Source organism: Mustela nivalis, assembly GCF_964662115.1.
Source record: "Mustela nivalis genome assembly, chromosome: 4".
NCBI classification, from domain to species: Eukaryota; Metazoa; Chordata; class Mammalia; order Carnivora; family Mustelidae; genus Mustela; species Mustela nivalis.
The window spans coordinates 133,031,896-133,176,074 of NC_139023.1; the positions used below are offsets into that span (position 1 = coordinate 133,031,896).

Genomic DNA, 144,179 nt, shown 5'->3' on the forward strand with positions numbered 1-144,179 from the left:
ATAATTACACAAATGAAAGCTATTCTTTTTTTTTTTTTTAAGATTTTATTTATTTGACAGAGAGAGAGAAAGATCACAAGCAGGCAGGGAGATAGGCAGAGAGAGAGGGGGAAGCAGTCTCTCCACTGAGCAAAGAGCCTGATGCAGGGCTTAATCTCAGGACCCTGAGATTATGACCTGGGCAGACTTTTAACAACTGAGCCACCCAGCCACTCCAAGAGCTATTCTTGAGGAACAAACCAGAGGACCGAATATACTGTGGGAAACACTATTCTTTAAGAATGGAGAGTTTACCGGCGCCTGGGTGGTTCAGTGGGTTAAGTCTCTGTCTTCGGCTAAGGTCATGATCTCAGGGTCCTGGGATTGAGGCGGGGAGCCTGCTTTCTCTCTCTCTCTCTGCCTGACTCTCTGCCTACTTGTGATCTGTCTGTCAAATAAATGAATAAAAAAAAAAAAAAAAACTTAAAAAAAAAAAAAAAGGAATGGAGAGCTCACAGGTTCTTCAAAAAATACCCACCTTAGTTTTAGTATTTCCCATTCAGACTTCCTTAAATTTGAGAACATTTTTTTAAATTTTTTAAGATTTTTATAATTTATTCAACAGAGAGAAAGAGCACAAGAAGGGGAAGGGGGTAAGCGGGCTCCCCTCTGAGCAAGGAGCCCAATGCAGGGCTCGATCCCAGGACTCCGGGATAATGACCTGAACTGAAGGCAGACACTTAAACAACTGAGCCACCCAAGTGGCTCCCCTTGGCAACATGTTTTAAAGTAGCATCAGTATATATGGTGATATAGGACAAAAATAAATGACAAGTAGTCAATTGTAAACTAGAACACATAGGTTACTCTTGTTTGGAGGTAAACAAAGGGTGGAAAAATGTGGTGTGGATGAGATTACCAAGGATATTACAGAAATGCCAGAGTCACCGAGGAGACTTATTGAAACTCAATGCCCAAGCCTTTCAAAGCAAAATCCTGATACAGTCCACCCAGGGAAGCCTGCTCCTACAGCTGCTTTGGCACCACCCGGGCATCAGCCCCTCCCCCACCTTCCCAACACCCCCTCCAAAGCCCCCAGCTCCAGAAGGAGCAGGGGAAGGAGAGATGCTGCTCCTGGAAGCTAATCTCCTAGGTGGGAGGATAGAATGAGCTTGTGAATCCAGAAGACAGGCAAGGACTCATTCTGGAACACCTTCCTTAAAGGGCAGAAGCAATTAAAAGCTACCTGAGAAAGAAATTAAAACTGCCTGAGAAAGAACAAGCTGAAGTTAGTCACCCAGCCCGGCATCTGCGCGCTTGAGAAAGACAAGATGCATTCTCTATTCCAGGGATCCAGCAATCAGACCTCTGATTAAATTAGAGGAGTTTCACTGGAGAAGTAGTAGGAAGTGGCAACAGGGGACAGTGAGTCAAATCTTCCCCACCCCTCCTGCCCCGCCCCCACCCCAGTGCGGAAGATGCAGAGAGGAAGATGGGAAACATTATCAGGGGCCTGTCATTCCCTGATGCTGATTGCATCTGGAGTCTGTCCAATAGGACAAAGGAAAGGAAACTCCCTATAGGATTATGAGTATAAAGGGAGCCAGATTCAGAGCTCGTGGTAAACAGAGAGATTGTGCTGTGTGGCGCTCCAAGCATGGACAAGATGCGACTGATTGGCAGGAAGAGGAGCTCTCAGGGCTGTGCTGTGAGCCTGATGTGGGGTTCATCCCCAGGACCCTAAGATCATGACCCGAGGGGAAGGCAGATGCTTAACTGACTAGATTTAACTGTCCTGTGTCAGATGTTCTCATAATTATTGGCATTTAGGGATAGAAGAAAAGGTTGAGCTCTTCTTTAACGTGGTTGTGGGTCATGTGTCTCAGTCTAGACCTAACTGCAGGTCTTAGAATGAGTTGTGTGTCTAGATTCTGGCATGAGCTGTGACCTGTGTAGTTTCAGGGGAAAGTCTCTAACCCATGACTAATTGGTTGAATGTCTCACTAGACATTGGCTCCTGCTCTGTAGAACACTCAGGGTAAAGACTCTCTGTGATATCCTGGATGCTGAGTAGTCCCATGTGTGGGGCAAGGGCAGTCACTGTGTAAGTAACCATCATTATATGAAGATTTTAATTACTGAGCTCCATGCTCCTCAAGCAGATAGCTCACTAAGACTCTATAAAACATTTACACTGCTTCTGCTACTGCTGCCTATGTCTTTGTCAAAACAAAGATTCAAATCAAGGTTACAAGGCAAAATACCCAAGGCACTCCTATGATACACTGGCAGCACACTAGACTTAGCACAAGCTGGGCTGGGGAGCAGAGGGAGAGGAAGCAGCAGACTTCCCTCTGAGAGAACCGAACTTGGGGCTCTATCTCATCCCAGGACCCTGAGATCAGGATGGGAGCTAAAGGCAAATGCTTAACCAACTGAGTCACCTAGGCACCTCAGTAAATAAAATTTCTTAAAAAAATAAACAAAAGATCCTTCATAATGCTTTCTTCCAAACTCAGGTGTAACTAATTCATGTAGAACACATATTAAAATAGTATTTGATTCAAGGGCACCTGAGTGGCTCCATTGTTAAGTGTCTGCCTTCGGCTCAGGTCATGATCTCAGGGTCCTGGGATCGAGCCCCTCTTGGGGCTCCCTGCTCAGCAGGGAGCCTGCTTCTCCCTCTGTGCCTCCCCCTGCTCGTGTTCCCTCTCTGTGCCTCACTCTGTCAAATAAAATCTTTAAAATATTTTTTTAAAAATTGTATTTGATTCAATATTTTAATATTTAAAAAATTAAATATTACAGATAATTTTAGACTACCCCAAAACCATTCATCTATCTCATTCCTTTATGCACTGGAATGTGGTACCTTTCAATCTACTATTAAAAATAATTACTATGAAGGCCCCCTGGTGGCTCAGTCATGAAGCGTCTACCTTCAACTCAGGTCATGATCCTAGGATCCTGGAATGGAGCCCTGTCAGGAGGATCCTTGCTCAGTGGAAGCCTGCTTCTCCCTCTCTCACTCCCCCTGCTTGTATTCCCTCTCTGTCAAATAAATAAAAATCTTTTTTAAAAAATTAATATGAAACCGTTTAAAAGATATACAGAAGCAGGAAGAACAAAATTCTTAAAACAGCACGTTTCCATTAACCCTCATTCAACATTTACTGAGTTTGTTAATTTCTGTTCAATTTTCCCCTTTTGGTTGTGTTAGGTCTGTTATTAAACAAAACTAGACTGAGACAAAGTGAAACTTATTTAAAGTTTTATTTTACGAAAAGTATTAAAAGTTAGACTGATCCGGTCAGGGGAACGAGACTGAAACCAAGTGAAAGTTATGCAAAGCTCTATTCTGTGCTAAATTTGAAGTCGGACTGACCGGCCAGGGCTGCCTCCAAAGAGGGACCACCCCCAGCTTACAGGCTCAAGAATTGACTGACTGACCGGTCAGGGGCACCTCTGAAGAGAGCGACCCCGCCCAGCCTCGCAGACTAACTTTTATAGAGCAAAAGCCTGGTCACACATAGGTGGCCAATGAGATTGTAACATACACAGAAAGTTGCATAGTCATGTTAGGCCACATGCAGGTGGCCAATTGAATTATAATTGGTCCTATAGTAGCTGTTTGAACTAGCCTATCACTGGTCAGAACTGGCGCCCAAAAGGCGGAGTTTACATTCGTTGGTGGTTAAGGAGACAGTATGTGTGTTTTACTGATTGGATGTCTCCACCTGGCCTGATTCATCCTTGTATTCTGCGCTCTGTTATCACCAACTGGCCCACCTGGCCTTGTATTCTGGGCTCTGTTATTAGGAACTGGCTGACCACATTCTGCTGGTTTCCCAGACTTGCTTTTAAGTAAGTTTCTTGGCGGGGCGTGGGGAGAAGGGGGCAGGGTCAGTTTAAGTTTTACTGCACAAACAACAAAATGGCTTTTAACCAAGATGGAGTCGCTCTGGCTAAATAGGCCCTTACAGTGGCTGTCGTTTCATACACACACACATAAGCACCTACTACTAAAAGTATGGACACTGGGGTGCTTGGGTGACTCAGTCAGGTAAGTGTCTAATTTCAGCTTGGACATGACCTCAGGGTACTGGGATTGAGCCCTGTGACAGGATTCCCACTCATCGGGAAGTCTGCTTCACCCTCTCCCTCTGCATCCCCCCCCCCCCCACATATGCTCTCAAATAAAATCTCTAAAATAAATAAATAAAAATATGGACATTAGCCTACCTTTATAATACCTAAGAAAATAACCAATGCTTTAAATATTTAATCCATATTCAAATTTCCCCTAGTGGCTCATAAATGCCTTCTTAAATTTGGTTTGTTCGAATCACAATCCGAAGTTCCAGGTTTCACATTTAGAAATTTTCGGTTCCATTGCTTCTTGGCCTTTTGTAAGAACAAGTATAGAAATTTTCAGTTCCAACTGGCCTTTTTTTGGGGGGGGGGGGTTGGTTTCTGGATACTTTTTATTGAAGTGACTAGGTCATTCTCCTGGATAGTTTCCACATAACTGTATTGTTTCCTCATAGTGTCATTTAGCTTATTCCTGTGTTTGCGATCAACTACAAGGTAGCTGCAAAGGTTTGCTGAATTCAGATCCAAATTTTTCAGCAAGAACAATTTGTAAGTGATGCAATGTTTTTCAAAAAACATCAAATAGGGGCCCTGGGTGGCTCAGTGGGTTTAGCCTCTGCGTTCGGCTCAGGTCATGATCTCAGGGTCCCTGGATGGAGACCCGCATTGGGCTCTCTGCTCAGCAGGGAGCCTGCTTTCCCCCACCTCTCTGCCAAATAGATAAAATACATATATTTTAAAAAATCAAGTGTATACATAATGTGTAGCTGTCTGCTCTAGTGATGCCATGACTGGTCAGTGGGTTAGGGTGATGACAGTCCAGCAGCCTAATTATACAGGCTGGAACCAGCTCCATAAGGTGACCCTGAAAATGTCTTAAGCATGGAAAGGAAACAAAGGTATTACCTGCAAGAACGTAACTGTCTTTTAGAAGACTCACAAGAATCCAGATAAAATCTTGAGGGCTATTTTTTAATTTTTTAAAAGATTATGTAAATTAGGGAGATTGAGAACTAAGGTATTATCTGCAAAAACATACTATCTTGCGGCGCCTGGGTGCTTCAGTCAGTTAAGCATCTGCCTTGGCCTCAGGTCATGGTCCCAGTGTCCTGGGATCAAGTCCCTCATAGGTGGGGTGGGGCGGTCCCTGCAGAGCAGGGAGCCTGCTCCCCCCTCTCCTGCTTGTATTCCCTCTATCAAAAAAATTAAATCTTCAAAAAAAAAAAAACCCCTAAAGAACGTAATTGTCTTTTGGAAAATTCACAGGTACCCAGGTAAAATATTGGTATTTTTGTTTTACAGATTATTTGAGAGCGATTAAGAGAGCTAGTGGGAGGTGTTGTAAAGTGGGAGCAGGGAGCCTGATAAATCCCAGGACCCTGAGATCATGACCTGAGCCTAAGGCAGACACTTAACCTACTGGGCCACCCAGCCTCCTGAGGGTTATTTATAGCAGCATTATTATGAAATGTGTATGTAATGTGTATCAGTATGTGGGCAACAACAAAAAAATTAACAATGTTTATGAAATGAAAATTTTACCTACGTTTATTGCAGCATTATTTACAGTAGCCAAGATAGGGAAGCAACCTAGTTGTCCATCAATAAAGGTGGGGCATATATACTACGTAGACACAGTGGAATTATTCTGCTATTAAAGAATATGGGATCTTGCCTATTTGCAACAACACAGATGGACCTAAAAAACATTATTCCACTTTTATGTGGAATCTAAAAAACACACACATGAATGACAGCGGGGGGGAAAAGGGCAGAAATAGACTCAATGCAGAGAATTGAGCAGCAGGGGCAGGGAGATGGGCAAAATGGGTGAAGGGAGAGGGAGATACAGGTTTCCAGTTATGGAATGAGTAAGTCACAGGAATAAAAGGTACAGCACAGAGAATTTGTCAATGATATTGGAATAGTGCTGTATGGTGACAGATGACAGCTACACCTGTGATAACACAGCGTAACAGAGACTTATCGAATCACTATGCTGTGTCCCTTAAACTAATGTTAACATTGTTCATCAACACTGTATATTCATCCATGTATATTCAATAGCAACACTGTTTATTTAGTAAAGTTTTATAACTGCATCGAATATTAGCAAAAATTATTAAATAGCTAGAAATTAAAGTAAGTACATATTGTGAAGAAAATCAAATATTCAGGGGACGGTATTAAGGAATACCTTTATAAATGTAGTACACCATAGGTATGCATGACAACACACAATATAGCAAAAATGCCAATTAAAATTATGGCTTCAGGGTGATCCCAATAAAATCCTCAGATGTTATTTTAATGGCATTAAGATAAGCTGAAGAACAAAACACCAAGAAGAATCAGGACATTCCAGAGAGAAGGAACAAACAAACATTTTACCTGACATCAACATAGTAATTATTAAATAATGTCTTAGTAATTATGAAACTGTTGTACTGGTGCAGGGATAGGCTAACAGACTCACAAAACAGAAGAGAGAATCCAGACACAGAGTCAAACACATGGAAACTGGCTGTGGGATAAAGCTCCCATGCAGATCAGTGAGAATTTTTCAATAAATGGTTTGGGTACAACCGGTTATCCAGATGGACACTGGACTCCATTTAGTGCTATACATAAAATTCAGTTCATTTAAATATAGAAACCGAAACTATAAAAACATTTCAAAGCCAACACAGGAGAGACTCTAGTATCCACTTGTGAAAATGACTCAAAGGCTCCAAGTCTCATAAAACAAAGGAAAAGACAGAGATTTTAAAACTGCAATACTATACACACAATACACAAGTTTTTTTTAAAGAAATCATTTGTATTTAACATGAAAAAATTATTTAAAAAAAATGAAAAAATTATTCACAAACTGTCAACCATGGCTCAACAAAAAAACAAAAGAGCGATGTTTTTGTTGTTAAATATACAATATTTTAGTAGAAAGGTTATTGAAATGTTAGACATCAGAGAAGTTTGATAAAATGTTGGGAATATTTTAAACAGACTGGAGATTAACGTTGATCAAAAGCAACTAAAAATGGTTGGCAAGTCAATATAAATGAGACTTCTTTATAGCAAAAACAAACCATTGGCAAAAGGTTAAAAGCAATTTCAACAATGGAAAATACTAGCAACAAAGTTCACTCCCATATATATGTATGATGTATACAAACATTATGGAAGTGCATTTGTGTTTATGTATTTATGTGTTGTGTGTGTACATACAGGTTAGGTGAGCATACAGATTACATACGTATAATAGTAGATAAACAGATCTAACATAAATATGAAAGTTTCACTAAAGGGAGTAATTGAAACAAAAATAAACTTGAAGCTACTCGTATGTGTATTTACTTGATGGCATCAAGTTTATTCGGCTCCTGGAACACACTTTTGAGACATGGCAGTAGAAGTAGCCATTGAGACCAGAGATAGGTAACAAGTCACACACACCCTCCCCACTCCCCCACCACCCCCCAAGGGCCAGAGAGGAACCTTTACCAGAGAATCCAGAGTCCTGGTGTGGCACAGAAGCTGACAGTAATCCAATTAATGGTCTGAGTTTCACCCCCCCCCCCTCCCAGCCATCCTTCAAGTCTGGCATTCACGGCTGGAGGCAGAGCCCATCCACTTCTCTCCCAGCCGGTACTGGCAACTGCACCTGGGATACTGGCAACTGCACCTGGTCGGAGCCAAATAGCACATGGATTTGGCCACCCAGATGCCCCCCCCCCCCCCCAATCTGCAGGCTGCCTTGGAGGTCTCCTTTAACTTGTTCTTTCACCTTTGGTATTGAGGTCTTTTCAGGAAGTCCTTGGACTTGTTCCGCAACTAGGACGTTCTGGGGCTTGGAGATCTTTTCACCCTGAGCCCAGATGCTCATCCATAGTTCCCCAGACACCTTCTCCAGCATTTCTCCGTGCTCCAAAGTGACACTGGTGAGGAATCGCAGGGCCAATGAATGTTCCTCTCAAGGACCACAGAGAAGTCATCCTTGGGGAACCAGATGGGAACTTGGGATATGTTGTCTCCGGAGCCTAATGTCATTTCCCAGGTATTGGGTGTTGCAGGGAGGTAGAGTTGGCTGCCTGTATCTGTCTTTCATAACCGATGCAATGACACTTATGTTTCAGATGCTATCAGCTCTAGTATCAGGACCTCGAAGCCCAGGCAGGAGTACAGGGACCACACATCACAGAAAAGCTCCAGGGTGCCATTACATGTAACTTTTAAAAATGCCGTATACTACAATGAACTATACCATATCAAATGGGCAAAGATAACCCTCACATACCATTACTGGAATAACATTGTTAAATTTTTTTTAAAAGATTTTATCAATCAGAGAGAGAAGTCACACGCAGTGGGGAGAAGCAGACTCCCCATAGAGTAGGGAGCCAGATTCCGGGCTCAATCCCAAAACTCCGGGATCACAACCTGACCTAAAGGCAGAGTCTCAACCAAGTGAGCCACCCAGGTGCACCAGAGTACCATGGTAATTCTGCTGAGGGTCAGGGGTTGGCAACTAGAAATATGTTATCAGAAAGGTTCAAGGGGCGCCTGGGTGGCTCAATGGGTTAAGCCTCTGCCTTCAGCTCGGGTCATGATCTCAGGGTCCTGGGGTCGAGTCCCGCGTCGGGCTCTCTGCTCAGTGGGGAGCCTGCTTCCTCCTCTCTCTCTCTGCCTGCCTCTCTGCCTACTTGTGATCTCTGTCAAATAAATAAATCTTTATTAAAAAAAAAAGAAAAAAGAAAGGTTCAATGTATACAGCAGTAAACCAATTCTTCTTTTAAGAAATGTATGCTATTCAAATTCATAAAAATCCAAGTAGGTGCAGTTTCCAGTAAGGTTTCTAGTTATTTCACCCATAGTTATGAAGAAACATTTATCAGTTTAACATGGAATGTCTGACATGAAGGACAGACTAAATAACCAGGAGGAATCTGGAGGAGTAAACATAGGAAGCAAAGAACGTCAAAAATACTAGCTATAAAATTCTTTTTTTTTTTTTTAAGATTTTATTTATTTATTTGACAGAGATCACAAGTAGGCAGAGGGGCAGGCAGAGAGAGAGGGAGAAAGAGGGGGAGAGAGAGATAGAAAGAGAGGAGGAAGCAGCATCCTGCTGAGCAGAGAGCCCAATGCAGGGCTCGATCCCAGGACCCTGAGATCATGACCTGAGCCAAAGGCAGAGGTTTAACCCACTGAGCCACACAGGCTCCCCTAGCTATAAAATTCTTAAACAAGAATACTAAGAAAGGTTACTACACCGACTATGTTCCAATAAGGGCAAGTAGGCCAGTGTATATAGAAGGGAGAGATTCTCTAACAAGAAAATCTGATGAAGTTACTCTCTCCCTCCACTCCCAGGCTTCTGTGCTGTCCCTGGTGTGCCAATCCCTTCCCTGTAACATTTGCTGAGCCCTTCTCCCTGCTACCACTGCTTTTCCCTCATCTGAAGTTCTGCTGTGTTCTCTAAAATGCCTACCCTGACCGCCCAAGTTCAGGCAGCTAACCCCCACATGCACATGCCCGCGCGCACACACACACACACACACACACTCACAGTACTTTTATCCCCTGGTCACTGATTTACTCTTCCCTGGACCCATAGCGCTTTCTTAGCTTCTAAGTTGCTCAATCAATTTCTTATACTTATTATTTGATTGTTCCCGAGGGAGATTTTGGGAAAATACTGACACTTAAACTGGTGGACTTTAAGGAGATTGTCCTCTTATGTGGGAGAGCCTCATTCAATCTACTGAAAGCACGAACAAAACAGAAGTCTGAACTATCACAAGCCAAGAGGGAGTTCTACTGGGAGATGACCTTCACACTTGAACTGCAGCAGTCAGTCTTCCCTGGATCCCTAGGTTGCTGGTTTTAAAACCTGCCATGCCTGTCTTCACAGATTTCTTGGTCTCCACTACCATTTGAGCCAACCACTTAAGATAAACCCTTCTTTAAAAATGTACATCTTACTGGTTGTTTGTCTTAATAATCCTGACAGAGTATCTCACCACTCAGCAAAATAAATGGATAAAAACTCAGAACACTAAGAGTAAAAAAGGTCTTTAAAACATGCTAAGTGGGGTGCCTGGGTGGCTCAGTTAAGTGTCTGCCTTCCGCTTAGGTCATGATCCCAGGGTCCTGTGATTGAGCCCCACATCAGGGCTCCCTGCTCAGCAGGAAGTATGCTTCTCCCTCTCCCACTGCTTGTGCTCCCTGTTTCTGTCAAATAAAAAAGAAAATCTTAAAAATTAAAATTAAAAAATTAGTAAAACATCCTAAAAAAATGGTACCCAAATATCAACAGTAGACTAGTATCAGACTTAGAAAGAATAGTATCTTTTGAAGATTAGGTAGGATGATTTCCAATGTAGCCATGCGTATTTGGCTTAACTGTCACCTCAGTAGATGTCGAGTAAAATAATTTCGAAACATGCAAAATCCCCCCAATTTTAAAGTATCTGGGGTAGGATGACACTCCAAATGAAAAGATAAAACAAGCAGGAAGACGTGGGATTAAACCAATAAGGAACTTAAGAACAGAGGACAATTCCCAAGACAGTGGATAGTAAACAGACAGCTATATATATAGGTAGCTCATTCAGATTGGAATGTGAAACCCAGAACCACGTTCACCAGGAAAAAAACTGTTCAGATTATACACATACATTTGTATGTATAAATGTGTGTAGGGAGGGGCGTCTGGGTAGCTCAATTAATTAAGCCTCTGCTTTTCGGCTCAGGTCATTATCTCAGGGTCCCCACATTGGGCTCTCTGCTCAGCAGGCAGCCTGCTTCCCCCTCTTGCTGCCTGTCCCTCTGCCTATTTGTAATCTCTGTGAAATATTTTTTTTTTTAAAAGTGTGTAGAGAAAGGGCCTTTAAAAGGCCAAAATCATTAAGTACCTATTCAGCCAACTGTGTCAACTAATAGACATATACAGTGAAGAGGAAATATGGTGTCAAGAATTATGGAAAGAAACCAAAGAATCCACTGAAGGTAGGTATGTATTAAGGGTATCTGTTAAGACAACTTACTCAACTGTAAAGGAATGACTATCATTAAAAGGCAACATACATACAATTTCAACAGAAAATATTTTCCTGGATTTGGTAGTAATTTAATTCTCAAATACTCTAAGAACTTCAAAGCACTTGGCCATTGATACCAAAACATCTATAAAACTGGCATTACTACCATGTTTTTATAGTTGTTGAAAATGGGAGAAAAATCTATTCTGGTTTTCAGCAGTAAACTGTGAAGAGTCCAGAATTACTGAGACTAAATGTACTGGCTAAGTTACCCCGAGACATTGAAATGACACGGTTTCCCAGGTACTTCATCGTTCATCATCTGTTACTGAAGAGATTTTAAGAGGTTCAGAATCTACTCCAATATAGAAATAGGGACACACAGCTTCTATAAGAGAATCATTAAAATTATGGAGGAGAGATCTATCATTCATATTGTAAAAGGAAACTTCACCCAACTCGCAGTCCAGAAAAATGCCAATCTTACTGGGTCTTACTATAGGCATAAGTTGGGTTCTCTTACCACCCAGTATAACATAAATGTTTTCAATGTATCGCCCAATTGCCCAGAATCCACCCTCAACTACAGGCCAAGTCCTCCAATTCCTGGGAAAACGGTCTCGACACACCCCCAAGGTCCATTTAGGTTTGTTTCCCACTTCTACCTCCCAGTAATGCCGGCCAGAATTAAAGCTCCTCGAACCCAGGACAGCAGGGCAGAGATAAAATCTCCTCGGGTTGTAACAAAGGTGTTTTTTTTGGTTTCCATATCGCACACTTTTTCTATCCTCAGACACAATAAGCTGAGGGTGTGCTGTTTCAAGATCAAGCATCACATCTGCTCTAAATGGCTTGATAATTCTGTCCAAGCCAGAATACTGTGGAGGAAGACTAAATCCGTATTTCTTTAACTGGAATACGAAGAGCTCAGGATATGTTAGGTTTTGATACCTGTTGTAGATACCCTTAATATGGGTCAGTAATTCCAGTTCTGACTGCACACACCTGCACTCTACCTCCTTGAGCAGATGTTTTAATGTGGAAACGTGACCCGAAAATGTTCTCTGGTTCTCGTTTAGTTTTGTTAGAATGTCCCTCTCTTCATCGTCCATCTGCCTAAGAAGAGCCTCTTGCTGATTCTGTAGAAACTGTCTGATTTGCTCAAATTCGAAAATGATTTCTTCTCTCCTGTCCTCTACCTTCTTTTTCAGGTCCACTATTTTGCTGGTTTGAAGACTTAACACTTTTTCAACTCGTTCCACATTGTCCCTCAAGGGCTCAATGCTATATTCTAGAATTTTCCTGTGAAAGGTGGCAGCTTTCTTAATGGGGTAAATATAGTGTTTCTGGTGTTGCACAGAGAAACTGCACTGTGTACATAAAACCTCTAGGTCCTTCCCACAAAAGAGGGTCAGAAACTGATTGTGCTTCTCACACATAGAATACTCCTGCCTTTTCCTCTTGCTCCTTCGGACCTGCAGTCTTTTAGCAATTTCAGTCAGATTACTAAGCTGGCGATTGCTCCTGAAGCTTTTGTTATGAAAGCAAAAACGACAGACAGGACAGGGGAAGGTATCATCTAGATCCTTCCACATCATGTTGATGCAGGAGCGACAGAAGTTGTGCCCGCAGTTTATAGTCACTGGGTCTTTCAAGTAATCCAAACAGATGGGGCAGCTAGACTCCTCTTGGAGGTGTACCAGGCCTGTCACAAATTCCATGGAGCTGACAACAAAAGTGGGGGATAAGAATGCTCCCCTTGGCAAGGCCTGCCTTAAGCTCAAGACCCAGTGAGCAGATAGCCTCCTCCAGGCCTCACAGACCTAGGTTTCACTGGTCCAGCACGCCCAGAGGGCGGCCAATGAAGTCTTGCCCCTTAGCTTGAGGGCAAAGATTCCTGCCTGCAGCTCTCTCACAGAGGAAACCCCCTAAATTTAAGATCAATGACTTCCTTCTTCAGGCAAGTAGCAACAGGTCCAAGGAAGCAATCATCCCTGTGGATGAGAAAAGTTTTTAATTTTCAAAAATCTCCTAGACTTGTTAATCATAGTAATTAATTGAGGCAAGTATCATCAGTAACTGTAAAAACTGTTCAGTGAGGTTTCCTGCATAGTAGCATGTTCACAAAATCTCCAAGTATCAGTCTAACAATTGTATTTTATTTACATAGAGGAAAAATATGTGCCTCTATAATGCAGAGATCTGAAGAATTCCTCATGACCAAGAAAGGACAAACTGATGGCCTGCAATGAGGAAACATCAGAGTATCCCCCCCCCAAAAGAAAGAAATTTACCTGTATTTAATCACAAGGAAACAATCACTAAAATCTAAACCACGGGCAAATCGATGGTCTTTAACTCTATGCGATGGCACTGAAAAAAAAAAAAAAAATGGGAGAATTTCTACATTAAGAGACTAAAGAAACTACTAAGAGAAATTTGTAATTTTAGGTATCTAGAGTATAGACAGCAAAAAAATTGCTCTAAAGTGGACAGCATGGTAGTGCCTTGGTGGGTCAGTCATTAAAGCCTTTGCTCAGGTCATGATCTCAGTGTCCTGGGATCCAGTCCCACATGGGCTCCTTGCTCAGCAGGGAGTCTGCTTCTGCCTCTCGTTCTGCCCATCCCCTGCATGTGAACTCACTCTGTCCAATGAAATAAATAACCTCTTTTTAAATTAAAAAATAGATAGCATAGAATGGCAAAAATGAATATGCACTATTAAATAGTAACACCAAAATTACACTTCCCAGATTTGATAACTGCATCACAGCTACAGAAAATATCTTACATTTAGGAAATATGTGCTAAGTATTTACAGAGGAAGGGGTCATGATCTTTGAATATTACTCTGAAATATTAACTTTAAAAAAACAAACTGTAGGGGCGCCTGGGTGGCTCAGCTGGTTAAGCGGCTGCCTTCGGCTCAGGTCATGATCCTGGAGTCCCGGGATTGAGTCCTGCATCGGGCTCCCTGCTTGGCAGGGAGTCAGCTTCTCCCTCTGACCCTCCCCCTTCTCATACTCTCTCTCTCTCTCTCAAATAAATAAAATCTTTAAAAAAAAAAAAAGTACATACTTGTCTGGTTTTGATGCAGTATCATTAACAAACATGGGAATCTGGGGCGCCTGGGTGGTTCAGTGGGTTAAGCCTCTGCCTTCGGCTCAGGTCATGATCTCAGTGTCCTGGGATCAAGCCCCGCGTCGGGCTCTCTGCTCAGTGAGGAGCCTGCTTCCCCCTCTCTCTCTGCCTGCCTCTCTGCCTACCTGTGCTCTCTCTGTGTGTCAAATAAATTAAAAAATAAATAAAAAATAAAAGAAACATGGGAATCTGGATGACAAAAAAAATATGGAGGAGACCTCTCCGTAGTCTTTCTAAAGTCCTGTGAATCTATTATTCCAAAGTATTTAAGTTTTTAAAAAATCACTTTCAGGCTCATCTAAATGTTTACATCAAAGGGTGTAGTTCATTTTGTAGAGCACTGGGACACACAATTTATTACTTATGTTCCCTGCTCTTTCTACTCATTGTCTTTATCATTTGGGCAGGCTGCCACCCTTTAAGACATACGGACCTAATATGGCAGCTTAACCTCGTCCAAGCTGCAATCAGGTCTCAAGAGAATTACGGTGCCACCCCTCTACCCAGTCAGCCTACTTCCGTCATTCTTCCCTTGCATCCATTTGCCATCCCAAGTTATAAAAACTTTCTTCAAATATACAACTCCTAACATCTCTTTCTAGAGCTTAAAATCCTGTAATTTCTTTCTTTTTTGAGATTTGAGAGAGCAAGGAAACCTGAGTGGGGGGAGCGGCAGAGGGATAGGGAGAGGCCGGCCCCCAGAGCAGGGAATCTAACCTAGGACTCAATCCCAGGACCCTGGGATTGTGACCTGAGCCAAAGGCAAATGCTTAACGGACTACGCCATCCAGGCACCCCAAAATGCTCCAGTTTCTAAAGGTACTTTAAATCCTCAACATCGTGTACAAAACCCTGTACCACTTCCATTTGAGTTAAACATTTGGATGAGCCTTAAGGTAATTTCTCTAAAACTTTTAATACTTTGAAATAACAGAATTCACAGGAATTTCGATAGTATAGAGGTGTCCCTTGTATGTTATCCAGATTCCTGTTTCTTAACACATTCAAAACTGACCATACTTGTCACTCTGAGCTTGGCTTCTATCATTCTTCTTGATTCACTGCAGTTGACAGCTGTTTTGGTTGAACATGCTGAGGTAACTGCGTAAGCATTCTACCCAGGTATCTTTGTGTACCTCTGCCTTTTCCTTCTGATCTTCTCAAATGTTACCTCCTCAGGGAAATGGTTTCTACTCACCTCATCTAACACATACCTTGAATCCAAGTAAGTTGCCAGATCTTCGGGCCACTGTCATCCACACCTGGGTGGGGACAGCAGGGTTCATGTCCTGTGAGTGTGGATGGCAGGAATGGGCTGGTAAAAGGTGGGTTTTCCAACACAGCCTGACCCACATAGCTCCTTTCTCCACTTCCTCTCATTTAGCACGGCTGTCTTTTTTAGACCCTTTTTGTCTCCCCATCTGTATCAATAGTATTCCCTCTGCCTAGTGACCCTTTCCTCACATCTTCACTAGGTTGAATTCTAAAGCTTTATGGAGAGAGCCCAGAAGTATCTGGTGTGTCAAACACTGTGCTAAGTGCCTTCCACAGTCACTGACTTTCCTCAATTAAACCCTCCAAAGTTTGTCAATTAATGCTGGGAGAGGCGCTCTCACACAGGCCCTGAGTGTCACTGCATGGTCTCCTGGGTATGCCAAGAATGCAGGGCCCTCATGGCTCTTCACTGAGGCCACTTCTCTTTCCCTGAAAGAGGAGGTAAAGTCTTCTTGGTGGACCAGGAACAGGCTTGCTATAAAAGTGGGTCCGCCAATGGAGCGCCTGGGTGGCTCAGTTAGTTAAGCAGCTGTCTTTGGCTTGGGAGCCCTATACTGGGTTCCCCTGCTCAGTGAGTAGTCTGCTTCTCCCTCTCCCTGCCACTCTCCTTGCCTGTGTACTCTCAATCTGTTAAATAAATAAAATCTTTAAAAACTAACTCAAAAGAGTTCTTTGGTGTGACAAGTCCATGGTGTACACAGCATTCAGTATGAGAGACTTGGGAAATACGTGGAACTGATGCCAACCTGATGCTTATGTTATGGACGGTGCCAGTGAGTCACTGAGTCCTGTCTGAGCCAGGAGTTTTTGTCATCTGGCAGCAACCATGAAATATCAACAGGCTAAGCTTCAAGTAGGGTGAAATCTTTAGCCTTGACTGTGGGGGACTTAAAATTTTTAATTACAGCTGTGAAACGAACTTATTCATGAGAACTGAGAATACGCTTATCCAAAGTCATAAAACTGCCTGCTATTAACTACTAGCATACTAAACCATTAAGCACACTATGCTTTTCTTGGTACTCAGGAGACATTAAGAAATCCTATTTGGGGGGCGCCTGGGTGGCTCAGTGGGTTAAAGCCTCTGCCTTCAGCTCAGGTCATGCATGATCCCAGGGTCCTAGAATCGAGCCCCACGGCTGGCTCTCTGCTCAGGAGGGAGCCTGCTTCCTCCTCTCTCTGACTGCCTGCCTACTTGTAATCTCTGTCAAATAAATAAATAAACTCTTCAAAAAGAAAAAGAAATCCTATTTGGTCTTTGGCCTAGGTTCCTGACTAGGGCTCTTAACACCGTTAAACTCACCCTCTAGTGGCAAGAGTGCATTTTACACGCTAATGAGGTTAAGTGCCCGCTGAGCACTCCTAGATAGCTTTAGAATGGAGGTGGGTCACCAGAAGGACCCAGGCAAGATTGGAGGGTTGCAGACTATCAGCCCTACTCTGTATCCTCCTAGGGAGAGGCCCTGGAGATGGAGGCTATCACCAACGGCCAGTTGATTTAATCAACCCTGCAAATGCAGTGAGAGTTGGGTAAAAACCCCTAATGTTGAGGTTTAGAGAACTCGGCAAACATATCCAAGTGCACTGGGGATGGCATGCAGTACCTGCCCAGAACAGAAGCTCAGTAAGTGGTATTGTGCAGAGAAGAGGGACTGTAAGAGGCCTAAGACTGCCATCCTTAGAAAGCCGGGCTTGCAAGGTTGGCCCTTGACTCCAGTCTCAGAGCTTGGATTGTATGAGGGGTCCCACAATTCCCTGGTAACAATGGCTCACCAAGCCTAAAACACTGGTACAACTAATGTGGTTTATGCTAGCTGCCAGCATTCTTTCTGGTAATCTAGAAATTTGATATAGCCTAAGCAGAGAGTGACCTCATGATCTGTTCCCAAAGAAAAAGCACCTTGGGCGCCTGGGTGGATCAGTGGGTTAAAGCCTCTGCCTTGGGCTCAGGTCATGATCCCAGGGTCCTGGGAGTCTGAGCCCCACATTGCAGGTTTCCTGCTGAGCAGAGAGCCCTTCATCTCTCTCTGCCTCTCTGCCTACTTGTGATCTGTCAAATAAATGAATAAAAATCTTAAAAAAAAAAAAAAACACCTTGGACAATAAAAGCTTCTAATAGAGCTACCCTGGTGGACATTTCACATGTATTATCATAATGTGTTGCTGAAAGAATTAAATGGGTCCTATGTGACTTAACTGGGAGAGAACTGTTGAATGTTGCCACTGTTTCCTCCAGACTTGAACCTCATGCACTTTTCCTTCTGATTTTGTTTTGAGTCCATTCACTATAATCAATCACAGCTGTGAGTACAATTTACGCTGAACTCCGAGTCCTTATAGCACTATCTGAATTTAAGGTAGCCTTGGGAACCCACAGACACAAGTATTATTAGAAAATCTTGTAAAGCTTCTGGAAATCCAGCCCAACTATCTCAATATTGTATCATGTAATATATTACATTATAGCACTATTTTAGTCTATAAGCCACTATCTATGTCTTACCCCTCTCATGAGTAAAAAAAAAAAAATATTACTCATGGTAGTTTGGCAGAGAAAGTGCACAGATTCTAATTTTGTTTTTTAAGATTTTATTTATCGAAGAGACAGACAACGAAAGAGCATGAGAAGCGAGGTCAGAGGGAGAAGCAGACTCCCCATGGAGCTCGAAGCCCAATGTGGGGCCTGATCCCGGCACTCCAGGACTCTGACCCGAGCCACCCGAGCCAAAGACAGTTGCCCAACCAATTGAGCCACCCAGGCGCCCGCATAGATTCTAATTTTGAAGAAGGAATATGGTATTATTACATTAAACTTTTTTTTTTTTTTTTAAGGGACACCTGGGTGGCTCAATAGATTAAATGGTCTGCATTTGACTCAGGTCATGATCCCAGGGTCCTTGGATTGGATGGTCAGGCTCCCTGCTCAGTAGGAGGCTGCTTCTCTGCCCCTCCCCTGGTTAGTGTACAGTCTTTCAAAATAAATTTCTTAAAAGAATTTTGAAGTTTTTTTTAAATTTATTTATTTGACAGAGAGAGAGAACACAAGTAAAAGGATTGAGAGAGAGAAACAGGCTTCTTGCTGAAGAGGGATCCCAATATGGGGCTCGATCCCATGACCCCATGATGATGACCTGAGCTGAAGGCAGACATAACCAAGCCACCCAGGCGCCCCTACATTAAACACTTTTATTACACTGCAATTGGAGATTAGCATGATACACTATCCCAAAATATGTCTCTCTGGCATAAAGATGATTTTCAGCTTATTTATTTTGAGAAACAGCAAACACAGAAGCTCTGAAAACTGAATAGAAGCTATGCTTTTGTAAGTGCAATTTACAATGCAAGGGGCCCGTGCCTGGAAGAGAACTAGTATAGACAACTTTTTCATCTGGGAGACTAAATCCTTGTCAGGGCAAACTTTCTTCACCGTGTTTTCTCTTTTCACTGTCCTGTGAACTACCTTCCTCCCCTATTTCCGTATCTCTTTCCTTAGTTCAGGATGAACTACCTCACTGCTTTTTTGAGTTTCATCTTTGTGAGTCTCCCTTACATGCAGATTTGAGTACATAATTTTTTTTTCTCCTGTTCCTCTTTTATTACAGATGAGGGTTTCAGCCAAGAACCTAGAGGGATAGAGGGGTAATTATTTTTCCTCTCCCACACAATAAAAAAGAAATACAAATAATGATAATGTGTCTTCTAATTCTTCTGATTTTCCAATCTAACTTTTTATGAGTAACACTGTCACAAGGGTCCCTAACCTTTGTTTCCAATTCCGTATTTTGGGGAAGCTGGCTGGCTCAGTTTGAAGAGTGAGGGATGCCTGATATCTCAGGGTTGTCGAACTCAAGGTCCATGTTGGATATAAAGATTACATACATAAGCTTAAAATAAAATGGTATTCTGTATTTTATGGATATTTTTGGATTGGGTAAATATGAGAAGAAGTTTTAAGAGTATTGCCTAAGGTTTATAGCTAAACAAATAGGAATGGAATTTTTTGAAATCAGAAAAAAAAAAAAAAAAACAGCTATATGGCTTTAGAGTATTTCATTTATGTTTTAAAAGATTCATTCAGGGGCACCTGGGTGGCTCAGTGGGTTAAGCCTCTGCCTTAGCCTCAGGTCACGATCTCAGGGTCCTGGGACTGAGCCCTACATTGGGCTCTGTGCTTAGCAGGGAGCCTGCTTCCCCACCCTGCGTCTCTGTCTGCCTCTCTGCCTACTTGTGATCTGTCAAATAAATAAATAAAATCTTTTAAAAAAATAAATAAATAAAAGATTTATTCATTTGAGAGAGTGTGCATGAGAGGGGGCAGAGACAGACTCCTTAAGTAGATTTCCCCACTAAGCTCAGTGCCCAACTGGGGACTGAGTCTTAGGACCCCAGTATCACAACCTGAGCTGAAACCAAGAGTCTGCCACTCAACTGACTGAGCTACCCACATGCCCTTAAAGAGAGTATTTAATTTAAAATAAAAAGGAGGTGGGTGGTGTTCCTACCCATATCCAGGTTCCTAGTGGGTCCTTCGTTTCCCACATACTTAAGTCCTGTAACTCACTATCCAGACTCAAGCCATGAAATTAAATAAGCAACTTTTGGGGCCTTTTTCCCAGTCCAATTTACAAACAGCCTACTATTTTGACTATCTCTTCTCTGTTCAATTAGTTTCACAACTCCAAAGCAAAACTTTTTCGTTACTGTAGATAAGACTTTGAGGCCACCAACATCTGGTCCCTACTCTTATTTCCTGACTCCACGTATTTTTCCATCGTAGCACAGATCATACTTGTGGTTTTACCTTTATTTTTTATTAACTTTTGGTTAATAACATGGGAATGTATGACTCATGGTCTGAATTCTTTATTTTTCCTCAAAGTTGTTACCTATTTTATTCTTGTGGCTGCTGAAAAATATTGGCTAGTATGAACTCGTAAGTATCAGGCTAATAAACAAACTTGTAGATTTCCAGGTCTCAAGACTGGACTCCAGGGACCTGACTTCATGGTATTAACATACTAAAGCCTCACCTCATCATGGGGGGGGGGGCGGGGTAAGAGAACTGCCTACCTACAAGGCCTACAAATCAGAAATACAGGATGACTGACTTCACCAGGCAGGTGCCAGTACTGGAAATTGGAAGATCCTACCTTAACACACCAACAATCCTTCTTTGGAGGTCACGTGGCCACTTTGCAATCTAGCATTCCAGTAAAAATCTCTCCACTTCAGGCAGTCACACCACCTTCATTATGACTACATCCATCAGTGCTCAGGCCAGGGACCCTATTCTTTAAAAAAAAAAAAAAAAAAAAAAGATTTATGAGTTTGAGAAAGGATACACAGGGAAGTACGCCCCAGAGACAGTGCGAACAAGCATAAGTAGGGGAGGTGGGGTAGAGGGAGAACCCGACTGCCCACTGAGCAGGGAGCCTGGTGCGGCACTCGATCCCAAGACCCTGGGATCTTGACCTGAGCCAAAGGCAGACGCTTAACTGACTGAGCCACCCAGGCATCCCTTTCCTTCTTTTTAAAAAAAAAATTTAGGGGCCCCTGGGTGGCTCAGTGGGTTGAGGCCTCTGCCTTCAGCTCAGGTCATGATCCCAGGGTCCAGGGATGGAGTCCAGCATCAGGCTCTCTGCTCAGCGGGGAGCCTGCTTTCCCCCCCACCCTTCTCTCTACCTGCCTCTCTGCCTACTTGTGATCTCTGTCCAATAAATTATAAAGTATTTTAAAAATAAAAAATAAAAGAATTTTTAGCTGGACTCCTGCGTGACTCAGTCAGTTAAGCGTCTGCCTTTGGCTCAGGTCATGATCCCAGCGTCCTGGGGTCGAGTTCCACATGAGGTTCCCTGCTCAACTGGGAGCCTGCTTCTGCCTCTGCCTGCCGGTCCCCTTCCTTGTGCTAGGAAATAAATAAACAAAATCTTTAAAGATAAATAAAAGGCTTTTTGGCGGAGGGCAGTCGGAGAGGGAATCTTGTGTTTCTCTCCGAGACAGAGTCTGAGGAGACCCAGTCGCACACAAACCTGGACCATGAAATCAGGAGGCCAGAAGATGCTCAAGAAACCTCTGCTCAGCTGCCTAGCCCTTTCTCGGGCCCTCCCAGCTTACCTGGAGTACGCTGCTCAGTTGCTCAAGCGTGCTCTGAGTTGACAGGCAGCAGCCTGCTACTGACCCCAACCCGCTACTGAGCGTGTGAGTTCCTCCGTCAGAGGCGCACATTTGTTCCGTGCGGCGATTGGCCGTGCCCCTCCCCCACAAGTGGGCCGGTGTGGGACCTGCGCCTGCTCAATGACCCCGTAGCGGGGAGCGGGAGAAGAGATCCTGAGGCTAGCTGGGGGTTGTAAGGCTCCGTGATTAAGGTCATTTAGTCCCGATGTAATTTGGGTTATTAATATTTTTATTCCTATGAGAAACTGGAGAGCCAAAGTAAGGCGAAACCATACTGCAGGCTAGTTTTTTAAATCTTCAACACCCTGTCCTCCTTGCAGACAGCACCACTACCATTTCACCTTGTGTAGGATTACAGGTTGTTGAAGGTGAGGGGGTGGTTAGCCTTGAAAGAACAATCCTGTTTGGATCAATTTGCATCTCAGTGAATGTTTGGGTGGGTCTGTCCCACTCTATAGATTACGCCCCACCAACTGAGGCACACCCAGGTCTCTCCTTGAAGTGTCTTTTAAGGTGAGTCAGTTGGCCAACTTGAAGATAAAATCTTCAAGGGTGAAGAATCAGTAATTAAGATGCCTCTTAACTCTTATAACTAAGAGGCTAATATTTGCAGAAGAAATCATAAAATTAATATATCACTTTTTAATTGAAATCATAGGGCTAGATTCTCAGGAGAATAATCTACTGTTATGTGGTCATCATTCAGACAACCCAAATATATTTCTCATACATATTTGGTCTTTGCCCATGGTTTCTGGCTCACAGCCCCCCAAAACCTTTGTAATTTCATGGCTGCTAAGAGTAATGGGAGCATCTTTTTATAATAATTTCCCGTCCTCCGTTCCTTCACTGTATGAAGGTGAAATAGGTGTTTTGTTATTCATAACAAGCCCCTTTCAACCACCACAGCCCCCTTTAGGGGATTTGGGGGACATGGCTGCCAAGAGAAATAACCAAGAATGGGAAGGTTGGAACTTCTGGTCCCACCCTGATTTCCAGAGAGGGGAGAGAGACTAGTAGAGGGTGAAATGAGTCTCCGATGACCAATGATTTAATCAGCCATGTTTAAGTAATGAAACCTCCATAAAAAAAAACAAAAAGGGGCTCCTGGCTGGCTCAGTTAAGCATCTGCCTTTGTCTCAGGTCATGATCCCAGGGTCCTGGGATCAAGCCCTGTGTCAGGCTCCCTGCGCAGCGAGGAGCCTGCTTCTCTCTCTCTCTCCCCATTCCCTCATTTGTGCTTTCTTGTTTGTGTTGTCTCTCATGTGTGTGCTCAGTCTTTCTCTTTCAAATAAATTAAAAAAAAAAAAAAAAAACTTTTTAAAAAGAAGGAGGAGATGGGGGAGTGGGAGGAGCAAAAAAGGAGGGGGTTGGAGAGCTTCCAGATTGGTGAAGCAGAGTTCCTTTGTGCCACCATGCTGGGCCCCAGACTCCATAAGGACAGGAACTCGTTGAAGTCTTGTCCTGTGTTTTGCTTCATTTGGCTGTTGATTCATATCTTTCAGTATCCTTTAAATATAATCCATTGAGTAAATGGAAGGTATTTTTAGCTAACAAATTGAAGGAAACATAATGGGAAAATAATAATGGAGAGGAAAGGACAGCCTACAGGCTTTCCAAAATACATGCATTACATTTATATTTCCCATGTAGACATTTCCCCAAGTTTGCAACACATTTTAAAATAGAATGAACTATATGTGAGGACATGGACAATCTCTCAGATAAAATATTCAAAGAAAAATTTACAGAACATACGGAATACTCCCATTTCTTAAATACATACACACATTCGTTCAATACATACTCTCCTATGCATAGGTTATTTGGAAGGTGTGCACAAGAAGCTGCTCCCAGTACTGTCCAGATTCTAGGGAAGTGATGAGTGCACACAAAGTCACTATGGAAAACTTTTCACTCATGAATTGTTTTCATGACATTCAGAAGACCTTTTTTTTAAATTTCAAGATTTAATTTATTTGACAGAGAGAGACACAGCAGGCAGGGGAGTGGGAGAGGGAGAAGCAGGCTTCCTGCAGAGCAGGGAACCCGAGGCAGGGCTCAACCTGAACCCAAGGCAGACGCTTAATGACTGAGCCACCCAGGCACCCCTCAGATGACTATTTTAATTTTTTTTTAAGATGTATTTATAGGAAAGAAAGAGCAAGCATGAGAGGCTTTAGAGGGAGAGAAAGAATCTGAAGCAGATTCCCTGCTGAGCACAGAGCTGCCCTGGGGCTCAATGTCACAACCCTGAGATCCCAACATGAGCCAAAGCCAACAGTGGGATGATAAACCAACTGTACCCCCCAGGTGCCTCCACCCCACCATTTTATTTTTAAAGAAGTTTCAAAGTGGTATTTTTGGGTGCAGGCATTTTTGTTCCTAATTAAAGGAAAATCTTTCACTCTATTGCCTGCTCTCTTCAGGAGGTCTAATATGCTTGTTTGTTTGTTTCCCTCACTCTTTGTGATGCTAATAGTATGCTGGTCATTGCCCAGACCCACTAATAAATTTGGGGTTGCAAAACGGTAATCGTCTTCTACCTTTATTTTATTTGTATTTTAAGATGTATTTATTGGGGCGCCTGGGTGGCTTAGTCATTTAAGTGTCTGAGTCTTGATTTTGGCTCAAGTCATGATCTCTGGGTCATGGGATGGAGTCCCACATTAAGATCTCTCCTCAGCAAGGGAGTCTCCTTCCCCCTCTCTATCTCTCCCCCTGCTCATGCTCTCAGTCTCATGCTTTCTCTATCTCCTACAAATAAATTATTTTTTTAAAGATTTTATTTTATTTATTATTTATTTATTTAATTGTATTTATTTATTTGATGGAGATAGAGATCACAAGTAGGCAGAGAGTCAGGCAGAGAGAGAGAGAGAAGCAGGCTCCCCGCTGAGCAAAGAGCCTGATGCAGGGCTCGATACAAGGACACTGAGATCATGACCTGAGCCGAAGGCAGCAGCTTAATCCACTGAGCCACCCAGGCGCCCCTAAATAAAATATTTTTAAAATGTGTATTTATTTTAGAGAGAGCATGGGCAGGGGAGGAGCAAAGCAGGAGAGGGAGAAAGAGAATCTTAAGCAGACTCTGCACTGAGTTGAACCCGACTCAGGGTTGGATGACCCCGAGATCATACAACCCAAGCCAAAACCAAGAGTCGGATGCCCAACCATCTGGGCAACCCGGGTGTCCTCCTTCTATCTTAATTTAAATATTAGTGGAATATATCTTTGGTAGCAACTTGTCTTATTATTTGACCAACATGAAGTGCTGTTCATGTCAAAAAGGAAGAATAAATTCTTCACTGGGCATCTTTTTATTTTATTTTTAAGATTTTATGTATTTATTTGATAGAGAGATGGAGAACACAAGTAGGCAGAACAGCAGGCAGAGGGAGAGGGAGAAGCAGACTCCCCACCAAGCAGGGAGCCCAATGTGGGTCTCGATCCCAGACCCCGAGATCATGACCTGAGCTGAAGGCAGAGGCTTAACCCACTGAGCCACCCAGGTGCCCCACTGGGCATCTTTTTAAAAGGGGAATATTGGGGCACTTGGGTGGCTCAGTCGGTAAGCCTCTGCCTTCGGCTTGGGTCATGATCCCTGGGTCCTGGGATCGAACCCTGCATGGGGTTCCCTGCTCAGCAGGGAGCCTGCTTCTCCCTCTCCCTCTGCCACTCCTCCTGCCTGTGCTTTTGCTCTCTCTCGCTCTCCCTCTCTGTGTGTCAATTAAATAAATAAAATCTTTAAAAAATAAAATTAAAATAAAAGGAGAATATCTTGGGCTGGCACACTTGGGTGGCACAGTCAGCTAAGTGATTGACTCTTCATTTCAGCACAGGTCTCCGTCTCAGGGTTGTAAGATCAAGCCCTGAGTAGGGCTCTGCACTCAACCCAGAGTCTGTTGAAATTTCTCTCTTCCTCGTCTCTGACCCAACCCCCCCCAACCTCATCGTTCTCTTTCTCTCTCTCTCTCTTTCAAATAAGTAAATCTTTTTTTAAAAGTGGGGGGTGGGGCACCTGGGTGGCTCAGCGGGTTAAAGCCTCTGCCTTCGGCCCGGGTCATGATCCCGGGGTCCCGGGATCGAGCCCCGCATGGGGCTCTCTGCTCAGTGCAGAGCCTGTTTCTCTCTCTCTCTCTCTCTCTCTCTCTCTGCCTACTTGTGTTCTCTGTCAAATAAATAAAATCTTTAAAAAATAAATAAATTAAATAAATAAATAAAAGTGGGAGGGGGATATCTTGTCCCTAGGAACAACATAGCGCTGGTAATTTGGGTTCTTTTCTGACTGAGAAGACTCTATAGTGACCTTCAATTCATCTGGGCCAGTGAATATAGGAAGTTCAGTAATTACATGGAGATCTGTGGCTCTTCTTGGAAGATTCCTCTGGAAATAAAGGAAAAGAGACTGAGCCAAACTTCAGGGACTGTAGCCTCCTAGGTACTGATTTCTAAAAGGAGAAAACTGAGGATTCACCAGCTTCTCATTTTTCCTTAGCCCCCAGAGAATCAGCACTCCCTCCCCCCACCTTTTGGAAAGGTTTTCCAGTGTTATTGAGAAATAATTGACACACATCACTGTGTACGTTTAAGGCATACAGCATGATGAATGCTTTGATTCATATAGATTGTGAAATCAGTCCCTTCTTAATACAGAAACCTCAGAAAGAAATCCTTCCTGTATAATGGCTCCAAGCTGAGGCCAGCTGCCCCATCTTCCTGAATTACCAGAGAGACCCAGTGACCCTCCATTGCAGGTACAATTTCTGTGGCTCCTGCTTTCTCCAGTGCTGGGAAAATCTAGATGACATTTTCCCCTGTTCCAGCTGCCTCCACCAACTGCCCTGACAGGGACTTAAAGAAGAACACCATTTTTGTCTCCTGAATGGTACTGTAAGCCTCTTCCCACCATGAGGAACAGAAGGAAGACAGGAACAGAAGGAAGACAGGAAGAGAAACTTGTAAGCAGAAAGTCAGGGGTCCCTGAACAAAGAAATAAAGAGGAGACATAGTTCTCCTGACTTAAGAAGACATTTTAGGCCTCCAGCTATTTTATGATCTAGGCCTGACTGGCTCTAGCACCCTTTTTGCAGAACTTCTTAGGAGGCACTGGGATTACAAAAAAATGCAAAAACCTCAGTAGTTAAGGAAAGATTTACTTAATACACTTCCGTGAGTCATTTCTGCAGGATTTAAACCCCTTTGAACACTCAAATTCCAGACTAAGTGGAGTGGAGAATTGATGACGATGACCCTTGCTGGCCCTTGTGTACAAGGACCTGGCCTCTGTCAGTTTAAGATGACTTTTGCCCCAATTTTACACTGAACTCTCCTTTGCCAACCCTTTTCATGAATAGCATACACCCTGTAAAGTTTTTTCCGGCGAGATAAACACAACACCAGGCAAAGTGGGTGCAAGGCAAGATTTATTAAAAACGCTCTCCAGCGAAGTTTCAGGGCTCAGGAGAAGGGGAGCCAGGAAAGTTGCGCCGGGAGGAGGTGGGCACCCTCGGGCGAGGTTCGGCGACTCTGGAAAGCAGAGTGGCAGAAGTCGCGCCCAAGGCAGGGAGGAGGGGGCTTTTAAGGGGTCTTGGGGAAAGCTCAGGGGTCTTCTGGCAAGTTTCCCTTATTTGGATATTTCGCCTGCTCATCGGGATCCCATTGGTCCACAGGAGCCCGGGGCGGGGGTCTCAGATTCCTGCTTGGGCCTTTGTTCTCCCGCCCGAGCTCAGGTCTTGTGGCGGGAACTTTCGCCATCTTTAGTAGCCCTTCCTGCCAGCCCAACATTCCGACCTTTTGCTTAATATAATGGCGTCAGGGGCGTCGACTCGGTTCTGGCTACTTCCTGCTGACAGTGGGTGTCGTCATAGGGGTAGTCGGAAGTGGGCAGGCGGGAGTAGGGCTGGAGGAGGAGTTGATTGACAGATACTCAGGCAAGTTCTTGTAGGCTACCCTGCAAATACCGGAAAAGACAGGGAGCAACTGAGATTAGAAGGAGGATTATGCATACAGGTCCCGCCAGAGGGAGCAGCCAGGTTACCCAGTTGTAGGGGTCCAGGCCCCAGGAGGACGTGTCTCGCCACCGTGCTTGGATCCAATCCCTGAGTTCTTTGATCCTGGAGGTAACTATATAATTGGTTAACAAAGTAACAACATTCTTCATTTAATAATAGGCAGGTCCCCCCTTTTTCGGCGGTCAGAAGGTCTAAGGCCCGTCGGTTCTGTAGAGCTAAGGCTGCCAGGCTGGTGACTTGCGTCTGTAGGGCTGTGAGGGAGTCAGCAACCCGTTCCGTGTCATCATTCAGGGCTTGGGAGAGTTTGTAAGAAAAGTCTATGGAGGTTCCTATCCCCGCTGTTCCAGTTGCCACCTCTGTGGCTATTCCTGCCCCTGTTATGAATGGGAGGAAGGCAGCCCTTCCTCCATGGTGTTGGGGAAATAGGATGGACAGCAGCTGGGATTCAGAGTAGATGGTGGTAGAAGGAGATAGTAGGATGAATATACAGCCCAGGGAGTCGTTAGTGGTCAGGCAGCGATAGATTCCCTGAGGGCACAAGAGAAATATTCCCGAGGGAGTACAGTACAGGAGGGAGGAGTTAGTGATATGGCAGCTGCGGTGGTAAGGGAGGACACATTAATAATAGGTATGTTTCCCCCGATGGGGCCCATATGGACCGTATTATTTGTGGCCCTGAAGTTGGGGAGTGGCCAGTCAATAGGGAGGGGTATCCCTACGACAGTAGAGTGAGATAAGGTAGATAGGATAAAAGAGGCGGGGAAATGGCTGGAGGGCTATGATTTCTAAGAAAGGGCGGCCATATAGTAAGTCAAATGGGCTTAAGCCTGAAGACCTGCGGGACATAGCCAGGAGTCTGGTGAGAGCTATAGGCAGAAGTGTAGGCTAGGAAAGATGGGTTTCTAGGGTAGGTTTGGTGAGTTGGGCTTTGAGCAGCCCGTTGGCCTTTTCTACCTTACCGATGACTGTGGGTAGTATGGGATGTGAAGTTTCCAGGTTATGTTGAGGCTCTCAGCTACCTGTTGGGTTACACTGGAGATGAAGGCAGGTCTGTTGTCTGACTGGAGGGTCCGGGGCAATCCCAACCTCGGGATGATGCACTCGATGAGTATTGTAGCCACTACGTCCGCTGTTTCCCGGGCCATGAGGTATGCCTCGATCCAGCCTGTGAATGTATTTTATGGCGAGGCATGGGAGTCAAGTCCAGTTGTCAGTCTTCCCCTGGCTGATGACCTCGGAGCTGTTGGTTAGGCCCTGGTCTGCGGATTCCTCCTTGTGAATTCACAGCAGAACAGGTTTTGCAAGCCCTGTGGACAACTTCGATTACCTTAGATAACAAAGGATGATAGAACAATGGCTGAAGAAATTAGTGGAGAGCCTATGGGCCACTATGGAGGGATTGGTGGATGTCAGTAATCAAGGTGTGCACCAGATTGCCTGGCAGGGCAATCCTGTCCTGGATGTAGATACACCCCTTATCTGGCAAGGGTATAGGCAGTAAAGTTGTAGGGTTTAAGCGGGGGGGGGGGGGGGTAGAGAGAGAGAGATGCGGGTTCTCTAGGAATAGCAGATGGAATAGCTGGAGACAAGGAGTCAGATGGGCCAGTTATCGGTGGCTAAGGAGCTCTGTGAGTCGGCAGGAGAGTAGACCGTGATGGGCTGCCCTAAGGTCATGTTGAGGGCCTTAGAGGGGGGTACTTGATATCCCTTGGCCCCCAGAAAGTTAAGTAGGGTGGAGGTGTTGTCTTGGGAGACCGAGAGGGAGGGGCTACAGAGGAGGAGGTCATCCACATATGTAGTAGAGTACTGGCCTTAAGGATGCACTGCTGTTAAGTCTGTAGGCCTGGCCGAAAATGTGAGGGCTGTCCCTGAACCCCTGGGGTAGAACAGTCCAAGTTAGTTGTCCAGAAGCATGTATGTGTGTCAGGATCCTCCCAGGTGAAGGCAAAAAGAAAATAGGAATCAGGGTGCAAAGGGACGGTGAAAAAGGCGTCTTTTAGCTCCAGTACAGTAAAGTGAGAGGTGTTTGGGGGAATGCGAGACAGTAGGGTTAGGAACGACTGGGTGGAGGGGGACCACGACCTCGTTGATAAGCCTAAGGTCTTGTACCAGTCAATAAGCCCCTGAGGGCTTGCGTACTGGGAGGATGGGGTGTTACAGGGGGAAATGATGGGGATCAGGAGTCCCTGACCTTAAAGCCGTTCTATGATAATTTCAGGCCCCGGCGGTGGGCAAAGGAAATAGGGAACTGAGCTTGAGGGAAACTTAGAGTTATCCTTAAGCTGTACTTTAACCGGGGTAAGGTGGGAAGCGATGATGGGTTCCGAAGTGTCCCACACCTGGGGGTCTACAGTAGGTAGGTCATCTGGAGTGAGGGTCGAGGGAGTGGAGAGGTGTAGGATGAGACGGGTTGAGGTGGATAGAAGGGAGGAAGGGGAGAGGCAGATAGTTGCCCTTAGTTTCTGGAGAATGTCCCTACCCAGTAGAGGGACCAGGCAGGAAGGAATCATAGGAACGAGTGGGGGAAGGAAAACCCATCCAGGCTACAGGTAAGGGGAAGGGTCACCCTAAGATTGGAGGAGGTCCCATCGATCCCCATAACAGTAATTGGTGAGGTTCGAGTAAGTCCCGAGTAGGAAGGAGAACAGAGTAGGTAGCCCCCGTGTCCAGCAAAAAAGAGATGGACTTACCCACTACCTGGAGCGTAACCCTGGGCTCGGCCTGGGTGAGAGGGGTGGCTGAGTCTGGGCTTCGTCAGTCGTCCTCCAATCCAAGCAGTTGAAAGGCCAGACTTGGGATGCCTGGGTGGCGCAGTTGGTTAAGCAGCTGCCTTCAGCTCAGGTCATGATCTCGGCATCCTGGGATCGAGTCCCACATCAGGCTCCTTGCTCCGCAGGGAGCCTGCTTTTCCCTCTGACTCTGCCTTTCACTCTGTCTGCCTGTGCTCGCTCTCGCTCACTCTCTCTCTGACAAATAATTAAAATCTTTGGAAAAAAAAAAAAAGAAAGGCCAGACTTACTGTCTCGGGGGTCCCCCACGTTGAGGCGCCGAAGATACCCCGAGGTTAGGGCAGTCGGATTTCCAGTGGCCCATCAAATGGCATTGAGGGCAAGGCCGAGTTGACGGCTTTGGATTGGGGCACTGGCAAGCCCAATGTCCCTCGGCCCCGCATTTGAAACAGGCCCCCCCCCCCCGGCGGGGTGCGATTGGTTGCCCCTCTCTGCTGGCTCCCGGAGCCGGCCGGCCGCAGGGCTGCTACCAAGGCTTGGGTCTGCAACTGAACCTTTTGCTGGAATATGGCTTGTCGTTTAAGCTCAGCCGCCTCCTCACGGGAATTAAAGACCTTAAATGCCATTTTCACCAAGTCAGAAATGGGGATCTGAGGGTCCTCCTCAGCCTTCTTTAACTTTCTCTGTATATCGGTGCTGATTGAGAGATAAAATGAGTAGCCAGTACCGTGGCCCCCACAGGAGAGGCAGGGTCCAAGCGAGTGTACTGGGTTAAAGGTTCGGTCAACTGGTTAAGAAACATGGTGGGGTTGTCGTAGGGGCCTGGACAATCTCCCTAATCTTGTCGTAATTAATGGCCTTATTAGAGGCTGCCCGCATGCCGGCTATGAGACACTGGACCATGCGGTCGCGGCGCCAGTGGCCATCTTGGCCATCCTGATAATCCCAACCTGGTTCTACAGCTGGGACCACCTGGGCTCCAACTGGCATGGCAGCATCAGTGAGCTGGACCTGATCCGCGTGCTCCCGGGCAGCAGCCTGGATGCGTTCCCTCTCCTCTGTGGTGAGGGTGGTGGTCTGGACCACATGTAAATCATGCCAGGTGAGGTCATAGGCTTGGGCCAGATATTGGAATTCTTTAATATAGTTATCAGAACTGGCCGAAAAGGAGCCCAAACGTTTCTCAATTTGGGAAAGGTCCTGTAGAGAGAAGGGCGCATGGACTCCAACAACTTATCTCATTCGGTTAATGGTTACCAAAGACTTTGAAAGCTACCTTAAGAATTACCCATTAAAACTCTGAAAGACACAAGTAACCATCAGTTCTAGTCATCTCTTTGCTAGCAGATTTTAACAAATAACAAGAGCCTATTTGACCTTCAGTAAACTTTGATTGGAGTTTCCCGTTTACTGCGGATAAATTTGTCAGGAGTTCGGATAGGAGTGGGGAGGGGGAGAAGGAGGGGTAGACGAGAGCGCTGGTTCAGAAATCCTGAATTTAAGGGACCTTGGGGTGAAGGATCGCGGGAAGGAGGAGGAGGAGGAACCAGAGGCCCTCTTGTCAGTGGGTGGGTGAAGCTCTCTGGGGGTTCAGAGAGAGGAGACGGGGAGGAGAGGTCCAAGTCTTTGGGAGCAGTGGGTGGCAGGGTAGGGGGAGGGGAGCGGGCCAAGAGGACCTGAGAGGTGGAGCAGTGAGAGCAGAGGAAGGGGTGAGAGTGCAGAGTCCAGAAAGCTAGACATAAGGGACCTTGGCCCATCTGCCTTGGTGTCTGCTGAGGTTATTTAAGTCCATGAAAATATGATAGTTAAACATGCCTTCCGGAGGCCATTGGGACTGATTGTCTAATCAGTATTGTGGCCAAGCGACAGTACAGTAATGTCGTTTTCACAGGTCCTGGTCCAGTTCCAGGGTTTTAAGCTTGGCCAGCAGGCCTAAAACACCCCCGTGATGTTTTAGGGTCGAATTTGGATTGGGAGGTCCCCACGATTTGTTGCCGGGCAACCCAAGGGCTGGAGGAAGGCGTCCCCTCGTCCACCACTGGGTTGCGGAAAAACTGTGTCGACTGCCATAGAGGTTAGGACGTCTCCCAGCCTCTCGGAGTCACGGAGGTCACCTGGTGACCGGCGGGGTCCACCCTGACACGGCCGCGATTAGGGCAGGGCTTTCCGGAAGGAGGCGTGGAATCGGGGAAACTCACCACAGCTTCGGAAGTGGGAAGTGGCGTTGAGAAAGGCAGGTCCGGTCTGGCCAGGGAAAGGAGAGAGCCTCCCCACTGTGTGGGGGCTCAATCTCCTTCCCGGGTTTCGGCACCAAATGTAAAGCTTTTTCCGGCGAGATAAACACAACACCAGGCAAAGTGGGTGCAAGGCAAGATTTATTAAAAACGCTCTCCGGCAAAGTTTCAGGGCTCAGGAGAAGGGGAGCCAGGAAAGTTGCGCCGGGAGGAGGTGGGCACCCTCGGGCGAGGTTCCGCCACTCTGCTTTGGCGCCCAAGGCAGGGAGGAGGGGGCTTTTAAGGGGTCTTGGGGAAAGCTCGGGGGTCTTCTGGCAAGTTTCCCTTATTTGGATATCCCGCCTGCTCGTCGGGATCCCATTGGTCCACAGGAGCCCGGGGGGGGGGGGGGGGGGTCTCAGGTTCCTGCTTGGGCCTTTGTTCTCCCGTCGGAGCTCAGGTCTTGTGGCGGGAACTTTCGCCATCTTTAGTAGCCCTTCCTGCCAGCCCAACACACCCCTAGTTTAAAACTTCCTTAATCTTGTTGTTGAGGGAGACACTGCTTCTGGAAATGTCCCTGGTGCTCTCTTTCACTTGGTGCAAGGAAAACCTTTTCTTTTCCTATTCTTTGACTTGTCAAAGACTTGGTCTTTGGGCCCAACACCCACCAAAAGGCAAGTTTCCACTAACAAAACAAAACCCCTGTGTGAGAAGCACAGATTCTGGCCCATTCTGTAAGAAGGACCTGGAACTATTGTTTCCCCAGGGTGGGGTCTCCTCTAACCTCTAGGATCACCCCCTAAGGCCCATTGAGCAAATTACAGCTGGTCCCAAAAGGCAGTTCAGAGCATACAGCAAGTCTCTCAAGAAGCAGGTGGGAAATGCTGAGGGGTGTTAGATCGAAGCCTCAAAATTACTTGAATTAAGGTGGAAGGGGAAAAAGCAGAGGGGGGAATTGCAGTCTGAATATGGAGAACTTCAGCGTTTACTGGAAGAGAAACAGGATCCTCTTTTATAAAATTTATTTTTGATGGAAAAGAAGGATGTTGAACAAAAACAAATTGAAGGGGTGCCTGGGTGGCTCAGTGGGTTAAAGCTTCTGCCTTGCGGCTCAGGTCATGATCCCGGGGTCCTGGGATCGAACCCCACATCCAGCTCTCTGCTCGGCTGGAGGCCTGCTTCCTCCTTTCTCTCTGCCTGCCCCTCTGCCTACTTGTGTTCTCTCTGTCAAATAAACAAATAAAATCTTTAAAACAAACAAACAAATTGAAAACCAAGGGCATATTTCAGATCATATTTCTATCCTAAAAAAAAAACTGCTATGTGAGATAGCAAAGAAGTGTATACAGGCAGACTTAGATTTACTGATAAGTATTGAATATAAAAACCTATAAATATAAAAACCTATTGATATAAAACCTAAAAAGCCCCTAAAGCTCCTAAAAAAGGAGTCTTTTTTATTAATTAAAGAAAGATTTTTGTCCTGCAAAATTATTATCAGCATATTAATGTGGATTTTACTCTAGATCCGAAAACTGCCCACCCCAAACTTATTTCATCCGAAAACAAACAAGTATAGGATATGGAAAGATGCAAACTTCCCATATAATCCCAGGACATTTACTTTTTTACTCCCTTTACTGAATTTTGGAAGGATTGATGCCAGTAGTCAGAAAGAGGCATTTTCCATAGGTTTGTGCAGACTCTTCCCCCCGAAATGCTTTTCCTCCTACCAAACACCAAACGGTTACTACTAGCAAACTCAGCATTCAAGTGGGTCATGGAGTGCAGTCCAAAGCATATGAATTGGCATTTTCTGAATTATGAGTTGGGAGAGATTTAATTAATTAATTAATTATTTATTTAAAAAGATTTTATTTATTTAACGAACAGAGATCACAAGTAGGCAGGGAGGCAGGCAGAAAGAGGAAGAAGCAGGCTCCCCGCCGAGCAGAGACCCCGATGCGGGGGCTCCATCCCAGGACCCTAGGGTCATGACCTGAGCTGAAGGCAGAGGCTTTAACCCACTGAGCCACCCAGGTGCCCCGAGACTTAATTTTATAATATGAGTAATAGATCTTATAATTAAATCTTCACTGGTACTTTCATAGAAACACTTAGGCCTTACTTCTCTGTTGGACTCACTTCAAGTTCTCTTATTACCTGTAAAAATCACAGAAGAGGAATGAACTCCTTGGAACCCTGTGTATTATTACATTTTTTTTTTCTATAATATGAAATGTCCTTACGATAGTGTATAATCTCTGTTAAGTTTTGGATAACACAATTTTAAGAGCTACAGTGTATTTTCAATGCAAGAGAGTTACCTTTTGTCCTTCTATATCAGTAACTAATGATAATACAGAATTTGTGTTGTTTCATGGAAATGAATGGGAGTCAATTAGAAATTGCAATTTTGGGGTTCCTTTTTTTTTTTTAAGATTTAATTTATTTATATGCCAGAGAGAGTGAGCACAAGCAGGGGGAGCTGCAGACTCCCTAACTGAGCAGGAAGCCCGATGCAGGACTCGATCCCAGCACCCTAGGATCATGACCTGAGCCAAAGGCAGATACTAACCAGCTGAGTCACACAGACATCCCACAATTTTGCAGTTCTAAAAGTAAAGACTTCAAATTGAGCATGTATTATTTACCATTCCTGTTTTATCAACACCAAAAAATATGTTTTATGACTTTACCTAATACTATATATCTACATGTGTCCTATAAATACACCAGTTTCATAAGAGTCTTGAAAGTCCATGTTTGACAATAGAAGAGCTTTATTTAGACAGAAGTTTTCAACCTTCAACCTTCTGTGTTGTTGCAGAAATGGGAATCAGGAGGAACTGAATTCGTGGAAGTGTTTGGACCATTATTTCAAAACTCACCTCATTGGGGCACCTGGGTGGCTCAGTCATTAAGTATCTGCCTTCGGCTCAGGTCATGATCCCAAAGTCCTGGAATCGAGCCCCACATCGGACTCCCTGACCAGCAGGAAGCCTGCTTCTCCCTCTCCCACTTCCCCTGCTGTGTTCCCTCTCTCGCTGTGTCTCTCTGTCAAATAAATACATAAAATCTTAAAACAAAACAAAAAAAACAACAAAAAAACTCACTTCACCCAGAAGGAATGAGGAGGGTAGGAGGGTGTTTGTGGAGTGGACGTTCAGTCAGTACTATGGTAGTGCTGGCTGGGATCCTCCAAAAAAGGCTGACAAAATTCTCTTTTCACACAACTAACCAAGCTGGAACTGGGCAGCTAAACTTCATAACTAGGACATTTACAGAGTTTCGGTGACGAATCTTTCCAACCAACTCACAGGTGTGAGGCTTACGCCCCAGCAAAATTTATAAAATTGGAGTAAAATAAAAATTATAATACTGTTTTTCTCCTAAAATGTACTCTTTTTTTTTTTTTTTTTTTTTTTAATGGCATACATTTTGAGGCGCCTGGGTGGTTCAGTCAGTCAAGCAACTTCCAGTGCAGGTCATGATCCCAGAGTCCTGGGATCCAGGTGGGCTCCTTGCTCAGAGGGGAGTCTGCTTCTGCCTCTCCCCCTGCTCCTGCTTTCTCTCTCCCTCTCAAATAAATAAATATTTTAAAAATAAATTCTTTTTTAAAAATGAAAATGGCATACATTTTAGTATTTGGTTTACTTGTATCATATTTCATACATAATATCCAGTGATTAACTCACAAAATGGCCAACCTATATTGTATACATTGTATTAACCTATCATTTTAATTATGTCTTAAACTACAGAATAGTATGTGTATTGTTTTGCTATTCATAACTGTTATTTTAGGTAAGCATAGGGTAAAACAGTTTTGAGAATTCATCTTATTTTGTTGAGAGCTCATTTTATTAAAATGTAGTTAATTTCTCTAGTAATTTTATTAATCATGTTTTTCCCCAGTTTTTGACATTTAATTGACTCACAGTCTGCGTAAGTTTTAGGCATACAGCATAATGACTTGATTTACATATACTGTGAACTGATTTCCACAGTCAGTTTAGTTAATATCTACCATCTCCTATAAATTGATGTGGTTTTGGAAAATTGGTGGGGTCCGGTGCGGTGACGTCCGGAGCTGACACCAAAAAGAATTCTTCCGATGTCTTTGGTGAAAAATGGTGGTTTATTAAAACAGAGGGAGGGACCGTGGCCAGAAAGAGGGGCTGGGGGGGGGGGGTCGGTGGAAGATTAGGAAAAGGGAGGTTTCAGAAGGATTTTCATATGTTAAAGAGGACCTTCAAGATATCAGAGGCCTGGCCATTATCAAGTTAAGGTTGTTTTTCCCCTCTAGCAAGACTTTAACATTAAGATATTTGGAAGCTTCCTGGAGGAACTTTACATTCTGCCTGCTTCCAGTATCTGTCAATAGGCTACAGGTTATAAGGACATTTAATTGTAACTACATTTCTTTCTGGAAGCTAGGTTATTGATAGAAATGCTTTGTTCTTATAGATTGCTAAAACATTTGTAAACTGAGGGAGACTCAGGTCTTGCAGGATTGTGATCTCTGGACGTTAACTTTGTTTTTCCTCTCCTTAGCTCTAGGATAGCCAGAAGCACCTGAGGAATGTCATATATATCCATGGTGGGGGTGGTTTATGGGGTGTCAGCTTCTGCTTTGTCCTCAGCTTGCCTTCTGTTCCCTCATCATAAATGAGAAAGGAAAGGATTAAGGTATAGGCAGGAGAGGTAGGGGGCCACTTAGGAGGCTCTGAAACTTTTCCTGGCAGGTGAAAGCACTAAGCCAGAGTGAACAAGAGATAAGGGAATAGACCAGACCACCCGGCAGGCCCCGGTTAGGGAGTGTTTGTCTCTGGCAGCTACAGTTCAATCACAGAAAATGACCAAACCTCACAGAAGTCAGTCATTAAGGGCGTCATCAATAGTTCTTCCTCAAACCAAGAAGGTACAAGAATCTCAAGCTCACAAATTGCCTGGTCAAGTTTTCAATAAAAGACCAGCCTAAAAACCTTCAGTGGCAACCCATTCGGGACCCCTTTCACTCTAGAGAGCCTTTTCTTTCCTCTCTGTTCCCACTTTCCCTTTATAAACTTTCACTTCACTTCACCCTTTAGTGCCCATGAGACTCAGTCTTCGACTGTGGGAGACAAGAACCCTGCAATCCTGCAACATAAACACAACAAAAAAGAATTTAAAGAATGTTTTTCTTGTGATGAGAACTCTCAGAATCAACTCTCTGAACTACAAATATTTCATACAGCAGTGTTGACTACACAGTCCTTATGATGTACATTTCATCTCCAGTACTCAGGTATCTTACATTTGAAAGTTTGTACCGTTTGATCGACTTCCCTCCTCACTGCCCCCCACTAGAAATCTGATCTCTTTTTCTATGAGTTTGGGTTTTTTTTTAAGATTTCACATACAAATGACCTCATACAGTATTTGTCTTTTTCTCTCTGATTTATTTCAGACATGCCCTCAAGTTTCATCCATGTTGTCATAAATGATAAGTTTTTATTTTTTTTTTTTAGTGACTTAATAATATTTCATTGTGTGTGTGTATGTAAATCCAGGAAGAGACTGCCTCCACTTTGGTTAGCTAATCCCTAGAATGAGCAAACAAATCGCCTGTGGCTATAGCTTTGATATGTAAACCAACTACAGCCAACAGCCCCCTACTATTCCCAGCTTTTGAAGTTCAGAACACTCTCCCCTAAGTCACCCCCCCCCCCAGTCACCAGACAAATAATCATCCCCATCAGAATGTACCAAGCCTAAATTTGTTCAGGTGCCTCAACCATTCATTCCTTTGAAAACCCCAATAAACGTTTATGCATGCTTTTCTATTGCCTGTTGACTGACTGGTATTTCCCACATGACCCTGCATGATGTGGCATGACCTCCATTCTTGAGCACTGTAAATAATAAACTATCTTTTCAATGGTAATTGTTTCCTGATGTGTTTGGTCTCACCAAACATACATAAAGCCAAAATGTTCCAGTTTTCTCAATGTAACAGCACTGGGCCCAAGTCAGATGTATCCCACATAGACTGAGGTTGGGGTGAGGGCAGAGTCATCTCACTGAGGAAGAATATCTCTTTAAATCTGACTGGGAAAAATAGAATCAATAAAAGAAAGAAACGTAATCTCTAAGGGAAGGAATTGACACATTCTATCAAGTTAAATTTTTTTTTCATAGATACATATAAAGTAAAAAGGGAAGCTATAAAAATCAGATGATATCAGCATTGTATATAATTAAAGATTCATTTCTAGGACATACAAAAACTTATTATTTGTCTATAAGAAAAAGAAAGCCTGTTGTAGATCGAATATTTGTTTCTCCCCAAAATTCATATGTTGAGCCCTTACTTGGAATATGATGGCATTTAGAGGTGGGGCCTTTGGAAGTTAATTAGGTTGAGTTAATTAGGATGAGGTCATGATGGTGAAAACCTTAAAATGGGATTAGGGCTCCTATAAGAAAAGAGAAATCTGTTTCCCCAGCATCTGGCACCTGGAAAGGCCATCCAAGCTGAGAGTGAGAAAGCAGCCATCCTCAAGCCAGGAAGAGAGCCCTCATTAAAACCAGAACATGCATGATCTCAGGGTCCTGGGATCAAGCCCCGCATCGGGCTGTGGGCTGTCTCCTCGGCGAGGAGCCTGCTTCCTCCTTCTTTCTGCCTGCCTCTCTGCCTACTTGTGATCTCTCTCTCAAATAAATAAATAAAATCTTTAAAAAAAAAAAAAAAAGCAGAACATGTTGGCCCCCAATCTCAGATTGGTAGCCTCCAGAACTGTAAGAAATAAATGTTCAAGCCACTGGTACATGGTATTTTGTTATAGCAGCCATAGCTAAGCAAAGCCCAACATAAAAATGGGTGTATTACTGAAGGTGCATCACAGCAGAGAAATTATAAACAGCCCATAAATACATAAAAAGATGAGGAAGTTTATCAGTAATCAGGAGATTGTCATTTTAAATTGCACACACTACAACTGTGATACCATATCACACCAGCTAAACAGTATTCAAGAGTGACAATACTTGTATTGATCAAGGGTAGCCAAACAAAATACCATAACTGAGCTATTTAAACAGCAGACATTTATTTTTGCAGTTCTAGAGGCTAGAAATCCAAATCGAGGTATTACAGGTTTGGTTCTTTCTGAGGCTTCTCTCTTTGGCTTGCAAATGGTCTGCTTTTCCGTTTGTCCCTGCATGGCTTTATCTCTGTATGTCTGCATCCAGTGTCTCTTCCTGTTCTTATAAGATCTCAATCATATTTGACTTTGCATAAGTTACCCATTGTAAGCTCATTTCCCAATTCTATATATTGAAGATAATGGCAACGGTTCCATGGTGTAATGGTGAGCGCTCTGGACTCTGAAGATAATGGCAATCACTGTTTCATGAATTGGCTACAGAGATTCAATTAGATATTTAAATAAAACATTCGTAGGGGCACCTGGGTGGCTCAGTGGGTTAGGCCTCTGCCTTCAGCTCAGGTCATCATCGCATTGAGCCCGGCGTCTCTGCTCAGTACCTGTTCCCCCCTCTCTCTCTGCCTGCCTTTCTGCCTTTTGAAAAATAAAACACTTGTAAAGGGCATATAACATGGTTACTAATTCAGTAAAATGTAATCATGTCACCGAGTCCAAGCTCCCTGTGCTCACATCACATGACAGGCCAGTAAGTCGAGAAGCATGATGCTAGGGCAAGGAAAGACTTTATTTGAAAAGCCAGCAATTCTAGGAGATGGCAGACTATTGTCCCAAAGAACCATCTCTCCCAGCATGAAATGTGAGCTTCTTTCATGTTAAGAAGAGTGGGAAGGGGAGGGAATTGGAGTCTACATTTACCAGAATTTTAACTTTTAAAATCCTAGTCTCCAGTGAAAGCTAAGTAGTAACCTACTGTGAACTACTACGCCAGAATTCTTTAGAATGCTGGTAAATTTAGAATTGGCAAATTTGGGGTGCCTGGGTGACTCATTGGGTTAAAGCCTCTGCCTTCGGCTCAGGTCATAATCCCAGGGTCCTGGGATCGAGCCCCACATCCAGCTCTCTGCTCGGCTGGGAGCCTGCTTCCTCCTTTCTCTCTCTCTGCCTGCCTCTCTGCCTACTTGTGATCTCTGTCTGTCAAATAAATAAATAAAATCTTTAAAATTAAAATAAAAACAATTGGCAAATTTATGGCTATATTTCATAATTTCTAGAAATGTGTTTTCATAGTATAACTTTCAATAAAGCATAAAACATGTTTACTAGCAGACCCAGACTTATCTTTTGTTTCTCTGTAATAAGAAGCCAAAAGCAGATAAACCTACATTCCGTGGTGCATGTTTCAGTATTTTATCTTGTTAAAAAAAGACTTAAATATCCAGTGAATTCAGTTCAATTTACCATTTAACCTGGCAAAATGTCAAAGTTTCAGGTTACCAAAACTATTTAAAGTTTTAAATTTAAATTTGAAGCTATTTAAAGTTTTACCTGTAAACCTTTTTAATTTATTTAACATTTTTGCTCTTAACAATTATGCATGAAAACTTTGTAGACAGAAAAAAATTAACCACCATTTTTAAGTCATTTTTTTCTGACAAATTGCAACAAAGACAACATGAGCCTGTTGACATTTAGTAAACCTTGGTAGAATAAAAGTTTTATATTTAATGTTGATAACCTAAAGACACATCTATTTTAATTAAACCAACACCTTTGAATTTTAGTTTACCAAACATTATCCCAAATTATATGAATTTGAAAAACATTTGGTTATAAATAAAAAAAGGAAAACATTTGGTCAGTTTCTGTCTTTCTGAGTTTTAAAATGCCCAGTTTGTTATTGTTTTTTTTTTTAAGATTTTATTTATGTATTTGACACAGAAAGAGATCACAAGCAGGCAGAGAGAGAGAGGAGGAAGCAGGGTCCACACTGAGCAGAGAGCCCGATGTGGGGCTCGATCCCAGGACCCTGAGATCGTGACATGAGCCGAAGGCAGAGTCTTTAACCCCCTGAGCCACCTAGGCGCCCCTAAAATGCCCAGTTTTTATAAGTGCTTGACTTTAAACCCATTAAATAGAGCTCTTTTCTAAATGAATGTTGAGTGATACCATCTGGCGGTAGAGGAAATATCTCACATTTATAGCACATATGAACACATACACACAAACAGGATATAAACAAAACTAGCCTTTGTTTCACTAATATTTGTGGATAGGACATTAAAGACCCAATTTCCAAATATCTGTTTTTCAAAAGCAAATCTTTTTTTTTTTAAGATTTTATTTATTTATTTGACAGAGAGAAATCACAAGTAGATGGAGAGGCAGGCAGAGAGAGAGAGGGAAGCAGGCTCCCTGCTGAGCAGACAGCCCGATGCGGGGCTCGATCCCAGGACCCTGAGATCATGACCTGAGCCGAAGGCAGCGGCTTAACCCACTGAGCCACCCAGGCGCCCCTCAAAAACAAATCTAATTGCAAGATAGCATTATAATTTATGGATCCATCAATTAGTCATTTCCCATTTTCCAATTAGCACATGGCTGGTTTTGTCCAAAGATATCAAAAGCTGCAGCAACAAACAAAATGAAGGCCAGAGTACCTCTGTGAATATTCATTCCTCATCAACAGATCTCAACGCTTTCTAGACAAGCTGAGAGAGCCAAATCTAAACCCTCTATTTGGAGGCAACCAAATAAGAAGAAGAAAGCTAAGAGTCACTCATGTTTGTACAGATAACCAAAAGCCCAAGTTCCAAATATCTCCCTTTTACAAAACACATCTAATAGTGCAAGTCTTGTCCAATATACCAAAATATACCAATATACCAATATACCAAAAGCTGCAACAACAAACAAACCAAATGCAAATGAACTGGTTCATAAAGAAATCAGGTAAAATTCTAACAAGAATTCCCCTCTCCAACAGGGTATGGGGTACAAAAGGAAGCAAAGTGGCTTCTCCCAAAGGAAAAGCCCTAATACAGGGAAAGGGAGTTCCTGGTTGTGCATGTAGGAATGACTTACCCTACTTTTGGGTCTGTGGACTCAGAGATGTTTGTTGAATTCTTGCCTCAAAAGCCTGGTGCAGGGGTAGCCAGTGAAAGAAATCAAATAAAAGAAGAAGCCCCTGGATCAAATTGTCCTGATAGTTGCTAGGGACTTCCCTGAAGAATCCCTGAGGCAGGTCTGCTGGCCATAAGCTGGCTTGCTAAATTTGTAATGGAGTCCAAGCTTGTAGAGAAGCAGGAAAAGCAAAGCAAACCAAGCCAATGGCAGACTACTGTTCCAAAGAACCATCTCCCTCAGCCCCTCAGCACGAAATTCAAGCTTCTTTTATGTTAGGAAGAGGGGTAGGGAGAGGATTCTTCAGAAAATATTCATCATGTTTATATTTCCCACTGAGGCTTTTTCTTAAAGATGCCAACACATTTTAAAATGAAGTACATGTGTGGGGCATCTGGGCAGTTCAGTCGGAAGAGCATGCAACTCTTGATCTCGGGGTCATAAGTTTGAGCCCCAAGTTGGGTGTACAGATTTCTTAAGTAAATATTTTTAAAAATAAAAATGAAGTATATGTGGGGGCACCTGGGTGGCTCAGTCGTTAAGAGTCTGCCTTCAGCTCAGGTCATGATCCCAGAGTCCTGGCATAGAGCCCCACATCAGGCTCCCTGCTCGGCAGGAAGCCTGCTTCTCCCTCTCCCACAACCCGCTGCTTGTGTGCCCTCTCTCCCTGTGTCTCTGTCAAATAAAATATTAAAAAAAAAAAGTATATGTGCTAATACAGGGTAAAAACAAAAGAAAAACAGCTATTGAATATACAGGTTGCTCCCACTTGGAGATACACAAAGAGAAATGTTCTGTACAAAAACACATATAAAGCATATAAACATTTGCTTTTATTATGTATAGACTATTTGGGAAGATTCATCAAATCCCCTAAAAGACCCCCACCTCCTGAATGAGCAAAAAGAAAGAAGACGCCACTGAGAGCTTGTCTGCCTGTGAAACTTGTGAGCCTGTGGAAGTTGAGAATTACAGAATGAGCTTATGAATTAGAAAGCAGACACAGGGACAGTTTCTGGAAACATCTCCTTTAAAGGACTGAAGATGGGGAACCTGGGTGGCTCATTCCGTTAAGTCAGCCTTTGGCTCAGGTCATGATCTGGAGGATCTGGGATCAAGTCCCGCATCTGGCTCCCTGCTCAGCGGGGAGCCTGCTTCTCCCTCTCCCTCTGCCGTTCCCCTTCCCTGTGCTCACTCTCTGTGTCAAGTAAATAAATAAATAAATCTCTAAAAATGAATAAACAAGGGGTGGGAGATACTAAAATAGGCTGAGAAAGAATAGGCCAAGACTGCTCAACAAGTTATGCCTCTCACTAATTGAGAAAAACAAGACAGGGCTTTCCAAAGAATTTGCTGGAGCGGGAAAACCAGTTCACTGATGGAATTAGAGAGGAGGTTAAGTGCAGAGTGGAAGGAGGTGGGAACAAAGGATGATCAAATCTAGCCTGGGCCCAGAAGATGCAATCAGAGAGGACGACGGGAAGTATCAGGAGCCTGCATCCTGAGGATGATTGCATCCAGAGTCTGTCCAATGGGACAAGGGAAAGGAAACTCCTTACAAGAGTATAAAACCAGACGGGTCGGATTTTGAATGTAATAGTAAACAGAGAACGTGGGCCGGGTTGTGTATTCCCACCTGGAACAGAGAAGACCAGGGTGTCTGCGAAGAAGGGCGGGGCCTGTGGTTCCGGGTGGGTGGAGTCAAGCGCCCTTGAGGCCTTAAGAAGTCAGAGCAGCTCCCCATCCAGCGCAGAGCCCAGACCTGAGCCGAACGTGAGCTGCTGAGCGCGTCTTAGGCCACAGGTGAGTGGGGATTCAGGAAAGGGACCAGAATGAAGGGCACAGCAGAGCGGGAGCAAAGGCGAGGGTCGAGCAAGCGTCGGATGGGGGGCTGGGGTGACCCGTGCAGGCACCTCTCCTCCGTGGTTGAGGGCGGTAAATCGGGAGCTGACCTGACCCACTTGGTCTGGTCTGGGAGGTTTCAGAGAGGTCGGCAGTCCCCGTTGCATTCATTCGCAAAAGATTCTTCTAGGCAGCAGGGTGGATGATGTAGTGAGCTCAGAGAAGGAGGCGGTAGGGGTAGGGAAGGGCTGCAGCTGTGGGTTTGTGTGGGACCCAACATCTGCTGCTCACTTGGACCACACCTGAGGGAGGTGTGGGAACGTCGAGGGGGTTTCTGTATGAGGACCTGCTTGGTGCCAGACCCCATGCTCATTGTTGTTCCACCTTCTGTCTCAGAGAACTTTGGTCACAGTTTTATAGATGTGTGATGACTTAACTGAAGACCAGTTAGATATTTGTTGATATTTTCATATAGACACACATACAATTTCTTTTTAGGTTGTGATCAGCCATGGAATTTGTTTTGGTGATAAAGCAAGACTTTAGGTGTTGCAGGGACTTTAACGTGATTTTATCCATTACTGATCTAATTTTGAGAACAGTGTTGAGAATAATCAGGAAATCTATCACGAAGCAATCCAAGTAAGGAAGAGACTTAGAGACACTGGAATTCAGTGTCACACCAAATTCTTATTATTTAAAACCAGTAGAGGAGTGGGGATAGGGAAGGTGGGGGATTTGGTATGGAAAGAGACTGTGGGCAAGTGTGGATCACAGAGAATGGGTCTGGAGGGACCAGAGGACTTTGAGATGGAAGGAAAGCTCAAGGGAGGTAGGTAGTAGAAGTTAACCTTTTTTTAAAAGATTTTATTTATTTATTTGACAGAGATCACAAGTAGAGAGGCAGAGAGAGAGAGGAGGACCCAATCCCAGGACCCAAGGATCACGACCTGAGCTGAAGACAGCTGCTTCACCAACTGAGCCACCCAGGTGCCCTAAATATTTACTTATTTTTATTTAAATTCAATGAACATATCATGTATTGTTGGTTTCAGATGTAAAGGTCAGTGATTCATCGGTCTTATATAACACCCAGTGCTCATTACATCATGTGCTCTCTTTAATGTCCATGACCCAGTTACCCCATCCCTCCACCCTGCTCCCCTCCAGTTTGTTTCCTATGCTTAACAGTCTCTTACGGTTTGTCCCTCTCTGATTTTGTATTATTACATTTTTCCCTCTCTTCCTTTATGATCTTCTGTTTTGTTTCTTCAATTTCCACATATGAATGAGATCATATGATAGTTGTCTTTCTCTGACTTATTTCACTTAGCATAACATCCTCTAGTTCCATCCATGGTGCTGCAAATGGCTAGATTTCATTTTTTTTCTTTGATGGCTGAGTAGTAGTCTGTTGTGTATGCGTGCGCGCACACACACATACACACACACACACACACACATCTCTCTGTATATATTCTGTTGTTGTATTCTGAGTAGTATTCTGTTGTATATTCTGTTGTATGTACACATCTTCTTTATCCAGTCATCTGTTGATGGACATCTGGGCTCTTTCCATAGTTTGGCTATTGTGGACATTGTTGCTATAAACACTGGCATGGAGGTACCCCTTTGGATCACTACATTTGTATCTTTGGTGTAAATACCCAGTTGTGAAACTACTAGGTCATAGGAGAGCTCTATTTTCAACTTTTTGAGGAACTTCCATACTATCTTCCAGAGTGGCTGTACCAGCTCGCATTCCCACCAACAGTGTAGGAGGGTTCCCCTTTCTCTGCATCCTCGCCAACATCTCTCATTTCCTGACTTGTTCAATTTTTGCCATTCTGTGGCAAAGTGAGTGAGGTGGTACCTCATTGTGGTTTTAATTTGTACTTTCCTGATGCTGAGTGATATAGAACATTTTTTCATGTGTTTGTTGACTATTTGTATGTCTACCTAGAAGATACATATAATCTTTTAAAATTTAATACTGTTTTTTAAATAGGCTCCATGCTCAACGTGAGACTTGAACTCATGACCCTGAGTCTTATACTCTACTGACTGAGCCAAACAGTCATCCCTAAAAGGTTTGTTGTTTTTTTTTTAAAGATTTTACTTATTTGACAGACAGAGATCACAAGTAGGCAGAGAGGCAGGCTGAGAGAGAGGAAGGGAAGTAGGCTTCCTGTTGAGCAGAAAGCCCAACGCAGAACTCGATCCCAGGACCCTGAGATCATGACCTGAGCCGAAGGCAGAGATTTAACCTACTGAGCCACCCAGGTGCCCCAGGTTTTGGTTTTGTTTTTTGTTTTTTTTTTAAGATTTTATTTATTTAACAGAGAGAGATCACAAGCAGGCAGAGAGGCAGGCAGAGAGAGAGGAGGAAGCAGGCTCCCTGCTGAGCAGAGAGTCCGATGCGGGACTTGATCCCAGGACCCTGAGATCATGACCTTAGCCGAAGGCAGCGGCTTAACCCACTGAGCCACCCAGGCACCCCAGGTTTTTTTTTTTTTTTTTAATGAAGATGTCTAATACCATTATTGCCACCTAAAATAATCAGCAGTAGGGTTCTTTTTTTTTTTAATTGGATATCTACCTTGCCAAATTTAACTATATTTTTATCCCGTATTTTAAGTCTGCTTTAATCTCGTAAGTTTCCCTAGGACACAGAGACAGGGGGGATCTGACACTTTGAGACAGAGGGAGAGAAGGGTTATGGCTCAAAGAAGGAAGACAGAAGCTGACTTGGCTGGCAGAGAGCAGTAACACCCTGAAAACAATGGTTAGCCTTTTTAAAAATGTTTTTTATATAGAACATGCTAAGCTTATAAAATAGAAAAATAGTTTAATAAACCCCATGTATTAGTTTCCTGGGGCTGTCATAATCAAATACCACACACCACCTGACTTAAACAACAGAAATGTGTTCTGTCACAATTCTGAAGGCTGGAAGTTGAAGATCAAGGTGTCAGTAGGTTTGGTGTGTCCTGAGGCCTTCTGGGTTTACAGATGGCCTCCTACCTCTGTGTTCTCACATGGCCTTTCCTACATGCCTGCCCATACCTATATCTCCTTTTCCTACAAGGACAACAGTCATACTGCATTAGGCCTCACCTGAACAGCTTCATGTTAACTTAATCATCACTTTATAGGCCTTACCACAAAAGAGGGCCACAGGGGTGCCTGGCTGGCTCAGTGAGAAGAATGTGTGACTCTTGATCTGAGGGTCATTAGTTCAAGACCCACACTGGGTGTAGAGATTAATTAAAAATAAATAAACTTTAAAAAAAAAACTTTTTTTTGAAAAATAGGGTCACAGTCTGACGTACTGGGAGTTAAGGTTTAAACATGATTGTGGGGGAGACACAATTTGGCCAACAATATCTCATGTACACATGCAGCAAATTATACCCCCACTCTTCCTACCCCTCAGACTGTGAAGCAAATCCTAGATATCATAGGGCTTATATGTAAATACTATACTGTTTCCAAGTGTAGAGTCTCTTCATTAACCAAATCACATTACCCTTTTTAAGAAATCGTCAAATATCCACTGACCAAAATAACGACAATTATCTTTTTAAAAATGTATTTGAATACAGTAAATGAACCTGGTAAAATGTTGTCAATGAAATAGGTCCTCTTTATGTTTTCATATGTATTCTTTTTTCTTTCCTGTTATTTTCTAGAAGAAACTGGTGAATTGTCTCAGTTGCTCACATCTGGATTTTGCTAACTACATTGATTTCTGTTCCTTCCTGGAGTTGTGGCTCTTTCCTAAGAAGAGGATTACAAAGGAAGCTTCAATTTCCGGCCATTGAAGAAAGGTTACAAAAGTGCCAGAGAGCAGAGACTGATTGGGGGCTTTAACTCCTGGCAGCTGCCGCAGAGCTGAAGGGAAAGGAGCAGAGACAGGCTTGAGTGGCCAGAGTTTCCTGCAGATCCAGGAAACCTACCACTGGCAGCTTGGAAGGAATAGAGAGAAGACTGAAGAGTCATCAGCTGCTTAATTTTTCCAGCTCCCAGAGATCCAGGCTTTTCTTTTCTTTTTTTTTTTTTTTTAAGATTTTATTTATTTTAATTGACAGACAAAAATCACAAGTAGGCAGAGAGGCAGGCAGAGAGAAAGGGGGAAAGCAAGCTCCCTGCCGAGCAGAGAGGCTGACACAGGACTCAATCCCAGAACCTGAGATCCATAAACAGAGCTGAAGACAGAGGTTTAACCCTCTGAGCCATCCAGGTGCCCCAGATCCAGGCCTTTCTGAAGGGAGTTTCCTCAGACAGACCCCTCCCTGCACAATGCCCTTTGCAGCATCCCTGGCTGAGCTCCAAGCCGAGGCCAGCTGCCCCATCTGCCTGGATTACCTGAGAGACCCAGTGACCACTGACTGTGGGCACAACTTCTGTAGCTCCTGCATCCACCAGCGCTGGGAAGACCTACAGGACATCCTCCCCTGTCCCGTCTGCTTCCACCACTGTCCTGATAGGACCTTCAAGAGGAACGTGCAGTTAGGTCATGTGACCGATTTGGTCCAGCAGCTTCCCACCAGGAGGAGCAAGAGGAGACTGCAGGAAGGGAAAGCCCTGTGTGAGCAGCACGGTCAGCCTCTGTCCCTGTTCTGTGAGAAGGACCTGGAGCTGCTGTGTCCCCGGTGCAAGGTCTCCTCCGGCCACCTGGGCCACCCCCTGACACCCATCGAGCTAGCTGCAGCTGACCACAGGAAGAAGCTCAAAAGCTACATCAAGCCCTTGAAGAAGCAGGTTGAAGACACTGAAAAGGGATTACAAATGCAAGTCTCAAATTTACTTGAGTTGAGACAGAGGGTGGAAAATCGAAAACAGAAACTGCATGCTGATTTTGAACAATTTAAGCATTTCTTGGGAAAGGAGCAGGGTGCAGTCCATATTAGGTTACTAATTGAAGAGAATGATGTTCAAGAAAAAATAATTGAAAGCAAAAACCAAATGTCAGACCACCACTCCACACTAAGGAGTCTGCTTAGTGAAATAACAGAGAAGTGTTTGCAGACAGACCTAGATTTACTGAGGGGTATTGAAAGTATCCACAACACATATGAATGCCTACAACCCCCAGTGGCCTTTTCATATAAATTAAAGAAGGAGGTATGCAGTCTCCCCCCACAGTATTTTGGCCTGCAGAAAATGATCAGCACATTTCAGGTAGATTTGACCCTAGATCCTGAAACTGCTCACCACACTCTTCTTATCTCACAAGACAGGAAAACTGCAACATCTCAAATGAGACCAAGTCATGTTAGCAATCCCGGAACATTTACTTCTTACCCATCTGTCCTGAGTTGTGAGGGATTTGATGCTGGCAGGCGTTTTTGGCAGGTAGAAGTAAGAGGCACAGGGGAATGGTCCTTAGGTATGTGTAAGGAATCCTTCCCCAGAAATGGTATTCTTTCCCCAACCCCAAACAATGGCTGCTGGCAAATTCAGTTCTGGACTAGTACATTTGGCCCAGAGGATTCAGGAAACCTAAAACAGATTGGCATTTTTCTGGATTATGAGTTAGGAGAAGTTTCATTTTACAATATGAGTAATAGATCACATTTATATACATTCAGTGAAGTTTTTACAGAAAAACTTATACCTTATTTCTCTATTAGACCTTCTTCAGAATCATTCTCAATAAGTATAGTCAACGATGAATCCTGAACCACCTTGTAAAGCATCCTATGTGGTCCATTTTCTTCCTATGTTAATAGAAAATGCTTGTAATAAAGAGTCTGAGTTCATTTCTGATGTTTGAAGCTGATGTCTTTTTTAAAAAATGTATTTTAGAGAGAGAGAAACTTAGTAGGGGGGAGGGACACAGAATCCCCAAGCATACTCCCCGCGGAGCTCAAAGCCCAAGGTGGGGCGTGGAGGGTAGTGGGGGCTTGATTCCATGACCCCGAGACTGAGCCAAAACCAAGAGTCAGGCTCAACTGGCTGAGCCACCCAGGTGCCCCTGAAGATAATGTCTTTTAAGCCTCACCTCTCTGGCTTCACCCTCTGCCCCCACACCTGGATAAGCTGTTAGGACAGACTAGGTGTCCCTTCATGGGCTTGGTGGGATGATTCTAACCAAGCAAGGTCCCACTGCAGAGAAACTTAGCACCCCCTCGATACCTCCTCTAAACCTCCAAAAGACCCCTAGCTAGTCGTTTTTCTCCCTTCTCTCAGGCCATTTTTGGATTGGTAGCCATCCTGGTGTCCACATAAAGTCAGTAAGTGAGTAATAAACCATTTGATACTCTCCTGCTGTGTTTGTGGCCTGGGAGCGAGGGCAAGCTGCCCCAAAATATACCAAATGGCATATTGATTATTTCAAATTAAAGCTACTTAAAACACAGCCTATGCAAGGACAACACTCAGACTTTCCTGTTCCCCTGAAAGGAGGAAATGAATCTCTTGTGAAAGAGACCCACCCTGTACCAGGAGATAAGGAGACCTCCTTATCACCAGAGATGGGAAAGTTCAAGCCAAGAAGGCCGTATAAGGTAACCCTGGGTACTTTTCACCAGCCCAAATTCTGTTTAGAATTACTTACTAATTGAAACTCCCCAGCATAAGTTTTCTTTGTCCTGTCAACTCCTCACACACTTATTGTCTCCTTATGTAAAATGTATTTTAAAAAATGCCTGCTTTGGTAATGTGTTTGGGATTTAATTTTAATATAGGGCCTCCATGCACACATAATAAAATTTTGTGTTTTTTTTTTCCTCCTGTTCATCTGTCTCATGTCAGTTTAATTCTTAGTGGACTAAGGAAGACCCTGAGGATAGAGGAGAATTTTTCCTTCCCTTTAGCAGCATCAGCAATCTTGATCCCACAGCCAGATTTTGAGGGATGGGGTGGGTTTCTGTCTATATGCAGTAACTGTTACAATATTTAAAATATTACATAATCCCGGGTTAATTCTTAGGAGACTGTGATCCTAAGAAGCATGGTATATTTGCTTTTGTTTTCCAACTACCATAAGACATACCTTTTTTCTAAAATTATAATAATGTATTTGTAATTCCTTAATTTTTCTGGGAAAGGTACGGGAATATATTGCAATTGGTTTTGCATTTCCAATATTTACAAATAAAAGTTTTACACTACCGGGGCACCTGGGTGGCTCAGAGAGTTGCTCAGAGAGTTGAATCTCTGCCTTCGGCTCGGGTCATGGTCTTAGGGTCCTGGGATAGAGCCCCCCTCGGGCTCTCTGCTCAGCGGGGAGCCTGCTTCCCCCCACCCCCCGCCTGCCTCTCTGCCTACTTGTGATTTGTCAAATAAATAAAACCTTTAGTGCTCGTTTCGGCAGCACATATACTAAAATTGGAACGATACAGAGAAGATTAGCATGGCCCCTGAGCAAGGATGACACGCAAATTTGTGAAGCTTTCCATATTTTTATGTGCTACGGTGAGTGCTGTGAAGTATGTAAACCTGGCAATTAACAGACCTGTACCCCTGGGGATAAAAGTATATTATATGTTTATAAAAAATAAAAAATAAATTAAAAAAATGAAACCTTAAAAAAAAAAAGTTTTACACTACCAGTTCTTCCAAAAAAAACAAAACAAAACCCTACCACAAATAAATTCCCTTTGTCTTTACATTGAGGAGGCAGTGAATATTTTAAAATGATAGAAGAAATAGATCTACATATGCATATATCAAAAATATCTCTAGATGTGCGTAAGTATAAAAAAGCACAGACACAGCATGTTTTACTGTAATATAAATGAAGAAACAAAAAATTCCTATTCTTATATATTTATATATTAATAGTATGTTCCCGGAAAGATCCAGAAAAAACTTAAGAATCGTAATGCTTAGCAGCCTGATGACCGTGGCTGAGAAAGCAATTTCTCTTCCATTCTGTCCTTGAATGGATGGACAGTAATACACACTGAGGAAGTCCATAAACCATATACAGTTTCTGTTTCTCCACTCTCTGGACTGTCAGTTCTCTGATGGTGGGGACTCCTAATGGTATCTTTGCATCCCAGGCTTCTGGTTTAGTACCTCACATGTAGTGAGAGCTCATAAAAAGTCTGATGCATGAGCTATTAAATGAGATGCTGGGAATCACCCCACTTCTGAGTAACCTGTTAGATTGAGAAGGTACATTCTGAGGCCAGTCAGCAAGATCAAGTTCTTGAGAGATCAAAAAAACTAAACTTCAGGGATGCCTGGGTGGCTCAGTGGGTTAAGCCTCTACCTTCAGCTCAGGTCATGATCTCAGGGTCTTGGCTCTCTGCTCAGCAGGGAGCCTGCTTCCCCCTCTCTCTCTGCTTGCCTCTCTGCCAACTTGTGATCTCTCTCTCTCTCTCTGTGAAATAAGTAAAATAAAATCTTTTAAAAAAAAACAAAAAACAAAAACAAACCGAACTAAACTTCAGGTAGAACCTATTTCAGTGTTGGATACTTCCATCCACATCCCCCACCCTTAGACTCCAGGGATAGCCCTTCCTCTGCATTTCAGTGCCATCAAACCAGCAGAGAAACAGTATTTGTCCTTTATGTCTAACCTTCATTTCTAGTAAAGATACACATGAAGATAAACCTTCCATTTTTTTTTTTTTAACTAGGCTTACTACAAAAAACAGGCCCTACATATGAATGCTGTAATCATCGCTAGTTTCTAAGAAGCAATGACTTACCACTCTCCTGCTCCTGTTCTTTTTTTTATTTTCTTCCATCCTTTTTATTCTCTTCTCTTCCCTTCCTCTTCCCTCCTCCTTCTTTCCGTCCCCCTTTCCTTCTTTCCTGTTTAGAATCCAAATATACTAATAGGGATACCTATGCATAATTGAGTTTGATGCATTATCTTCTTTTTTTTTTTAAGATTTTATTTATGTATCTGACAGGCAGAGATCACAAGCAGGCAGAGAGAGAGAGAGAGTTTGGAGTTTTGGAGTTCTTGCATGAATGCAAGTCTTCAGTCTATCCCTATGTTTAATAAAAAATTTGCAGAGATTAATTTAGAAGAATAACAGCAATTTTTACAGTGGAGAGTCCCCTGGCAGGCATCGTCTTCACAAAGTGACCCCAGTTTCTGTTTCCAGTAGTGATGGTCACCAATAGCACGTGTCTTTTGATGTGGTTCACCAAGTGTTTAGCATCACCTCTCTGCTAATCCTGCTAAGAGGCAGACCTGAACCAAATCATGAGGGAACATCAGACAAACCTATCTGAAGGACAATCTACAAAATAACTACCCTCTGCTCTTCAAAGAGATTAGTGTTATGAAACAGACAGATGGACTGGAAACTCTTCCAGATCTTAGTATTTCACTAAGGAGATGTGAAATACACTACTTGCTCTGGCTTTCTCCAGCATTATAACTAAGTTCCTTCAATATTCCTACACCAATATCTAATACGTATATAAATATACAAAAAAACACTCTTTAGTTTGTATTTATACCAATAGGAGGAAGTTTGTGCAGTATTCTGCATGTTGTTTTTTTCACTAGAATATATCTGGAGTTTTTTTCATATCCATCTATGTAGATTGATGTCATCTATTTTTTTAAGCTTTTATAGCTTCTTATGAAAAGCCTGAATGAGATTTAGATTTATGGTAGGTTCTTTTTTTTTTTTTTTTTTTTAAGTCTGAGTAATTATTTTAGAATTGTGAAAGATTTTGTATTGATTTTCATACCTCCCTTATAAAATAGGCATAGCAAATACCACAATACAGGTAATTTTCTAGAAATAGAATGACAAGACTATCTTTTGGCAGGTGGAAAAAAAAGTAATAAAACCACAGTGGGGCATAAACCTATACGGTGGGAAAGACCTACCTACTCACCTAATGAGATGTGAACTGATTAAAGAAGTGATCGTTCCCTTCATTTCAAGGTTAGCCATATCACCTTACAACCCTTACCACCTTCTCCATTCAGTGATCCCAAGGTAGGTGAAGCTGTTACAACGCAGAACTCTTCACTCCCTCGCCTTTTGGAAGGGGAAGTGCTGGTGAAGCTTTTAAAACTAATCTCCAGGGAGTACACCTTAGTTTGACCCTCAACTTGCTCAAAGGAGTAAAAATACTAAGAATCTGAAAAGCCTGCCATTGGACATTAGATGCCCAACCTAAGCTCACAATGCCCTCACGGCTGAGGGAGGGCACAGCCTCAGGTACTCTTCCCCGGGTCATCTTCCGAGCAGGGTCATTGAGCATGCGCAAGCCGACAACCAACCCCTTTCCAGGGGATCAGCCAACCACCAAGCAGGATACATCGGCGCCGCTGGCCGGGGAGCTGGCTGCTTGAGGGTGTGTCGACGTCTCTTTCTTTCTCTGAGGCTGGTGCAAGCTTCGCGTGTCGTCCGTTTCCTGGACGACTGGGCTGCGTGCTCCAGGTCAGACAAAAGGGCAGGAGGACGGGCGGGCGAAGCAAGGCCTTTTCTGAGGTTTGGCTGAGCAGAGCCTTCCTGAGGGTCCGCTGGGTTCTAGAACTCGGGGTTGCGGCTTGTCCACACTCGAGTTTCCTCAGGCTCATAGAAAGTCTTTTTAAGAAATACTGACTCCCAGGCCCTCCCTCAGACTCGTTAGTGGAGGTGTTAGGACTGCGTTGACTGGACTTCCAAAGAGCTTCCGTCTCTGGCCTGTTGGAGAAGCAGCAAGGAGATCTTGACGGCATTATTGTGGGGGCCGTTAGGGGAAGATCCACCCCCAACAGCGCCAGCATCTCCCCGGCAGACTGACCCATCCTCTGGCCCTCACAGGGGTTTTGCAGGTAAGGAACTATCATTCACATTTTACAGATGTGAAATTTTGCTCAGATATGTTAAGTATCAAGTAAGGTCACAGCAAGGAGAACCTTGGCTGTTGGAACCTACCGCAAGACTTACCTTTTAGCTTCCTATTTATTCAGCCTACACTACGAATAGCCATAAGAATAAGAATAGGTAGTACAATTTTGAGGGAAAACAAGGGAGAATTCAGATCATGAACTCTACACTCCAAGGTCGCGTCATTAACCAAACGTTAACAAAAATAAATGTAAAATCTCCGCTGAGTTATGTGGTAGGAAAGATATGTGGAGCCAGAAAATAGGAGTTCTCTGAGATGTTGGTGTCCTCAGAGCGTTATTGTGAGACTATGGAAAAGCTATTCCAGTGCTTGAAGTGGAACAATAATAGTATTATATTTGAGTTCAGAAAGCATAGATAGAATTAGGGAATTGGTAAAGGGAATGGAGTAAAGGGGGTAATAGAAGCTTATGTTTGTAGCTTCAAATAGGAAAAGGAAAACTTGGGTTTTGACCTCAGTCTGGAAGATGAGTTAAGACAGTTACGTGGGTGGGGAGGATCCATTAGGAACTAGGGTTCGTGTGGGAACAATCACCCACGTCTTTATTTTAAATGATACACTCTTTTAAAAGCAAAATGATTGGTGGTGCCTGAGTGGCTCAGTTGGTTAAAATCTTCCAACTCTTGGTTTTGGCTCAGGTCGTGATCTCATAGATTATGGGATCTGGGATGAGCCTCAGCAAGCTCCACCCTCAGCCGGCAATCTGCTTGAGGATTCTCTTTGCCCCTGATCTGCTGCCAGGCACTCTTTTTTTGTCTCTCAAATCAGTAACAAAACTTGGAAATAAGTTTTACTGTTCAGTAGGTGAGTGCATAAATAAGATACTCTTAAGTAGGTGAGTGCATAAATAAACCGGGACACATCCCGGAGAGGGACTCCTGTGCAGTGTCAAAAAGAAGTAAATTATTTAGCTGTTACTTTCTTTTTCTTTTGTGTCTGAGGTACTTGGCACACCTCTTCAGAGAAGGAAGAGGTAGACCAGACAGAGTGGTAGGTGGCAAAGTAAAGTTTAATGAGCGATAATACATAGCTCCTAAAAAGGGAGGGGACCCAAAAGGGTTACCAGTTCAGAGATTAGATCTAGGAGTTTTTAGGAGCTTGTTGGGGGGCTGCGTTAATCTGATTAACCCGCCATGCATCTGTCACCCATTCAGGTTTTTGTCATCTACCTTTCACGTGAGGAGGGGTGGTGGGCTCTTTCTAGAATGGTGTAAGATCCTTTTAATGGTGGTGGGTTTTTTTTTTTTTTAAAGATTTTATTTATTTATTTGACAGAGTAAACTATGACATTGGAGCAATAATATTAGTATTTCAAATTATTTATGAAGCTCCTTACATACACCCATATTTTTCCCATATTTTTTAATTATAAGAAACTTAAAATATATACATAAGTAAAGAGAATAGGATAACAGATGCTCATAAGCAGTAATTCTCAATAGTCATCCACATGTGGCCAGTCTTGTTTTATCTTCCAACTCTGGTTCTGCCTCTCCTCTCTTCACTTAGATAATGTTTACATAATGTATTATTTGAAGACATATCACTTCATCTGAATGAACTTCAGTACCTATCTCTCTTCAAGTAATCTTTCCACCCAAAATGGGACTTGAACTCATGACCCCGAGATCAAGCTCTGTGGCTGAGCCAGATAGGTGCCCCCACCCATAAAAAATTCAACCTAACACCAAGATCAGCAAATAATCCCTCTGTTTTCAGATTTTCCAAGCTGTCGCACAGTTTTTATTTTTTTACAGTTGATTTGTTGGGTATAGGGTCCAAACAAGATCTGCCCAGTGATGTATTCTTATTTATGTATGTGTGTTTTCGTAATACAGATGAGAGAAACAAGATTCAAGGAAGTTAATAAGAAACTTGTCTAGGGGTGTCTGGTGGCTCAGTCGGTTGGGCATCTGCCTTTGGCTCAGGTCATGATCTCAGGGTCCTGAGATGGAGTCCCGCTCCAGCTCCCTGCTCAGAGGGAATTCTGCTTCTCCCTCTGCTCCTCTCTCACACAGGCTCACTTACTCTCAAATACAGAAATAATAAATCTTAAAAAAAAAATAAAAATGAGTGAATGGGAATCCTGGGTGGTTCAGCTGGTTAAGCCTCAGACTCCTTGGCTCAGGTCATGGTCTTAGGGTCCTGGGATGGAGCCCTAAAGTGCTCCGGCCTCAGTAGGAGCAGGGAGTCTACATGAGAGATTCTCTCTCCCTCTCCCTCTGCCTCTCCCCACTTCTCTGTCTAAAAATACGTAAGTAAATTAGTAAATAAATGAAATGAAAATGGCCTAGGTGGTTACTATGAGGAATACTCAAGTTCTTAGGCCAAAGACACTTCTATAATCACAGGAACCTCCCTCCACACCTCCATCCATCCATTCCATCCATTGTCCATGCCCCTCACACTTACAGGAAGAACCACCTTTGCGAGCTAGAGTCCTTTCCGCTGCCCCTTCCCACAGCTAATGCGGGTTTCCCTCCTATATGTGGTTCTCTGCTCAAATGAAGGGGTGTTAGTGGAGGCTGCTGCTGCAGGTCAGCCTGGAGATGGGAGGATGTGGGCGCAGGAGGCTGGAGCGGGAAGATCTGTGGGCCCCTGAGTTAGTACCTGCAAGAGACTGCGCCTAGAGAGCGCACCTGGTCAGGAATAACACTTGGGCTTGGCTTATTTCAAAACATGTGTTAAGTGTTCCCTGTCTCTCAAACAACCTTGTACAGAATCACCAGAAATGCTTGCTACACACATAGTACCCAGGTCCCACCCTGTCCTAAAGGGGAATTAATATCTGTGTGTGACAAAGCCCAGAGAGGGGTGGGTCTGACATTGAATGTGGAACTCTCTATACAGGATGTCTTGGTAAAAAGTGGTTTGTGGGGGCGCCTGGGTGGCTCAGTGGGTTAAAGCCTCTGCCTTCGGCTCAGGTCATGATCCCAGAGTCCTGGGATCGAGCCCCACATCGGGCTCTCTGCTCAGCAGGGAGCCTGCTTCCTCCTCTCTCTCTGCCTGCTTCTCTGCCTGCTTGTGATCTTTGTCTGTCAAATAAATAAATAAAATCTTAAAAAAAAAAAAAGTGGTTTGTGGTGGGGAAAGTGGGGGGCTGAGAGCCATGGGCCTCTGTACGCCTGATTCTGAAGCCCCGCGTGGCCTTGGTCTTAATTTAACCAATCTGTTTTCTTAACAGAGCAGACTTAAGTCTCAGGTCAAGTAGTTTATCCCAAGTCACAGCTTGTAAAGGGAGCACCAGGAATCTAAAACTAACATTTAATGAGTTCCTGAACTGGATGTTTAAAGGTCGTTTAGGATAAATAAGGATCCAGCCTTACTGTTTCTGGTGGTTAGTGTGGAAGACAGTGTGATCTCAAACCACAACACCAAGACTTCCAGAGGGACGTGTCTGATAAGAACCTTGAACCTAGGGTATTGAGGACAGACGGGGATGTGTGAGATCTGAGGGAAGAGGAGGAAATGGGCTAGAGCTTTGCTGGACCTTAGTCAGCAGTATGCCAGTGTTGTGGGGCCAGAGGTTGGTCACCTTGGAGAAAGTGAAGAACTGAGGCTGGAGCTAGCTTGGGGTGCGGGGAGGGTAGCAGATAAAGGGTCAGACCATGGAGGGGTCTTGTGGGCCCAGTAAAGGATTTGGGTAACTGAGCACTCTCTAAATCCTGCACCTGTGTAAGCAGAGGCAGAAATGCCGGGAGCAGGGTTCCCGCACGCTCCAGGTCACATGGTCATCCTGAAATGTCTACAAGTCTGAAACTCAAAAAGTTATAAAATAAGTCTTTGATAAATTTGGTGCAAAATGTACTTGGCAAAACTTCATCTGACATGAAGCTTTTTATAACCTATAAAGGATGGTTTTAATTGTTTTACTGGTTTTGGGTTTCCCATCCCAAAATATGCTCTTTGACAGTGTAAAGAGATTTTTTCAAGCTAATTACTTTCAAAAGACAGCAAATGCTGGAGAATCCTTCCTTAAAAATAGAATAGATGTTGCCCTTTGTAAGGGAAATTGAAATTCCTCAGAGAAATACCCATTTGTAAGGGTTTCTTGATCTCTATCAGGAAGAGGGGCAGGACTAAATCTCTGGAAACCCTTATCTTTGGAGAGTGCTAGGATTCAAATCTGCCTAACCTTGACCTTGTTTACTCTGCTTAGCTTGATAACTTCAAACTGGCCCCCACTCCCACCATCTTTTTCTACCTGGGATGGTTTCTAAGGTGGAGGCTTGGGCCATTTTGGGGAGTTACTCAGTTTTGCTCAGTATCTCCCTTGGGTACAGGATGTACGTATATTATAAAAATTGCGTGTTTTTTTGTGTTAATACATCTTTTGATTAGTGTGGAGTGTTGGCCAAGAACCTAGGAAGATAGAGGGAAAATAGTATTTCCTCCCCTCTAGGACCAAAGATGAAAAAAGCAAACCAAATTTGGTATATGTGAATTCTGAGCCATCAGAGAAACTATGTTTCAAGCTTCAAAATTGAGGAAGTTTCCAAAATACTGTAATCTCATAAAACAAAAATTTATAGTGTTGCTAGAGTTCTACTTACTTGATTCTAAGAGTTTGGGATTATAGGGGAAGAAAAATTCTCTCTGTGCTTTTAGGTTCTATGCTTAGTGTAAGAATTGAGGTAGAATAGATTAACAGGAAAAAATTTAATTATGTATTTGTGCACAGGAATGTCACAAAGATAGACTCAAAAGACCACCACGAGATTGAGACTTCATACCATCCAGAGATCAGGACTTCTGGCATTGAGGGAGGCAACTCCTAGGAAGATGAGTGGGAAAAAACCTGTGGTAAACAAAGGTTGTTATGTTACACACATAAGTTTTGTAAAGTTTTTTCCAGCGAGATAAACACAACACCAGGCAAAGTGGGTGCAAGGCAAGATTTATTAAAACGCTCTCCAGCGAAGTTTCAGGGCTCAGGAGAAGGGGAGCCAGGAAAGTTGCGCCGGGAGGAGGTGGGCACCCTCGGGCGAGGTTCGGTGACTCTGGAAAGCAGAGTGGCGGAAGTCGCGCCCAAGGCAGGGAGGAGGGGGCTTTTAAGGGGTCTTGGGGAAAGCTCAGGGGTCTTTTGGCAAGTTTCCCTTATTTGGATATCCCGCCTGCTCGTCGGGATCCCATTGGTCCACAGGAGGCCGGGGCGGGGGTCTCAGGTTCCTGCTTGGGCCTTTGTTCTCCTGTCCGAGCTCAGGTCTTGTGGCGGGAACTTTCGCCATCTTTGGTAGCCCTTCCTGCCAGCCCAACATTCCGACCTTTTGCTTAATATAATGGTGTCAGGGGCGTCGACTCGGTTCTGGCTACTTCCTGCTGACAGGGGGCGTCGTCATGGGGGTAGTTGGAAGTGGGCAGAGTAGGGCTGGAGGAGGAGTTGATTGACAGATACTCAGGCAAGTTCTTGTAGGCGACCCTGCAAGTACTGGAAAAGACAGGGAGCAACTGAGATTAGAAGGAGGATTATGCATACAAGTCCCGCCAGAGGGAGCAGCCAGGTTACCCAGTTGTAGGGGTCCAGGCCCCAGGAGGACGTGTCTCGCCGCTGTGCTTGGATCCAATCCCTGAGTTCTTTGATCCTGGAAGTAACTATACCTGATTGGTTAACAAAGTAACAACATTCTTCATTTAATAATAGGCAGGTCCCCCCCCTTTTCGGCGGTCAGAAGGTCTAAGGCCCTTCGGTTCTGTAGAGCTAAGGCTGCCAGGCTGGTGACTTGCGTCTGTAGGGCTGTGAGGGAGTCAGCAACCCGTTCCGTGTCATCATTCAGGGCTTGGGAGAGTTTGTAAGAAAAAAGTCTATGGAGGTTCCTATCCCCGCTGTTCCAGTTGCCACCCCTGTGGCTATTCCTGCCCCTGTTATGAATGGGAGGAAGGCAGCCCTTCCTCCATGGTGTTGGGGAAATAGGATGTACAGCAGCTGGGATTCAGAGTAGATGGTGGTAGAAGGAGATAGTAGGATGAATATACAGCCCAGGGAGTCGTTAGTGGTCAGGCAGCGATAGATTCCCTGAGGGCACAAGAGAAATATTCCCGAGGGAGTACAGTACAGGAGGGAGGAATTAGTGATATGGCAGCTGCGGTGGTAAGGGAGGACACATTAATAATAGGTATGTTTCCCCCCATGGGGCCCATATGGACCGTATTATTTGTGGCCCTGAAGTTGGGGAGTGGCCAGTCAATAGGGAGGGGTATCCCCAGGATGTAGAGTGAGGTAAGGTAGATAGGATAAAAGAGGCGGGGAAATGGCTGGAGGGCTATGATTTCTAAGAAAGGGCGGCCATATAGTAATTCAAATGGGCTTAAGCCTGAAGACCTGCGGGGCGTAGCCAGGAGTCTGGTGAGAGCCATAGGCAGAAGTGTAGGCTAGGAAAGATGGGTTTCTAGGGTAGGTTTGGTGAGTTGGGCTTTGAGCAGCCCGTTGGCCTTTTCTACCTTACCGATGACTGTGGGTAGTATGGGATGTGAAGTTTCCAGGTTATGTTGAGGCTCTCAGCTACCTGTTGGGTTACACTGGAGATGAAGGCAGGTCTGTTGTCTGACTGGAGGGTCCGGGGCAATCCCAACCTCGGGATGATGCGCTCGATGAGTATTGTAGCCACTACGTCCGCTGTTTCCCAGGCCATGAGGTATGCTTCGATCCAGCCTGTGAATGTATTTTATGGCGAGGCATGGGAGTGAAGTCCAGTTGTCAGTCTTCCCCCAGCTGATGCCCTCAGAGCTGTTGGTTAGGCCCTGGTCTGCGGATTCCTCCTTGTGAATTCACAGCGGAACAGGTTTTGCAAGCCCTGTGGACAACTTCGATTACCTTAGATAAGGAAGGATGATAGAACAATGGCTGAAGAAATTAGTGGAGAGCCTATGGGCCACTATGGAGGGATTGGTGGATGTCAGTAATCAAGGTGTGCACCAGATTGCCTGGCAGGGCAATCCTGTCCTGGATGTAGATCCACCCCTTATCTGGCAAGGGTATAGGCAGTAAAGTTGCAGGGTTTAAGTGGGGGGAGGTAAAGAGAGAGAGACATGCGGGTTTTCTAGGAATAGCAGGTGGAATAGCTGGAGACGAGGGTCAGATGGGCCAGGTATCGGTGGCTAAGGAGATCTGTGAGTCGGCAGGAGAGTAGACCGTGATGGGCTGCCCTAAGGTCATGTTGAGGGCCTTAGAGGGGGGTACTTGATATCCCTTGGCCCCCAGAAAACTAAGTAGGGTGGAGGTGTCGTCTTGGGAGACCGAGAGGGAGGGGCTACAGAGGAGGAGGTCATCCACATATGTAGTAGAGTACTGGCCTTAAGGACGCACTGCTGTTAAGTCTGTAGGCCTGGCCGAAAATGTGAGGGCTGTCCCTGAACCCCTGGGGTAGAACAGTCCAAGTTAATTGTCCAGAAGCATGCGTGTCAGGATCCTCCCAGGTGAAGGCAAAAAGAAAATAGGAATCAGGGTGCAAGGGGATGGTGAAAAAAGCGTCCTTTAGCTCCAGTACAGTAAAGTGAGAGGTGTTTGGGGGAACGCAAGACAGTAGGGTTAGGAACGACTGGGTGGAGGGGGACCATGACCTCGTTGATAAGCCTAAGGTCTTGTACCAGTCGATAAGCCCCTGAGGGCTTGCGTACTTGGAGGATGGAGTGTTACAGGGGGAAATGATGGGGATCAGGAGTCCCTGACGTTAAAGCCGTTCTATGATAGTTTCAGGCCCTGGCGGTGGGCTAAGGAAATAGGGAACTGAGCTTGAGGGAAACTTAGAGTTATCCTTAAGCTGTACTTTAACCGGGGTAAGGTGGGAAGCAATGATGGGTTCTGAGGTGTCCCACACCTGAGGGTCTACAGTAGGTAGGTCATCTGGAGTGAGGGTCGAGGGAGTGGAGAGGTGTAGGATGAGACAGGTTGAGGTGGATAGAGGGGAGGAAGGGGAGAGGCAGATAGTTGCCCTTAGTTTCTGGAGAATGTCCCTACCCAGTGGAGGGACCAGGCAGGAAGGAATCATAGGAACGAGTGGGGGAAGGGAAACCCATCCAGGCTACAGGTAAGGGGAAGGGTCACCCTAGGATTGGAGGAGGTCCCATCGATCCCCATAACAGTAATTGGTGAGGTTCAAGTAAGTCCGGAGTAGGAAGGCAGAACAGAGTAGGTAGCCCCCGTGTCCAGCAAAAAAGAGATGGACTTACCCACTACCTGGAGCATAACCCTGGGCTCGGCCTGGGTGAGAGGGGTGGCTGAGTCTGGGCTTCGTCAGTCGTCCTCCAATCCAAGCAGTTGAAAGGCCAGACTTACTATCTCGGGGCGTCCCCCACGTTGAGGCGCCGAAGATATCCCGAGGTTAGGGCAGTCGGATTTCCAGTGGCCCATCAAATGGCATTGAGGGCAAGGCCGAGTTGGCGGCTTTGGATTGGGGCACTGGTGAGCCCAATGTCCCTCGGCCCTGCATTTGAAACAGGCCCCCCGGTGGGGTGCGATTGGTTGCCCCTCTCTGCTGGCTCCCGGAGCCGGCCGGCCGCAGGGCTGCTACCAAAGCTTGCGTCTGCAACTGAACCTTTTGCTGGAGTCTGGCTTGTCGTTTAAGCTCAGCCGCCTCCTCACGGGAATTAAAGACCTTAAATGCCATTTTCACCAAGTCAGAAATGGGGGTCTGAGGGTCCTCCTCAGCCTTCTTTAACTTTCCCTATATATCTGGTACCAATTGAGAGATAAAATGAGTAGCCAGTACCGTGGCCCCCACAGGAGAGGCAGGGTCCAAGCGAGTGTACTGGGTTAAAGGTTAGGTCAACTGGTTAAGAAACATGGTGGGGTTGTCGTAGGGGCCTGGACAATATCCCTAATCTTGTCGTAATTAACGGCCTTATTAGAGGCTGGCCACATGCCTGCTATGAGACACTGGACCATGCGGTCGCGGCACCAGTGGCCATCTTGGCCATCCTGATAATCCCAACCTGGTTCTACAGCTGGGACGGCCCGGGCTCCAGCATCAGTGAGCTGGACCTGATCCGCGTGCTCCCGGGCAGCAGCCTGGATGCGTTCCCTCTCCTCTGTGGTGAGGGTGGTGGTCTGGACCACATGTAAATCATGCCAGGTGAGCTCATAGGCTTGGGCTAGATATTGGAATTCTTTAATATAGTTATCAGGACTGGCCAAAAAGGAGCCCAAACGTTTCTCAATTTGGGAAAGGTCCTGTAGAGAGAAGGGCGCATGAACTCAAACTTCCTCAACTCCAGCAACCTCCCTTGGGGGGCAGACTAACTCAGCGGGGGGGGGGGGGGGGGGGGGGGGCTTTCGAGCAGCCACACAGACACATTCAGGCAGTCAGGCACTCTTCAACTTCAAACAGATTGGACACCCTCCCCTTTGGGTATCCCTGGCTAATGGATGGTGATCAGTCTCCCCTTCCATTCTTTACGAAAGGATCTAGCTCAAACAGTAGCCCTGCGGCTGTTACAACAGAATTCAATTAAACACAAAAGGTGTTTACCAACAGATTTCAAAAGCGTAAACCTAGTTCTGGGGACCAGCGCTCGGGTATTTTATCCCATTCTGTTAAAGGTTACCAAAGACTTTGAATGCTACCTTAAGAATGACCCATTAAAACTCCGAGACACACAATTAACCAACAGTTCTAGTCATCTCTTTGCTAGCAGACTTTAACAAATAACAAGAGCCTATTTGACCTTCAGTAAACTTTGATTGGAGTTTCCCGTTTACTGCGGATAAATTTGTCAGGAGTTCGGATAGGAGTGGGGAGGGGAGAAGGAGGGGTTGATGAGAGCCCCGGTTCAGAAATCCTGAATTTAAGGGACCTTGGGATGAAGGATCGTGGTAAAGAGGAGGAGGAGGAGGAGGAACCAGAGGCCCTCTCGTCAGTGGGTGGGTGAAGCTCTCTGGGGGTTCAGAGAGAGGAGACGGGGAGGAGAGGTCCAAGTCTTTGGGAGCAGTGGGTGGCAGGGGAGTGGGCCAAGAGGACCTGAGAGATGGAGCAGTGAGAGCAGAGAAAGGGGCGAGAGTGCAGAGTCCAGAAAGCTGGACATAAGGAACCTTGGCCCATCTGCCTTGATGTCTGCCGAGGTTATTTAGGTCCATGAAAGTCTGATAGTTAACTACGTGCCTTCCGGAGGCCATTGGGACTGATTGTCTAATCGGTATTGTGGCCAAGCGACAGTACAGTAACGTCGTTTTCGCAGGTCCTGGTCCAGTTCCAGGGTTTTAAGATTGGCCAGCAGGCCTAAAACACCCCCGGGATGTTTTAGGGTCGAATTTGGATTGGGAGGTCCCCACGATTCGTTGCCGGGCAACCCAAGGGCTGGAGGAAGGCGTCCCCTTGTCCACCACTGGGTTGAGGAAAAACTGTGTCGACTGCCATAGAGGTTAGGACGTCTCGTCTCCCAGCCTCTCGGAGTCACGGAGGTCACCTAGTGACCTGCGGGGTCCACCCTGACGCGGTTGCAATTAGGGCAGGGCTTTCCGGAAGGAGGCCCGGAATCGGGGAAACTCAACACAGCTTCGGAAGTGGCGTTCGGAAGGGCAGGTCCGGTTCAGCCAGGGAAAGGAGAGAGCCTCCCCACTGTGTGGGCGCTCAATCTCCTTCCCGGGTTTCGGTACCAAATGTAAAGTTTTTTCCGGCGAGATAAACACAACACCAGGCAAAGTGGGTGCAAGGCAAGATTTATTAAAACGCTCTCCAGCGAAGTTTCAGGGCTCAGGAGAAGGGGAGCCAGGAAAGTTGCGCCGGGAGGAGGTGGGCACCCTCGGGCGAGGTTCGGCGACTCTGGAAAGCAGAGTGGTGGAAGTCGCGCCCAAGGCAGGGAGGAGGGGGCTTTTAAGGGGTCTTGGGGAAAGCTCAGGGGTCTTTTGGCAAGTTTCCCTTATTTGGATATCCCGCCTGCTCGTCGGGATCCCATTGGTCCACAGGAGCCCGGGGCGGGGGTCTCAGGTTCCTGCTTGGGCCTTTGTTCTCCAGTCCGAGCTCAGGTCTTGTGGCGGGAACTTTCGCCATCTTTGGTAGCCCTTCCTGCCAGCCCAACAAGTTTCTTACATGAAAAAGTTCTCTTTGGTAATAACTCTCTTTTTACTACGGACCTCATATAATGTAAATTCCCTATTTATAATTGCAGATTTCCCCCACGAATGGGGAAATTATTTTTTGAAGCCAATCAAGATGGAGGTAAAAGGCCTTTCTTGATTGAATCTCGATTGCCTTTATCTCTAAATAATTCACATACTAATGGCATGTAAAATGAATTCCTCCAAGTTACACCAATAGGTGACCAAGGCTGTGCCTTAATTTGGGTTGTTACACATCTTCCTGTCCCAGAGCTCATGAGCTTGCCACAGCCAACTTGGGGTTAATGGGAGGTTGATGGGATACAGAGATTGAGGTACTGGGTGGGTAGGAATAGATGGGGCATGGGAACAAAAGACGGGGGTTAGTAAAGGATAATCAGACTAGACTCTGGTAAGTGGGTAGGACCCCCTGAAACAAATCCAGAGTTTTTTATTTTGCTTTAAGGAAGTAATGACTTCTCTGTAGTAATTAATGATGTGAGGAAATAATTCTCCTGGGAGAGCTGCTTAGCTTGGCTTTATTTTCTATTTCCAGAGGCTGAAGAGTAGTTGTCTAGCTGAGTTGTGACTGGCTACAGATGCGGAGGAGCTCCTGGTGGCAGCTGGAATTAAAAGGCCTGAAGATCATACTTCAGGAGATTGCAGTAGAGTGACGCCTGAGATTTTAGGGTGTATCCAGTTCTCACTGAATACTGGGTCCACTGAGCGTGGGGCCCACGCTCCTGAAGGAAACCCACCTCAGTCCAGGTCTTCATTCACAGCCCAATGGCAGTCCCAGCAGCCCTGGCAGGACTCCAGGCAGAAGCCAACTGTCCCGTCTGTCTGGATTACCTCAGAGACCCCGTCACCACCGAATGTGGGCACAACTTCTGTCGCTGCTGCATCCAGCGGTCCTGGGCTGATCTCAAGGACAGGTTCCCGTGCCCTGTGTGCCGTCATGCATGCCAGGAGAGGCACTTGAGGAGCAACACCCAGCTGGGAAGGATGATTGACATTGCCAAGCTCCTCCACATCACCAGGACCAAGAAGAGGAGGCCGGAAGAGAAACATTTGTGTGAGAAGCACAACCAGGTCCTGACCCTTTTCTGTGAGGAGGACCTCGAGGTGTTGTGTCCCACGTGCACACAGCCCCCTGACCACCAGGGCCACTTGGTGAGGCCCATGGTGGAGGCTGCCTCTCATCACAGGCAGAGGCTCAGCCGTTACATTGAGCCCTTGAAGAAGCAGATGGAAAATGTTCAGAAATTAATAAACATTCAAAGCAAAAAACCCTTAGAGCTGAAAGAGAAGGTGGAAAATCAAAGGCAGGAACTACTCTCTGAATTTGAGTGCTTGAAGCAATTTTTAGACCGTGATCAAGAAGCCGTTCTTTTGAGGCTAGCTGATGAAGAGAAAGACATTCAGCAGAAACTCAGTGCAAACATCACCGCATTTTCAAACTACATCTCCGTACTCAGAGGTCTGCTTAGTAAAGTAGTTGAGAACAGTGTGCTGTCTGAAGTGGAATTGCTGTCACAAATTAAAAATTTCTACAGGAGGTCTGAGGATGAAATCAGTCCATCAATTTTCTCAATCCAGTTAAGAAGAGAAGGCTGCAGCTTTCCTCCCCAGTATTCTGCTTTGCAGAAAATTATAAACAAATTTAGAGTAGACATTATCCTAGACCACGAGACAGCACACCCCAACTTGATTGTCTCAGAGGATAAGAAATACGTGACGTTTTCGAAGAGAAAACAGAATGTTCCTCATTTTCCAAAAAGGTTTACAGCCAACACAGTTGTCCTGGGTTTTCCATATTTTTACTCTGGCAGGCATTACTGGGAGGTAGAAGTGGGAGACAAATCTGAATGGGCTGTGGGGATTTGCAAAGACTCACTCCCCCCTAAGGCCAGGAGATCTCCGCAGGCCTGGCAGGGCTGCTGGGTGATTCAGCGGCAGGAAGATCGCTATGAGGTGGTGGGAGCCACGGCAACCGTGCTGCTTTTGGCTGTGAACCCCAGAGGCATTGGCATTTTCTTGGACTATGAGCTGGGTGAGATCTCATTTTATAACAGGACTGAAAAATCTCACATCTATACTTTCACTGACACTTTTACTAGACCTCTTAGGCCTTATTTCTATGTAGGACCTGATTCAAAACCTCTCAGGATCTGTATGGGGACAGATTGTGAGTGAAAACTGCCTGGATCATCTTAGTAGTTAGTTAGTTTTAAAGAATGGAAGGTGGATGGGCTAGTGTATTAATATGTCAGTAAAGCTAATTTTTCCACTTCCCCCAGTTTTTTTTCTTTCTCATTTTAATCCAAGAAGAAAGTTCTATTTTGTTTCACCAATTCTCTAGAAAACAGTAATGCCTCTCTCCAGGAATAAAGGTGTTTGCTGGGTCTGTGGGTGATAAGTTTGTCAGAGTGTAGATGGAGTTTGCAAGGGATTAATAACCAAAACAACTGGTCACCTTAGCCTCAGCTCTGAACTTGTGCTATTAAAACATTGTGCTCAGGGAATGTGGGTGGCTTAGTCAAGCGGTTGCCTTCCACTCAGGTTTTGATACCACAGTCCTAGGATCAGGCCCTGCCTCAGCCTCCCTATTCAGGAGGGAGCCTGCTTCTCCCTCCTCTCCCTTTGCCTGCTGTTCTGCCTACTTGCAGGATCTGTCAAATAAAAAAGTCTTAAAAAAACAAACTGCTCTTGCTGCCATGTACAAGTTGTGTACTAGACAGGAGCCAATTGTAACCTTGGTTTTCTCTAAGCACTCAATTTGAAGGGGTTGGGGGTGGGCATCAGAGAGAGCCTTTAACATACCAGTGTTTGACAGCTTCTCCCCTTACCCCAAGGAGCCAGCTGCTGGTGGCACTTGCTACATCTGTTTTCTTAGAAACCCTTTACATAGTTTTCATTTCATTCTAAATTGCCTCCCCCCTTTTTAAAAAGATTTTATTTATTGAGAGAGCACAAGCAGGCTCCCCATTGAGCAGGGAGCGTGATGGGTGGCTTGATGCTGGGACTCTGGGATCATGACCTGAGCCAAAGGGAGACCCTTAACGATGGAGCCACCCAGGTGCCCCTAGTTCTTTGTTTTAGACATTGTGGAGAATTGGAAAGTCTTAGTAATAACAGATATAGTTAGATACCATGCCAGAGAATAAAATGGATCACCAGGTAGTAAAAACTACTCAGGAATGATGGCATATTTATTTTTATTCAGCATTTTCTTAAAAGTGTAATAACTAATTTGTACTGATCCCTGACTGTGTGTCTCAGGAGTTAACTGTTTTTTCAAAGCAAATGCTATGCTGTTAAGGATGCCTGCTCCTGTTTAACTCCCGGACACTACTGAATTCACCAGAAGGACCTAGGTTCTGCTCATTTTCTGTGATGGACTTAAATTAATTACAAGTTGTAGATAATACTTACTTTGCATGACAACGAAATTTTATATGTATGTGTATATGCTCCAAACTTTCATATCTTTCCCTGTTTTGAATTGTATATCATTTCCTCTTTTTATTTCTTCTACCAAAAATCTTTATATTTTTTAAGAAAATAGACATAATGAATGTGTGAGTCATGTTTTAGAGCTTGATTTGAACAATTGAAAAAGACATTCCTGACTGAGGGAAGTGGGAATACGGTGGCATGTTAAAGATATGCTTAAAAATACATGATTCAGGAAATATTCTAATTAGAGATTCTGGTGAAATATAATCGGTGCAATTTTGTTTTTATAATTTACATTTATAAAGAACACCAGCAAAAAAAAAGAAGGGAGGACAAAGTGCAATAAATGAAGCCAAATGTCAAGCCAGATGTGACAAAATGCTGATTAACTGTGGAATCTAGATGATGGTATATGGACATTTCACTTCATGTGCTTTTTCTATTACTTATTTTAAAATAAAAAGAACAAGCAAAGGTGGTTTCCGTTTGTGTTCTGGGGTAAGGTTTTTGGTCCCCCCTGAAGTTTGAAAGGGTGCATTTGCAGTTGAATGAACCTGTTTATTCCTCCATCTTGTGTTGATTTTGGCTAGTTCCAAGTTTCATGAAAAAACGGGCTGTTACTGAACTACAAATATTAACTGCCCATTTCCTTAGAAAGAATGCAAATTGGATATCTTTTGAGCAGTACCTTTCAGATGGGTGGCCTGATGGGCTTGTCTGTTCAAGTGGGCTCTCTGTTGGCTTTGTATTTTTTTTTACTGCAGTAGTATATCAAAAGATGCTTTTCATCTTCTGTTATCTGTTGCCTAATTTTATATATATGAACTATGATGAACTTCTCAAGATTACGTTTTGCTGTCCTTTTGTTTTCAATAGAACAACTTTTTTTAGAGAGGGAGATGGGGGGGTGGGGAGGCAAAGAGGGGAGAGACTCTTAAACAGGCTTCATGCCCAGCATGGGGCTTGATCTCAGAACCCAGAGATTATGACCTGATCTGAAGTCAAGAGTAGGACTCTTAACCAACTCTTAACCTACTGGTGACCCAGGCATCCCTGGACAACTTTTTTGGCAAATTCCAACATGGTTACTCCAATTAATACAACATGGTTAAAATGATAGGCATATAGAAATTATTGGTGTAACCTTCCATGTACACACATTAACCGTGCTAACATTTTTGTGTATAATTGTAGTGATGACTAAATCCATAAATCAGTATATATAAAGTCCTTTTTATGTGAACTAATTTGTAATAAGGCCAATATTAGGGGCAGAAAAGATGGGAAGAAAGCAGACTGTAAGGAGCCATGCAAGTATATTAGGATTTAAGTAAAAATGGGAAGCCACTTAAGGGGCTTGAGTCAGGGAACTGGGTACAGTCAGATTTCTCACTGGCCATATCACTCTGACACTCAGATTTGTGGTGTGAGTTGGAGATCTAAATTTAGGAGTCCTCAGTAAATGCTTAGAAACAAGCACTTGGAGAGGTAAGAAAACTTGGCAGAAAGGATATAGTTTGAAAATGACAATTCATAGGACTTGCCGAGAAGCCAACAGAAGACTGAGGAGCAAGAACTAGGAAGTTAGGTGGAAGTTTATTTTACCCCCCTACATGTGTAGAGGGGTCCTGAGTAAAAGATGAGAACCACTCCCTTAAAATTTAGAGGGAAAGAATGGAATACAGAACACAGGAATATTTAGTCTTTGATCTTGACAGTTAATATCTTGACTTAAAAGGAAGGTAAAGAGGATGGGTGGTGTGGTGTCTAAATGGGGTGTCTCGATCAGATGGGGGCCCCTAAATGTGGGGCAGTGATAGGGTGAAAGTGGTGGCGGGAGGTGAAAGAATTCGCCTGAGGTGGAACAAAGAAGTTGATTGAATGCAGTGCTAGAGAATGGTGGGCAGGGTCGCTGTTGGCCTGGAGGAAGTAGGGGCTGGTGAAAAGGTTGGGGACAAATGGGATCATCCCTTTTTTGGTTACTGCCTAGTTGTAAGTAGCCCATGGGTCAGTAAGAGCCTGTGGCTATTTTGAGGTGGGTCCCCTGATGGGCCTATTTGTTCAACGGGTGTGGGGACCCTTTCTGCATTCCATCCTCCAAGCCTGTTTGCTTAAAAGCGCCTCTACAGATGAGATTGGGTCGATTAAGTACATTACAGAAGTTGAGGGAGTTCCCAGCTGAAAGGTTCTGTTTTTAATCTACATATTTTCATTTTAATAATATTTATTTAAAAATCTTTCTTGGTATAAATTACTGAAAGACACTTAAAACTTTGTGGATTCTAGTTTCAGGTCCTTAGAAAGTGATGCTTATACCAAGATTGCAAATTCGGTACCCAGTATTTTCTTACATCTTCATATTAAGGTTAATTGTATATATCAACTTGACTGGACATAGGGTACCCCGATTAAACATTTCTGTGTGTGACTGTGAGGGTGTTTCCAGAGGAAATTAGCATTTGAATCGGGGTGTACTAGAAGATGGACCTCCCCATGCGTGGGTGAGCTTCATCCAATCTGTTGAGGGCTTGAATAGAATGAATAAAAGCAGAGGAAAGAATTCACTCTTCTTTTCTGTCTACTTGAGCTGCCACATCTCTTATCTACCGTTGGATTCAGAAGGAATCACACCACTAGCTTTGCTAGGTTTCTGTTTGTAAATGGCAGGTCACCAGACTTAGCCTCCATGATCAAAGCCAGTTCCTCAAAGTATGTGGCTTCTCTCTCTCTCTCTCTCTCTATATATATATATGTTTTTTGCTCTCTATATAATATCTCCTCTCTCTATATAATATGTATGATAATACATTGATGATTTGTATCATATATATTCTATTTTTTAAAAACAAAGTATATCTTTGTTTTTTAATATTAGGAATCTTAAGAGATACAGATATCTTGTGTTATATAGATAACCTAGTATCTAACAGAAGATAGATACCTCCTGTTTGAAGATCCCTGACTAATATACTTTATGCTTTTTTTTAAAAAAAAAAAAGATTTTATTTATTTATTTGACAGAAATCACAAGTAAGCAGAGAGAGAGAGAGGAGGAGGCAGGCTTCCCGCCAAGCAGAGAGCCTGATGCGGGGCTTGATCCCAGGACCCCAGGATCACAACCCGAGGCAGAGGCTTTAACCCACTGAGCCACCCAGGTGCCCCCTATTATGCTTTTTAAATAAAACTATAATATATGCTCCTTAAGAAAATTCAGGTATAATAGGAATATATAATTTGTAAATGAAAGGCTAAGTTCACAAAAGAACGCTTGTTATTATCTTAACAATTTGGTATGTATGTATCCTCCACCATTTTTATTTTATTAGAGTTATACATGTATATGCTTCAAAGCCAAAAAGTTCTCCACAACTTCTAAAAAACCTCAATCTCAAGTGTCCCCGACCCCTCTCTTCTCAGAGATAACTACTTTCAGCCCTTCAGAGGGTCTTTTGGCATTTATCTCCATTTTTTCTTTTTAGCTTTATTTGACAGAGACACAGCAAGAGAGGGAACAAAAGCAGGGGGAGTGGGCAAGGGAGAAGCAGGCTTCCTGCCCAGTGGGGAGCACATTGTTGTAGGGCTCCATCCCAGAACCCTGGGACCATGACCTGAGCTGAAGGCAGACTCAATGAAGGACTAAGCCACCCAGGCGCCCCATATCTCCGTATTTCTTAATAACATTCTTCTATTGCGTAGCCACTGTCTACCAGCCTTCCTTTCCATCCCAACTCACACATGCAGTCTTTTTTCATCCAAATCTACCATTTACTTTTATTCTAATTTTTGTTAACTTAATAGTCAGTGTTTAAGTTATGACAGGGAATGCTCTGGTCACTTTTTTCTCTAATCATTTTTCATTTTTTACACATGTTAACTTTTTCTCAAGTTAATCTTCTTCCCTTTGAGCGTAGTGTTCTATATATTATTTAATGCACAAAGTGCTGATTCTTTATGTCTCTCAAACATTAAAGATGGCATGAAATTTTTTTGCCCTGAACAAAGGCAAGGATGGTCTTGCCTTTACTGAAATGGGGAAGATGGTTGGAGCAGGTTTGGGATAGGGGAGATCAGGAGTTCAGTTTTGAAAAGATTAATTTTTAAATGTTTATAAGATATCCAAGTGTCAACCATACAATTGGACCAGCAGTTCTGGAGTTCAGGAGAAAGCCTGGCAATATAAATTTGGGGAATCATTTAAGCAGTGACACTGGAGGAAATCAGGAAGGGAGTGTGTGTAATCAAAGATGAGACAAGGGCCCAGGACTGAACCCTTGGGCTCTCCAACCTTGAAAATCCAGGGAGAGAAAATGGATGTCAACCAAGATGCCTGTTGTAGCATATCCCTCCTCTGATTTCAAGTAAAAACCCGGACAAAATATAAAAGCAATTATCTGGGGACTCCAAAAAGTAAATAGCAGACAGTGTTCAGGGACACACTTGAAGAGTATCCTGTAAGTTGGTCTCTGGGACTTCCTGGGGCGTTTCTCCTTTTATCTCTCAGCTTTGATCTGAGTGAGATAATGAATCAAAGAGAGCAAAAACTCAGAGAGCAATCCATCCTGGCAGAGGGCCAGAAAAAAGGCCCCGGGATGGGATTTTTTTTTTTTCTCCCTCTTAGTTTTGCCCAGAAGCCAGACCTAATTCCAGTTGGGGATCTGCACTCCCAGGCAGTGGGAACCAGGAAAGCAGACCCCTCCTTGAAGGGTGGTAGAGGACCCCCCGCTGTTATTTTATTGCTTTGTCCGTAGTGCAGGCCCATTTGTACAGAAAGGCACAATTACACAGAAGTTAAATTTGCAAGAAAACCCCATCTATCTGGTCACAGATAATTGGAAAAGGGAGTCAAGAAAGTGGGGAGGGAAGGAAGAGAAGGGAATTCCCTTTCTGTGACTATTTCCAGGCTCACCCATAGCTGAGCATAAGAAAACAACCCAAAGAAGCAAAGGAAATGCTTTGAGAATGTACTACAACGCAAACCCTCAAGAAGTCCCAGACAACTCCGCAGTGGTTTGCACAATGGACAGATAAGATATAAAAAGAATTAAAAATCAACACTAAGAAAGCAAGCAGCCCAGTAAAAAAATGGATAAAAGTTTAGAACAGACATTTTATTGAAGAACACAAACAGATGGCAAATAAGCACATGAAAAGATGGTTAAGATTGTAGCGGCTGGTTAAATGAACATAAACACAGTAAGATACTATGACACACCTATTAGAATAGCTAAAATTTTTCAAAAGTAATAATTTCAGGCTCTGGCAAGTATGCAGAGAAGCTAGAATTTTTATTATGGTACTGCTAGGAATGCAATTTCAGAAAATTGTTTGGCAATTTCTTATATTTCTTATAAAGTTAAAGATACACCTACCATATTACTTGGCAATCCCATTCATATGTATTTACTCAAATGAAATGAAAATATCGTTTCAACGAAGTTCACACAGAAACATTAATGCAGGGGCGCCTGAGTGGCTCAGTGGGTTAAGCCTCTGTCTTCAGCTCAGGTTATGATCTCAGCGTCCTGGGGTCAAGCCCAGCATTGGGCTCTCCTCTCAGTGGGGAGGCTTCTCCCTCTCTCTCTGCCTGCCTCTCTGCCTACTTGTGATCGCTCGCTCTCTGTCAAATAAATTAAAAAAAAAAAAAAAACTTAAAAAAAAAAAAAGGAAACTACCTCCCCTCCCCCCTTCACCTCATCTCAACCTCCCCAGAGTTTCAACTTATTACTGTTGTGGTATAGGTCATACAACTTTGTCTGTACTTTTTATTTATTTATTTATTTATGATTTTTTAAAAGACATCTATTTATTTATTTGACAGAGAGAGAGAGAGAGAGAGATCACAAGTAGGCAGAGAGGCAGGCAGAGAGAGAGAGGAGGAAGCAGGCTCCCTGCTGAGCAGAGAGCCTGACGTGGGGCTCGATCCCAGAACCCTGAGACCATGACCTGAGCTGAAGGCAGAGGCTTTAAACTCACTGAGCCACCCACGTGCCCATCTGTACTTTAAAAAAAAAAAAAAATCACAGAACATCATACTAAACATGAATTTTGCTATATATAACTGTTGGAACTGGGTCTAGAAAATGAGGAAACAGCGAAGGAGACTAAGAAGAGATCACCAGGAATGTGAGAAGATAACAAAAGTTTGTGGTGACCTGGTAGCTGAGCAAAGCAAGAATATCAGGGAGGTGGGGCGCCTGGGTGGTTCTCTTGGTTAAGCATCTGCCTTTGTCTCAGGTCATGATCCCAGGGTCCTGGGATTGAGTCCCAGATCAGGCTCCCTGCTCAGTGGGTAGTCTGCTTCTTCCTCTCCCTCTGTTGCTGGTTCCCCCTGCTTATGCTCAATCTCTGTCTCTGTCAAATAAATAGATAGATGAATAGAATAGACTAGAATAATGGCAGGGAGGCCATGATGAACTCAGATGCTCTCGAGATCCAAGACAGTAAGGGGTGAGTAGTGATCGAGAAACATGGAAGCCTCTAGTCAACTATTTGACATCTGTAGTTTCTGGGGAGTAATGGAAGCAAAAGCCAGACAGAAGTGTGGGTTCAAGAGAGAAGCAAAGGAGTAAATTTAGACAGTTAAGGAAAACCACTGCCATTCAGGTAGCCAATCCTTGAACCATTAACAGAGAGTTACTAGTCCTCTAGGAGATAAGGAGTTTGCACCGGAATTTAAATCAGCACACTGCTTCCTGATTCAGAAATCTTGCTATGGAAAAAAAAAAAAAGTCCCCTGATCTTCATGCTTAGTGACAGAGCTGATTTACGTCTTGGCTCTCCAGCCTCCTCTTCTTGTGAGCTGCTTGCCAGGTGCCAGCACCAGACCAGAGATCACACTTGGAGCAGAAATAGCAACACTCTGGAAGAGTTTTGCTGCTTTATGTTTTAAAAAAAAAAAAAATTGTTTCCTCTCCTATTCTTCAGTCATTCTGAGTTCGTGCTTAACAAATTCTTTACTATTTTAGTGTGGTTTAGGGAAGAAACATGGGAAATTTGTGTATTCCCACCATCTTTTCTTTCAAGTACCATCTTTTCTTTGTATGTATAGCATGCACTATTACTTAAAAAAGCAGTTGTAGGAGTGCCTGGGTGGCTCAGTAAGTTAAGTGACTGTCTTTAGCTCGGGTCCTGGGATGGAGCCCCATGTTGGGCTCCCTGTTCAGCTGGGGAGCCATCCTTCTCCCTCTCTTCCCTCTCTCTCTCAAATAGGCAGAATTGTAAAAAAAGAAAAAAAAAAGCAGTTGTACTAAACAAACTGAGTTGTAACTTACATTTTTAATTTATTATATATGGAATATTTCTTTATTAATTAGAAAATAATAGTCACTCTAAAAATTTTGAATACAGAAATAGAATAAAAAGCCAAAAATTCTTTATTTTACTCTCCTTCAACCCTTCTACCTTTCATTCTCCCATTCCACAGTTACACAATCTTTACAGTATGAAGTATTAAGTTTGTTTTATATCCTTCTGTCTCAGTTTTCTCTCTCACACACACACACACAATTTTTAACCTAAGTGGAATGCCACAACATTATACAACTATGTTGAACAACATGCTTCTTTCACTTAACAATATATTAGAGGCATTATTTCATGCTGCTATGTGTATATACATAAATTTTTTTTAAAGATTTTATTTATTTATTTGACAGACAGAGATCACAAGTAGGCAGAGAGGCAAGCAGAGAGAGACAGAGCAGCAGGCTCCCCGCCGAGCAGAGAGCCCAATGCAGGACTCGATCCCAGGACCCCGGGATCATGACCTGAGCCGAAGGCAGAGGCCTTCACCTACTGAATCCATTTCATTTCATATACTCAATATGAAAATAATGAAGTAGGGGCACCTGGGAGACTTAGTTAAGCATCTGCCTGCGGGTCAGGTCATGAATCCCGGGGTCCTGGGATTGAGTACTGCATCAGGCTCCCTGCTGTGCTGAGAGGCACATCTGCTTCTCTTTCTCCCTCTCCTCCCCCCCCATTCACGCTCTTTTTCTCAAATAAATAAAATCTGTAAAAAAAGAGAAAATAATGAAGTAAACCTTCACTCATATAACTTTTCACACATGAATAATTTTGTAGGAAAGATGGAGTCAAAATTATTAGGTCAACTTACCACTTAGAATGTTTTCCCACTTATTTGACCATTATTGATATATCCGTTTGTGCATATTCCAGCTAAATTGGTATTGCTAATCCCACTCTTGCTACTCTTTTTAATTTAAATTCAGTTAACTAACATATAATGTGTTATTAGTTTCAGAGGTAGAGTTCAGTGATTTATCTATTGTATATAATACCCAGTGCTCATCACATGCCCTCCTTATTCTCCATCACCCAGTTACCCCAGCCCCCCTTTCTTCCCTCCAGCACTCCTCAGCTTGTTTCCTATAGTTAAGAGCCCCCCCCCCCCCCCCCGCTTTTTTTTTTGGTGTAAAATGGTGGTTTGTTATAGCACGGAGGCAGGACCCATGGGCAGAAGGAGCTGCTGCACTGGGATTGTGAGGGGTGGCTAATTATACAGTTCAGGGTTGGGGGAAGTAAGGAAAAGGGAGATTTTCAAAAGAACTTTCATATGCTAGAGGACCTACAAGATACCAGAGGCCCTGCTATTGTCAAGTTAAGATTGTTTTCCCCTCTAGCAAGGCATTAACTTTAAGATAGTTGGGAGATTCTGGTAGAACGTCACACTTGTCCCACCCAGGAGTGTGGAGGGAGAGGGGGAGGTTGCAGGGTGTCAGCCTATGCTTTGTCTTTAGCTAGCCTTCGGCTCCCTCATCGTTTCCCCCCTGAACAAATTTGACCTCGTATCTTTAAGGTTGTTGTAGGTGGAAGGTTTCATCTTCTGTAATATCTTCCTGATGAATAAGGGGTATAGAAATGTCCCTAGCTATGGGTCAGTATTGGTCAGTTGGAGAACATGTAGGGGAGTTTAGAAAGGGGAGGCAGCTGAATCCAACACCATCAACGTATATGAACCTCTAGTTAAGAGTCTTACAGTTTGTCTCCCTCTCTGGCAGTATACCCAGTTTAATTTCTATTCCCACATAGGAAATAAGGTGGAACATTGGGGCGCCTGGGTACCTCAGTGGGTTGGGGCCTCTGCTTTCAGCTCCGGTCATGATCCCAGGGTCCTAGGATTGAGTCCTGCATCAGGCCTTCTGCTTCAGCAGGGAGCCTGCCCACCCCCCACCTGCCTCTGCCTACTTGTCAAATAAGTAAATAAAATCTTAAAAATAAGGTGGAACATTTTTTCACATGATTTTTGGCCACTATGTTTGACCTGTGAGCTGCGTGTTTTTTGCTTTCCTTTCTAAAATCTTAAATGTAGGGGCATCTGGTGGCTCAGTTTGGTTAAATGACCGTTTTGGTTTTGGCTCAGTAGGATTAAGGTTCCCTCCCATGCTGAGTGTGGAGTCGGCTTGTCCCTCTCCCTCAGCTCCTCCCCCACCCTCTCTTTAATAAATAAATAAATATATATACATATATATATGTATATATATTTAAAGATTTTATTTATTTGACAGAGAGGCAGGCAGAGAGAAAGGAAGGGAAGCAGGCTCCCTGCTGAGCAGAGAACCCGATGCGGGGCTAGATCCCAGGACCCTGGGATCATGACCTGAGCCGAAGGCAGAGGCTTTAACCCACGGAGCCACCCAGGCGCCCCAAATAAATAAATAATCTTAAAAAAAAACTTAATGTAATATTTGAATAGGTATAAAAATCAAGTTTCAAAATTCAAGAGGTAGAAAGGGATTATACAGTTCAGTCTCACCCCCACTCATCTCCTAGCTACCTAGTTTCTTTCCTCCACCACAGGTCAGCATAGGAGGACTGTAAGTTCCAACTCAGGGTGCCTGGGTGGCTCCGTGGGTCAAGAGACTGCCTTCGGCTCAGGTCATGATTCCAGGGTCCTGGGATCAAGTTCCACATCAGGCTCCCGGCTTGGCAGGTGACCGCTGCTCCCTCTCCTTTTGCCTCTCCCCCTGCTTGTGCTCTTCTACTCTCTCTTCTGTCAAATAAATAATCTTAAAAAGAAAAAAAAAAAGTTCCGGGGCGCCTGGGTGGCTCAGTTGGTTGGGCGGCTGCCTTCGGCTGGGGTCATGATTCCAGGGTCCTGGGATCGAGCCCCGCATCAGGCTCCCTGCTCAGCGGAGAGCCTGTTGCTCTCTCTCCCCCTCTCTCTAACGCTTTGTTTACTTGTGCTCTCTTTAGCTGTCAAATTAAAAAAAAAAAAAAAAAAAGTTCTGACTCTCTGTCATGTGATTGGTCTTCCAGGCAACCAGCCCCTTTCCTTAGGGGATTTACCAAAAACCCAGGTGTGGTTGAAAGGGGCTTGTTATGAAAAATAAGCCACTCCTTTCATTTTTGTGGCTCTGGGACTATTCAGAAACCCGCTTAAAGACCAACTGTTACAACAAAAGATGGTCCTAGAGCTTTTAGGAAATTTCAAGGGTTTTAGGAGCCTATGCCAACTACACATTTCCCTTTTATAAATCAGTCACAGTCTGTGACATTAATTGTAAATGTATCTTTTTAATATTTCATTTACTTATTTGTCAGAGAGAGAGAGAAAGAAGGCATACAGACAGAACAAGTGGCAGACAGAGGGAGAAGCAGATTCCCCAATGATCAGGGAGCCCGACATAGGGCTCCATCCCAGGACGCTGAGATCATGACCTGAGCCGAAGGCGGAGGCTTAACCAACCGAGCCACCCAACCATCCCTGTAAATATTTTTTTTAATCCAGTTTTTTGTCTTCTTTTGGTTTATTCATCTCATAAGAGGTTGTGCAAGGGGAAATTCAAATTTTTATGTAGTTAAATATGTCAGGTTTTTCATTTATGGCTTCTATGCCAAACTTCAAAAAGTTACCTTACTCTGAATTTTAAAAACCTCTCCCATAATTTATAGTACTTTCATAGTTTCATTTTAAACAGTGAAGTCTTTGAGTCAGCTAGGATTTATTAGATACGAATTCTAAGGTAGAGATATAATAATCTGTTAACCTAAATCAAGGGATAAACTGAAGCAAGCTCTAATTATCAGAAATTGAGTTTATCTGGGAATAGCAGAGGAACTGCAATTCAGGGAATGCAAGTTCTAGCAAGCTACAGGTGAGTTTGTTAAGGATTTGGGACAGACTATATTTATGGACAAGAAGTTGGTGGGGGGGGCGGGGGGTCCCGCTAGAGTTCAAACAATAAATTCATTGCTTGAGGATGGGGAGAGATTCTTGGTTGATGTTCATTGGTTAGGAGATAAGTCTATCTTCTGAAAAACAGGCATTTATGGGAAATCAGTCTCAGTTCTTAAATTCCATGCTTCTAAAGGCCTATGTGATGTTCTCCATTTCATATTCTCCAGTTCCATTTCAGATGGAAAGCCTTTCACAAACCCGTTTTTTCCCTTGATGGGTTACCTCGTTGTCTCAACACCATTTACTGGATGAACTTTTTAATGTTTTGTTTTTCAAAAAATTTTTTTATTTATTTGACAGAGAGAGACACACAATGAGAGAGGGAACACAAGCCAGGGGAGGGGGGAGAAGGAGAAGCAGGCTTCCTGCTGAGCAGAAAGCCCTATGTGGGGCTGGATCCCAGAACCTCGGATCATGACCAGAGCTGAAGGCAGACACTTAAGGACTGAGCCACCCAGGTGCCCTTTGGTGGTGGTTTGAAGTTCCATCAAAAAAGCCCCATAAAAAAGATGAGACCCAAGTGATCAATGCAGGAAACTTACAAACCTTTAAGACAAAGAAACAATACATTTATGAAAAATGGACAAGACAAAGGGGTTTGGGCTTGGGGGTAGTGAACTGATAAAGAAGTAACAAGGTTCATTTATATAGTCTCTAGCCCGGAGTGCCTGGGTGGTTCAATGGGTTAGGCTTCTGCTTTCGGCTCAGATCATGGTCCCAGGGTCCTGGGATCGGGCCCCGCATTGGGCTCTGCTCGACAGGGATCCTGCTGCCTATCTCTCTGCCTACTTGTGATCTCTGTCTGTTAAAAAAAAAAAAAAAAATCTCTATAGTCTCTAGCCCAAAATCCTATCCCTGGTCATATGGGTGTCTTCTACCCTCCTGCTACAGGGAGGACACTTTTCACTGGGGAGATTTATAATCTCCTGTCAGGGGGACAGAGGCAGGCAAAGGTGTCCCTGCATTTGCTGTTTCTCAAGCATCTTTAATTCCAAATAATAAGTCAAAGTGGCCTATTTTGGGGTGACAGAGTATAAACCCCTACAAGGGTAAGGGAGATAGAAAGTACTGAGTGTGTGGAAAGCTGTAGTTTTAAATAGTGGTCCAGAGCAGGCCTCACTGAGAAAGTAACATTTTACAAAGACTTGAAGGATGAAGGGTATATGGGAATTGATCATCCCAAGTAGATGGAACAGCAGCTACAAAGGTCTGAGGTGGGCCTCACAATGGAGCTGAAACAGTCAGCAGTGGGAGAGTAGGATGAGAGAGAGGAGTTAAAGGTGGGAGATGGGGCAGATTTTCTAGAGCCCTGGAGGTCCCTGTCCGGCTTTGGTTTTACTGAGATAAAGGGAGCCACTAGAGTACCCCAATCTGATGGATGTTTTAGAAGAATCTCTTTGTTATTTTATTAAATACTAATGTTTCGGAAGGGTGTGTGAGAGGTTTGGGGGAGTAGACTGTGGCAGTTAGAAGCTAGAAGACCACTTAAGAGACTATTACAATAATCCACGTGAAGACGATAGCGTCTAGATCAGTTTTAAAGGAAAATTCAGCAGGATTTGCTGAGAGACTGTGTATGGGATGTGAGGGGTAGAGGAACCATCACCATGGAGACAGGGAACAGCTTTGGCAGACAGCCCTGCTTTGGACATGTTATGTTTGAGGTGTCTTGGACATTAGAGTTCTAGATGAGGCAGCTGGGTACATGAGCCTGGAGTTCAAGACCTGGCTGGAGGTACACATTTGGGAACTGTGAGATTGTAAACTGTATTAAAGCCACAAGATAACCAAGAGAGTGGGTACTGAGGGAGAAGAAAGCGGCAGCAGCATTCACTCCAGATACTGTTGGCTCTCACACAAGAAAACATCTGATGTGGCTTGTAGGGATTCACTGGTATGAACTTTGTCACCCGAGCTGCAGCAGATAAAATTGAGGCTGCAGTGTAGGAAGAGAACATGGCAGAACACAAAACAATGAAATATCTCCAACAAACAGAAACTGAGGACTATCCTGGTATATAAAGGAATATTATGTTTGTTAAGAAAAAGACTATCCCAGAAGAAAAATAAGCAAAAGACCTGATCCATATATATCACAAAGGCCTGATAAAAGGCCAGAGAAATATGGAGGAAAATGCTCAATGTCATTAGTATTGAAAGGAAATTCAAGGAAATACAATGAGAAACAATGATGTATTTTAATCCATCAGATGGGCTAGAATGAAACAGACTGATAATACCCACAATGGGCGAGACACAGGACTGCAGGCAGTATTGGTACAATTCCTTGGCAGTGGGATTTCAAATTATTTTTTTCCTTATAATTTTCAACAGTGTCTTCTAAAAAACGAGTTTTTAGCTTGTAAGTCATGATGCTATTGTCATCTGAAATAAAATCCCCAAATTATAGAAATTCATATTATACATATATACATTGACTTTCAATGTAACTGTGCCTGCCCTAGTTCAGAGCCAACTCTTTCCGCCACCTAGCTTTCCTCCTCCTTGTACTGTAATTGGATCCTCCAGAAAAGAAAACCCACTCTGTTAACTTCCTTGCTTGAAACTCTTCAGTGGATCCCATTTCAGGGGACCCCTCACATAGCATCAGGGCACCCTCCTAGATCTGACACTATCCAGGTCTCCTCCCATGTCCTCCCTCATATATAAATATATATATATATATATATATATATATATATATATATATTTTTTTTTTTTTAAGATTTTATTTACTTATTTGACAGAGATCGCAAGTAGGCAGAGAGGCAGGCAGTGAGCTAGGAAGGGAAGCAGGCTCCCTGCTGAGCAGAGAGCCTGATGTGGGGCTGGTTCCCAGGACGCTGGGATCATGACCTGAGCTAAAGGCAGAGGCTTTAACCCACGGAGCCACCCAGGCGCCCCACTCCCTCATACTTTTGGTTCAAACTTGACACAGTGCTGGTAACCTTTGTAGCTGCCTTGCTTGACTCATTGATTTGCCTGGAGTTCCTACAGCTCCTTTCCTACTATGGTACTGGTACTCTGGTACCCAAGTTCCAGTTCCTTGGGCTGACAGCCATTATTTCACTTAGCACAGAGCCTAGAAATCCTAGTCCCCTCCTTCCTCCTTACAAACCAGGGTCATCTTAATTTTTTATCTGCTGTACTAGCACACCACCTTCCTGGTGAATAGCATTTAAAATGCTTTGTTCATTACCCTGTTTTCCTGGTTTTGATACCTTGTTAAATTTTTCTTATTGTTTGATATGTTCATTATTGAGTTTAGACAAGTCTTTGTGGTTCTACAGACAGCAAGCAGAATCTGAGTATGCCAACTTTTTAACTATAGCTTTCTCTGTAAGCCAAAGTTCATCCTATAAACACTAGAAACTGACTACAGACTCCAAGTGAACTTAAAACTAAGTAAGAATCATCTCCTACTGGTGTTTTCCTTATTTATTTATTAATTTATTTTTAAAAAGATTTTATTTATTTATTTGACGGAGATCACAAGTAGGCAGAGAGACAGGCGTTGGTTGGGGGGGTATGCTCCCCACTGAGCAGAGAGGCCAATGCAGGGCTCAATCCTAGGACCTGAGCCAAAGGCAGAGGCTTAACCCACCGAGCCACCTAGGTACCCTGGTGTTTTCCTTTTTAAAAGGAAAATAGCTGAAGGCTGTTGTGGGAAGGTCATTGAGAGGATATGACTGCCAGTTCACCCACGAGCTGGACTTGGACCATCAGAGGCTGCTCACCCCCTCTCCTGTCCTTGGAATGTATGTTCTGCAAACTGTTGGCACAATGGGAGCTGGCCTAAGGACACAGATTTGAGACAGCGGTATGCTGTTGACAGCTCTGGATGGTCTACGTGACTGAACCCAGTTAAGGCCTCCTTATACACTTTGAAGATTCTGGCGGGTGGATGCAGGGATCTGCTCACCTTGTGGGCACCCCAGACAAGCCTTGTAAATACAAGTCAGTTTCTTGGTTTATTAAGCAGTATGGAGGGGTCTTCCCCTTTCTTTGGTCTCTCCCAGCCCTCCATGTACAAGGGCCAGTTTCAGATTATACCCAGGAAAGCTCTTGAGGAGTTTGCAGACCAACAAAAGCAGTTTATAGATTCTTCCAGAACACAGAGACAGATTTCCGGAGAAGGCAATGGCTTTGAGATATACTTATTAAAAAGGAAGGAAAGAGGAAAAAAAAAAAGAAGAAGAAGAAGGGAGAAAATAAAAGTTAGGAAACTTGGATATGATCTGAATTTTTAAAAATGCTATTTGGCTTTAGTTTGTGAATGTTGCCATTTTGGGGCCTCAAGGGGACTGACTATGGGTGACACACCATCACTTTTTTCTTGACAGAGAACTTTTAGAATGTCCCAGCAGTGACTAGATCTAAAGGAAACCGGTGTTCGTCCTCCTAAGTACCTGGATGTGACAAAATCAATACAGCCCCTGCCAAATAGTTGTGTATAGTGTATGGATTTTCAAATGAGATCTTGATTATTCAGTTAATGGACCAAACACATGATTGCAAATAGCGCCTCCCCTCAATTAAGCTTTCTAGGGCAGTGCATAAAGGTGCCAATGCAAATGGATGAATTAAAGGGGCAAACTAGGAAAACTGGGGAAATAATGCCCTTTACTCATAAAAATGCTTCATTTCACCTGGAGAATTAGATATGATTAATATCTATATGTAAGTTTATGTGACATCTTAGTCTCATAATTTTAAAGTATAATCCAAGGTGGACCCAGATGGCTCAGTTGGAAAAGCATGTGACTCTTGATCTATGGGTTGTGAGTTCAAGCCTCACACAGGGTATAGAGATTATTCAAATAAATAAAACTTAAGAAAGCATAATTCAAGGCTAAAAAAGATGTTTTTTGGATCAACTTAAAGCCAAAGAACATACCTTTCTTGATCAAATCAAGGTATAGTCAATACTGAAACACATGGCAACTTCTTGAAGAGGGATTAAAATAAGGGGAATGTTCTCAAGTTTTCTCTGCAGTATGTCAGCTGTTGCCAGTGGAAGGTGCTGCTGACGTAACAAGCAACACTGGTCAGTCTGACACTGGTCCAAGTGATCTTGATTATCTTATTTCTGGAGAATGGAAAACTACAGGAGTTTGCATAGTCAACCACCTACTGAGACTGGTCGTACAAAGAGGATGTTCTCCATAAGAGCTACAGAGGCCAAGCTGTCATCCCTACAAGCACACAAGCACTTCGAGTACATGATGAGGCTCTGCAGGGGAAAACAACATTAACCACAAAAAATTATGACTTCTCTCATCAGTTTAAGAGTGGAGAAAACTTACTTGATCAAACCCTTGTTTCAACTAGATCATCGCGTCAGATTACCTCCATATACATAGCCAAATTATTACCGGGTTCTAATCTTGGGCAGGAAGAGTCGTTTAAACTACACCTTTGATCTTAGGATAAACCAGACAGTTAAACAACTTCAAAATGTGCAAAAACAGACGTTCTCCTCGAGATATCCAGGCTCTATGAAATACTTTCAAGTGACCCAAAAGTCTCACCTACTAAAGAGCCATGCAGGTGAGAGCAAAATTAAAGTTTCCAACCAAAATTGTCAAATGTTATCTGGCAAAAACTGGCATTCCTGAGAATAGCTTGTCAGGTCATCGATCAGTCTTAGATTCCTCTGCATTCCTCTGCAACTGCTCTCCTGACCTTGAGCAGCTCACACGTGACCAGGCGGAGAGTCAAGGTCAGAGGAAGTGAAAGTCAACAAGCGCTTACTCAACAGGGCATTGTGTCGCTTCAGGTAGGCAATTATGTCTCCTTGCTTTTCAACGATCTCTTCTAGGCTTGAAATAGGCCTGCAAAGAATCAATATATTCACCAATACTCGCTTGTCTCTTTGCAAATGGGTCCCCTCCCAGTTTCCAGTACAGCATATTGTATTTGGGACTTTTTCTTAAGATGCTATAAGCCAAGGTAATATTCCAAAATGAGGTTCTTTCATCAGACTTGGTTTTATCCAGGGGAATGGGAGTAAGCAAATCAAACTTAAATCTAAGGCACATATGCATAATCATAAATTCCAAGCATAAGAATGTTTCCTAGATTTTCAAGGCAGGGGAGCCTCATAATTCTCTTTCTCTAGTCTTTCATTCCCCACCCGAAGCTTACCTGAATCCAGTCTCCGAGGTAATATTGCTGGGGTAAGCATAGATTTTTTCTTCTTCAAGTACATCAGGTTGTGGTTTGGCTTTATTAAATTTTCGAATTTTCACTGAAATAATAAAGTCATTATAGTCAGGTTACCTAATTATGAAAAAAACTTTTACGTCCATTTTTTCAAATTATAATAATTGGCTATGCTTTTCAAGTAAGTTAATATGGACGAAAATGCTTCATAAAGTGAAAAAACAGGTTTATTGAAAATCTGTGAGCAGGCCTGAAATAAACACTGGACTACAGAGAGTGTCATTATTACTGGTCATAATAACAGCTACGACTTTTTGGAAAATTTAAAAGACAGAAGGCACAGGTGAACTATTGTGCATGGACAGCCTCATCCAGTTCTCAGAACCACCCCGCCAGGTTTCCAGTCCAGGAACCATGACTTTTTTCCAACAACCTCCACTGTTGATACTATCCTATAGAAAGAGCTACTATTTCAGGGAAAAATACAGATCATCAGTCTACATTCCAAGACAGTATGAAAAGAACCAAAATCGAAGCTTGCATGAGGAGCTTGTGGCAGCCCTGGAAAGCAGCCCCTTAACTCAGCAGAACTGGGATGGGAGGGACGATCATGGAGGAGGATGGAAGGGCTTGAGTCCAGTCTTGGGGGAAACAGGAAAACGAACTGCACGGACTAGGGGAGGAGAGAAGAAGGGTGATTTAGGTGTGGGAAGAGCCTGAACAAATACTTAGACCTTGAGAAGGGGTGTGTGTGTGCACTCACAAGGGGTGTGTGTTTGTGTGTGTGTATGAGGGGGTGGAAAGGTAGGCAGGCAAGACATGAGTGACTGCCAAGGCATTAATATTTTGTCCTGAGAGTATATGGGAGTCACTGAAAGGAGCTCACCATCACCCCTGAAGGGCAGGGATGAGTAGGGCCAGCTCATGGTGGACCTTTTCTTTTCTTTCCTTTTTTTTTTTTTTTTAAAGATTTTTTTATTTATTTGACAGAGAGAGATCACAAGTAGGCAGAAAGGCAGGCAGAGAGAGACAGATGGTGGGGCTCGATTCCATGACCCTGATACCATAACCTGAGCCGAAGGTAGAGGCTTAACCCATTGAGCCACCCAGGTACCCCTCATGGAGGGTCTTTTATGCCACACCAAGACTTCAGAAAACTCTGAACAGGGAAATTGTTAATGATAAGAGTTACTTCTGAATACAATTACATTGGCAGAAGGAAGGAATACAAAGTTAAGAGAACAAGGAAGGGACAGCAGTAGCAAGCCTATGGGAATTATCCACACAGGATGTGATGAGTGTCTCATTGAGGCAGTGACAGTGACAGAGGGGAGGAGACAGATATGGGAGACAGGCCAACTGAACAGGATTGATGACTGAGGGAGGGGAGAGAGTAAGGGGGAAGAAAGAATCCAGGATGACAAAAAGGTTTTGAATTGAGCAGGAGCTGCAGGCTGATGCTCTTAGCAGAGGGAGGGGAGGAGGGACAGGATGGGGGAAGGTTTGGAAGAAGAGACAGATGTTCAGGTCACTTCTGTCTTGGTACACTGGAACACCCACATGGAAATGATCACTGAGCAGGTGAATACAAAGGTCTGGATGACTCTCTTCACCTGAGGACTGTCTACTAGTGTGGGGACCGTAACTTTCAGTAGGTAGAGAAAAAGGATGCGGGAAAGCTGACACCCACTAATAGTAAAAGATGGGAAGAATCTGTTAAAAGGAATGAAAATGCATCTCCAGAGAGGGAGGAGAACCGGGAAAGAGCAGTCACTGCCAGGAAGGTGAAGACATGGAGAGGACCCAGGGGATGCAGCAGTTTGGAGGCCATTGATGAACTTGGCAGCTTGTGAGGGTAAATGATGTTATGGACTGAACCGTGTTCCCTGAAAATTGACATGCTGAAGCCCTCACCCGGAAGCAATGGTCTTTAGAGATAGGGCCTCCAGTGAGGTATTTAACATTAAATGAGGTAATAAGGGTGGGGCCCTGATCAGACAGGAGAAATGTGCTTGCACAGAGCACAAGGCCATGTGAAGACACCCACAGAAGGCAGCTCAGGAAGGGAGGCTCAGGAGAAACCAAGCCTGTCCATGCCTTGACCTTGGACAGGCCAGCCTCCAGAACTGTGAGAAAATGAATCTGTGTGGCTTCAGCCACCTAGTCCAGGTACTGCAAGTGGGGGAAGTCAGTGGCAAAGAGGCAGAGAAGCAGACACGGTGAAGGCCACTCCACCTCTCAGGGGTGACAGCAACTGGGGCAATTTGTACCCTGGACAGCAGTTAACTGGGCTGGGCTCTCCCCTGCCTGAACAATAACTCTGGGACCGGGCTGACATGAGTTGTCTCCCCCAGAGATGGCTACCAGGGGAGAGAAAACCAGGGGAGAAGGAGGCAGTGACTGTCAACCCCGAATGAACATGGGAATTACACCAAATAGATGAGAGTATCTGCCATGGGAATGGGCTGGGGCGGGGGGAGGGGCAGGTCAGACCCCCACATTACATTTTATAAAAGCTCCACATGCCATTATTTCCTTTTTCATGACAAGTTTTCAGATATAATTCACATATCATGCATCCACCCATTGGAAGTATACAAGTCAATGGTTCAGTATTTCAGAGCACTAGGCAATCACCTCCACAGTCAATTTTAGAACACATTCATACCCCCAAAGAGAAACCCAGTATCCATTAGTGGTCATTCTCCATTTGCCCCCTGCCCTCTGGCTCTAGGTAACTGCTCATCTATTTCCTCTCTGTACATGTGCCTGTTCTGGGCATTGCATATCCATGGGCTCGTACATAGACTGTCTTCGCAATGACTGGTTCTACTTAGCATAATGTTTTCAACGTTCATCCACATTGCAGCACATACTAGTACATCAGTCCATGTAGGCATTCCATTTTAGGACTGAGTAATATTCTGTTGTATAGATTGAACACATTTTGTTTATCTATCCATCAGTTTATCCTAACATCAATTAGATGTTTTCCCCTTTGGGCTATTATAAGCAGCACTTCTTTGAACAACTGTGTATGTGTTTTTGTGGAAATGTCTTGGATATATACGCAGAGTCATGAGACACTCTGTTTCTCCTTTTGTGGAGCTTCCAGGCTCTTCATGTGATTCGAATGTGTACTTTCAGCTGAGAATTAGGCTCAAGAAGTTGGAGTGAAGAGGTTAAAAGTGAGAAAGTTGTGTGGTGGGGAGGGCTAAGTGGCTCAGTCAGTTAAGCAGCTGTCTTCAGCTCAGGTCATGATCCCAGGGTCCTTGGATTGAGTCCCACATCCGGCTCCCTGCCGCAGGGAGTCTAACCTCTCCCTCTGCCTGCTGCTCCCCGTGCTTGTGCTCTCTCTCTCACTCTTATTCTATCTCAAATAAATAGATGAAATAAAATTTAAAAAGTGAGAAAGTTGGGAGATGTGCAGAGGGTCCACCAGGAAGGACCAGGAGGAAGCACACAGTATGCCACCAGAAGAACCAAGCGTGCCCAGTACCTAGATGCCTTTGACTTTCAGGTACAGCAAGGAAGTTGGAAATGAGAAGCACCTTCTGGCTTTGAATGGCACTGCCACAAAACCTGATGTGCTCTAGCTTGCAGGTTAGAGGAGACAGACCGAGCTGCGGAGCTCCCTCCAGCAGGTCAGGGAGAGCACTCAACAGAGCAGACTAGGGAGCCCCATTGAGGCAGGCAGGAAACCAGAAAAACCAGAGGCCTGAAGCTAGTGAGGGGTAAGCTTCCAGGAGGTAAACTATGTCCAAGGTCATCCAGTAAAGATGAAGGCTGAGAATTGAAACTGTTATGTGATGTCTACGAGTGAATCTGAACTGTTCAGTGTTTACATCTTAGTTTTCTAAAATGGTATTTTCCCCAAATAATCCCTGAATAAAGGAAGAAGCTTAGAAAAAAATGTAAGTTTCTTGAACTGGGGGACAGGAAATAACAGCTACATAGTATTAAAGTAAAAGGGGACAGAAATAAAAGACACACAACAGTCTGACAAAATAAAAAGGTCTTGGGCACCTGGGTGGCTCAGTAGGTTAAGGTCTGCCTTCCATTCAGGTCATGATCCCAGGGTCCTGGGATGGTGCCCCACACTGAGCCCTGCATCAAGCCTCGCACTGGGCTCGGTAAGCCTGCTTCTCCTTCTCCCTCTGCTGCTCCCCCTGCTGTGTTCTCTCTCTGTGTCAAATAAAAAAATAAAACCTTAAAAAAAAACCCCAAACCCTATAGTATATTTAAGGAAACATTGTAATTTAATAAATTAAGCTTACTCTTGAGGATGTGGAGGTAAAACACTCATACTTGAATCTTCTAAAGAAATTAAGTATTTGCAGAAACCCTAAGTTTATAATTACAATTATCATAAACCTTTCCTATCTAAACCATCTATTTACTTTGAGAGTGTGAATTACCAATTATCAGGTTTTCTTACAGTAGGAAGCATATTCATTTGAGATTTAACAAGATAGTTGTTTTTTTTTTTAAAGATTTCATTTATTTATTTGACAGAGAGAGAGATCACAAGTAGGCAGAAAGGCAGGCAGAGAGAGAGAGAGGAGGAAGCAGGCTCCCCGCTGAGCAGATCCTGATGTGGAACTTGATCCCAGGACCCTGAGATCATAACCCGAGCTGAAGACACAGGCTTAACCCACTGAGGCACCTAGGCACCCCAACAAGATAGTTTTTTAATGGTGTTTTTATTCAGATAAAAATTTAAAAATTAATATAAAGTAAAGAAGAAATATGCTACAAAGTCTTTGAGTATAGAATAAAGCAATTCTTTTTAATTAGAAGGCAATATATTAAAATAAATGGAAAAGAATGAAATAAAACCCTTTTTGTTTAATTTTAGGTGTCATGTAACTATTTGTGTCCAAATGTAAAAATGAGTTCCTATCAGGATTCTTGGAATATCTGTTTCCTTTAACTCTTAAACACTCTCAGGATTTTGTTTTTGTTTTTATCTCTTAGATGTCTTATTTATAATTAATTATAGATGCTACAGCAAATCCTTTTAAACCCTTTAAAAATAGTACAGTAAGTCCTAGAGAAATAAATCTTGGACTACATTTTAATAGTATTAATTTCCCTTATTTACATGATTGACATTCACATGATCTTTGGAATATTGTTGTTACCTCCTTCTATGTCACAGAGCATTCTATAGATCTTTACTACAAGAAGGCCTGCACCCCTTGTAGTAAATAAAAGTTGTAGAGTACTAAAGTAACGGGGTAAGTGAATTCTCTATTCAGACCTAAACTATAACCTTATTTATAGCATCTGACAGACATGTCGTAGACTGGAACTGATCTCAATCAAAAAGGTAATTCAGTATTCATTTGTCATATAGATCACTTTACTGAAATAGCAAGCTGTTTCTTATATATTGAAAAACTAATCTTGGGCGCCTGGGTGGCTTAGTAGGTAAGCCGCTGCCTTCAGCTCAGGTCATGATCTCAGGGTCCTGGGATCGAGTCCCGCATCGGGCTCTCTGCTCAGCGCGGAGCCTGCTTCCTCCTCTCTCTCTCTCTCTGCCTGCCTCTCTGCCTACTTGTGATCTCTCTCTGTCAAATAAATAAATAAAATCTTTAAAAAAGAAAAACTAATCTTACTTTAAAACTAGTCTCATTCTGGGGGCCTGGGTGGCTCAGTTGGTTAAGGGACTGCCTTCAGCTCAGGTCATGATCCTGGAGTCCCAGAATCAAGTCCTGCATTGGATTCCCTGCTCAGCCAAAAGCCTGCTTCTCTTTCTGTCTGCCCCACCCTCCTTTCGTATGATTTCTCTCTCTCTCTCAAATAAATAAATAAAATCTTAAAAACAACAACAACAACAAAACAACTAGTTTCATTCTTTTCTAGGAAGTTAAGTGGGTGATATACATTTATTGTTTTAAAAAGAGGTACAAAATGTAATCCTATCCATAATTTGGCTCATTGTTAGCTAATAATTATAGAAACATTTATAAAGATCAATCAATAATGCGACATTCACATTTACAAAGTAGTAATACCATTCATATTCTAAATGTTCTCCTATTGGCCTAAGGAGATGCACAGAAAAAAAAAAAATCAGTAAAGTGAAACATAAGCTGTGACCTGTGTGACTTTGCCCTTCTTGGCAAAAAGAAATGACCTTTTTCAAAATGGATACACAAGATATTTTATTATCACAAAATAACTGTTAAGCAGTGCCAGAAAATTAGCTACTATTCTGGACAGATTTTACTGCGTGTCCATATTGCAGCAGGAATGAAACCTAGATTTTTCCAGGGCTTGCATTTTTTTCTGTTAAAAGTATTCTTCCAAAAAAAAAAAAAAGTATTCTTCCAACTGTTTTTCACGTTAATATATCTAAAGCTTTTTTTTTTTTTAAGATTGTTTATTTTAGAGGGAGAGTACGCGCAGGGGGAGAGAGAGAGAGAGAGAATCCTCTAGCAGATTCCCCACTGAGCACAGAGCCTGATGTGGGGCTTGATCCCAGGATTCTGAGATCCTAACCTGGGCCGAAATCAAGAATCAGCCACTTAACCAACTGAGCCACGCAGGCACCCCTCTAAAGTAAAGCTTCCTTTAATTTTAACCCCTGAGAGTTCTGAGAAAGAGAGAGAGACACAGAGAGACAAATAGATCAATCCTTAGACAGCTCTAAATTTAGAAAATGAGTTCCTAAATGGTTTATCCTAAAGCAAGTCTAGGCTAAATGTAGTTTGCACACATATTTACTCACTTATTTTGTATTTTGTCATTTTGAATTTAAATGCCAGACTTACATCTCAGTTGCCTTTGAAGAAGCAAATGTCTGTGGGTCTTTTCAATTTTTTTGTTTTTGGTCTTTTTTAAAGATAAGGTGTCACTTGACTTGATAAAAATTAGGTTTTTGTATTGTTTTGTTTTGTTTTTGACAAAAATTAGTTTATGACACAAATTTAGAAGCATCACTGGTATGTTGCTGTTGGTTTGAAATCATGCAAGTTTCCAAGTGGTCAGCAATGAAAAGTACAGGTGCTCAACAGGCTCCCAGCCGCTAGGAAAACCTTGCCGCAAAGATAACGGCCACGCTTCCATGATCAGGGATGAAACAACTGGTTAATGGTCTTTGGCCCAACAGTCTCGCTGTAATTCTCACCTGTGTAAATGAGCAGACAGGTCAGGGAACAGATCAGTTCCAGGCCCAGGATGGCCAGGATGAGGTCAAGATACAGCCTGCTGGGCTCCGGGAAGGAGTGCTGCACGCACAGCACGAGGAGGAGAGCTGTGCTGCCTGCAGAGGACAGAGAAGCGCAGGGTTAGCAGAGCCCAGATGGGGTCCACAAGGCAGGTGCATACCCAGGCCCTGTTATATGGAGCGGTGAAGGGAGCGTTGGTAAAAACCCCGAACTGCTGCTTCCTAGAGGGAAAAACCCCCAATGCAACTAAGAGTTAATGATGCCCCCCCAATACAATTACATAAGAATCTGGATTTTCTTAAAAACCAAGTTACGATTTTTTGTTCTCTACAATTATTAATAATGACATTGCATGAAGTCCCCTGTGCATTTAAAAAGGGATGCAGGGATGCCTGGGTGGCTCAGCCGGTTGAGTGTTTGACTCTTGATTTTGGATCAGGTCATGGTCTCAGGGTCATGGGATCCAGCCTCCTGTTGGGCTTCGTGCTCAGTAGGGAGTCTGCTTGTCCCTCTCCCTCTGCTCCTCCCCCTACTCTCTCTTTCTCAAATAAATAAATACATAAGGATGAAGTTTCTGGAAATTTGCATTATCCCAGTTCTTCTGAACCCAGAGGCTCTTGAGGACCATGGTTGCCCATCCTGGTCACATAATGTACCAGCAGAAAACTGCACAGAAGAATGTTGCAGTTATGTGGACCACCTGGCAGGGCATCTGGGACATGCTGCTGACTATGGACAAATGACCTGACACATCTGCTCCTCAACTTCTTTGTCTGAAAAATGGGAACAACAGTACCTTCCTCACAGTGCTCTTGTGAGGAATGAATGAAGTTAATATGTGAAAAATACTTAGGATGGTGCTTGGACACTATATGATCAATATGAACTGTTCCCCCACACACACACTTAGCATATCTATTATTTGGTTTTAAAGATCATTAGCCTTGTTTTGTACTTTCATTTTGGAGAATACAGCGCAGAAGAAAAGTAAACTTCTGGAGCAAAGAGGCTGGGTCTTGGCATCATGTAAGGTATGACTGTGAGTTTGCCACAGGGACTTGCTTGGAGGAAGGGTTGTAGGGCAGTGTGCCTGGGATTTTTAAAGATTATACAAAACCAAAATTAGTAGTAGTAGTTTTATTTGTAAAGAGTTTCTTTATTTGTCAGAGGGAGAGAGCACACACAAGCAGGAGGAATGGCAGGCAGAGGGAGAAACACGCCCTGCCGAGCAGGGAGCCCCGGCGGGACTTGATCCCCAAACCCTGGGATCATGACCTGAGCTGAAGGCAGAAGCTTTTACCTACTAGGTACTGTTAGTTCACTTCCTCCTGCAACAGAGTTTGTGTGAGAAATATTATTTCACCGATTTTATAGAGAAAAGGTATCAGGATGAAGTTAATCACTAGCCCACAATACTATCACATGCCATAGAAACACTCATCTGATTAGCTGGATGTTCTACATCCTCATGGATTTACCTTTTCATTCTTCATATAAGATAAAATACTTAAAGTAAAAACAAGGTCAATACCTGCCCCAGTCTCTTTGATCTTCTGGGTCCTTATATGAGCAACATAAAAGTCATGCCATCTGCAATTAAAAGTAAGGGTCTAATTGCTTAGAAATATTAAGGGTCATATGTTAGCAAGAATTTGAATGTGAGCAGAAAAGTAAGGATCAGACAACCCTTGGTGGGCCTCAAAAGTACTATTTCCAGACCGATCACTTAAGAGACTGAACATTTCTTTGGTTATAATGCATATACGGTCTTTAAGTTAAAAATGGGTTTTTGCTTTTATCTTCAGTGGGTGGGAGGAAAGGTTATAGTGACATCTTCTGGCCAAAAACAAGTATTACACATCAGCGCAGAACATAACAAGCCAAGCTCTTCCTCAAGGAAGAGGTAAAAATGTCCCCCTTCCACCCCACAGTGAGTCAAAATCAGCCATCTCTATAAAATGCTTCTCTGTTATCACATGGCCCTGCAGCTGCCACTGAGAACATCGCAGAGTAGATGAACTCGCACCTGCCCTTTAAGAAAATGTATTAATAGAACACAGAAGAAAAAAAATTTAAATTCTGTAGAGCTGTTTTTCTGGGGGAAAAAATTATCTTCAAATCTGGTTTCAAAATGTTTAAGTATTTATTCTGGACTCAATCCGAAAACGAGGTTCTCTAAAAAGGCAAAACACCAAGGCAAAAATGCCTAAAGAAGTTCAATTTAATTCCATTCAGCCTTTTTAAGATGTTTGCAAAATCAACAAAGTGGGTACTAATGCAGCTAAGTCCTGTGCAGACTTTCCAACCTTTTGTTTTCCATTTTGGATAATGCATTTTATAATATCACAGTCTCTCACTAAAAGAAACACTGAACTTCATTTAAAGTAAAGCCAATTTCTTCCTCTCACCCTACAAGTATCAAATAGCAACAGCAGCTTATATTCTTGAGATGATTAACACGGCTCATACCAGAAGGGGGGAAAAGTCTACATCATGCACAGGCAGATACGTGGACACAATATTCATAATGCGGGCAAGGAAATGTCACTCCAAAATATGCTTTGGGGCATAAGGATTATTTTTTTCTTAAGATTTTACTTATTTGAGAGAGAGAGAAGTAAGGGGAGTGGCAGAGAGAGAAACAGACTCCCCACTGGGCGGGGAGCCTGACTTGGGGCTTGATCCCAGGATCTCAAGATCATGACCTGAGCTAAAGGCAGACGCTTAACCGACTCAGCCACTCTGACATAAGGGTTATTTTAAGCTGATTAGTTTTAAGAAACAGCAGACACGGGTGAATCCCAGAAAGCTGATGGAAGTTACCTTTCTAAAAATCTTTTATTTACTTATTTGAGAGAGAATAAGAGAGCATTATTCTCTCAGGGGGAGCAGCAGAGGGAGAGGGGGAACACCAGAGGGAGAGGGAGAAGCAGGCTCTGCATCAAGCAGGGAGGCCGATGTGTGGCTCCATCCCAGGACCCCAGGATCATGACCTGAGCTGAAGGCTGACACTTAACTGACTGAGCCACCCAGGTGCCCTGGAAGATACCCTTTTGTAAGAGACAGTTACAAAGGAAAACTAGTTTGTAAGCGTGTCCTTTCTGTACCAGGAAAAGAAGGCTTAGAAACTATTATCCACAGAGAAGGCAGACTTAAATCTGCATAATAATCTTAACGTTGTTTCCAGAGCTTTTACTGCTCACCCTCCCATTATTCCTCCCACTGCCTCACCACAATGTCTATGGTCTCTCTGGCTAGAGATGGTATTAAAGGTGGTGGTGTGGCCCCTTTTAGAGAGTTACTCCATTTTTTGGGGTCTCTCCCATGAAACACAGGAGGTATGCACCTTGTTGTTGTTTTTTTTAAAATATTTTATTTATTTATTTGACAGAGATCACAACTAGGCAGAGAGGCAGGCAGAGAGAGAGAGAGGAAGAAGCAGGCTCCCCACTGAGCAGAGAGCCCGATGTGGGGTTCCATCCCAGAACCCTGGGATCATGATCTGAGCCGAAGGCAGAGGCTTTAACCCACTGAGCCACCCAGGTGCCCCAGGAAGTATGCATGTTAATAAATTTGTTTATTTTTTCTTGTTAACTTTTTATTATAGTGGGGTCTCAACCAAAAATCTTCCCAGAAGAGGGAAATTTTTTCACACCCCCGCCATGATAACAAACACAGATGTGAAAGGAAAATTAAGACTATACTGGGGCACCTCGGTGGCTTAGTCAGTTAAGGGTCTGCCTTCAGCTCAGGTCATGATCGTAGGGTCCTGGAATTGAGCCCTACCTTGGGCTCTCTGCTCAGAGGGGAGCCTGCTTTTTATTCTTCATCTGCCTGCCCCTCCTCCTGCTTGTGTTTCTCTCTCTCTCTGTCAAATAAATAAGTAAAATCTTTTTTTTTTTTAAGATTTTTTTTTTAAATTTATTTGACACAGAGAGAGAGAGAGAGAGAGAGAGATCACAAGTAGTCAGAGCAGTAGGCAGAGAGGGGGAAGCAGGCTCTCTGCTAAGCAGAGAGCCTGATGTGGGGCTCTCTCCCAGGACCCTGAGATCATGACCTGAGCCGAAGGCAGAGCCTTAACACACTGAGCCACCCAGGTGCCCCTAAATAAGTAAAATCTTAAAAAAAAAAAGAAAAAAAAAAGAAAGAAAATTAAGACGATATTATTTAAAAAGCTTCAAGACAATAAGCTGATCTTATTTTAGTGGCCACAACACATATCACTCTCACAAACATGAGAGACTATATTTGATTATAAAGTCAAACCCCCCATTTGCCTTCTGTTGGCAATTCCACCACACAAGCAAGCCACAGACAAGCTGAGCCAAACTCACCGGTTGAGTGTATCATCAGTGCAAGTCCTTTAAGATGCCTCGTAGCTAGGTAGATCGTGTTATAGCCTTGGTTTCTGACTTTGTTGTGGTGATACTGGATGTAGCGTTCAAGAAGGAAATGCAGAATCCACAAAATAACTTTTCCAAGGATTATGACTGTCTGAACCTTCAGTGGGTTGGTATAGTTTCCTGGGCACTTGTCCTCAATTGGATTAGGGTAAGAACAAAGCACACCTGTTAAAAATGCTAAAATGACAAATACAACCTGGTGGAAATGAAAGCAGTAGGATTAATATTCAATATTTAGAATTAAGAAATGATATTTACCTATGACTTTTGTGATCCTATTTTTATAAATGAATTTACAAACTTTTTTCCCCCATTTTACAAATATTTTAAACAGAAAATTTGGAGAAAAATTTGCAGAAAATTTGGAAACAAATCATAAATAAGAGAAGTCACCCCAAATCCCACCTAACAGAGATGAGTACTTAAACAATTTCTTGCCCACTTCTCTTTTATTGAAAAGAGTAAAAGCAGTTAATTTAGTGCTTCAGAGGTAACTAATAAAAATCATGGCTTAAAAAACTTTATTTCTAGTTTCAGTTTTAAGAGAACAAAAACAAGTATGCAATTAGATCAATAAAAAATTAAAAGACTGGTGCCAAAATACAGGCAAACAGAAATTCTCATATATTCTCATATATTGCTGGTCTGGGAAGAGATGTGGAAAAAGAATCTGGAAGCATTTGATCCTGTCCTAAGAACTCTACTCATCAGAAGTAACAGCCCCAGTTCAGACAGCTCTATGACTACCAATATTTATTATAGCATTCTCTATTATTTGCAAAAACGCGGAAAATTGCCCGAGGATATGTGTTCATCCATAGCAGAATGCTTGAGTAAATTAAAATACATCTACTCATAAAACAGAGTAGTATTGAGCTATTAAAAATTTAACTAAATCTTCCTGTATTAATTTGGATGGGTGTCTGTATGTTAGGATTAGTAAATTATAGAGTAGTAGTTCAAAGTGTGGTTTACAGACCAGCACAATCAGCATCACAAGGGAGCTAGTCAGAAATGCAAATTATCAGGCCCCTCCCAAAACCAGGAGAATCTGGAAATGTCACCAAGCTATCTAGTTTAACAAGCCTGCTGGGGAGTCTGACACAGGCTCAAGTGTGAGCAATACTTGGGCAGAGTGATAAATACAGTATTATCCAACTGGGGGGCGGGGGGAAGAAATAGGGGAAATCCTTTAAAATATGTATGAATGTGTGTGTATGTGTGTATGTTAAGCAGGCTCCATGCCCAGGTTGGAGCCCAACACAGGGCTGAACTCAGGACCCTGAGATCAAGACCTGAGCTGAGATCAACAGTCAGTCGGTCACTTAACCGACAGAGCCTCCCAGGCACCCTCTTTTTGTACGAACTGAACGAAAGGCACTGAGATACACCCATTTATTAACTCAGAGAAAAGGGCTGAAGCAGATAAAAGAGAAGATAGGATTTTATCTTTGTACGCTTTGGTAATGTTTTACTTGTTACAATAAGGAAGTTATTTTGTAATTTTAAAAAGCAAATAAAGAAAAATGTATCCTTGGTATTCATCACCAAACACCAATAGTAGGCCATCCTAGCATATAATAAATCTACTTAAAATATATATGATTTGTCTATGTGATTTGTCAAGAGCAGTCATATTTGCTAGGGCAACTCAAGATGCCTATTACCATAAAGGAAAAAACTGAAAGGTCGAGAAATCCCTATACAGGAAAACACTGTACATTGAAGCAAACTGATCCATTTTTTATAAAGTAGCATATAGACATTTTGCTTTTTTAAATTTTTACTTAAATTTCAGTTAATTGATGTATATGGAGTGGAAATTTAATGTTCGTTTCAGGTGTACAATATAGTAATTCAACAACTGTACACAACCCGGTGCTCATGGCAAGCGCCTCCTTCATCCCCATCACCTACTTCTCCTATCCCCCCATCAGTCTGTTCTCTATAATTAAGAGTCTCTTTTTTGGTTTGTCTCTCTCTTTTTTTTCCCCCTTTGCTCATTTGTTTTGTTAAATTCCACGAGTGAAATCACATGGCATTTGTCTTTCTCTGACTATTTTGCTTAGCATTAATACTCTCCAGCTCCATCCATTTATCATTGCAAATGGTAAGATTTCATTCTTTTTTATGGCTGGGTAATATTCTGATTATATATATATATAATCACCTCTTCTTTATCCATTCATCAGCTGATGGACACTTGGGACTGTTTTCATAATTTGGTTATTGTAAATAATACTGCTATAAACAACAGGGAGCATATATCCCTTTGAATTCATGTTTTTGCATTTTTTTTTTAAAGATCTCATTTATTTATTTGACAGAGATCACAAGTAGGCAGAGAGCCAGGCAGAGAGAGAGAGACGAGGCTCCCTCTGAGCAGAGACCCTGACGCGGGGCTCGATCCCAGGACCCTGGGATCATGACCTGAGCTGAAGGCAGAGGCCTTAACCCACTGAGCCACCCAGGGGCCCCATGTTTTTGCATTCTTTGGGTAAATACCTATTAGTGCGACTGCTGGAAGCTCTATTTTTAACTTTTGGTTGAACCTCTGTACTGTTTTCCAGATTGGCTGCGCCAGTTTGCATTCCCACCAACAATGCTGATGGGTTTCTTTTTCTCCACATCCTTGCCAACATCTGTTGTTTCTTGTGTTGTTGATTTTACCCATTCTGACAGGTGTGAGGAGATATCTCATGTAGTTTTGATTTGCATGTCCCTGATGATAAGTGATGTTAGGCATACTTTCATGTGTCTATTGGCCAGGTGGATGTCTTCTTTGGAGAAATACGTGTTCATGTCTTCTGCCCATTTTTTAATTGGATTGTTTTTTGGGTGTTGAGTTTTTAAGTTCTTTGTATGTTTTGGATACTAACCCTTTATTAGATTTGTCATTGGCAAATATCTTCTCCCATTCTGTAGGTTGCCTTTTAGTTTTGTTGTTTGTTTCCTTCGCTGTGCAGAAGCGTTTTATTTTGATGTAGTCCCAATAGTTTAACTTGTTTCTCTTGCCTCAGAAGACTTTTCTAGAAAAAGTTGCTATGGCTAATGGCAGAGAAATTACTGCCTGTATTTTCCTCAAGTTTTGTGGCTTCAGGTCTCACATTTAGGTCTTTCATCCAGTTTGAGTGTATTTTTGTGTATGATAAAAGAGAATGGTGTAGTTTAATTCTTTTGCATGTTGCTGTCCAGTTTCCCTGCACTGTTTATTGAAGAGACTGTCTTTTTTCCATTGGATATTCTTTCCTGCTTTGTTGAAGATTAACTGACCAAGTAATTGAGGGTTCATTTCTGGGTTTTCTATTCTGTTCCATTGACCTATGTGTCTATTTTTGTGCCAGTACCATACTGTCTTGATCACTACAGCTTTGTCCTAGAACTTGAAGTCAGGAATTGTGATGCCTCCAGCTTTGCTTTTCTTTTTCAAGGTTGCTGTGGCTATTTGGGGTCTTCTGTGGCTCCATACAAATTTTAGGATTGTTTGTTCTAGTTCTCTGAAAAATGCTGTTGGTATTTTGGTATTTGACAGGGATTGAATTAAATGTGTAGATTGCTTTGGGTAGTATAGGCATTTTAACAATATTTTTTTCTTTGAATCCAGGAGTGTGGAATGATTTCCCATTTCTTTATGTCATCTTCCAATTCTTCATCAGTGTTTTATAGTTTTCAGAGTATAGGTCCTTTACCTCTATGGTTAGGTTTATTCCTAGGTAGCTTTTGGGTTTGGGTGCAATTGTAAATAGGACTGATTCCTTGGTTTCTCTTTCCACTGCTTCATGATTGGGTGTACAGATATGCAAAAGATTTCTGCACATTGATTTTGTATCCCATGACTTTACTGAATTTGTTATTAGTTCTAGCAGTTTTTTGGTGGATCTTTCAGGCTTTCTATGTGTAGTCTCATCTCATGTACAAACTGAAAGTTTTACTTCTTCTTTGCTGATTCGGATGCCTTTCTTTCTTTTTGTTGTTGGATTGCTGAGGCTGGGACTTCTAGTACTATGTTGAATAAAAGTGGTGAGAGTGGACAGTCCTTGTTGTTCTTGGCTATAAAGAAAAAGCACAGGACGCCTAGGTAGTTCAGTTGGTTAAGTGTCTGCCTTCGGCTCAGGTCATGATCCCAGGATCCTGGGATCGAGCCCCACATTGGGCTTCTTGCTCAATGGGGAGTCTGCTTCTCCCTCTGCCTCTGCTGCTCCCCCTGCTTGTGCTCTCTCTCTCTCTCTCTCTCTGACAAATAAATAAATAAAATCTTTAAGAGAAAGCTCAGTTTTTTTTTTTTCCCATTTAGGATGATGCTAGCTGTGGTTTTTCATAGATGGCCTTTATTATGTTGAGGTATGTTTCTTCTAAACGTATTTTGTTGAGGGTTTCTTATGAATGGATATTGTACTCTGTCAAATTTTTTTTCTGATCTATTGAAATGATGGCATGGTTCTTATCCTTTTTAAAATAATTAATGTGATGAATCATGTTGATTGATTTACAAATATTGAACCACCTTTGCAACCCAGGAATAAATCTCAATTGATTGCGGTAAATGAATTTTTTAAATGTTTTGTTGGATTTGGTTTGCTAGTATTTTGTTGAAGATTTTTGTGTCTATGTTCATCAGAGATGTTTGCCTACGGTTCTTTTTTTGTGGTGTCTTTATCTGGTTTGGGTATCAGGGTAATGCTGGTATTTTTCTTGCTTTTTAACATAAGAGTTTCTTAGTCCTAAAATGAGGGCAATCGATCCCACAGTATCATAGGCAGGCATTTTAAAGATTTTTTTTTTTTTAATTTATTTGACAGAGAAAGAGAGAGAGAGAGAGAAATCATAAGTAGACAGAGAGGCAGGCAGAGAAAGAGGGGGAGCCAGGCTCCCTGCTGAGCAGAGAGCCTGATGTGGGGCTCAATCCCAGGACCCTGAGATCATGACCTGAACTGAAGGCAGAGCTGAGCTTAACCCACTGAGCCACCCAGATGCCCCTGTAGGCAGGCATTTTAATATAAAAAGGTTTTTCAAAGTCATGTGTGTGTGTGTTTGTGTGTATGTGGGGGTATAAATACATAGAGAGTATGTTACACAAATTAAAGATACGTTATTAAAAAAAAAGAAGAAAACAGGCCATAATCCAGGGACCAAGAGGCCACCTCTTCAGTTGATAATCCGGGGATTGGGAAGCCCTGGTAGAACCAGGCCACACTTAACTACATCTACACAAGGAAAAAGGATGCTCCTCTCTCCTCAGGGTATTCAGTTGTGAATTCAAGTCTACATGGTGTGTGTCACTGGAGCAGCGGCTGAACGAGTCAATGAACCACATTCATTCTTCTCATAAAGACTTGGGATCCCTAAGAACTCCTGACTTTTCACACTGTAGCAAAGAATAACTATATCCCCTCGTGCTTCAGATCTCAGTGACCAAAATGGAGATGATTAACAGACTGGATGCAGAGCCATCGATAAGCTTACACCAAGACCGTTCACATGTACAGGTGTTTTGCTTATTTGTTTTTCCATTTAGGGGTTTCTTTTTGTGTGCATGTGATGTTGAATTTATTTACTTCTTTATTTTTGTTGATATAACTGGCATATGCCATTGTGTCAGTTTAAAGAGGACAACTTGGCTTTTGGTTTGTTTTTTCTTTCTTTTTTTAAAACCTTTGTATTTTAGTTTCAGTAATCTCAACAGCCAATATGGGGCTCAAACCCATGACCCTGAGATCAAGAGTCACACCCTTCTCCAACTGAGACAGCCAGGTGCCCCTACAACTGGTTGATTTGATACATTTATGTGTTGCAATATAATTACTTTCCCAGTGTTAGCTAACACCTCTATCACTTCACATCATGACCGCTTCCTTTTTGTGGTGACAACAATTAAGATATCTAATCTCTTGGCAACTCTGAAGTTCATAATATGTAAAATATGGCTGACTGTAGAAACTAGGCTATGCATTTGATCTCCAGTACTTTTTTCTTTTTTTAAAGTGATAGAATTTTTTAAAGCAAGGATGCAGAAAAAGCTCTCAGGAGTTAGAGGGGTCCTGACAGGGTTGCCCTCTCCAGAACTTATTTATCTACTAGTTGCAACATATACATCTTTACTGTTCTGCTGCAACTGGACTTCTCTCCTTAACATTATTTTCTAAGTGGACATAAATTGATAAATTTCTGTGTCAAAATATATAGATTTATCTACATTTTTTTAATTTTAGTAACTGAAAAACACATGCATATGGTAAAAAAAATTTCAAATAGTACAAAAGGCAAATAGTAAAATGTATCAGGTATGCCTTCTACTGAGGACCTCAGACCTCCACCACAGTGACACCTAGTGTTAAAGGATCTTGTGAATGCTTCTAGAAATTTTCTGTTTATACATGGGAATAAACATACACACCAGCCCTCTCAATTATCTTTTAAAATGTGCAAATGGGAACATTCCATGCAAACCCGAATGTAAACCTGTGTTTGTGAGTACTCAACAATGTAAGCATGAAGGCTAGTCTAATTAATATATACACATCCACCCTGGTTTTTTTTCCCAACAGTTGCAGAGCATTCCTTCATATGGATGGGAAATACAAAGTGTCCTCTGAATGGTGGTAGTTGCAATATCTTGATATTACAGACAACATTACTATTATTAACAATATCCTTACACATGTGCAAATATATTTGTAATAAATTCTTTGGAGTAGAGATATAATAAAAAAGTATGTACATTTTAAATGTTGTAGATGTAGGGGCACCTGGGTGGTTCAGTGGATTAAAGCCTCTGCCTTCAGCTCAGTTGTGATCCCAGGGTCCTGGGATCTAGCCCCACATCAGGCTCTCTGCCTACTTGTGATCTTTCTCTGTCAAATAAATAAATAAAATCTTTAAAAAAAAAAAAAAAGTTGGTAGATGTAGCCAAAGTACCCTCTGAAGATCATACACACACACACATATTATTATTATTACATTTTATATATACATAAGAGCTTATATATGTGTGTGTGTGTGTGTGTGTGTATTATTTTTTTTCAAAGATTTATTCATCTGACAGAGAGACAGAGAGCATAGCAGTGGCAGCAGCAGAGGGAAGGGGAGAGCTCCCTGCTGAGCAGGGAGCCTGACACAGTGCTGGATCCCAGGACCCTGGGATCATGACCTGAGCTGAAGGCAAACGCTTAGCTAACTGAGCCACCCAGGCATCCTGAGCTTATATATATATTTTTTTAAGAACATTGCCTCTGTATGGATTATTGTCCCAGCCAACTTACATGAATTAATAAGAGAAGATTTGCTATGATGACTGTAGGAAGAGGGTGGAATCTGGGTCTAAACTGAGCATGTAATGAATGGTGTAGAAGATGCTGAGTGTCCAGAAGAGGGTCATCTTCAATACTTTGGGTGAGATCCAAGGAACCCTGAGGTACGGAAAAACAGAAGCAATCTTTTAATCCCCATTTTTCCAGATTATGTTTCTAAGACAAATCTACTAAATTCTAAAGCATTAAAAACCATTACGCAAGTTAGAGGCAAGAAAAATAACTTCCCTACATAAAGTGAGTTTAAAAGTAACATAAACTTCTAGGTAACTACTGTATACATGTTGGTGAAAACAAGTGTTAAAATGGGTTGAGGAAATCTTACTTCAATTATCTTCAAGTAAGGTATTACATAATGAGATTAAAGCAAACAATGTTTTCTTTAAGTCCTCAAACTTAGACATTGATTTATCTAACATTACTTAGATTATTGATGAAATAATTACATATGGTTCCAATTCTTAAACTACAACATGATGTTCCACAAAATTTTGGAAAGTTGGTGGAGGCTTTATTAAACTTTCAGTTATGATAGAAATGTTTTAGAGAAGGAAACAGATCACCATGATAGAGGTTCCAGGAGACTTGAATTGACAGATACCAGAGTCTCAATGAAAACAACTTGCAAAGTTCCGGAAGTAGCTGATGGCATTGAGCTGCAACCTAAAAATTCAGTCTGACTCATTTAAAGGTGCTGTCTCGGCAGGAACAGTACTACCAGATCTCTGGCTCATATAACCATCTCTTAATCTAAGACCCTTGCTGAAAACTATTATATATAAGATACTATAAGAGGAAAAATTATAAAACACAGTCCCTGTCCAAAAGATTACATTTTCATTGGGGAAGCTGGGGATAAAGGTATACAGGATGAAATAATATTATAAGTGAGCTAACTGGACAAAAATAGGATGGAAATAAAGATTTCATCGGAAAAAGGGAAGCCTGAGAATAGCATTTGGAAGCAGATAAGCGCTCTTTGGAAGGGGTAGAGTGAGACAAATGGTATAGGGATGGTTTCTGGGCACCAGATTACAAAGATAAAAATAATAATCTGGAGCCTAATTCAGATCTGGGGCGGGCTTCTCAGTTTCCAAACTCAGGCATTCAATGCTGCTTTGCAAATTTTTTTTTTTCATTCAGTGCCTACATATAGCTTCCTGTTTAGTTTGCTGTAACTTACGGTATGATTCTGATTATTTCTGTTCTTTTCCACACTCCTCTACCTCTAGCTTTCTCTCATTCAGCAGAGAGATGTCCCAATCTTCACAGAGCTTCCTCTGGCTACCATCTGCGCATCCTTCCAGGTTCTGCTGGGTCAATTCCTACACATAACCTTCCTGGGCTGCCAAGCATCTAGATCACACCACACCTCCACGCCCTCCCACATAGTTTGGTGCTTGCCTCCTCTATCATACTATCCTGTGACAGTCCTACCTCTTACCTATCCTCCCAAGTAGATTACATGAGACCTACCAACTCCCCACCACATATTTGTCTTTGTAATCTTAACGCCCAACAGGGACTGGGGGTTAGCACCCATGGAACAGATGATGAATGAATAACTGTTCCAATCCTACCTCAGCAGTGTTCCTAAGTCAGTCAGGGTGTCGTCAAAGACCTGGGCTAAGCAGGAGAGGTTATCGGGAGCTGTGGGGAGAATCAGCTCTGACCAGATGCAAAAGTAGTAAGTATTATGCTTACAGGTAAGCTCCTAAGGAAACTGCCCCATTCAGATACCAGTTCTCCTGCTTCCTTAGTGGTGAGGGAGTTACTTCATCTCTGTGCCTGTTTCTCATCTCGGGAAACACAGTGCTGCTAATAGCAACTGCTTCATAGCTTGGGGAAGGGGGGAGATCAGACGAGTTACTATTCATAAAAGGGCTGGAACACTGGCTGGCACAGACGTGACAGTCAGTATCAGCCGCTGCTGTCTCTACCACTTGCTCTTCCCTTGCTCCCCATGGAACGCCTTACCACTCTGGCCCCTCAGTCTCATCTTGCTCTCCATTCTTCACTATTCTCGCTAGGTCCCATCATTTCTCATGGCCTTTGCCTTCCAGTCTCCAGACCTTAGCAACGTCTTGCTGCAGTCCATGTCTTCTAAGATGAACATTTACGTTTCTCTCCCCCAAAACTTGAGTCCCTCCCCATTCTCCTCTGGACAAAATCCAAATTCTTAGTCTGGCTCTCTGTGTTAGAATCCCTTCCCAAGCTAGTTTTTGGGTCTTGCCTCTCGTTACTTCTCTCTCCTTCCCGATGCTGACTGCTCATGCGCCCATCCCTCACAAATCTCTTTCAGTCCCTGTGCCTTTACTTACTTTGGCCCACGTGTCAAGGGCTTATCTTAGCAAGAACACTTGCTTCACTGATCTTCAACATTGTTCCTACTGCCCTGTCAGCCAACACTGTACTTCTCATGTCCCCAAGTCTGACTTGGATCTCTTTTATATCTTCCGTATGTCTTTTTACCCCTTTGAATACACAGAAAACATATAATAATTTTTCAATGTTCCTATTTGCTATTTTTAGCATGTCATTTCTGAATCATTTCAACTGACTTATATGTCATGTTTTCCTGCCTTTTGCATGCTTGGTAATTTTTTCAACTTATTAAGATCCAGTTGACATATGGCTTTGTGTAAGTTTAAAGTGCACCAGGAGTTAATATGACACACTTATATATATTGCAAAATGATTCCCACTGAAGCATTACCTAACACCTTCACTACATTACATAATCATCAGTGCCTGGTAATTTTGGATTGGATGAAAGACTTCCCAATTTATTGCTTTGGGTGTGGGACAGTTTTGTGTTCCTACAGTCTTGAGTTTTTGTTTTCTTCTGGAACACAGTTAAATTACTTGGAAACAGTTTGGTCTTTTTGGCCTTGCTTTTTTTTATTTATTGTGGGACCACAGCCATGTTTAGTCTAAGGCTAGTTTTTCCCCACTATGAAGGTAAGACCTCTGTGAGACCTAGTATCCTGTGAATTACTGAGTTTCCAGCTGGACTAGTGGACTAGCCACGATGCCTGGCCCTGTGTGAGCGCTAAATTCCGCTTCCTCTAGTCATTTCAGGTGGTTCTTTTCCAGGCCGTGGGCAATGTCCTCACAGGCCCATACTGAGCAGGACTCTGCGGACTCCCTGAGGGGCACTCTGCACGTTTTCAGTTCTCCTCTCCAGGTACTGCCACGTGAACTCTCGTTGCCTCAGTCTCCCCAGACTCTCAGCCCCATCTCCTCAACTCAGGGAGCCTGGTGACCTCTGCCGGGGCACCCTTTCCTGTCACAGCCCTCAGCCTCTCTCAAGGCGGTCAGCTGGGGCAGTCATATGACTCACTCCATCCCCCTCCTCTTGGAAAGCACTGGCTTTCACTGCCCAATGTTCAATAGCTCAAAAAAATGTTGTTTCCGATATTGCATGTAGTTTTTTGGTTACTTCAGGCAGAAGAATGAATCCAGTCCCTGTTACACCATGCTGGCTAGGAACAGAAGTCCCTACTGCATTCTCACACATGTCTATTACAACTTCCAATGCTAACCACAGGACAGCAAAGTTGTTGGAAAAGTGTGCTTCACATGGGCAGAGACACTGTTTTGTACCTTCATTATACCTTTAGCATCTAACATAGAGCACAGGCTCAGTATGTGTGTGTAGTGAACAAAACATTGCCCAACTTCTTGAACACTTGGGGCCTGAGAGTTTCAACAAAGCAGGCCTTGAGACCTTAACTCTAAGACTACTGTCCATTTATCTCCCATTTACCTCCCTTACATGACCCTCCTCCCCTAGCCTAAATGACCTTTCTAGACGGCCCCACAAATATCCTTCTTATTTTTTTCAGAATCCATACATGCCTTAAGTTCTCTATAAAACTTGTTATGCAGGGGCTCCTGGGTGATTCAGTCGGTTGAGTGTCAGACTCTTGATTTCACCTCAGGTCATAATCTCAGGGTTGAGATGGAGCCCCAGTCAGGCTCCGAGTTGGGTGTGAGCCTGCTTAAGATTCAATCTCTCCCCTACCCCCTCTAAAAAACAAAAACAAAGAAACAACTTGTCCTGCCAACTGTTTTCTGTCTACTTCACAACCGCTATAAAATGTACTGCTCATAATATTAATTTGGAATAGTTCTTTTTTTTTTTTCAAGATTTTATTTATTTACTTGAGAGCGCAAGCAGGAGTAAGCAAGAGTGAGCATGCACAGGGGTGGAGGGGCAGAGGGAGAGGGAGAAGCAGACTTCCTGCTGAGCAGGGAGCCCCATGTGGGGCTCAATCCCAGGACCCCAGGATCATGACCTGAGCCGAAGGCAGCCGCTTAACCCACCCAGCCACCAAAGCTGTATTGTATTTTTTCCTTATGAGTGCTATCTTGTATTTTTCCCTCTTTAATGTATATGTATTCTGTTTCTCCTGATTACACTAAACAGGTTGGAAATGATAATATGGTTTCTTCTTTACATCACTTATTAGACTCAGTAAATAAAACATATTTGAAGGCTATATCAAATCCCCTGTCTAGTGGATTCTACAGGAAATGTGTAACAATGCCTCATCACTCTCAGATGGCAACTCACCATTTCCATGTGAAAGGTAAAATGAAGATAACTCCTGGAATCCATGTAATTTCTTCGCTTACACTCTTAAGAACTACATCATGACCTGGACAAGATATCTTCTGTTTTGCCCACATAGATCTCTTTCCTCTTCTTTTGTGATAATAACTGGATCTCCTCTGGGGACTCACTGTCTACCTCTCCATTAAGTCCCAATGGGAACATCCTTCAGTACTTTTCACCCTCCTCTGGGAAGGTGGAACCTCTGGCCTCTGGTAGAACCTAAGGGGGCCGGACAATTCAATTCTTTCTGTGAGCGACAAAGCAAAGGGAGACTAGGCACATTCAGTCCAGGGCAGACTCTGAAAGGACCCCCGTCCCTTAGATCCCTTGTGCCGCCCTTTACTGGAGTCCTTTCAGAGGCGTAGGTGTTCACTCACTCTGATCATTTCAAAGAAATTCCTTTCTTCCTTAAATCAGTCAGAGTTGGTTTCATAGCTTGCAAACAGTGAACCCTAAATGAAAAGCCTTTGCCTCTGTTAACTCTTTTAAGTGTCTAGGCCTATGGCATACACCGTATTTTTAGCTTTTAACTGAATGGTAGAAATCATAGCCACAAATTACCCAAAACAGGCAACTTGCTCAGATCTAAAGTGATTTAGATATGTAACTGTTGGTGAAACATTAATCTCCATTTGTTTGCTGGAACAGATTTCTAGAATTGTACTCATCCTAAAACTAAAAGCTATAGATTCAAAAATCTGGGGGCAACTTAGCATCAACCAAGAAGCATTTACTGCACATATTTTCCTGATTTTTCCCCCATACACTGTCAGCTTACAAATGTCACCCTTAAAAATTCAGAAACAATTATTTATTTCTTCAAATGTATGTGAATATCAAATCTACCTTCAATGTCTTACAGTTAGTTTTACATTTTTTCAACTGAAAAAAAAAAGGTAGGTTTTAGCTTTATCATTAAAAATTGTTTGGATCTTAGTTAAGATACTTAGTTAAGATACTTTGAGTGTGGTTGTTACTTACATAAGAATCTAAGCTCTTGTAGGCCTGGGACTGTTATGTGTCTTGCCTAATGCCCCTAATTCAATGACAGGATCACAGTAATATTCCTGTTTATGTAATTATCCAAATTACTGCTTTAATGTAACTGTCAACTTTGCTTCTCAAGGATAAATTGTCAATGAGGCAAACCAGTTAATTCTGGGCACAATTACATGTTTCCCCTAAGAAAGTTTCAATATATTTAAGTCAAGATTTCACTTTGTACTATACAGACTGTAAACTAGGCCTATGGTTTGTTTGTTTGTTTAGTAATCTGGTTTGGACCCATGAAGTAAGGCAATTTAAAATATCCTCCCATGACTATCACGCTTGCAGTCAAAACATCACAACACTGGTTTTCTCCAGTGCGGGTTTCTGAGCAATGACAGCGACGAGTCAGCCCCTGGGACGGCGGCGGCCTGACTGCCTGTCACAGCCGCTCCGGGTCCACAGCGCTCTAAAGCCCACGCAGAGAACCCACGACGAGGGAGACTGACGCCCCTGCGCCCCAGGACACGTGAGCGCAGCCCAGCCGCCCGCGCAGAGACGCGCGAGGGAGGGCTGTCAGGCCAGACGCGCATCACGTGAAGCTCCCAGTTCCGGGATCAAAGACGCGCTCCGCACGTGAGCTGGGCGCCCGTCAGGGGACCCCACATCCGCGCACCCACCGCCCAGCAGCCCACCCGACCTCCACCCGGGAACAGAAGCCCAGAGCCGGCGGGCGCGTCGCGGACCCCACTGCCTCCTGGGGTCTCGTCCCAGGATCCCGCGCCCCGGGTCAGCCCTGCCCAGGAAGCGCCGCCTCCAGCCACGGCCGCAGCGGTGAAGGGTGGCTTCCCCTGGCAGTCTCCGCCCCGCGCGCCCAGCAAGGGAAGAAAGGGGTTCCGGGACCAGCCTCCCTCCACTTCCGCGCACTCACGTCCTCCATCCTGCCCCTCGTGGCCATTTCCCGAAGCCTGAGGCCGAAGCCCCGGCCAGCCGGGCCTCTCCACCTGCTCCCCGCGCCGCCGGCCTAGGAAAATTGCCACCTTCTACTAAGACTTAGCCTCCCCCACTTCAGACACACCCCCCTCCTGCTCCCGCTCCGCCTCCGTCTTCCCCCGAGCCCCGCCTCCTCACTCGCGATTGGCCAAGACGTGGGGGCGTGTCCCGCCCTGAGATACAGGCCTGTAGGCCTCCCGCAGCTGCACTGACCGCCTGGCTTCCGGCAATCTCTGCTCAGGTCGGGTGGTGGCCAGAGCTTGCGTGTTAAAGGTTGCATTCCGAATCCAAGAATTTAACTGGTTTTGCCGCCACTTGTTTCTTTTTAAAAAACATTAACTTTTCTCAGTCTTCCTTAGTTTGTGTTTGGAGGCACAGCTCCATGCATGAGTAGAGCCAGCTATAGAATCCTACCGCTGCCATTTATAGCTGAAAACTCCACCAGTAGATGATAGGAACAGAATAAAGATTCTAATCTACATGACATATTTACACATTTCACTAATGGGAAATGAAGCAGTTCAGGATTTTTAGGGCTTTTGTTTCTTTTTAATGTAATAAATAAATAAAACTTTTCTGAAAATCCATGATTTTTTTTAAGATTTTATTTATTTATTTGATAGAGATTACAAGTAGGCCGAGAAGCAGGCAGAGAGAGAGAGGAGGAAGCAGGGTCCCTGCTGAGCAGAGAGCCTGATGCGGGGCTCGCTCCCAGAACCCTGGGACCATGACCTGAGCCGAAGGCAGAGGCTTTAACCCACTGAGCCACCCAGGCGCCCCAAAATCCATGATTTTTATGTTGTAAAAATGGAAAGAAAGTTTAAAAAAATTGTGTTAAACATCAGTTCCTGATCTGACTCAGCTACTAGTGGGAATATGCACACTTTCATACTTTCTAATGCTTATTTGTGCATTGCATATGGTGTAATCCTGTTTATGACATTGGAAATAAAATTACTCAAGTATCCGTCAAGGAAAAGCTGATACAAGACTCCACCTAATCTAAATTTTAAAATTTCCTGAGGTTCTATAAATTATTGTTATTATTTTGACAGAGAGAGCATGAGAAGGGGGAGGGTCAGAGGGAGAATCAGACTCCCCGCTGAGCAGGGAGCCCCACATGAGACTCCATCCCTGGACTTCAGGATTATAACCTGAGCCAAAGGAAGTCCCTTAACCAACTGAGCCACCCAGGCGCCACCTATAAATTGTTTTCCAAGAGCCATTTCCAGACATTCATATTCCTTCAACATTTGGTCTTGAAAATTTTCAAACCTAGGGAAGTGTTTTAAAACTAGTGTGGTGAACATCCATGTGACCCTCACATCCATTCATCAGTTCATATTATACCACAGCGCTGTGAGTGAGTGTGCATGTGTGCTCTAGTGTTCATGCACATGTTAAGGGAATCATTTGAAAATACTTAGAGGACAGTATGAAAATTCATTCCAAATACTTCATTGACTGAAAATAAGGGCACTTTCCTATTTCGCCACAATATCATTATCACAACTAAGAAACCAATAAGTAGCTCCATGTTTGCTAATAAACAATTCATGGCAAAAATTTTCCAAAATTTCCCCAAAATATTTTTTTAATTTTTAAAAATCTTTTAAAAAGACTTATTCATGGGGGCACCTGGGTGACTCAGTGGGTTAAACCTCTGCCTTTGGCTCGGCTCATAATCCTGGGGTCCTGGTATCGAGCACTGCATCGGGCTCTCTGCTCAGCAGGGAGCCTGCTTCCCCTCTCTCTCTGCCTGCTTCTGCCTACTTGTGATCTCTCTCTCTGTGTGTCAGATAAATAAATAAAATCTTTAAAAAAAAATAAAAGACTTACTTATTTTAGAGAGTGAAAGAGAGAGTGAGCACAATCAGGGGTAGGGGCAGAGGGAGAGAGAGAGAATCTCAAGGCGATTGCCCTCACTTCTCCTCCTGTGCCTTCATCTTAGGAGGCAGAGATCATGACCTGAGCCAAGACTCAGAAGCTGAACCAACTGATCCACTGAGGGGCTCTTTAAGATACCTTTTTTAGTTCTTTTCCATCATCTAAAATTCAGTCAAGATTCACACGTTGTTTTAGTTATAAAAAGAGGTATAAATAAAGGTATATTTGTAAATATACCTTTATTTATAATATTTATAAATATTATAAGATATAAAAATTATTTTATTATTTTAAAAAAGATTTTATTTATTTATTTGACAGAGAGAGAGAGAGAGCGCTAACATACAAGCTGGGGGAGCAGCCGCACGGGGGGGGGGGAGAAATAGGCTCCCTACTGAGCAAGGAGCCCAATTCCGGGCTCAATCCCAGGACCCTGGAATCACGATCTAAGCCAAAGAGAGTTGCCTAATAGCCTGAGCCACCCAGGCACCCCAGTATACTTTAATAAGTACATTATACTGTTTAAGACCAAGGCTCTGGAATTAGTCATGAAGATTTGAATTCTGTCTTACTAGGGGTATGATCTTGGGCACCTTATTTAAATTCTCTAGGAGTCAGTTTCTTTATCTGTAAAAATGGAAATATTACTAGATCCAATTTTGGAGGGATTTTTGATTAAATGAAATAATGCATGTAATGCTCTTGTTACAGTGCTATCTCTAAGCATTCAAAATGTTAGTCACTTTTTTGTGTAAGTCAGGTTTATTGAAACATTATTAACATATACAGTCGCTGTTTTAATAGTATACTAAAATATTACATTATTCAAATAGTTCAGTATGTCTTTTTTTCCTGGAGGTTGAAATTTTTCAAAATAAAAATAGTAGTGGGGGGGAAAGATGATGGTGCACTTGGTCGGCTAAAAGGCTTTAGGGTAGGAATAATCTGTGATTACCCTGTGGAAACCAGAAGGGAGCAATGGTGCCAGGAAATAGAATTCTGAACGTTGCAAGAATTTATAGGAGTGGGTTGGTAGAGGAGAGAGGTTGTCAGGCCAGGAGCTGTGCCTCAGTGGGAGGCTGTGACGCCCAAGGATTAGAAAGAGCAGGAGAAAAGGTTGCCCTATGGAATGACAAGGGTGACTGTTTATTTTTTAAAGATTTTATTTATTTATTTGTCAGAGAGAGAGAGAGCACAAGCAGGGGAAGCAGCTGGCAGAGAGAGAGGGAGAAACAGGCTCCTTGCTGAGCGAGGAACCCAATGCTAGACTTGATCCCAGCACCATCTGAGCTGAAGGCAGATGCTCAACTGACTGATCCACCCTGGCGTCCTTAGAAAGAAGATATGTCTTTGCCTCATCATTTTCTTTAGGCCTAGCCATGCAAGCATAGTTATGTTTACTATGCCCAGGTCAAAAGTTAGAGATAAAGAAAATCATATGATTGCCACTAAAAGACATTGATATTCATATTCAGGGGATATAAACAGAAACAATAGGTTAGGTGCAGGAATACAGTTCTGTGGATCTCTCTCCAAAAATTTGAAAAGGATTTATTATAGTACTCAGGCACAGATGACATGTATGGGGAATGAAAATTTAGTCATTATCAGGAAAGATTATTAAAATGTTCATATAATGTTCTAGTGTTGATCAAAGTAATTTAAATAAGCAAAACCCTGTAAAGAAATGATATTTATAAAGGTATGTGACTTTTCATTGTGGCATGATTGAAATATTTTTAGTGAAAGTTCTTGTGTCTGTTCACCTTGAGGAATAAGAAGATAGGAAGAAACTGTTTTTCTGCCAAACAGGTGACCTTTTGATTCAGGTCTGAAGCTTTATCTTTGCTATAAGTGTTATCACCATCAACATTATTTCGAGCAGGGCTTAGCCCAATCACAGATATTGAAGTGTTAATAATATCTCCTTTTTTTTTAACATCAGTGTAAAATGTGTCCTTAATTCACTTTATAGTGTTGCTAATACAACTTCCCTTATTCATCCGACCATAGTAACATGTAGCATGTAAACAATAGTTGCTCAATTAATATTTCTTATTGATTTTAAAGTGAGATCTCCTTAGCTACTAATACTGATTTTAATTTTTTTATTTTATTTATTTTATTTATTTTTTTAAATTTAAAATTTTTTTTTAATTTGGTTTTTTAATCAAATTTAGATTGAGCCAATCTTAGCTAGACTTTTCTATGATTCTCTTAAGCTTCCCCGTTCTTCTGTCAGGAATACACTTATCCCAAGCTCTGGCTTTGGATAATGCTTTCTAGCTAAGTCTCTTTTAGATACCCAGAGAGATGCTGCTGAAAATTTCCCTTTCAATGAACAGACAGAAAAGTAAGTCAACAGTTATTTTAGTATATCAAATTATTTTTGCTTTTATACTTTTCCTAGAATTTTTTTTTATCTAGAAAAAAATTTAAGGATATTGTGAGCACTCAGAAATATTCTGCAGCTTCTATTTATTTGTTCCATAAATATGTGGGCCTTTGAGAGCACCAGGTCCCACAAATAGATCCAATTGTAACTAAACATTTCATATTTGGATGAAAAAGGTATATTAGAGGTCCTTAGAACCTATGAAATTTCAGATTTGTTACCTATCACCTCCTCCCACAGTATTGGTTTGTATTCTCCTAAAGTTCTTGTACTGACATTTAAAAACACACTTGTTTCTGAAGGCAGAAAAGTTTATTTTGGTTTCACTGACTAATTCGGGAGTGGGAGAACAAATTTGCTAAAACTTCCAAAAATTATTTATTTTTGGATAGATACCAAATATATGAAGTTTTAGACCAAAAAAATTGTTTTCATTTTAAGTTTTAGAAAAACAGGGGTGCCTGGGTGGCTCAGCTGCTTAAGCATCTGCCTTCAGTTGAGGTCATGGTCTTGGGGTCCTGGGATTGAGCCCTGAGTTGAGCTTGCTGCTCAGCGTGAGGTCTGCTTCTCCCTCTCCCTTTCCCCCTCTCCCCCACTGCGCTCTCTCGCTCTCTCTCTTGAATGAATAAATATAATCTTATAAAAAATAAAGTTTTAGAGAAACATTTACAGAAACTCAGGATGAAAATGTAACCTTCATGAAAGTGTAACCTTCATTTATAACCTTCATGAAAATCAAGGCCACTACTTAGTAATTCTAGAGCTAACCTCATCTGATCTCTGCTCCCTTCTGGTTCTACTGTAATGCTAAGTGCCAGGTTCTGTAATCCAGCCAGGTTAGTTTTCTGCATTTTCATGAAGGATTTCATTATTTCAGAATAACTGGAAGATGGGGCTTTAAGCTTTTTGCAGTGATATCCTGCTTAATGAAGCTGTAAGAAGTAAAATTTGGGGTTTTTTTTTTTTAGATTTTATTTATTTATTTGTCAGAGAGATAGCACAAGCAGGGGAAGCAGCAGGCAGAGGGCGAGGGAGAAGCAGGCTCCCCGCTGAGCAAGGAGCCTGATGCAGGGCTAGATCCCAGGACCCTGGGATCATGACCTGAGCCAAAGGCAGATGCTTAACCACCTGAGCCATCCAGGCGCCCCTAAAAATTTTGTTTTAAAATACAATTCATAATTCTGTGTGCTGAAGTTTGAAGCACTTTTGAAAATGTCCCCCCAATAACTTATAAAATAATTACGTTGATTTTTCCAATACTTAGAAAACCTCAAAGCTTCTAAGTCTCTGAAGTTGTTTGAACCAATGTGAAATAAGCTAGGATACACAGAGATCTGTTGTTTATAACACCTTAGTTAATATAAGACATGGACTTATTCTTTAGAGTAAATGAAAATTAAGTTACTTAGAGTGTTAAAAAGGAGAGAAAACAAAAGACAAAAGCAAATAATATGTAAATTTGTACATGGGTTGTATATGTCCTGTCTTTCCTTAAGAAGGATCCTAGGTGCAGTGTTTATGTGGGCATGACAACTTACAAAATTTTACAAAAATTTTCAAGTTTACATTTGAAAACAACATACTATTTTGGTCCTTATGACGGTCCTCAGAGCTGGGATTGTGTAATATTATTACTTGCATTTTACAGTTGAAAAAATTGGTAAGAGAATTTAAATGACTTGCCCAAGGTCACTTGTTAATAATAGAATTGGAGTTTGATTTTATGTTTGGTACTCTCTTATTCATTTTTTCATTCCTCAATAAGTACTTATTAAAGATCTCCAATATGGGACACTGGTAGGCCCTGTAGGAAACTAAAACAATCAGTAGGTTCTATGTTTCTTTTTTTCTATTCCTTGCTTTCTGGCTAGTCTTTGTAAATGCCGATCTCAGATTTTGCCTATCCTTTTGTCTTTAAAATGAGCCTCCACAGGGACTGAGTAAATTATATTCATGAGTTCCCATTGGGTCTCAGCTTTCTCCTAACTATGCTCTCTCTCTCTCTCTAAATTATTTATTTATTTGACAGAGAGAGATCATAAGTAGGCAGAGAGGCAGGCAGAGAGAGAGGAGGAAACAGGCTCTCTGCTGAGCAGAGAGCCGGATGCGGGGCTCAATCCCAGGACCCTGAAATCATGACCTGAGTCAATGGCAGAGGCTTAGCCCACTGAGCCACACAGGCAGCCCCTAACTATGCTCTCTAACTATGTTCTGGTCTCCAGCCTCAGCCCAATTCTCTGGTATCTTCTGTCAACCCTTTCCTATTTCCTCTTTCTAGTCTTGGACCCAAGTGTTGAAGGGGATTGCTGGACATTCTGATGTGTGTTTAAAGTAGACCAGGAGCAAAAATAAACTTTTTTTTCTAAGATTTTATTTATTTATTTATTTGACAGACAGGTCACAAGTAGGCAGAGAGGCAGGCAGAGTGAGAGAAGGAAGCAGGCTCCCCGCTGAGCAGAAAGCCTGATGTGGGGCTCGATCCCAGGACCCCGGGATCATGACCTGAGCTGAAGGCAGAGGCTTTAACCCACGGAGCCACTCAGGCGCCCCCAAAAATAAACTTTTGGGGAATGAAGAAATAATTTCTTTATGGATGAAGTGGCAACTGAGTTGGGTTTCACAGAGAAAACTAGAAAGAGAGGGAGACTTGGACGGAAGGGTATGAGTAGAGAACCCAAATTAGAAGCTATAGTCTTCCACACTGAGCTGAGCAGGAGCTCCCTAATTTGGCTCTGATTCAATTCTGAAAGATAAGTAAGTAATCTTCACTCTCTTTTAGGAAACTTACTCTCAGAGTCTGTCTTTGCCTATATAACTCTTGTGGGGGTGAAAAGATCTTACTCCTTCTTCTTCTTTTTTTAAAAGATTTTATTTATTTGAGAGAAAGAGAGGGAGAGCATGAGTAGAGAGGGTGGGGCAGAGAGAGAAGGAGGCTCCCTACTAAGCAGGGAGCCCAATGCAGGGCTCTATCCCAGGACCCGGGGATCGTGACCTAAGCTGAAGGCAAATACTTAACCAGTTGAACCATTCAGGTACCTCTGCCCTACTCCTTTTTCAACTTGAACTCTATATTTCTTTTATAAGTATAACTTATAAGATATCTTTTATAAGTTGATGGATTATTTAATGAATGATATTGGGGAAAGCAGCTAGCCATTGGAAGAAAATAAAGCTGGATCACTCCCATAGTTTTTTTTTTTTTTTTTTTAAGATTTTATTTATTTATTTGACACAGAGAGATCACAAGTAGGCAAAGCAGCAGGCAGAGACAGAGGAGAAGCAGGCTCCCTGCTGAGCAGAGAGCCCAACACGGGGCTCCATCCCAGGACCCTGAGATCATAACCTGAGCCGAAGGCAGAGGCTTTAACCCACTGAGCCACCCAGGTGCCCCACTCCCATAGTTCTTAAGCCAAAATAAATTCCTAATAGCTCAAACATTCAAGCTTAAAAATAAATTAACAAAAATTCTAGGGGAAAACATACTATAGTATGTCTACAAGAAAAGGAGGAATTTCCATGCATGACCCCAAAGCCAGGAGCACTAAAGAAAAAAGTGCAATCAATTTGACTACATAAAGTTTCAAACTTCTGTATGGGAAAGAAGAAGACAACTTAAAATTAAAATATAAATGTCAAATGCCAAGTAAATGGAAACAACCCAAATATCTATTGTTTGTAGAATAGTTAGGTGAATTATGTATCCATACCTAGATATTATCCAACAAAAATTTTTTTTTAAGTTTTCATTTAAGTTCCAATTAGTTAACAAGCAGTGTAGTATCAGTTTCAGGTGTACAATAGAGTGATTCAACACTTCCGTAGGACGAATGCTCATCACAAGTGCACTCCTTAATCCCCGTCATCTATTTCACCCATCCCCCACCCACCTCCCCTCTTTCAACCATCAGTTTGTTCTCTACAGTTAAGAGTCTGTTTCTTGGTTTTCCTCTCTCTCTCTTTTTTCCCCCTTTGTTTATTTGTTTTGTTTCTTAAATTCCACGTATGAGTGAAATCATACGGTATTTTTCTTTATCTGACTGACTTATTTTGCGTGGCATAATGCTAACTCCATCCGCGTTGCTGCAAATAGCAAGATTTCATTCTTTTTTATGGAGGAGTAATATTCCATCTTCTTTATCCTTTCATCAGTGGATGGACACTTTGGCTGTTTCATAGTTTGGCTACTGTAGATAATGCTGCTATGAACATTGGGGAGCAGGTATCCACCCCCAAATTGGTATTTTTGTATACCTTGGGGAAATACCTAGTAGGGCAATTGCTAGATCATAGGGTAGTTCTATTTTTTAACTTTTGGAGGAACTTGTATTCTGTTTTCCAGAGTGGCTGCACCAGTTTGCATTCCCACCAACAGTGCAGTTCGTTCCTTTTTCTCCACATCCCCGCCAACACCTGTCGTTTCTTGTGTTGTTGATTATAGCCATTCTGAAAGGTGTGAGATGATAGCTCATTGTATTGATTTGCATTTCCCTGATAATCAGTGATTTTGAGCATCTTCTCATGGGTCTGTTGGACACCAGTGTGTCTTCTTTGGAAAAGTGTCTATTCATGTCTTCTGCCCATTTTTTACCTGGATTATTAATTTTTGGGGTGTTGAATTTTATAAGTTATTTATAGATTTTGGATACAAATCTTTTTTTAATTTTTAATTCAATTAATTAACATATAGTGTACTATTAGTTTCAGAGGTAGAGTTCAGTGATTTCATCAGTATTTTTTTTTTAAGATTTTATTTATTTATTTGACAGAGAGAGAGATCACAAGTAGGCGGAGAGGCGGGGGTGGGGGAGCAGGCTCCCTGCTGAGCAGAGAGCCCGATGTGGGGCTCGACCCCAGGACCCTGAGATGGATGACCTGAGCCGAAGGCAGAGGCTTTAATCCACTGAGCCACCCACGTGTCCCCATCAGTCTTATATAATACCCAGTGCTCATTACATTATGTGCCCTCTTAAATGCCTATCACCCAGCCACCACATTCCCCTACCCCTCACCCCTCTGGCAACCTCAGTTTGTTTCCTATGATTAAGAGTCTTTTATGGCTTGTCTCCCTCTCTGATTTCATCTTGCTTTATTTTTCCTTCCCTTCCCCTATGATCCTCTGTTTCGTTTCTTAAATTCCACATATGAGTGAGACCGTATGATTATTGTCTTTCTCTAATTGACTTATTTCACTTAGCATAATGCCCTCTAGTCCCATTCAAGTCATTGCAAATGGCAAGATTTCACTTTTTTGATAGCTAAATAATATTCCATTCTGTATATTTACCACATCTTCTTTATCTTTTTATCTGTTGATGAATATCTAGCCTCTTTCCATAGTTTGGCTATTGTGAACATTGCTGCTCTAAACTTTGAGGTGCAGGTTCCCCTTTGGTATCATCCAACAATTTTAAAAATAAGATAGCTCTATATATGTTGGCAAAAAGAAGCTCTGTAATATAGTGTGTCATAAAAGTAGTAGTAGTAGTAGCAAAATAATAGTCATGTTCTATTTAACAATTTTTAAATTATTTTTAACATATAATGTATTATTTGTTTTGGGGTATAGATGTGTGATTCATCAGTCTTATACAATACACAATGCTCACCACAACACATACCCTCCCTGATGTCCATCACCCAGCCACCCCATGTTATTTTTTTTAATGAAAAAAGAATACACATATAAAAAAGATATTTTGATATGCAAATATATGCTATGAAAGTATACAGAACTAGAGAAATTAGGCAAGAAAAATAAAAGGCATTTGAACTGGGAAGAAAAGGGACACCTGGGTGGCTTAGTAGGTTAAGGCCTCTGCCTTGGCTCAGGTCATGATCCCAGGGTCCTGGGATGGAGCCCTGAGTCAGGCTCTCTGCTCAGCGTGGCCTTCTTCCCTTCCTCTCTCTGCCTGCCTCTCTGCCTACTTGTGATCTCTGTCTGTCAAATAAATAAATAAAATCTTAAAAAAATAAACTGGGGAGAAAAAACTAAAACTACCTCTATTCTTAAAAGACATGATGTTGGGGTGCCTGGGTGACTCAGTCATTAAAAGTCTGCCTTCCCAAGGTCCTGGGATCAAGCTCTACATTGGGCTCCCTGATCAGTGGGAAGCCTAATTCTTCCTCTCCCACTCCCCTGCTGTGTTCCCTCTCTCGCTATGTCTCTCTCTGTCAAATAAATAAATAAAATCATTTAAAAAAAGAAGACATAATGTTATATCTAAAAAACTTCAAAGAATCTACTAAAATACTGTTAGAATTAATAAACAAATTCATGGAAGATTCAGGATATAAAGTCAATTCAAAAAATGAGTTGCATCTTTATATACAATCAACAAACAGTACAAAAAAGGAGTTAAGAAAAGTAATTCCATTTACAAAAGCAACAGAAAACATAAAACACTTAGGAATATTTATTTATTTATGAGAGAGAGTGAACATTGGGGAGGGGCAGAAGGAGAGGGATAGTCTTAAGCATATTCCACACTGAGCACAGAACGTGATGTGGAGCTCAATCTCATGACCCTGAGATCATGATCAGGGCCAAAACCAAGAGAAAACACTTAAGAATAAATTTAACCAAGGAGGTTCAAGATTGTACACTGAAAACTAAGAAATATTGCTGAAAAAAATTAAAGACCTAAACAAATGAAAAGACATCCTATGTTCATGGATTGTAAGAATTAATATTGTTAAGATCACATACTATCCAAAGGGATAATATAGATTCAAAGTAATCACTAGGAAAAGCGTAACAATATATATATATTTTTTTAAATGGGACCCATTATAAAAATCACAGGGAATTTCAAGGAATCCAGCATCACCAAAATATTCTTGGAAAAAAAAAAAAGGGCTAATTGGGAAGACTTACACTTCTTGATTTCAAAACGTTCTACAGAGCCATAGTGATCAAAAGAGTGTGGTACTGGGCGCCTAGGTGGCTCAGTGGGTTAGGCCGCTGCTTTCGGCTCAGGTCATGATCTCAGGGTCCTGGGATCGAGTCCCGCATTGGGCTCTCTGCTCAGCAGGGAGCCTGCTTGCCTCTCTCTCTCTCTCTCTGCCTGCCTCTCCATCTACTTGTGATTCCTCTCTGTCAAATAAATAAATAAAACCTTTAAAGAAAAAAATCACTGTTTAAAAAAAAAAAAAAAAGTGTGCTACTAGCATAAAGTTAGATGTATTGGCCAGTGAAATAGAACTGATATCTGAGAAATAAACCCACACATCTATGTTCAGTTGATTTTCAACATGGATACTAAGATCATTCATGAGGGAAAAGATGATCTCTTCAACACATTGTGTTGGAAAAGCTGAATATCCACACCATATACAAAAATTACACAGAAGGGATTAAAGATATAAACTTAAGGGTCACCTGTGTGGCTCAATCCGTAAGTATCTGCCTGCAGCTCAAGTCATGATCCCAGAATCCTGGGACTGAATCCCACATAGGGCTCCCTGCTCAGCCCCTTACCCTGCTCATGCTCTTTCTCTCTCTCTTGCTCTCAAATAAATAAACAAATAAATAAAGATATATTTAAGAGCTAATGCTATAAAACTGTTAAAATATAAGGCAAATTTGTTTGACCTTGATTGAATTAAGCAATGGTTTTAAAAATATGACACCAAAAGTAAAAATAGATAAATTGGACACCATTGTATTTAAAAACTTTTGTGTATCAAAAGATACTATCAAGAAAGTGAAAAGACAACCGTCAGAATGAGAAAATATTTTTGAATCCTATATCTGAGAGGGTTTTAATATCCAGGATATAGAAAGAACTCTTACATCTCAAAAATAGGAACAACACCAACACTGACAATAATAATAACAAAACCAAACTACCCAATTAAAATAAAGGGCAAAGAACTTGAACAGGCATTTTTTCCAAAGAAGATCTCCAAATGTCCTAGAAGCATATGAAAATATGCTCAACTCTTTTCCTCAATTAAAGAAATACAAGTCAAACTACAATGAGATGGTACTTCACAGCGACAAAAATTACTATACTTAGAAAAATGGAAGATAACAAATGTCGATAATGTAGAAAAATTGGAACTCTTGTATACTGCTGATGGGAATTAAGTGATGAAGCCAAAAGAGTTTGACAGTTCTTCAAAATGGTAAACATAAAGTTACCATAAGAGAATTTCACTTCTAGGTGTATAACCAAAGAATTTGAAAGCAGGCACTCACATAGGTACTTGTACATAGATGTCCATTACAGCACTGGTCACAATAGACAGAATGTGGAAACAACCTGAGTGTCCATCACCAGATGAACTGATAAACAAAATAAAGTATGTATATATAAGATGGAATATTATCTAGCCATAAAAAGGAATGAAGTTCTGATACTTGCTGCAATGTGGGTGAGGTAAACCTTGAAAATATTTTGCTAAGTGAAATAAGTGAGATCGAAAAGGATAAATATTATATGATTCCACTTTTGTGAAATATCTAGGAGAAACTGAAAGTAGATTAGAAGTTACCATGGGCTGGGGAAAGGAGAGAACTGGAATTATTCCATAATGGCTAAAGATTTCTGTTTAAGATGATGAACATTTTTGGAAATAAATAGTGGTGATCATCGCATATTATTATAAATGTAATTAATGCCGCAAAATTGTACACTTAAAAATGGTTAACAGGGCAAATGGTATGTTATAAATATTTTACTACAATAAAAATAATAGTTTTTTTAAAAGTCTGGAATACAAACGCAAAATTGTTTACTCTGTAATTATGAATCATGGCATGATCCTAACGCTAACTCATGTGATAAAGAGCCAATTTTTTTATTATGCAAAAAGCTTTCTAAGTTAATGACAAACAAAAAGGTTTTTAAAAATGTGCAAACAAAAAGTAGTTTACAGAAATAGAAATGCATACAACATAAGAATGTTCAACTTCACTCATAATTTTTAATGCAAATGAAAGCAACAAAAGATGCCATTTTATTTATTAGATTGACAAAGATGAAAAGTATTGGTGAGAATTGCACACTGTTAGAAACCCTGTGAATTACAGCAACATTTTGAGAACAATTTGCAAAGTGTGACAAACTTACCAAATCAACATTTATCCAAGTTTTAAATATTTATCGTAAAAAATTAAAAATAAAATAAACATTTATTTTTTAATTGTAGCTAAACTTTTCCCTAAGTTATGCTATAAAAAATAAGAAAGATATTTGTTTATGGACATTTGTTGCAACATTGTTTCTGGAACATTCTCTATTAAAAACAGCAACAATCTAAATTTCCAACAATAGAAAACTAGTTAAATAAATTACTGTGCTGATGAGACGTGCCATTAAAAAGTACAGGAATAGATATGCATTGATAAATATGTGCTGCAGAACGATATATTAAGTAAAAAAATTTCAATTTGCAATTATACATAAGTATTTTCACTTGAGGCAAAATAACTATTCATGTATTTGTCTTTGTATACTTATGAAAATGTTCTATAGGAATATACAAGAATCATTCTCAGTTACCTCTATTGAGTAGGACTGAGGATGTAGAGAAATGTTTTGTTTCCACTTTAAATTTTTCTGCACTCTGAATTTTTTACAACGTATGACTTTTCAAACACTTAAGTTCTAAATTTTTGAACAGGTGATTCAAGCCTACTTATAAGCATCTTTGTGTTTGTATTTCTCCAGATTTTTTTTGTATACTTTTATAACATATATTTGCTTATTAAAACATTTGGTTTTGGGGACGCTTTAGTTGATTAAGTGTCTGACTCTTGATCTCAGCTCAGGTCTTATTCTCAGGGTTGTGAGTTCAAGCCCAGTGTTGTACTCCACCATGGGCATAGAGCCTACTTAAAACAAAACAAAACAATAAATCACACACACACACACACACACACACACACACACACACATTTGGTTTTTCTAGTTCATATACATTTTTTCCAGAAATAAAATTATATTTTAATTATTTTTTCCTACATTACAGAACCAGATTGTTGTTGTTTTTATGACATATAATAGATCTTCTTCATTTTTATTTTTATTAAAATTTTTAAAAAGATTTTATTTATTTATTTGACAGAGAGAGAGATCACAAGGAGACAAAGAGGCAGGCAGAGAGAGAGGGGGAAGCAGACTCCCTGCTGAGCAGAGAGCCCCATGCAGGGTTCCATCCCAGGACCCTGAGATCACGACCAGAGCTGAAAGCAGAGGCTTAACCCACTGAGCCACCCAGGCGCCCAGACATTCTTCATTTTTAAAAATTGTTGAATAGTGTTTTAGTTATGAATACCATAGTCTATTAACCTGTCATTAAATAATGGATATTTAGTTTGCTTTCAGTTATTTGTTATTTTGAACAATGCAGTAAGTGAACATTCTTCTACCTCTTTTTTTATGTATCTTTGTGCCACTTAGTGCATAAGTAGAGGTATATTTCTCTAGCAGGTATTCTAGTTTTACAATGAAAAATAGTTTAGAGGACGCCTGGGTGGCTCAGTTGGTTAAGCGGCTGCCTTCAGCTCAGGTCATGATCCCAGCGTCCTGGGATGGAGTCCCACATCGGGCTCCTTGCTTGGCGGTGAGCCTTCTTCTCCCTCTGCCTCTGCCTGCCACTCTGTCTGCTTGTGCTTGCTCTCTCTCTCTCTCTCTCTCTCTGACAAATAAATAAATAAAATCTTAAAAAAAAAAAGTTTAGAAAAGAATCATGCTTTGGAAAATAGGTAGAAAAATTTCTTTTAGACAAAAATATCCTGCAATATAAATAAATATAAATAAATAAATAATAAATAAATATAAATAATAGAATATATATCTAAAAGATTAAAGTGTTTTTTTGTGTGTCATTGCAAAGTAGCCAAGAGAAATAAAATTGGAGAAAAATGAGTTAAGAACCCTCCTCATAGTCCATGTCTGAAACAGTGTCAGCTTTTGAAGTTTATATATGTATTTATATATAAATTATGTATATATATAAAGATTTATTTATTTGAGAGAGAGTGTGTGTGGCCATGCAAGTACGGGGAGGGGCAGAGAGAGAATCTTTAAGCAGATTCTCTGCTGATCACAGAGCCTGGGGGGTGAGGTGTGTGGGGGAGTTGTGGGGGGGGGGGTCTTCTGGGTCTCAGGACCCATGAGATCATGACCTGAGCTGAGACCAAGAGTCATCTCTGGCTTATCAGAAATAATGTCTACCCACTCAACACACTCACAAAAGTTAGCAACATGCCACTCCCTCTTCCTTCCCTAACAATCTTTCTCCAGCCACTTGAAAGTAATAACCCTGAATTTTTTAAAAAGTATCATTTTCTTTCTTTACATTATTCTAACCAATGTTTATCTTTTATCGAGTGAGAAATGAACAAATTTTAAGCCAGGTGTTCACAGTTTAGAGGGCTAAAAAGACGACAAAAATCTTTCTTATCTCTTTAGATTCAAGCACATACCATTTTTCTGTCTGACCCCCAATATTTTATTTATTTATTTATTTATTTATTTATAGCATACACGCATGCAGGATACAGCCAGAGGGAGAAAGATAATTTAAAAAAAAAGATTTTATTTATTTATTTGACAGAGAGAGATCACAAGTGGGCAGAGAGGTTAGGCAGGGGGAGGGGGGAAGCAGGCTCCCTGCTGAGCAGAGAGCCTGATGTGAGGCTCTATTCCAGGACTTTGAGATCACCACCTGAGCGGAAGGCAGAGGTTTAACCCACTGAGCCACCCAGGTGCCCCTGAGAAAGAATCTTAAGCAGGATTCATGCCCAGTGTGGAGCCGGACTGAGGCTTGAGCTCATAATCCTGAAATCATGACCTGAGCTGAAACTAAAAGTTGGACACTTAACCGGCTGAGCCATCTCGAGGTTTCTATTTTATTTATTTTTTTAAAGTAATCTCTATGCCCAGTGTGGGGCTTGAACTCACAACCCTAAGATCAAGAGCCACATGATCTACCAACTGTGACAGGTGTTCCTGTCTGACTCCCAATAATAATTATTCCCTGTAATCACTAAAAGTTGCCTGGACATGCCTTACTTCCCCCATTCCAGCCCCTACTACATCCTAAGTCAGAATCCATCACACACAGCCCAGAACTGAGTATGCAAGAAATGGTGGCTGAGTTGACCTTACTCAAGGAGAAAGGCAAGGCAAGGCATAAAAAGAAAATCCTAAAGGCAGTGTCAGAATCTCTTAAATAGCCTGGGGGGTGGTTGGGAGGGTTAGGTGAGAGCAGCGCAGCTAATTCTCAGACCACTGCCCTACAGCGCTCCTCAAGCCTGAGATCATGAGTAGAATGTTTTCATTTCAAATTTTAGGGCCTGAGACAAAGTATCTACGCGGCACATTTTCTTTGATCACAAATTACATGCAACATACGTATCTCTGCCTTGCACCCCTAAATGCTTAGAAGTCATCTTACTGTTATAAGGTGTCCTTTTATTCTGAGCACCCTTTCCCACGTCAGCCTGCCCTTGTCCCACAATGTGGTCTGGAGAGAGAGCCTCAGAGCTGGAAAACTCCGTTTGAATTTCAGCTCCACAACAGACCCCTGTGCACCTCCTTTTCCTTATCTACAAGAAAAGCGTGTGTCGAATCTGTACATGGGCTTGGCGCATATGAGGAACTCACGGCATTTTCGCTTCCTTCGCGTCTCCTCCCCTACCCCACGCAATTCTCCATGTGTGAACTGCCGGAGAGCAGGGGCCTGTGCACACAGTTCTCTCTGCGGATATCCAGCACAGCACGGCGTGTAATTAAGTACTTAATAAATGCTTGTTGATTAACTTCAGCAGCATCATAGTGGGCGAGAAACACTTCGCGCAATCACCCTGATTAGATGTTTTTCCTTGGCAGAGATTCAGATGGCGCCAATGATAAATTCAGTATTGTTTTAGCAAATCGCGTAGTGATACTTCATTCCTCCCCGGGACGGGATGATCATTCTCACACCTGTCTCACGCCTCTGTTTGCCATTGGACAGTCGCTGTCTAGAATCGACGGCCTGCCTTCTGGTCAATAACGTGGTTCCCAAACACAGAGGCAAAGAGATGGAGAAGCCGGGGACTAGTCAGAGAGACCGAGGAAGTGGTTTATCTCGCGTTACTGTCACCCACCCCTTCACAGTCAGGGCCAGATGCGGCTCTCGAAAGGAGCCCAGACGTTAGCTGGGGTCTCCTTGCTCTTCTGCCTTCATGAATCACTACAGGAAACCAACTGACACCAGGTGCTTGTGGATTCTATAGGATTTAATGAGGATTTGGTGAAGGTAAGGCTTTCTGCTGTCCTACTGGTTCAGTCCATTTCCTCTGTTCTACATTTTCGTCCTTTTCAGGAGCAAAAAATATTTTTTCTTGCTTCATGCATATCTGCTTAGCTTACATCGTCTGTTGCCTGAGCAGGACTTTGATGCCCTAGGCTCCTCTCCAAGATGCTTATCAAAGAATTTCTTCCAAACGCACTTAGAGTTCTCCCTGGGATATATTCTGTGGTATGAAATCTTCTCCATCTCATGGCCCCTTCCTCCTTCCTCTTCTGCTCCACATCGCATCCCCTGCAGTGCTTTGGGACTGCTCTCTAGGAGTAAGCAGTGAGGTTTGGGCAGGATGATATGTCCATCCCAGTGCTTCTAGGACAGCAAACTATCCAAAACTTTAAGAAAAAATGTCTTGCTTCTTAATAGCTAAAACATGCAGTTGTAGGCTTTCCAAACCACACATACATCTAGAGGTGCAGTTCTCAACCAGCCCACTAAGCAGCACTGTGCCTCTATTTGTAAGATGGAGACCTGGGACTCAAGTATACTTTTCCTTATCAAATGAGACTGGCTAAGCCCTTAATGGGTTTCTGGCTGAACACTTAAAGATAGATATTTGGAGGCATCCGGGTGGCTCAGTCAGTTAAGGGTCTGACTTGGACTGGGATCATGATCCCAGGGTCCTAGGATCCAGTCCCCCATTGGGCTCCCCGCTCAGCAGGAAGCCTGCTTCTCCCTCCACCCTGCCCCTCCCCTTGCACTCTCTTTCAGGCCTGCCCATGCCCTCTCTTTCTCTCTCTCTCTAAATAAATAATCTTTTTTTTTTAAGATTTTATTTATTTACTTGACAGACAGAGATCACAAGTAGACAGAGAGGCAGACAGAGAGAGGAAGGAAAGCAGGCTCCCCGCTGAGCAGAGAGCCCGACATGGGGCTCGATCCCAGGATCCTGGGATCATGATCTGAGCCGAAGGCAGAGACTTTAACCCTCTGAGCCACCCAGGCGCCCCAAATAATCTTTTTAAAAAGGATTTTATTTATTTATTTGACAGACAGAGATCACAAGTAGCCAGAGAGGCAGGCAGAGAGAGAGAGGAGGAGGAGGAAGCAGGCTCCCTGCTGAGCAGAGAGCCCGATGGGAGGCTCAATCCCAGGACCCTGAGACTGTGACCCGAGCCGACGGCAAAGGTTTAACCCTCTGAGCCACCCAGGTGTCCTTAAATAAATAATCTTTAATCAAAGATATCTGTTTCCTTTTAGTGACATATATGAAGAAGCTCCGAAGTAGATAAAAAGTAAAGTGAACTATGATTTGAAAAGCGATTAGTGTGCACCAAACATTATGTTAGGAGGTTGACATTCCTGAATATCTGAAGAGAGAATTTTAATGTGTGAGACGTTACTCACACACCTCCACTATGATCATGATCATCATCATCATCATCACGAAGGCCAGACTCTTTCTACACTGATCTGTGGTAGTGTGATACACTTCTTCACACAGGCTGCAGGAGCATGAAGCCAGATAATATAACCAAATTTCTTTGTGAGTTTGGGAAGACACATTCTGGGTGTCTTTTATTTTCCTTTCTCACAAAGGATAGCAGGGAGGGCGCCTGGGAGGCTCAGTCCCCTAAGTATCTCCCATCAGCTCAGGTCATGATCACAGGGTCCTAGGATGGAGCCCCCACTGGGCTCCTTGCTCAGCAGGGAGCCTGCTTCTCCCTCTCCCTCTGCCCCTCTGCCCTGCTTGTGCTTTCTTTCTCTCTCTCTCTTGCTGTCAAATACATAAATAAAATCTTTAGAGAAAAAAAAAAAGGAAGGAAAGCATGGAAAGGAGATTAGTATTTATTAAATGTCCACTATGTAAGAGGTACAATGTTGCTATTTTATAAATGTTATCTCATTAAGCCTCATAACCTTATGAGGTAAGTATGCTTATTTTACAGAAAAGGAAACCAAGGTTCAGATAAGCCAGATGACATGACCAAAGTCACAGAGCTACATCAAAGTGTAAGTTAAAATACATGTGACACTGAAGTCATGGTTTTCACAATACACACACTACACATACAATAATACAAACAATAACAACAAAAGGAAGGCAAATGTTTCAAATAAGAGAAGATGTTTTCAGTTTTCTGAAGTTATTTTAAAATTATAATATTAGGAAATAATAACTTTGTTGCATTGTCTAGAAATCAATGTTACACTTTATTTATTTATTTATTTATTTATTTTTAAAAGAGTTTATTTATTTGACAGACGGAGATCACAAGCAGGCAGAGAGAGAGGGTGTGGGAGGAAGGCTCCCCGCTGAGCAGAGAGCCCAGTGCGGGGCTCGATCCCAGGATCCCGGGATCATGACCTGAGCCGAAGGCAGAGGCTTTAACCCACTGAGCCACCCAGGTGCCCCCATTCTTTATTTTTTTTAAACCATGTTTTTCAATGTTGCCTTTATAGAAATCTTAGATGATTGAGGGTTTTAAACTAAATGCAATATAAAACGGTTTCATTGTGGGGCACCTGGGTGGCTCAGTGGGTCAGGCATCCGACTCCTGGTTTCAGCTCAAGTCATGATCTCAGGGTCATTAGGTCAAGCCCTGCATGGGTTTCTGCTTCCAGCATTGAGTCTACTGGGGAATTCTCTCCCTCTATTCCTCCCCCCTGCCTTTTCTCTTTCTCAAATAAGTTTATAAATAAAATCTGTTCTTTTCAATATATGTTTTTTAGATTTTATTTATTTATTTGACAGACAGAGATCACAAGCAGGCAGAGAGGCAGACAGAGAGGAGGAAGCAGACTCCCTGCGGAGCAGAAAACCGAATGTGGGGCTCGATCCCAGGACCCCGGGATCATGACCCAAGCTGAAGGCAGAGGCTTTTAACCCTCTGAGCCACCCAGGAGCCTTTTCAGTATTTTATTTATTTTGAGAGAGAGAGAGAGAGCATGAACGGAAGGTGGGGGGAGGAGCAGACAAAGAGGGAGAAGCAGGCTCCCTGGAGAGCAGGGAATCTGTTGTGGGGCTTGATCCCAGAACCTGAACTGAATGCAGTCGCTTAACTAACTGAGCCACCCAGGTGTCCCTAACTTTATAAATAAAATCTTTTAAAAGACCTTTTTTCATTATAGACTTTGAGTTCCCATTAATTCTAATCTTCCAGCAGATATTATATTCAAATGGACTCTGTAAATTTTAGGGATCCTCATTTTTTTCTTGAGAGGAAGATTAAATAACCTTTATGTACTAACATAGCAGCATACTGAAGGTAGAGGAATGATTTTGATTCTCTGCTTTTGGTTGTCTTAGCCCATCAAGAGAAAGTTAAGGAGGAAATGAAAGTTGTTTCCTAGAAAGAGAATCTATTAGAATATTTCTTTTCTTCTTGGTACTACTTTTGGGTACCTGAAGGACTTGGGGGTATCTGATGACTGTTGCAGGCAACCTAAGCACTTTTGGTGACTTTTCAAGTACATACCCCCACTGACTAAATTACAGTGATGAAACCAATCAAAAGCAAATTTTCTTGGAATGTAGGTACTGTAAATTTTCTCTTTTGCTTCAGCTGTTTATAAACATCTTTAAGATTTCCTACCTTCTGTTTCTGAAAGGGGGGAAAAAAGGACCTGATTTGCAAGTGTTGGAAACTTGATGTTCAGATTTAGATTTTGGTGTAGTCTCACAGTATCTTTGGTCTGGAAAAGAAGGCTTAGCTCATTATTGTTAGTTACTCCAATTCACTGGGGGCATTTTCTTTAACTTTATTTTAAAATTTAATTTCAATTAATTAACTTATAATTATATATATTATATATATAATTATATAATTAGTTATAACTTATAATTAACTTATAGATTTCAGAGGTAGAGGTCAGTGAATCATCAGTCTTATTATACCCAGTGCTCATTACATCACGTGCCCTCCTTAATGTCCATTATCCAGTTATCCCATCTCCCTACCCCTTTCCCCTCCAGCAACCCTCAGTTTGTTCTTATAGTTAAGAGTCTCTTCTGGTTTATCTCCCTCTCTGATTTTGTCTTGTTTTATTTTCTCCTCTTTTCCCCTATGATCTCTGTTTTGTTTCTCCAGTTTCACATAGGAATGAGATCATATGATAATTGTCTTTCTCTGTTTGACTCATTTTGCTTAACGTAATATCCTCTAGTTCCATCCACACGGTTGCGAATGGCAAGATTCCATTTTTGATGGCTGCACAGTATTCCACAACAGGAGCATTTTCTAATAAGATTGCAAAAAATGGGATGATTTGTTTTCATGCAACAAATATTTTGGGGTTCTTATTTCTGCAAGGCATATTGCTAAATGCTACATGAGGTGATGTATTAGTTGGCTGACAAAGTATCATAGACTGGGTGGTTTAAACAATAGAAACTTCTTGTCTCACAATTATGGAGAAATCCATGATGTTAGCAGGGTTTATATCTCTGAAGATTTTCTCCTTAGTGTAGGTGACTTAGATGGCTGTCTTCTCCCCTGCCCTCATATGATCTTTCTTCTCTGCATATATATTTCTTTTTTTAATAAAAAGATTTTATTTATTTGATAGAGAAATAGAGAGCACAAGTAGGCAGAGTAGCAGGTAAAGGGAGAGGGAGATGCAGACTCCCTGCCAAGCAGGGAGCCCAATTTACTGGGCTCAATCCCAGGACCCTGGGATCATGCATGACCTGAGCCGAAAGCAGAGGCTTAATTGACTGAGCCACCCAGGCACCCCTATACATACATTTCTGTGTCCAAATCTTTTCTTCTTCAAAGTAATCAGTTATATTGGATTAATTACCTTTAAAAAAAAGATTTAAGTTATTTGAGAGAGGGAAAGAAAGAGAAAGCGCAAGCGGGTGGAGGGGGAGAGGGAGAAGCAGACCCCAAACCCCGAGCAAGGAGTCCTATGTGGGCCTCAGTCCCAGGACCCTGGGATCATGACCCAAGCTGAAGGTAGATGCTTAACCAACTGAACCACCAAGGTGTCTCTAAGCACCTTTAAAAAATTTTTTTTATTATTATTATTTTTTATTTGACAGAGAAAGAGAGATCACAAGTAGGCAGAGAGAGAGGGGAAAGCAGGCTCCCTGCTGAGCAGAGAGCCGGATGAGGGGCTCAATCCCAGGACCCTGGGACCATGACCTGAGCTGAAGGCAGAGGTTTAACCCACTGAGCCACCTGGGTGCCCTCCAATCACCTTTTTAAAAAAGAACTTATCTTTAAATATAGCTACATTCTGAGGTATTGAGAGTTAGGACTTCATATGTATTTTGGGGGGCACATGATTCAGCCCATTACAGGAACAGAGTGAGAAAGAAAAAATACTCACAGAATTTCCAATCTAGTGAGATGCAAAGAAATAAACAGGAGATGATGATTCAGTGTGAAAAATACTATAACAGAAAGAAATACAGTGATTTGGAAGTGAGTCTTCTAGTGGAAAGTGATCTCCAAACTAACACTTGAAGTATGAGTAAGGGCTGGCCAGGCAAAGGGTAGTTAGAGGATGGTGTTGGTGGAGGGGGAGGTTGTCAGCGGAATGTTGTGGGGAAGGAGAATGTTCTAGGCTGAGAGAACAGCCCACAAATGGTTCCGAAGGAAGGAAAAGAATAGACAGTTTGAACAACTAAAAGTAGTAGTGTGGCTGGGGAAAAAGAATAAAAGCTACAGTGTTTTTTTTTTAAAAAGATCTTATTTATTTATTTGACAGAGACAGAGAAAGAGAGAGCACAGTTAGGCAGAGCAGCAGGCAGAGAGAGAGGGAGAAGCAGGCTCTCCACTGAGCAGGGAGCCCAATGCGGGGCTCAATCCCAGGACCCTGGGATCATGACCTGAACCAAAGGCAGACTCTTAATTGACTGAGCCACCCAGGCACTCCTAAAAGCCATAGTGCTAATTCAGTGTTTGTTACATGCTAGGCACTATGCCAAGGAGTTTGCATACATTACCTAAGTTTATTCTCTCAACAGCTTTATGAACTAGATACCATTCCTATTCTGATGTTACAGATAAGAAACTGAAGCACAGAGAGGTCACATAAATTGCTCAAGGTCACACATCTAAGTGAGTGACAGAACAGCCAATTAGTCTAACGTCAGAGATAGCATGTTGAATTTCTGGTGCCAGGTTGGGTGAGGTTGTGTGTCACTGGAAAAGCAGCAAAGGGAAAATGAATCAAGGGTGAGATTTGAGAGGAGTTGAAGGGAGCTAAAAAAAGGAGCTTTGAGCGGTAGGTGCTGGATCTGTAAGGACTTTGTAACCCAAGTAATGAGTTGAGACTTTATTCTACAGGTGTTGGAGACCCACTGGAGGATTTAAAACAAGTGAAAAATTTCATATAGAAAGATCATTCTGGATTTTCTGTGATAAATAGCTTTTGTATATGTGTGCATGGGGAACTGGGATGTGGATGGGGTATGGCAGCAAACCTGACAGTGTATTCAGAAAAATTAGTTACGAGTCTGGCAGAAATCCAAATCAGATCATTGGTGGTTGATCAACTTGGGGATGGAACACTGTTTTGGATAGAGGTGGCAGTGGGTAAAAGGATAATCAGGCATCTGGCTAGAGCCATTGATGGTGTCGATCATGAAGAGAAGGATCCTAAGAAGAGAAGTAGTTTTGGGGAGGGGCGATGACTTGATTTTGGGTTCCCTATGGGGTAAGCAAGCAGAAGTGTTGAGTATGTAATTGGATGTATACTTCTGAAGCTAAAGGAGAGAGATCTGGGCCAAAGATTTACATTCAGGAGTTATCAGCATATAGAGGGTAACTAAAGGTACTGAAAAAGAGGAGATGACAAGAAACAATGTTTGGAATGAAAAAAGATACAAGATAAAAGCTTAGGAATGGCAACACTTTAAAAAATGGACATGGAATAAATGGGGCAGCCAGGAACTGTGCTGTCAAGAGGGTAAGATAAAGTAAGCTGAGTCCACGTAAGAGAGTGTTTTAAGAAGGGATTTGTCTACATGGCTCAATGCTGTTGAGAGTTAATTCAGAGAACCAAGCCACATCTATTCTGTTTAGCAATGAAAAGGTGTGAGTGACATTGGCAAGAGCAATCCAGTGTAGTTGTGTGAGTGAAGCCGTATCACTTGCGATGTCAAATAATCCCAAAATGGAGAATTGGAAACAGAAGAATGGGACAACTGCTTTAAGAAGTCTGATTTTGAGGGACAATAGAGAGATGGGTGCTAGGGTTAAGTCGAGTTCTGTGTTATTTTAAGAGGAAGGTAGGGGAAGAATCAATAGAGAGAGAAAGAGGCTGAGGATATAGGAGATGGAGGGACAAAGGATAGAGAAAGATCCTGGAGGTTAAAAAAAAAGTGGGGAGAGGCAACCTGCAACTTGAATGTAGGAAAGGTGCCTAAGAGATGATGCTAGACTGTTCCATTGGTGACTTCAGTGGGCCATACCACTCTTGTGTAGTCCCTTCCCGCACTGACTCTTAGCTTAGATATGTGATTTGTTTTGGCCAGTGGTACATTAACAAGTGCAATGCAAAACCGAGGCTTTATAAATATTTGTATATTGGGGCTTCTGTTCTTGGAATACTTCCATTTGAAACATTAAGCCATAACATAAAGAGGTCCAGCTATCTTGCTAGAAAGAAAGCAGAAAGAGAGCCATCTGATCAGCCCCCAAGCTGTTCTAGCCATTCCATCTGAGGTGTCGGGCATGTGAGTGGAGCTATTTTGGATTTTCAGCCCCATTCAAGCCTCCAGATGGCTGCATCCAACACTGCATGGAGAAGAAGTACTCAGTGAAGTCCAGCCCAGGTTGCAGAATTGTGAGCAAATAGTTGTTATTTTGGGGCAGCTGGGTGTCTCAGGCCTTAGGCACCTGTCTCCGGCTCAGGTCATGACCCCAGGGTCCTGGGATCAAGCCCCCCACAGGCTCCTTGCTTGGCAGGAGGCCTGCTTCTCCCTCTCCCACTCCCCTGGCTTGTGTTCCCTCTTTCACTGTGTGTCTCTCTCTCTGTCAAATACGTAAAATCTTTAAAACAACGACAACAACAACAACAATAATAAACAAATAGTTGTTTTTTTAAACCACCAAATTTTACGTTGATGCAACAGACAACTGAAATGAAGATCTATATGGGAGATTATGCTTCTGGTATAGGAAACTAATACACCAAACCTCCTGCAGACAACAATTATGAAGTCTGGAAAAAAATACTAAAAAACAAAACAAAACCCAAAAAACAACAAAACCTACCTGTAAAGAGTGGACAAAAGCAATTTTTTTTTTTAAGATTTTATTTATTTATTTGACAGAGATCGCAAGTAGGCAGAGAGAGAGGAGGAAGCAGGCTCCCTGCTGAGCAGAGTACCATGCAGGGCTCGATCCCAGGACTCTAAGATCATGACTTGAGCCGAAGGCAGAGGCTTTAACCCACTGAGCCACCCAGGCACCCAAGCAGTATGTTTTTGATAAGAGTTGAAACTTGAGGGATGCCTGGTGGCTCAGTCGATTAAGCATCTGCCTTTGGCTCAGGTTATGATCCCGGGGTCCTGGAATCAGGTCCTGCATCGGGCTCCCTGATCACCAGGGAGTATACTTCTCCCTCTGCCTCCTGCTTCCCCTGCTGTTCTCTCTCTCTCTCTCTCTCTCTGACAAATAAATAAAATCTTAAAAAAAAAAAAAAAAACTTGAAGGAAGAGACTGTGTCAGCATGAGTTTCCCATTTCCTTGCAGCTTCTCCCTGACTGAGTTCAGGTCACAGTCATTTCATGGCAGATAGCAGCTAAAACACCAATAGAAAGCTAGCCATCTTTCTGATGTGAAGAATAAGTATGGGGCAAATAGGGGGGGCACAGAGCATGAGGGAGGAATCCCAGAAAGGGAAGAGCTAGAGAACGGAGCCCCAACTTTTGCATATAAATTTTGCCCAAGACTCCGGCTGACTCCCAAAGTATACAAGGTATCAGACTGGAAGCAGTACAGCTAAAGATAAAAGAACAGAATGGAACCGAGACTTGAGCTGCCACTCACCACAGGTGAGACAGAGTTTGCAGTTTGAGTCTAACCAAATTCATTACCGGCTACAACAAAACTGACAATATTGTTAAGAGAAATATAATAAAATCCAGTGTCTTTGCAACATTCTACAACAATCTCTAGGATACAATCTAAAATTACGTGATATACAAAGTACCAGAAAACTGTTGGTCACTCTCAAGGGAAAGGCAATCCATAGAGGTCAACTATGACATGACTCAGATGTTGGAATTAAAAGGACTTTATTTTTTCATTTTCTATTTGTTTACTTATTTATTTTATTTATTTATTTGACAGAGAGACACACAACAAGAGAGGGAACACAAGCAGGAGGAGTGGGAGAATGAGAGGCAGGTTTCCCAGTGAGGGGAAGCCTGATGTGGGGATTGATCCCAGGACCCTGGGATCATGACCTGAGCCAAAGGCAGATGCTTAATGACTGAGCCACCCAGGTGCCCCTTATTTATTTTTTAAATTATTTTATTTATTGGGGTGCCGGGGTGGTCCAGTGGGTTAAGCCTCTGCCTTCGGCTCAGGTCATGATCTCAGGGTCCTGGGATCGAGCCCTGCAGGGGCTGAGATCTCAGAGATCCTAGATCTCTGCTCAGCAAAGAGGGGGAACCCTCTCTCTCTGCCTGCCTCTCTGCCTACTTGTGATCTCTCTTTCCCTCTCTGTGTCAATAAATAGATAAAAATCTTTAAAAATTTATTTTTTATTTATTCATGAGAGACAGAGAGAGAGAGAGAGGACGTAGGCTCCTTGCCCAACGCGGGCCTCCATCCTGGGACCCTGGGATCATGACCTGAGCAGAAGCAGACGCTTATCAGACTGAGCCATTCAAGGGCACCTAAAAAGACTTTAAAGCAACTGTTAACCTAGATCTGGATGGGATTTGCAAGGTAAGAGAAGGAAGTCAGGGAGAAAGAGGGATAAATGGCATAGTCAGACAAGCTCTTCCCTTCCTCTGTCAGGCTCACAGAAAACATTTGATTGTTCTTCCAGTCTGGGCAAGGGTAAGTATCTTGGCAAGGGCGGTGTGTATTTTCTCAAGAAAGCCTCTATTAATAGAAAAGTTATGGTCTCAAGGAAGAGGAAAATGGATGAAATTTGAACAGGTATTGTGTGTTGGGAGGAGGGGAAATGCGAAGCAGCAGCAAGATACGGAATCTGAAGAACCAAACTATATCCTGGTTTAAAACAATCAATTGATTATATAAATTTAGGCATATCATTTAACCTTTTTTTGAGCCTCAGATTTTCTCCTTTGCAAAATGGGGATATTAATAACATGTTCCAAAATATTGTTGTACAGGTCAACCAGATAAATACAATGTATGTTTATTTTGTAAAGTATTGTGTGTTAGACATGTTAGCTAAATACAGCACTCTAAATTTAGTGTGAGATATAAGAAAATAAGGGTTTTTATTTTGAAGAACATTTGGGAATAACAAACAATAACATAGAAATGAAATATGGGGCACCTGGGTGGCTCAGTCAGTTAAGTGTCTGACCCTTGGTTTTGGCTCAGGTTATGATCTCAGGGTCATGGGATGGAACCCTGTGTCAGGCTCCACGCTCAGCACACAGCAGTTGGCTTGAGATTTTTTTTTTTTTTTTGGTTTGAGATTTTTCACCCTTTGCTCCTCCCCCTGCTCGGGCTCTCTATTTCTCTCTCTCAAGTAAATAAATAAATAAAATCTTTAAAATAAATAAATAAAATAAAGTAACAATGGTTTTGGCAGTGTTTTCTGTTGGACCATTTAAGGGAATGTTCCTTTTTTTTCAACTATACATCCAATTACAGAAATAAAATTTAGTATTGAGAAATGCAGTTAACTTTAGGTGTATTTTCTAAGAAAAATATGTGTCTTTTTTGCATATAAAAAGGTCTGACTTCAAACCAGTTCATGTATACTCTATTTTTTTCACACGTTCTGATAGGGTGCTGTGATTTCAGTGTCTCCATGTATTTCCTGATAAAATTGCAGCTTGTGAACACATTACCTACCTCTTCCTCTTCATCCATATTTTAAAACCATTCAGTGAGCAAAAGGGAGTGAATTTATTTTAAGCACAATTTTACCAACTACCTGTTTAATCTAAGAACATACTTAACCCAAGAAATTTCTTTTGCAAAGTGGTAAAATGTCAAGATACTCATTGACATTTCTCTAAGGATGTCCGCTTCTTGAACACTGAGATAATCCTGAGGAGTGGCAATCAAGTATGATACATCTCTACTTCTGTGGTATGGCCCAGGCATCACTTAACATGCCCTTTTTATTGGCCCCAGTTGCAGTAATATGAATGCCTGAAATTTTGCCACCAGGAAATGGCAAAATTTTGTCCCTTGTTGAAATTAAACTATTTCTAAAAGGAGAATGTGCAAAATTTCCATCTTAATTTGTAGCTTGATATGAATTTAATCTTTGCTTGAGAACATGGTGGGAGGAGGAGGAAAAAAACAAAGGTACCTCTCTTCTACAGCACAGACTCATGTATATCAAAGCCTATTAAATGCTGTCAGTTGAGTGTCTAAAGGGCATCTCACACTTAAAATCTCAAAAAGTGAATTCTTTTTTTTTTAAGATTTTATTTATTTATTTGACAGAGATCACAAGTAGGCAGAGAGGCAGAAAGAGAGAGAGAGGGGGTGGGGAGCAGGCTCCCTGCTGAGTAGAGGGCCCGATGCAGGGCTTGATCCCAGGACCCCGGGATCATGACCTGAGCCGAAGGCAGAGGCTTTAATCCACTGAGCTACCCAGGCGCCCATCAAAAAGTGAATTATTAATTTTCTATCCTTCTTCATGTGTTTCTCCATATTATTGACTAGAAAGACTCCTTTTAATCTGTTGTTAAGGCCAATAAACTTAGAGATAGCCCATGATTAAGCCATAAGCAAACCCTACTGGCTTTACATTTAAAATATATTTAAAAATCTATTTCCCACTACCTCCTCTACCCCTCCCTAATCTAGACCATAATTACTTCTCACCTGGACTATCTCAATGGCTTTCTAATTAGTTTCTCTGTTTCAATCTTTGTCCTCATCCCAATCTATTTTCTACACATCCAGCCAGAGTGATCTGGGAAAAACAAAAAATCATGACATTTCTCTGTTCAGATTGCTCAAATGGCTTGCCATCTCACCCTCAGTCAAGTCAGAAGTCCTTACCATGGCTCTTTGGTAACGGGCGCAAAGCATCTAAGTTCATTTTAGTCTTGGAGGTCCTAGATCTATATCCACAGAGTTCATACAGAATCATAACAATCCTAGGGGATTTGGGCAAGGCATTAAAGGTCACATACCTTAGAATTGACATAATGAGACAACACCCAGAACCTTCTAATTTTAGCATCAGAAGGAGAATTTCTAGGAGAGGGGAGAACTAACCAAACCCACTTGCCTTCTTGATTTTTACTTTAAATTTGGGATTTCTCTGCTCTTTGTTTTACTCCTGTCACTACCAGTCTGGAACCTTTGTTTCCCATTTGAAAAAGAATGTATTTCAATTCCAGTATAGAGAGCATACAGTGTTTATTAGTTTCAGGTATACAATGCAGTGATTTGACACTTCCTTGCAATGCCCAGTGCTCATCACGGCAAGTCCCCTCCTTCATCCCCGTCACCTATTTCCCCCAAACCCCCCACCGCCCCCTCTGGCACCATCAGTGTGTTTTCTATAGCTGAGAGTCTGTTTCTTGGATTACCTCTCTCTTTCTCCTTTTTCCCCCTTTGCTTGTTTGTTTTGTTTCTTAAATTCCACATATGAGTGAAATCCTATCAATGTCTTTCTCTGACTGACTTATTTTCACTTAGCATTATACTCTCTAGCTCCATTCATGTCATGGGAAATGGCAAGATTGCATTCTTTTTTTTTTTTTCTTGTTTATTAATTCAAATAGAAGTAACATACAGTGCTATATTAGATTCAAGTATAAAGGGGCGCCTGGGTGGCTCAGTCAGTTAAGCGTCTGCCTTTGGCTCAGGTCATGATTCCAGGGTCCTGGGATCAAGCCACATGTCAGGCTCCCTGCTCAGTGGGGAGTCTGCTTCTTCCTCTGCCTGCTGATCCTCCTGCTTGTGTACTCTCTCTCTCTCTCTGGCAAATAAATAAATAAAATCTAAAAAATAAAAAAAAAAAGAATTTAAAAGTTCAAGTGTACAATATAATTCAACCATTTATGCATTAGTCAGTAGTCATTACGATCAATGTACTCTTAACACCCTTCCCTTATTTCACCCAACTCCACACCCATCTCCCCTCTGATGACGACTGGTTTGTTTTCTATATTTAAGAGTTTTTTTTTTTTCTCCATTTGTCCCTTTCTTCGTTTCTTTGTTTTGTTTCTTAAATTCCATATATTAGTCAAGTCATTTGGTATTTGTCTTTCTCTGACTGACTTATTTCACTTAGCATTATATTCTCTAGATCCACCCATGTTGTTGCAAAGATTTCATTCTTTTAATGGCTGAGTAACATTCCATTGTGTATATATACCACCTCTTTTTATCTATTTATCTATCAGTGGACGCTTGGGCTGCTTCCATAATTTGACTATTGTAAATAATGCTGCAATAGACATAGGGGTGCATATATCCTTTCCAATTAGTGTTTTTGTATTCTCTGAATAAATACCCAGGGGTGCAATGGCTGGATTGTGGGGTAGTTCTATTTTTATTTTTATTTTTTTTTAAGATTTTATTTATTTATTTGACAGAGATCACAAGTAGGCAGAGAGGCAGACAGAGAGAGAGGAGGAAGCAGGTTCCCTGCTGAGCAGAGAACCCAATGCGGGGCTCAAACCCAGAACCCTGGAATCATGACCTGAGCCGAAGGCAGAGGCTTTTACCCATTGAGCCACCCAGGCGCCCCTATTTTTATTTTTTGAGGAAACTCCAGTACTGTTTTCCAGAGTGG

At 42.6% G+C, this 144,179-nt stretch overlaps 3 protein-coding genes, 1 long non-coding RNA gene and 1 pseudogene across 6 annotated transcripts; 3 read left to right on the forward strand and 2 right to left on the reverse strand.

Moving 5' to 3' along the window:
- Positions 1-11,422: 11,422 nt before the first annotated feature.
- On the reverse strand, positions 11,423-12,835 carry LOC309863004 (tripartite motif-containing protein 60-like; the record flags this gene model as incomplete). Its single annotated transcript, XM_082727441.1, has 1 exon — positions 11,423-12,835. One exon carries the CDS (start codon positions 12,833-12,835, stop codon positions 11,423-11,425), a length of 1,413 nt encoding a protein of 470 aa, XP_082583567.1.
- Positions 12,836-48,859: 36,024 nt separating this feature from the next.
- On the forward strand, positions 48,860-50,242 carry LOC309863901 (tripartite motif-containing protein 75 pseudogene; annotated as a pseudogene). The gene has a single exon. The product of its transcript is annotated as a tripartite motif-containing protein 75 pseudogene (transcript).
- Positions 50,243-54,814: 4,572 nt separating this feature from the next.
- LOC309862863 (tripartite motif-containing protein 75-like) lies at positions 54,815-70,343 on the forward strand. Its single transcript, XM_082727246.1, has 2 exons — positions 54,815-55,304; positions 66,967-70,343. Exon 2 carries the CDS (start codon positions 67,197-67,199, stop codon positions 68,604-68,606), a length of 1,410 nt encoding a protein of 469 aa, XP_082583372.1. The 5' UTR covers positions 54,815-55,304; positions 66,967-67,196; the 3' UTR covers positions 68,607-70,343.
- A 9,056-nt stretch (positions 70,344-79,399) lies between these two features.
- LOC309862868 lies at positions 79,400-85,245 on the forward strand. Its single transcript, XR_014310764.1, has 2 exons — positions 79,400-83,533; positions 83,866-85,245. It is a non-coding gene; the product is annotated as an uncharacterized lncRNA (long non-coding RNA).
- Positions 85,246-86,353: 1,108 nt separating this feature from the next.
- On the reverse strand, positions 86,354-112,841 carry TMEM192 (transmembrane protein 192). 2 transcript variants are annotated; one of them, XM_082727249.1, is made up of 6 exons: positions 112,659-112,841; positions 106,072-106,218; positions 98,744-99,008; positions 94,370-94,504; positions 87,217-87,319; positions 86,354-86,903 (listed from the first exon to the last, which is right to left on the reverse strand). In XM_082727249.1, exons 1-6 carry the CDS (start codon positions 112,683-112,685, stop codon positions 86,765-86,767), a joined length of 816 nt encoding a protein of 271 aa, XP_082583375.1. In that variant the 5' UTR covers positions 112,686-112,841; the 3' UTR covers positions 86,354-86,764. The 2 variants fall into 2 exon arrangements, with proteins under 2 accessions (XP_082583375.1, XP_082583376.1); XM_082727250.1 differs by lacking the exon at positions 94,370-94,504 and having other exon boundaries at positions 112,659-112,798.
- Positions 112,842-144,179: the final 31,338 nt, after the last annotated feature.

Bases quoted from the DNA above. Each gene is read 5' to 3' on its own strand.
- TMEM192 (XM_082727249.1), bottom strand. From the start codon at position 112,685: ATGGCCACGAGGGGCAGGATGGAGGAC. The intron at 99,009-106,071 runs GTAAGTTGGCTG...CATTTCCACCAG, and splicing joins ATCTTCTCTTATTAATTCAT to GTTGTATTTGTCATTTTAGC. The intron at 94,505-98,743 runs GTGAGTTTGGCT...TGTCCTCTGCAG, and splicing joins ACTGATGATACACTCAACCG to GCAGCACAGCTCTCCTCCTC.
- LOC309862863 (XM_082727246.1), top strand. From the start codon at position 67,197: ATGGCAGTCCCAGCAGCCCTGGCAGGACTCCAGGCAGAAGCCAACTGT.